Raw genomic sequence first — 107,106 nt, forward strand, 5'->3', positions numbered from 1 at the left:
GCACCGGTCGGCCGAGGTGGGTGACCTCCATTTCAGCTAGCTAACTCATCTCTCAGATTGCCCAGCTTTGTGCCGGTGACTGGGAATTGCAGCTGGCTCCCAACGTTGCGGTACTCTCGTGGTCACGGCTGATTAGTTCCGGTGTGACGCGTGTCTACGGACAAGAGGGCTTTTGCAGCCTGGCGATGGACCTGTGGCTATGGGCTCACCCCCTATTCAGCTCTCTCAGAGCAGTTCATGTGCCGGGGGCCTTGAATGCTGCAGCCGACATCTTGTCAAGAGGGGGCCCACATCCCAGGACCCCACTACGCGCTCATTGAACGATTCATATTTTGGGCGAACGTGAACTGAACAGACTGTATTACTGCCTGATGAACGTTACTGTGAACTCGTTCTTTCTAATGTCTGTGAACGGCACACTCTCTCAGTTTAACTTTGTTCAATAGGGTGCCAGATTTCTATGGACCCTTTCAATAGAGTTCCATTATCAGCATCATAGTTGGCCCCACAAGACTTCCTTTTTAACATTCCATATGTTATCTTAATGCAGAGGAAGTAGATTGGGGCCCAAATAGAACGTTCAAGCATTGTTTTTGTTTTTATTGTTGAAAGGGTCTATAGTAGTGTTAATTTTGTCACCTATTTTTAATTTAGTCTTAGTCTTAGTCTTGTGACGAAATGACCTTTTTAGTCTTTGTCATATTTAGTCATTCAAATATCATTTTTGTTAGTCAAGTTTTAGTTGACTAAAAGTCTCGTCATTTTAGTCTAGTTTTAGTCAAAAGAAAACTAAAGGTAGCTTAGTCTTAGTCTGTTTTAGTCAACACATTTTAGTCTTTTTTTTATAACAAATTATTTCTGATTACCATTTCAGTCAAATAGTGTTTCACACATCTCAATTTTCCAACAATATTGTGTGTCCACAGGGCTACTCGTCTGTTATAATTACTCATTCTGATTTTTTGTCAGTCAGTATGTTTACATGCACAGGTAAGTCGAGCTACAGTTATAGCTCGGCTGGGATTTGACCATAGACAGTAAAAGATTTGACTGGACCACTGTCATATTCGTAGACCAGTGTTTCTCAAAGTGTGGTCCGGGGATCACTGGTGGTCCGCAAGGTATCCCAAGTAGTCCGCGAGCAGACGTGGTAAAATATAATATAGATGAGTTGTTTGCAATATTGAACCAACTTGTATGTAAAAACAGTTCTGCAACTAAGATATGCCAGTTTAAATCATACAGTATGAATCCACACAATAAGCAAAGTACAAAGACAATAAGCAAGGTGGTTCAGTAGACCTATTGTGTAGACTAATTATAGGCTACTGTTGAAGTAGGTCTAATCTTTTTTTTTTTTTAGATAGGGTTAGTTAAGTGGTCCTGAAACTGAAAAGGTTTGAGAAACACTGTCATAGGCCAAAGTATTAATGTTTTACTCCGCCTCGCTAGATGGCGATATGCGCCCAAACACAACACATTCCCCAAACAGACTCTCCATCTTAGCCATAGCTAACTTGCTAGCGAACTTTCCATATTAGCTTACTTGCTAGCAAACTTTGCATCATCAGTCTAACTAGTTAAATAGTTGACATTACATGATAAACATTTTCGTATGGACATTCTGGGGGATGTTAATTTGTATGAGAGAAGCTTCATCTTCTGGGTATGTAGCATTGTGGCATACAGCTTAGGTAGTTAGCTTGCTAACTCTGGCAGAAATCTCCAGTGTTCTTGTTCCATGTAGTTTCGTGTTGCAGCCACAGGGTTGCAGCAACAGCACGTAGACTAGCCTACAGGAAAGCTGCTTATGAACTCATTCGGAATATTTTGAAAACTTAACAGCTAGATATTCTGTCTTCTCATTTTGTAGACGAAAATGAAGAGAGATTTTATCTTAGTTTTTATTTCATGCAAAACATTTTAGTCTCGTCTTTTTTCGTCAACAATAATGCATCTTAAGATAGTCTTAGTCAGTGTTTCAGGACATTACTGCCGTCTCGTCATCGTCTCGTCTTAGTCATGAAAAAAAAGGTTGTTGACGAACATATTTCCTCTCGTCTCGTCTGACGAAATTAACACTAGTCTATAGAGCCTAATTTGATGGGGGGTGGGAGGGGGGTTCAGGTAGGTGGGCCCTATGACCCAAAAGTATGCCTTGACTGGGTCTCGGGTCAAAGAAGTTTGAGAGGCTAATGTAGGCGACAACGGTGTTTTTTTAAATAACACTTGCCTCTGCATCTGCTGCTATACCACTGCATCGACGTTTCTTCCGTGATTTGGGAAAAGCCCGTAAAAGTCCTGGCAGGAAGCGATTACAGTACTACTGTAGAAGTTTCGTACCATTCAGGGCATTATTAGTGGGGTAATTTACGAGATACGTAAGAACGTCAATAGTTTCTGACAGCGCTACTCAACCAGGGTTCGACCAAGGGAAAAAAGGTTCTGGGAGGGTGTTTGGCTCAGGGTCATGGTGCAAGTCTTGCCAGTCAAGACGTGAGTTGTCTAAAACCTTTCTTTTTATATAATCACAAAATGACAAAACCTAAATATATACAGTTTATACAGAAAATATAACAGAAATATATATATCTTAATTGAATTTTAGAATTCCAAACTTTGTTTTTGTCAGTGTTTTATTCTTTGTCTGTTTTTCTTTTTGTCTTAAAACCTTAAGTAGGTTGGTTGGCTCAAAAGGACCATGAAGTTATACAGACTGATGTCATTCATTGATTCCAGCTGCATTCTTATTTAAGGCCTTTGCACACACAAATTTTCTTTTAAATTAAATTCTGACAGACAGACACAGTGACTCTACTGATGCCTGTGTTGTTAGCACAGCAACCCATGCATAAAGGCGGATGATGTCGACACAAATCTGATTTTTGTAAATACCAGTATGAACAGTCTGTCTTGAAAGATCTGAACTGATGGTAAAAGTAATGATTTCCCCAATTTGCTTTGATCATAGCCTTAGAAAAGCCTTCTCTGACAGAGTTAACATGCGATGTGTAACTCCGAGGGTCTATTTACAGTAGTTAACAACTTCAAACTTTTGATAGAGAGCAAAATTATCTTAATTGGTGGCGTTTTGAGCAAGACTGTTTATTTGCATGAGAGCCCAATTTGTATGATTTTGCATGACTAAATGGGCTTACAGTGATGCTAACAGGGCAAGGTGCCACATTGCTATTTTATACCTCTAACAATGCTCAAAATATAATTACACTTCTGTTGTACACATTGTAAACTTTGGAAGAGTACAGAGAGGTTATATCAAGAACTGTATCTGAAGGAAGAAAATTCCATGGCTTCCTGGTCTGGTATTGTCAAATCAGAGGGCGTGTTCGATCAAATCAACGCTGCACAGATCTGGCTAAATGTAAGGTATAGGTATAGGTGTAGAAGCATAATCCTGGTCTCAAATGAAAGGTAACATTCTGAGGTTTCTTGTAGACTAATTTGATTGTATGTCAGGGGTTCTGATATAGAATGACTACACAAAATATGGAATAATCACACAAAAGTCTCTTTTTTTGCATTTTCTTTGTTGCTTCAATGGGTGTGTATAAGATGGACCATAAATCTGCACAACTAATATTGGATAAAACAACATGAATATTCAATTTCTTGGGATTCCTTCGAATATGTCAAGACCCAATATGTGGCATCTACTGATTGCACTGCAGCTAGAAAGTATAGGAAGCACCAAAAGCGGAGGAGGGGGGCATTTTTTTTAATCAAATTTAAGTGAGACATAGTTTGATTAATCTGACAATGTAAAGCACCATACAAATTGTACATGAAAAAGGTTGTCATATATGTATTCCCAAAAGTCCAATCTTTCAAATGGTATATAATATTACTATGCTACATAACAATATGGTGCATAAAATTGATTTAGAATGTTGGGGGGAGGTGGGGAGTTGTGCCGTGGAAGGCACACTGTTCCATAACTGGAAGCATAGTCTCATTAGACTTAGCTTCACACCTCGTTTAGTTAGTGCAGCAGTTTTGTAGTACAAATTCTTGCTCTCAGCAGAGGGATAGCAACAGAAAGACGAATGTTGGAATTTACCTGTATTTTGAGTGAGTAACCTGGGAAATCTCCCTTATTTTCAATGCTCAATGTTGACAGCTATGGTCAGAAAACGAGAAGAGAATGAGACTGAGGATAGACAGCACAGGAGAGTCTGCTGTGGGCTTAAGTTAAAGCGTACTACATACTCGATGTTCCCGACCGGTAGCGCGACAATGTGACGTCAAAATGATGTAGATCTCTCTGGTATCGGTAGCGCACAGTAGCGCACAGTAGCACACCACTCTATTTTTTTCAGCTGAGCGCGTCAAACCGGAAACCGGAAGATCAGGGCTGCCAACTTTTCAAAAAACCTTGGAGTGAGATTTGGTGGGGCCAACCAAACTTTTGCTGCGAAAATTTTTGTTTGGCTCATTCAGCATTATACATTACAGTAAAACAAACGTACATCAGTGGTTCTCAGGTGTAGAGACCAGGCATGGACGGATTATGAACTTTCGGGCCCCTGGGCCCACATGTATTAAGGGCTCCCCACTAATTGTCACATATGTGGAAGGGGGGTTTGGGGGTCCTCCCCCAGATTTTTTTTCATTTGTTTGATGTTTGATGTAGCTTAGAAATGTAGACACACCCTAGCGGCAGCAAATTACAAATTACATTTGTTTCCAGGGCTAGTCTAGCAACTCTGCGTTGGCTTGTGAGCTCGCTCCCAGAGTTAAATGAACATTGGTATCAAAGGGATCTAGCCTACTACTAGGACCATGGGCGTCGGAGGCATTGTGAAAGTGGGTGGGACATTTCAGAGGGGGGGTATGGGGGTCCTCCCCCATAAACATTTTTTTGGACTAGATACAATTTCCTAAATTCTGGTACATTTTAACAGGTTATTTAGATCCTTCTATATAACAAAATAAAGCCAGCCTACGAAATTAATAAAAAGTAAATCATGCATAATTTAAAAATAACTCAATAGGCTACTTGGCTACGCAATAAGGTTTCCATTACAGCACCGCAGACGTTCAATGAACGCATGAAAGCGGATGGTTTGTTTGAAATCCCGACACTCTTTCAACTACATGGAACGTAATAGTGATCATCAAATACCTCCCCAGATTTCAGTGCCCATCAGTCCCAACATTTAACAATATAATCAAACAGTCCAAAAGTAAATTAAATATCAAAATAAACCGAAAATGTCATGCTTTTGAAGGCCTACCAGTATGCCGCTCCAAGAAATGCATGGCCCAAAATAAAACTCGCATAAGAAATAAAGGGCTGTCTCGAATACAATCCTGCCCCTAAAGGCCTGTACTTTGTCTTAAGACCCCGGCCATAATTTGAGGATTTACAGTCTCTAAAGACAAACTGGCTTCAGATATCAACAGAGTGAATAGAGATTGTGCAGTCTTAGCTGTGGTTAGTGACGTGATGCTGTTAAAGCGATGGTTCGGAGTAATTTCACGGGCTTTTCCCAAATCACAGAAGTAACGTCGACGCAGCGGTATAGTAGCAGAAAATAGCATCCATCAGGCAAGTGTTATTTAAATAAACTCCTGGTGTACTTACAAACTTTTCAATGCCTCGTTTTATGAGTAAAGAACATACTGTAGAAGTTTCGTACCATTCAGGGCATTATTAGTGGGGTAATTTACGAGATAAAAGTTGGTTCCATTACGCCTGCAGAAACTCATTAGTTTCTGACAGCACTACTCGACCAGGGTTCGACCAAGGAAAAACAGGTTCTGGGAGGATGTTTGGCTCGGGGTCATGGTGCAAAGGACCCTAGGGTGAAATTACTCCGAACCATCGCTTTAATGGGGAGTTTTACATAGCCTAGCGTAAACCTATAGGTTATTATTTATTTGGCGTACCTATAAGGCTTTTTACCTTATCAAAAGTGAGGGGGATGACTGATCTCTTCAACTAAATTAAATGCATCAATCAGGTGCACTTTCAAAATAAATTCAGAGGTCAGACTTGCTTATTTTTATTGAAATATTTGTGCTGTAGCTATTTTGCACTTCAGAATTATAACCATGCACACACAGGTGGAATAGTTATGGTGATATTGCAATAAGTTCACAACCACAAAAACATATGCTACATTTCACAGTTCAGAAATGTTCAAAAATGTGTGTACATTTCAGCACTCCATGAAATTATGCAGAAGTGGTCACCTGTGTTATTCAGCTAGTTTATTTAAGATAATATATTGGTCATTGTAATGGCCATAGCCTATAGCCTACATGCTATTCCTTTTTCAGGATGTACCCATATCTGCATGATGTGAATGTTTGCATATGGCTTATGTCAGGCTTCATATCAATATTTGTGTCTCGTTATTTGATTTTCTTCATATTTTTGCATTAATGTCACTAGGAAGCATGCCAATATAATTGTATTTATGTATCTGTAATGGGATTAGCTGGAACCTGACAATATAAGAACCATGATAGTGGGATAATCTATGGCTGAGCAATTTACAAAAATGTATGTAGGCCTACTGACAAATAGTTTACATTAGAATACATTATAATTTCGCCCCAATGAGGCTATGTAGAAATGTGTTGCAATTTCAAAACCGGATTACTCAGGAACCACTTATTGCACAGAGGCATGCTTTATATCCTCGTATTCGGTACGGTTTGCTGTTTATTGTGATATTGGGTTTGCCATTGGGTTTGTGTTGTGTGAAGGGTTAGTGAAATATTAAACCGAGAGTAATGGGTGTGCACTGTGTGCAAAATGCAAATATGATTAGCCTAAATTGCACGTCGGTTCAATGTTAATTTTCTCGCGAACCATTTATCACAGCAACTTGGCGCTAATATCATTGGAAAGCTTAGATTCCGACACGTTCACCTGATGTGTGATATCATATGTATAGGTTTAGTTTAGTTGAACCTCATCTGCCAGGTATTTGACCTACCAGGTTGACACTCAGCGTGAAAAATACTCAATAATACTCAAAGCATACCTGAAGCCGGTATGCGGGGGGGGGAATGCGCCTGGGACTGCTTCTGAAGCATCGCAAATGAGAGAAAATGTAGAAAATTCCACAGACAGGGGGTGCTCTTGAACCCTCTCACCGTCTCTGAAAGCATAACCGTGGCTCAACAGGTAGGCTAGATCTATAGATAGGCTAAACTCATTTTTCAGGCATCTGACCCACCGGGTTGACACTTCAGCGTGAGAAATCGGGGGTGTGGCGTGTGAAACTAATCAAATGCGTGTGTCTCACGGCCAATGCATGAGAGTTGGCACCTATGGAAGATGGACTAGTTCGAGGGCAAGCGAGAGTTGCAGTTCGGAGGACCGTTTTGTTACAGTCGTGAATTTTTAATAGTTTGCTGGATAAGTTAACAAAGTTACCAGCGAGAGTCGCAACTTTTTTAAGAGGAAAGAATAGAAAAGATGTGTTTTCAACCAAAGGATATCTACTAAGAACAAAATCTCTTTCCACTTTAGGAAATTACACAAACTCAGCTGGCTAGCCAGCTAACTAAAATGTTTAAATTATTAAAATGTCCCTCGGGATGACTAAAGTATCTATCTATATATCCATCTATCTATTCATCTATCTATCTATCTGCACACACCTTGGAAACTAGATGGTAATGATGATGGTAGTTGTGAATAGCAGCAACCAAAGTCTGAAGTACCATCACAGAGGCTACAGTAACTAGTGTTTTTTACTGCCATAGGGAGGGAAAGTAATCTCATCGCCATCTAGTGGTTGTTCCTAGAGTTTAGCGGAGTGGATGGGATTTTTTTTTTAGAAAAACTATATCTCGGTGCACATTGGGATCTTAATTTAATGCCTTCCATATGTTAGGCACTGGGGTCACCTCTATTGCTTCAAGTGGTCATACCTTATTTTTAGGATCAGTTGAATTGTTTTGAGTTTTTGTCGTAACACGGTGATAAGGAACTACAGCTGCATGTGACGTCACATGTTTGGGCGCTTAATCTCTAACTGATCAATACGCAATTTGCTTAACTGGCTTAACATATTTTTGTAATAACGGAACGTGATGTAAACCGCATGGTGATAACCTTTATGTCAGGATAACTGGTGTTGTGCTACTACTCACATGAAGTGTTAAGTGTCAATGCTAACCAGGCTAATAAACAAACCATGCTACCATGAGTAACGTCGAAGGGTAAAGTCACATGACTTCTTTTGTAGTTTGTTTATGAAACAAAAGGAACAATTTCGATTTTCTTAAATAAGGCAAAATAGGGTCTGACATTTTCACAGTTAGAATATTATTACTGCATAGACACTGAAAAATATTTTTGGTGGATAACATCGCTGATTTGGCTTCACAATATTTTTTTTAAAATAGGTCTATATGACTAAACATTGGAGCTGCTCTTCGATAGGACGCAACCACTTGGGGCGCTGGTTTTCACTTTCCCTCCCTATCAGAGCTCCGAACCGGTTCAAGGAACGAAAACGAAAACCGAAAACGAACGGAATTTTACGGAATTTTACGAGGAGCGGAAACGGAAATGAAAACAAAATGGTCTTCAACTGTTCCTGAACAGAAACGTTATTCTGAAATCCACAAAACCGGTTAATAACGTTTTTTTTTTTGTTCTCTATACATTTTATAAAATTTCACAAAAGCATATCCCAGGTCAGGGAGACTATTTCCAGTTGTGCGAAAAAACAAGCCCGCATCTACACTGTTAATGTGAGCTAACAAGCCGCTATGTAGCCAACTACTGTAGGCGAACAGCCTAATAATTTGATTTCTGCAGTTTGAAAAAAAAAAAAACGAATAAATGGACCTTTGGTCCAAATGTGTATATTTTGTCTTGCTGTTGTAATGTAACCTATCCGTCTGCCACTTCGGATCTTAGGCCAGCTCGTAGCATAGGCTACTGAAACTGATTTGGAAATTGTTTGTAGCCTATGCGTAATAGTCTATTTTGCCTGTCCACGCCTTGTCGTTTTAAAGTCGGGATTTGAAATGTTTGCGCAATTATAGCCTATTCTATGTAGAAGAGTTAAACGGGAAATTTGAGATAGGCCTTGTCAGCAACAGACAGGTCCGTTTATAAACAGGGTTGGAATTATAGCGCAAGCCTTTGAAGATCTCCATATGGATAAAACTTAGGCTACAACCAGGTAAGGAGTTTAGCACGTATCCAGAAATACTTTTGATAAGAAATTATTTATAGGCATAGGTTAGGCCTACAGTAAGTCTGTAGGCTATGGGATGGATAGCCCATCTGAATGTTTTTGGATGCCGCCTGTGATTTATTATTTTTGGGCATAGCTACGGTATAGGCTAAATCAAGGGGAAATAATGAGTATGTCTATTCTAAGGTAAAGTCCACCAAAATAGACTTGATAGGCCCGCCAAACACTGCCGGAACTTTAAGAACGAACGATATTTTGCGTTCCGAACCGGTTCAGGACCGATATGTTGGTGGCGGAACGCATGCAAGAATGAAAACGTTAAACATAGGCCTACCTGAACCGTTCGGAACGGAACGTTTGAAAAATAATTTTGTTTTCAAGCCCTGCTCCCTATTGATGCCAATGCTTCTGACAGTTTCTTCTACTGTGTATTATAGGTAGCATAAGTCTTTTCACAACAGCGACACCTCTGTTCAGGAGAATATTGCAACTAGTGTCGTGACCACCACGCGCGAGTATAAATGGTTACGGCGCTCCCGTGACGTCACATTGTCGCGCTACAGGTCGGGAATGGTGAATATGTAGAAGCCTTAAAGTGTAAGTTCAGTGTAAATTGACCCATAGTCCTGTTGTATAAGCTCACATGCAGCCCATAGGAAAAAGAATGAGACAATTTGGGACAACATAGGCCAAGTTATGGACAGGCAGCTTAAAGGAGAATTCCAGTGTGATATTGACCTAAAGTGTGTTGAAACATGATACCGAGTGTGAACGTATGTCTCAAAGCTCATCTTGGCTTGTCCCCTGCACCCAGAAATCTGGCGCTAGTTAGCCAATGCTACCAACAGTTTTTCGATGGGGGTGCCTCGGGCATCAGCCAAGCCATGCAAATAAATCACTGTTTTATGCATGGATTCCATGGATTATGCATGGATTCCAGTTGCTGCTATTGGAAGCAACCGGAATCCATGCATTTCCACAGAATTATTTTTGGAATCTGATCCCTTATCATACCTGTTCATTCGTACTCGTCACTCGACTTTTATCGTGACTAAATTCAAGATGGCGGTGAACGGTAAAGTTCATGAAGGTACTGTCTGTATAAATCGTCTTGTAAATAAACTACCAGTGCTTTTTCAAAGTTCTCAATGTCTCGTTTTAAATGTCAAGGCCCTCGGAAGTCTAGCAATGAAGTAAGGAGCTACTTTGAGCCTCGTAAATGGTGTAAAACAGTGATTTATTTGCTTGGCTAGGCTGATGCCCGAGGCACCCCCATTGAAAAACTGTTGGTAGCATCGGCTAACTAGCGCCAGATTTCTAAGTGCAGGGGCCAAGCCGAGATGAGCTATGAGACATACGCAGTAGTCTGATGTAGTCGCCTACCATAGATTACCTTTGGACATTTTGTATTTGCATAGATAGCATTGCTAGGTTAGGTTTTACAGTAGCCTAGGTTAATATATTTATTGGTGGTGTGCCCTTCTCAGCTCGTTTTAGGCTATGCACGGCAAGTGGCAAATAGTAGGAACAAACTCTGCCTCGGATCCAGACCATAGTTGCAGTTCCTCCTGTAGAAGTTATCAGACAGGAATGATCACTGGCTAACCCACTTTAAACTACTTAAGCAAAGTCCTTGGCTGCAGGTTGTGAGCAACAGGCAAACGCAAGATACAGTTGCAGTCCAATGAGATGCAGCTTTATTCTCAAAGATCATGGCAATGTTAGACGATGTCATTGGTGGAACAAATATAAGAAGTTCGCCGACCTTAACTCAAGCGACTTGAACTTCAGCTCCTGCGACGTGTGCCGATGTATGAACAAAGCAGTTAGGCTATAAATATCGGGGTAAGTTACAGCTGACAATAATGACGGATTTTTATCTTAATGCTATTAAGTCTATTAGATATGGGTCCACAACAATTAAATTAATCTTCTTTTGATATTGACAAGATGGAGCTGTTACTGTGGCTACTGTGCTCTGCTCAGCTCAAATCTACGCGCTGCAGGTGACTGTCACATAGACTGTAGCCTATAGAACTGGAATGTAAGATCAACAATATGGCCGCGGTGGTGTTTGCGGACAAGCCCAATTGAAAACATTTTGAAAAAATGAAAAGCTATAGCAACCTGGTCCATTACAAGACCTACGATATGTCACGTTGTGGATGGTTGAGCCCATTGGAATCTTCAAATTCAAATTTCTGATTGAGTTTATAATAATGGCCATTCATATTAGAGAATGTCTGTAGAGAAACACATAAAATTAGAATCAACAATGAAAACTGGACTTGACAATGGCCATGATTAACACACAGAAAAGAGGAAAAACCCATACTAATTTGTAAATGGAATAGGGGACTGCTTTTATGTACAACATTACAATGTGGCAAAGTGGTGTCTGAGTTCAAAGCACTAAATGCAGTATGGCTACTTCAGTTTGAACTGGACATACATTACATTAAACAACTTTATATCTGCTTTGACTAAGGGCAAACAGTATGGGAGATACAGAATGGAGGATGTTTGCGAGTACAAAGTCCAGACATTTTATACCTCACTAGTTGACCATTAATACTTGAAATGAGCAACATTTCAAACCATTATTTCAACATCATATTTACTCATAATAAACAAATGAGAAGTCATAAAACGTTCCTGGTGGCTCCTGGTGGTTGTGGGAAGAGCTTCTGTCATTAACATATTTGACAAACTTCAGAGTATCTGTGTCCCTGTAGACCAATGCCAGAGAGTTGTCCTCAGGAATCACTGTCAAGAGCTAAAGATACAAACACACATTAATAATGGTTATGGATATGGTTATGGTAATAGTATAGCTGCAAGGAGCGATGAGAGGCCAAGCAGCTCATCAGGACAGAGTTGATGCTATTACATCAGACACATGGCTACAAGCACCCACAGCATCTTGTACAGTACCCTACAGATTTACTGGCACCTTTGGTAAAGTTGACTAAAAATAGGTATTTAAAATAATCTTTTGGTGATTTATTGTTCTCTCACAATGAAAACAATGAGGAATGATTAGCACACAGAAGGGAAGCAAATTTATTCTGAGAAAAAGGGATATCTCATAAAGAAATAAATATGTTTAATGAAAAACACGTTGCTCACAATTATTGGCACCCCTAGAAAAATCTTATATACAAAACCAAACAGAAGCATTTTCCTATCTGTCAACTTATTTAAGTTAAACAGAGTTTCTGTGAACTTTCCGAAGTAGTTCATGACTTTCTTTTTTACTAAGGTATGAAAATAAAGGGGGACTACACTGAAAAGAACCCCATGCCTAATAAGAATTATGGTGGAGGGGCTGTGCTATTGTGAGACTGTTTTTATTCCCAAAGGCCTTGGGAACCTAATTAAGGTGCATGGTATCATGAACACAAAGAAAAACTTCAAAGGAAATCTGTCACTCTCTACCAAGACACTAAAAGTGGGTCATGATTGGATCATTTATCAGGTCAATATACCAAAACAAATGCCCAGATCAAAACAAATATGGTTTACTGAACACAAAATCGAGCTTCGGCCATTGCCATCTGGGTCCCCTGATCTAAACACCATAGAAAAACAGTGGGGTGAGTCAAAGAGGATAATGCATAAGTGTGGACCTAGGAGTCTGGACGATCTGGGGAGATTTTGTAAAGATGAATGGTCTTAAATCCCTTGTAATCTCAGACTTTATGAGGTGTCATAGGAGAATATTACAAGCTGTTTTATTGGCAAAGGGAGGCTTACGAAGGTATTACAAGTAGGGGTGCCATTAATAGTGAGCGACGTGTTTTTATTAAAAATATTTTTTTCCTTATACAATTTTCCTTTTTCTCAAATTTTTTTTTGCTTCCCTTCAAAGATGGATTTTTACTCATGTAAAGGTAAAAATCTGTTTTCTGTTTTCACTGTTTTCATTGTGAGATTACAATAAATCACCCACAAATTATTTTTATACTGGTTTTTAGTCAACTTTAATAATAAATATAGCTGCAAGCAGCAATGAGGGGGGCCAAGCAGAATAGGCCGGAGTAGCCAAGGTGACAAGATAGAACTCGGCAGACACCCGGGATCAACAGGGCTGAAACAGGGCTGAGTGTTGCCACCGCCTCCGCCAGCCAGCCGCCCCCACCTAATCACCCTAGCCCGTCCCACCCCGTCCTGCCCTGCCCTGCCCTTGCACGCACGCATTAGAATTAACTGAATGGAACATGTTGTCATCAGTTTCACATCAAAAAATAAAAGATTGATAAAACACATCAGCAACTACAGATCAAAATGCAATATTGCTAATTGCAGCACCCCCTACAGGTCAAAGGTCACCAATTTTTTTGAGCGTCCTCCTAATGGGGTCATGAATATATGTAGTAAGTTTGGTTATGATACATGCCAGGGTTGCTAAGATATGAACTCACTTCCTGTTTGGCGGCTTCGCCACCAATTTCGATTGGCTGTTACGGGCGAATGCTTTTGTCAATTGTTCCAGAGAGCAATATATTGATAGGATATGGTCTGAAGATGGTCTGTGCCAATGTTGGTGAAGATCAGATGAAATTTGCCACCTGTGAAAACTTTTTGATGTTTTTGATTAAATCTAACATGGCGGCCGAATCAATTACGATGACATCACAAGTTGGCCTGGGTCGGCCTAAGGACCTCCAACAGTATTACCAGACACCACTAGTACATTTTAATTCCAAACACAACAGCAGCTACAGGCCTAAAGGCATGTTTCATAATTACAGCGCCCCCTAGAGGTCAAAGGTCACCAGATTTATTGAGTGTCCCCCTGATTGGGTCCTGAGTCCATGCACCCAGTTTGGCTTTGATACATGCAAAGGTTGCTGAGATATGAGCTCACTTCCTGTTTGGCGGCTTCGCCGCAAATTTCGATTGGCTGTTACAGCCAAATGCTTCTGTCAATTGTTCCAGAAAGCAATGCACTGATAAGGCATGGTCTGAAGATGGTCTCTGCCGATTTTGGTGAGGATCCGCTGAAATTTGTGACCTGCGAAAACTTGTACGTGTTTTTGATTAAATCCAATATGGCGGCCAAATCAATTACGATGACATCACAAGTTGGCCTGGGTCGGCCTTAGGAACTCCAACAGTATTATCAGACACCACTAGTGAGTTTTAATTCTATGCACAAAAGCAGCTACAGGCCAAAAGGCATGTTTCTTAATTGCAGCGCCCCCTAGAGGTCAAAGGTCACCAGATTTCATGAGCGTCCCCCTAATTGGGTCCTGAGTCCATGTACTAAGACAAAATGTGTGACCTTTGAAGACTTTTTAGTGTTTTTGATGAAATCCGTCATGGCGGAAAATCCGTCATGGCGGAAAATGACGACACAGGGTGCATTGAACTCTGCTTGGTCCAAGGATTCTAACAATACCTCATTTTTGACAATAGGGTCAATGGGTCAGAAGTTACGTGCATGAACGCAAGTTCAACTTTGGCCTGTTGGTGGCGCTAGAGCGCTCGAGGTGCCAACTTGAATCTTGGTGAAATTAATCATGGGACTTTGCCTAATTAGTGTGCCAAATTTCCCAACTTTTTACCAGACGGTTCTATGGGCTGCCATAGACTTCAATGGCAGAGCAAAGATGTTGAATAAAAATATAGCTGCAAGCAGCAATGCGGGGGCCAAGCAGTGCGCTATAGCAGGAATGGCATTGCCATGCCATGAGCAAGCACTCACAGCAAGTTTGATTGCCATTGGATAAAGAATGGCTGAGAAATAAGCTTATTTACTTTGTTACAGCGCCCCTAGAGGCCAAATTACACCAATGTCCTTGTGCGTTCTCACAATCAGCTACCATGTCCCTCTACCAAGTTTGGACTTCATACATCAAAGTGTTGCTGAGATGTGAGCTAACTTTCTTTATTACAGCACCCTTAGAGGTCAAATGAGACCACTTTCCTTGCACGTCCTCACAATCAGCTAATATGTCCATGTATCAAGTTTGGACTTCATACAACGAAGCGTTGCTGAGATATGAGCCCACTTCTTGTATTACAGCGCCCCCTATAGAGGCCAAATGATGCCAATTTCCTACTGTGTCCTCACAATGAGGTACCAAGTCCCTGTACCAAGTTTGGACTTCATACATCAAAGCGTTGCTAAGATAGGAGCTCACTTCCAGTATTGCAGCGCCCCCTATAGAGGCCAAATGATTCCAATTTCCTAGTGCGTCATCATAATCAGGTAACAGGTCCTTATACCAAGTTTGGACTTTTTACTCCGAAGCGTTGCTGAGATACAAGCTCACTTCCTGTATTACAGCGCCCCCTATAGAGGCCACATGATGCCAATTTCGTAGTGCGTCCTCACAATCAGATACCAAGTCCCTGTACCAAGTTTGGACTTCATACATTAAAGCATAGCCGAGATGTTAGCCCACTTCCGGTAAGGCGGCATTGTCGCCATGTGTGATTGGCTGTCACGGGCAAATAAACTTGAAATTAAAAAATCTGACAAGTATTGTTTGTGCGGCTCGGTCTGAAGATCATCTCCGCCAAGTTTTGTGAAAATCGGATGAAATTTGTAACCGCTGAAACTTTTCGTAGTGTTTGGACCAAATCCAATATGGCGGAGGTCCAATATGGCGGAAAGTGATGGGATAGGGGTCGATGAACTCGGGATGTTCCAAGGATTAAGACGCTACCTCAATTGTGAAAATCAGACAAAAGAGTCAAGGATCACGTGCATGAACGCATGTGCAGCATTGAACTGGTGGTGGCGCTAGAGTGTTCAATGTATATGCATAAAAATTTCTGTGAGTGATTGGGACAGTGTCCTGACTAATGGTATCGAGTTTTGTTATGTTAACTCAAAGCGTCACGGAGATGTTAGTCCACTTCCTGTTTGGCGGCTTCATCACCATATTTGATTGGCTGTCACGGGCAAACAAAAAGGAAATTGAAAAATCTGACAAGTATCGTTTGTGCGGCTCGGGCTGAAGATCATCTCTGCCAAGTTCTGTGAAAATCGGATGAAATTTGTAACCGCTGAAACTTTTCGTAGAGTTTGGACTAAATCCAATATGGCGGAGGTCCAATATGGCGGAAAGTGACGTAATAGGAGTCATTGAACTTAGGTCAGTCCAGGGATTCAAACAGTGCCTGATTTGTGAAAATCGGATGCACCGTTCAATGGTCACATGCGTTAATGCAATCCAGTTTTGACCCATTGGTGGCGCTAGAGTGTTGGGCATAGTTCTGTAAATTGGTGAGAGTGATCATGGGACAGTGCTGAATCAGTGTACCAAATTTCATAACTTTAGACCGAGCGATTCAATTTTCGGCCAGATTTTGACCTGTTGGTGGCGCTAGATGGCTGGGTTTAGAGGTCTGTAAATAAGTGTGAGTGGTCAGTGGAGTGTCCCGAAACTTTCTGCCAAAAAATCTGAACTTTTTAGCCAGGCATTCTATGGGCTGCCATAGACTCCAATGTCAGGAAAAGCTAATAACTTAATGGGTGCCTTCGCAGCTTCGCTGCTTGGCCCCCAATAATAGGAAAAGGTAGAAACACAATGGGTGCCTTCGCAGCTTCGCTGCTTGGCCCCCAATTAAATTAAACCAATACTTCTGGGGGGTACTGTATTCCCTACTGATGCAGAGTAATTGAATATGAATATATAAAGCTCTTCAGTAGTCTAATGGCCAAAACTGAGACACTCAGGCTCTTTTCCTCCAGGACATGCCTGCCACAATAATGCTTTAGGCAGGGTGTGATTTGTGAAAAAGAATGATTTTAAATAAGTTAGTATATATAGTTAGTATAAAGCCTAGTAATTCATGGCTCACAATAGCCTACATTAATTTGGCCACCTTTGAACATTTACCTTTAGTTTAGTTTTAGTTTACTGTTGACTTTAAACAGCGAGTGTTTAAAGGTATGATAATCAGCTCATCTAATGCTTAGGGTACATTTTGACAAGCATAGTCTATACATTTTATCTTGTTCTTGCCTGAAATGACTCCTCTACCTTTGCTGCCTCCATCCTTTCAGTTTTTGTTGTGTAATAAAACGTTGAATGGAATTGATGTCTTGAGTTAGTGAATTGGCTATCATTTTTTGTTGGTAACCAAATAGCCTACACATTTTGTAATCGCTGCGTAAGCTACGTACTGTACTACGTGCATTCTCTCTCCTGCAGATTTGCGTTCCGTAGCCAAGTGTGTAATATTGCAAAAGTTGAAAAAATAAATGTGTTTATTGTACAGAAAATAAATAGCCTACTGTAATGCTGTCAATTAATTGCCTACAGTGCAGTGAAGAGTTTGGAGAGTGAAGTTATGATGGGGGAACTTGGAGTTTTATGAAAATAATTTACGAACCATGGGCCATGACCATGAAGCCTCTATTTCTTGCAGCTCTTAAAACACCCGCTAGAAAGTTTAAATAGCCACCAACATTCGTTTTGGCGGTACAGATTATTTTTGAAAGTTATTTGTCTACTAGGCCTATCTATCAAACGTGGTTTCTTGTTCGTCCTCCACAAACTACAGGTAGTTTGTTAGAGAGCAATTAAATAAGCGATGCCAAGCCATTTCTAATATGTAACACTTTTTGTGACATTCAGCAAATATCTCCTCACATGTAAGTTGCTTCGGACAATATGTTCTACTCTATGTAGAGTTGTCCTCCATCTCAGTTGCATCAGTTATCTGATTTTGAAGGTTCTAAAATATGACGATATGCTGCTCTGAATCCTTCTCGCTTTCTTTCATTTGTCCAGCTAACGTTTTCATTGAAATTAGCCATTTATGATTGGTTACACAGTCGACATTCTGAAATGTCCTGCACGATCAAGGCCAAATTAACCAGTCATCACACAGCTACTGTGCCAGCAGCACGAGCGCTGACAGTGACAGTGTGTTTCTGATGTCAGATTATTATGCACTAGAGCCTCTCACATTGCAGCGCTTTAAATATGAAGTAGCAGGGGCAGAGGGGGATAAATGTTGTCCCCCCCAATAATGAAAATAATTAAGGAGAGGGGAGGATATCAAGACCGCCCCCCCCCCCCCCCAAACAAATCGCACCCTGGCTTTAGGCCATAAATGATGCATTTGTTCCAATTTGTTATTCTTAGTGTGCCTATTATTAATATTATCTGTAGAATTTATACTTCTGAATATAGATATCTGGATTTCAGTACATATTGTCAGTATTATTCATGTTACTTTATCATTTTTAATATGAGCCTTTTTCTCCCTTTTCTTTCTTTCTATTTTATTATGCATTTTGTAGTTATGGAGTCGACAAAGTTTACATTTCACTGTGTAAAGGACCACTTTGGAGTTTTAATGTATGCTGTTGATTTAATGAAATAAGTATAGGTTGGGTTATTGGTAAAATATGTGTAAATGTTTGTAATTTATTTGAAATGAATTCTATATTTTGTATGTGCTTTAATGTTATTTGTATGTGATTGACCCTGTGTGAATGTTTGTCCCTTTGGTGGCACCGTAGTTTGCACATGGGAAGATAAGGTATCTGATGGCCGTGAGTGGTACACAGCTGTGTTTGGGCCTACAGGATTTTTATCTGAGGTTTTGTGTTTCATTCATGAACTTAAAGAACTTGACGCCCGTTTCATGACGGAAGAAAGGACTATCGTATATTGTTTTGCATTCCTTGGTGAGCGCAGCGAGGTATGATACGTTTTCATTCATAGTTGTTCAGAAATTGTTTGCACATAGGTATGGTCTGTTTTGCTGTGTAATTAATGTTTGTCACCCTAAATGTTTGTTCACGTATTGATGTTTGTATCCATGAAAACAAGTGTGTGAAATGTTAGTATGTATGTTTTCAATACAGTTTTCACGGTGCTCAAGGTGAAAAGTTGAACGTCATGCTGGTTTGGCGAACTAAAAAAAGGACACCTTATGCATCAGTCGAGACTCTCTCTTTTTGGATCCAAGGGCTGCTACACACTGCTAGTTGTATACAGTGTAGTGTAATAACAAGAAATGCGACAAATAACTCTCTGGAATCTTGAAAATGCATTTCTAGCTTTATATTGTCTTTAAATTATTATTTTATAAGTCAATAGATTTATGGTGGGGAAAAGGTTTAAAAGTTCAACAACATCAATACAAATATTAGGTTTGTAGCATTAAGTATTGAAATGTTGATAAACTAACAAATAATTAAATAATGAGGATATACTGCTATAGTGACATGTTTATGAACTGCATTTTAAGACAATAGTAGCATGAGGCATGTGATATCTGCACATGTGCACTCTGCAGCCAGAACTGTTAAGGGCAAGAACACTTACCTCCTCATCTTCTCCATGAGCAATGTAGGAAGTGAAACCCCCCGAATCCTGCTGCCAGCCTAAGCACATGTGCAAGTCAACACTGTCAAAGATACATATGCAGACAAAAATCCTGTAATAATATACAGAAAATATACATACGCATAAGTGCAATGTTACCAAAGCATCCAAGGGTGAGAAGCAGGTCCAGCCCAAACTCCCTGCTACTCTCAGAGTCATGAAGTAGGGTGTATGAGCCATGTCTCCATCTCCTTACTTCACCTACACAGGCTGCCGAGGTTCCATCTGTTATTCAGGTGCACACACACACACACACACACAATTTCACCATTTTAGGGGCAAGGCCAGTTGGCCTTCAGTTGGGCATATTTGGTGGGGGGCACAAAGGCCACATATCAGGGTACCAAGGCCAAAGTTAACTATACAGTAGTAGGCTATAGAAATTATCAAAGTTGTATTTGGCCTATTCACAGCAGTAGACCTGCATCACTGTATGAAACATTACAAAAACAGGAGGTGCAGTCATTAGTGTAGAGCGAGAAGAGCAGAGGGGAAAGGACACAACCCTGTGGGGCGCCTGTACTGATGGACCGGGTTTTGGATGAGATGCTCCCCAGTCTGACCTGCTGCTGCCCGTCAGTCAGAAAGCTGATGATCCACTGACAGGTAGAGGCAGGCACTGAGAACTGGGTGAGCTTCTGATATAGGAGTTCAGGCATAATGGTGTTGAACGCCAAGCTAAAGTCCACAAACAGGATTCTGGCATACATCCCTGGGGAGTCAAGGTGTTGCAGGATGAATTGCAGTCCCATATTGACGCCATCATCTGCCGACCTGTTTCCCCTGTAGGCAAACTGCAGGGGGTCCAGCAGGGGTCCTGTTATGTCCATCAGATGGCTCAACACCAGTCTTTCAAAGGATTTCAAGACCACAGACATCAGGGCAACGGGTCTGTAGTCATTTAATCCTGTGATGGAGGATTTTTTGGGGACTGGGATGATGGTGAAGCGTTTAAAGCAGGAGGGCACTTCACACAGCTCCAGGGACTGGTTAAAGATCTGCGTGAAGATTGGCGCCAGCTGTTCAGCACAGATACGCAGACAAGAGGGGACACACCATCAGGTCCTGGAGCCTTCTGGATCTTCTGCTTCTGAAAGAGCCGGCACACATCCTTCTCGCAGATTGTTAATGCAGTTGGGGGGGGGCTATTGTGCGTGAGGGGTGTGATAATGGGTACTTTTCAAACCTGCAATAAAAGTCATGCAGGTCATCAGCCAGTTTGGGATTTTCTTCAGGATGGGGGCATGGTCTGTTGTAATTTGTGACCGGTTGCAAGCCAAACTTTTGCCGGGTCATTAGCAGAGAGGCAGTTTTTTAGCTTCTCGCTGTAGCTTCTTTTGGCTACCCTAATCTCCTAGCTGACTCATATAAATCGTGCGCACATTTTACTAAATTACTAAAAACTACTCATTCAAGTAAAATGAGACCACAATCTAGTAAAATGTTCTCGATATACAAAAATATCTTGCAATGACATCCTTGGCTCCGTAATAGTGTTGAAGCGGAGCGAATGTATTACGTTACGTATCTTGGTCAGTAAATCAAGGATCTTTGCTATAATGACCGCTGCAAAAATATAATGACAGTGGCAAGGAGTTTTGATCTTTGAATCACGTCTTTCATATCATTCTGTGAGTAGGTTGTTCACTATCATTGAAAGTGAAAGTGAGCAATAGGCTACGTTTCCATGCAACATCTAAAACTTTCAAGGTCTGTTGGCGATCTATATGTTTTCTCAGCAGATGCATGAAAGGGTAACGAAATAACTGTAAGGGTTCTATCTTGGCGATCTGAAACTCATCTAAAGCTCATTGTTATCATGACACTGTAGTGAGAAATTCTAGAATGTATATATTTTAACATTTATTTTAATCACCTAAGTGAATGTAGAGATATGATGGAATCGAAAGGTAAACCCTTTAAACCTAAATTGTTTGATAAATGGGAACAAGAAGCATTGAACCGACAATTTAAAGAGAGCGAGGGAAAGAAAAAGAACTATGGACAGAGAGAGAAGCAGAGTAGAGAGGGACATTTCCGTGCAGATGAGAGAGAGCGAGTGGCTGCACCAAGGGTATCTCAGCATGATGCTGAAGTGTATGTGCAGCAACGACAAGCAGTGGAACCGACAGCTCCTCCCTTAGAAAGCAGACGAAGACCCCCTAATTATGACGATTCCTGGATACCTCTCTATTCCCCCTTGCCTGCCACCCAGCCCGTGCCTGCGCTCGCAAGCCATGCCCAGTCACTACCACCACCACCACCCCCACTCACTGTCAGCCCCTCTTCCCCATGCTCGCGTCCAGCGGCGCTTACAAGAACTTTTATCAGAGCAGAATAATGGGCGGAGAGGTGGTAGAATGGGGAACAGAAGACACAAGGGAAGAAGTAATGGCAATCAGAGTGACAGGTGCAGGTTGTGTAGCCAGCCGGGGCATTTGGCACGCGCAACTGCCCTGACACCATATGTTACGAGTGTAACCAGAAAGGGCACCGGGCACGCTACTGCAAAGCAGGACAGGCACAAAATGGTGGATCTTCATCACAGCAGCGTGGACGTGGTCCTGTGTGGACTCAGAACACAAACCGTGCATAGGATAAGGAGATTCAAGAGTCGCCGGGTCCTGAGAATGACACTTTAGACTTACTTTTTGAACTGTACCCTCAACTCACATCAAATCCGACACACCCCAAACTATCTATTTCTGTAAACAGAGAATTAGTTTCTTTTTGGTTGATACTGGAGCTGGTTGATACTGGATATTAGCACAATGGGAAAAAGGGCAGTGGCAGGAGCATCGGGTCAGTTCATATCAAAGATTTTGTCTAAGCCACTAACGTTGGGATATGAACATTGTACATTACAACATTCATTTCTCCTCTCCAGAGTTTGCCCCGAAAATTTGTTTATTATGTAAGTTAAATCTCACCATCACATTGACAGCGGGAAGGGTGGGATTAGAGGGCCCCATTATGTTATTTTGTCAGAAATTACGCCCCAAATGGATAGGTTATGAGTGTAAATCCCCCAATAGTGTGTTTGAGGGAAGCCGTGGCCTATTGGTTAGCACTTCGGACTTGTAACCGGAGGGTTGCCGGTTCGAAGCCCAACCAGTAGGCACGGATGAAATGCCCTTGAGCAAGGCACCTAACCCCTCACTGCTCCCCGAGCGCCGCTGTTGTTGCAGGTAGCTCACTGTGCTGGGATTAGTGTGTGCTTCACCTCACTGTGTGTTCACTGTGTGCTGAGTGTGTTTCACTAATTCACGGATTGGGATAAATGCAGAGACCAAATTTCCCTCACGGGATCAAAAGAGTATATATACTTAAACTTATACTTGAATCACCAATGCCGACACCAGGAGAAACAGACACCTGAGTATTTACATTGTATAATGGCAAACTTTACTGAAATTCCACCTCCGGAGTATTTAGAAAATTGGTACCAAGTAGGAGAAAAATTGACTATTGACATTGTTGGTGTACCAACAAGCATTACTCTGCTGGAGTAGTGGATTTACCACCAGAATTGAAAGATTTGTTCGCCCATGCCGACTCTTATCCGCATGTGGCGTTGGCTAAGACAAAGGGTGAATGGAGTGATATTGGGCCGTGGGTAAAAGAGTGTGTGAATGAGAATAATTGGGCACGGTGCATCACACCCCACACTTATTTCATTCAGCTACACAAAACATATACTTCTTACAAAAACATGGCTCCTTAACAGTGAAGCCAGCATAAAGACCTATTTTTGTACAACCTGAGCCAATACAACAAAGGAAGATGGTAACTCTGTCTCCTCAGGAAAGGGAAAGTATTTACTCAGTTGTTCCGGTGGGCATGGTCGGCTACTGCACAGCCTGGATCCTAAACTACGCGGAGAGAGCCAAGCCGTTACAGGCTTGCGCAAATGCATGCAAAAATCTGACTGACAAACTGACATTGACTGACGAATGCAAAAATGCTTTTGTGGATTTGAAAAACGAATTGGCATCAGCCTCTGCGATGGGACTGCCAAATTATGATTTGGCATTCCATTTATTTGTATGCGAGAAATCGGGCTACGTGTCCGTAGTGTTAACACGAAGCCATGTCGGTCAGTACAGACCTGTGGCATACGTATCAAAGCAATTGGATCCAGTGGCAAGAGGGTTTATCCCAAGTCAAGTCAAGTGAACTTTATTTCTATAGCACATTTAAAAACAACTTGAACCAAAGTTGGAACCAAAGTGAACCAAAGTGCTTACAAACAAACATAAAACAATGGTACAACAACAATAATAATATAACATGGGAGAAAAATAAGAAAATAAATAATTAAAATAATAAACAAATTAGTCAAAAATAACATAAAGAGTGTGTGTGTGTGTGGGGGGTTGACTGCTTTAAGTTAGACTTAAAGCAGTCAATGGTTGGAGAGGCTATTCCAGAGTTGGGGGGCAACAACAGAGAAGGCTCTATCACCCTTGGTTTTAAGGCGTGATTTGGGGATACAGAGAAGATTGTGAGATGAAGACCTACGTGATCTTGGAGCGCTGTACGGAATTAGTAGGTCACCTATGTAACTAGGTGCCAGACCACTGAGGGCTTTGAAGACAAAAAGTAAATTTTTTAAATTAACTCTGTGCTCCACAGGTTAACAGGAGTTTCTTAGAGCCACATAATAATCTAGCTGCTGCATTTTGAACTAGCTGAAGTCTATTGAGAGTGGAGTGGGTCAGGCCTGCATATAATGAATTACAATAATCTAGTCTAGATGTTATGAAAGCATGTATAAGAGTTTCAAGATCGGAGAAGGACAGAAAGGGCTTCAGTTTTGCAATGATAGAAACATCACTTGGAGGGCCAAAAATAATTATATCAGTTTTACTTTCGTTCAGTTGAAGAAAATGTCTTGCCATCCAGCGTTTGACATCACTGAAACCGTGGAGAAAAATATTCTCCAATGAACAAATGCCATCAGGCAGGTAAAACTGAGTGTCATCTGCATAGCAGTGATACTGAATGTTCTACTTATTAAAAATTGAGCCAAGGGGTAGCATATAAAGAGAGAATAAAAGAGGGCCCAAAATGGAACCCTGAGGAACACCACACTTTATAGGGGCAGAGGAAGAAGAGAAATTGCCTAAACTAACTGAAAATGATCTATCACTAAGATAAGAAGAGAACCATTGCAAAACAGAACCCTGTCTCCTGTCCTATCAGCATGTTCTTTTGACTTTATCTCATGTTAATCTTGTACGGTAACCTGACCCTAGCCAGATGAATTTCGTTCCGCTATAGCTCCGCCTAGCTTCACTCACATCCATCTGGGACCTCTTCCATTGAGAGTGATTTCTGCAACCGACTTTATGGTTCAGCCAATCAGGACGCAGGGCGGGAGTTTCATAGATGTGACATAGTGTAGAAGCGACTGTGACACTGTTATTAGCGTCACGGGTTGGCTTCGATGTGAGTGGTTGAAGTAGCACGTCAATAGATGACAGACAAGTGGCTTATTCAATCATATGCAAGCATTTTTTGATTAGGCCCAGCCTTCTGAAGCAACACTTCAATAGATCGGTTCCAGATGGATGAGTGGAGCTAGGCGGAGCGAAATTCATCTGGCTAGGGTCAGGTTACTTGTACGGTGCACTACGCTCAACCCGGCAACAATGTTGCCAACGGCTAAGGATGGTGACAGTCATGACTGTTGCGAGATAGGTGTCTGTGTACTAAACTAAGAACTGACATTTCTGAAACACCTCTAACTAACCCAGATCTAATATTGTATTTTTATGGTTCGTCAATGTGTGCTGGGAATGGAGAGGTGTGGAGCGGTTACGCTGTGGTGAATTCAATATGACACAATTGAATCTCACTCTCTACAACTTTCAGCCCAGGTAGCCGAACTAATCCTAGCCTGGGAAACGCTAAAGCTGACGCGGCTGCTAAGATGGCCGTGGAGAGGGGGAGATCAATACCAGCAGAGTTCCTAGAACTTTCCCATACGCTGCACAGCTTTCCAAATTTGCAGATACCCGAAGAAGTAACATCCGAAAACGCTTTAAAAGAATCCCAATTGGCAACAGATAACAAAGAAAGAAGAAGGTGGAAAGATTGCAAACCAAATGCAGATAGCTTATGGGTGCAAAACAAAAAGTACCAGATAGCGTTCTGCGCTGGAGCAGCGCTCACGGGAAACAACGAGACATGCTGGGTGTGCCAGGAGAAATCTTTCCAACTGCGTTCCCATACAAGACCGCAAAGTACTCTGTGCGTAGCATCAGGACTGTGTACAACTAGCAAATGTTTTGCGGACATTCATGCCGGAAATCTACATAAGTTTCTATATGGTTCATCTTTGCATGTTATGTTGACTGTGATGGATTCTGTTTGGTCAAACGAAACAGGTGATTTATTACTATTTTTTTCTTATCGTTATGCCTCATGTAACCTGTGTTTGATTTTTGTAAAGTTTGTGAAAGCGGTGTATGGGAGGTGATGTAGTGAGAAATTCCAGAATGTATATATTTTAACATTTATTTCAATCACCACCCAAACTTTGATTAACCTTTAGTCATCATTTATTTTATTTCACCACCCAAAGCCTTTGATTGACCTTTAGTCAATCATGTGCATGCGCGACCTTTTGTCATGCCACATGATGGCGGCGATCAATCATTGTTGACCAGTTCTTCTCTTGACACAATCATTGATGAGAGCTACTTGCTTTCACATAATGCCGGCGCCTCACGAGACAAGATACGGCCGGAGAGAGGGCTCACGTGAGGCGATGAAAGGAGGATCACTAGAAATGTATTTAAGCAAGACAATTTGTATTTTGTATTTGAGTTTGTACGGCGGTGGTGCTAGTGTATGCGCTGCATCAACTCCCGGATTCGTTACAATAAACCTCGAGTTTTTGTCTTTGCTACTGCTCGGTTTGGATTGTCTCCACTTTGTTGTGTAGTCTTTATTTTTTAAACTACAATTCCTATCGTACACTCTTATTTTTTAAACGTATTCCCACTCTGATTTTTCGCCATGCGCGTCGCTTTTATTGAAAAATGCGCTTGGATGTGGCAATTAACGACCTAAGGTGTGATCTTGGCCCATTATCTAAAAATCGCTGTCTTACACTATCTAAAAAGCATAGCATTTTACTCAACTTCACAGCTGAAGACGCACTGTCATGAGATGTAAGCAGCAACTCCTCTGCAGGATAAAAGTCCTTAGGTTTTATACTCTTTTTTTTATATTATTGCTGTGTGTTGCTTTTTTCATGCTATGTTTTCGATGGTAACACATTGTCAGTCAATAGTGAAAGTAATTAACTATGTATAACTGTTTTGTCGTTGACTATGACACCACGGAGGAGTTAGTTTCACTTTGCCAATGAGTTCAAATAATAGACGAGTGCAGATGCGTGTAGGCTATACTCTGCTAGGTTTAAGTAAAGCATGGTTTAGTGCAGGGGTTTTCAACTGGTTCTGTGCCAGGTCAAGTCAAGTCAAGTCAAGTCGGCTTTTATTGTCAAATTCTTTACATGCACTGGTCATACAAAGAATTGAAATTTCGTTTCTTACTCTCCCATGCAGACATAGACATGCTTTAAATACAGGCATAGAAATACTATGGACATAGCCATAGACAATAAACATTAAATTAAAGTGCAAGACTGAAATATAGAACATGTATGTATCAAAATAGAAATATAGGACATATATATATATAAAAAAAATAGAGGTAGTTGTGTTGTATATTTCTATAGTCTTAACAGTTACATGAAGTTTAAACTTGTGCTTGTGTGACCTGTATATTTACATTGATATGCAGTATGTAGTAATTCAAGTATATCAGGCTTGATGTGAAGCAGCAACACGTTTGGCTGCGCAGTCACAGTGCAGTTCCACATGGCGGTGTTGGGGGGGGGGGGGGGTTTGGTAGACAGGATCCTAGTTTCCTAGGTTCCTGGTTGGCTGGTGGGTGGGGGGGGCTGTCAGTGATGGGAGAGTGGGTAGAGTGTTCAGCATCCTGATTGCTTGGTGGATGAAGCTACTTGCCAGTCTGGTGGTGCGGGAGCGGAGGCTCCTGTACCGCTTTCCAGAGGGCAGGAGGCTGAACAGTTCGTGTGCAGGGTGGGTTGTATCCTTGACAATCATTAGTGCTTTGCGGGTGAGGCGGGTGGTGTAAATGTCCTGCAGGGAGGGGAGTGGTGCTCCAATGATCCTCTTAGCTGTGTTAACGGTGCGCTGGAGGGTCTTCCTGTTCTGATCTGTGCAGCTTCCGCCCCACACTGTGATGCTGCTGGAGACGATGCTCTCGATGGTCCCTCTGTAGAATGTAGTCATGACAGGAGGCGTGGCACTTGCCTTCTTCAATTTGCGCAAGAAGTAGAGGCGCTGCTGGGCTTTCTTCGCCAGTGATGCTGTGTTGGTGGTCCAGGAGAGGTCGTCGCTGATGTGCACCCCCAGAAATTTTGTGCTGCTCACTCTCTCCACAGCATCTCCGTCGATGGACAGTGGTGGCAGTTGTTTGTGGCCTCTCTGAAAGTTGACAACAATCTCCTTGGTCTTGCTGACATTTAGCAGGAGGTTGTTGTCTTTGCACCATTTGGCCAGCAGGTCTACTTCTTCTCTGTAGTGAGCCTCATCGCCCTTAGTGATGAGGCCCACCAGTGTTGTGTCGTCTGCAAACTTCACCAGATGGTTGGAGCTGTGAGTGGTTGTACAGTCATGTGTTAGCAGTGTGAAGAGCAGGGGGCTGAGCACACACCCTTGAGGGGCCCCCGTGCTCAGGGTCAGAGTGCTTGAGGTGTTGTCCCCGACACGTACTGCTTGTGGTCTCTGCAACAGGAAATCCAGCAGCCAGTTGCAGAGGGAGGTACTGAATCCTAGCTTGTCCAGTTTGCTGATGAGTTGTTGTGGTATTATGGTATTGAATGCTGAACTGAAGTCTATGAACAGCATTCTCACATATGAGTCTTTATTGTCTAAGTGGGTGAGGGCTGGATGGAGGGCAGAGCAGATTGCATCCTCCGTGGATCGTTTGGCTCGGTATGCAAACTGGAAGGGGTCCAGGGTGGGGGGTAGGGTGGCTTTGATGTGTGACATGACTAGCCGTTCGAAGCACTTCATGATTATGGGCGTGAGTGCTACAGCACGGTAGTCATTGAAGCATGATGGTGATGATTTCTTTGGCACGGGTATGATGGTGGCAGTTTTGAAAAGTGATGGGATGACTGCTTGCTCCAGAGAGGTGTTGAAAATGTCTGTAAAAACATCCTTCAGCTCTTCTGCACAGTCCTTCAACACTCGTCCTGGTATGTTGTCTGGGCCTGCTGCTTTGCGTGGGTTAATGGTGGCTAGTGTCCTCTTCACGCTGGCAGAGGACAGGTACAGGGGTTGGTCGTGGGGGGGAGGTGGGGTTTTCTGTGGGTGAGTCATTTTGTGCTTCAAAACGGGCGAAAAAACTGTTCAGGTCATTTAGCAGAGAGGTGTTGTTCTCACAGCTCCGTGGCGCAGGCTTGTAGTCAGTGATGGCCTGTATGCCCTGCCATAGGCTCTGTGCATCTCTGCTGTCTTTGAAGTGTGTTGTTATTTTGTCTGTGTAATCCTTTTTTGCCTTCCTGATGCCCTGGGACAGGTTAGCCCTCGCTGTTCTTAGGCCAGCTACATCTCCAGCTCTGAAGGCTTTGTCTCTGGCCCTCAGCAGTCTGTGGACGTCTCCTGTCAGCCATGGCTTCTGGTTGGCCCGAGTGGTGATGTGTTTTATTTCTGTAACATCATCGATGCATTTGGTGATGTAGGAGGTCACAGTGTCTGTGTATTCCTCAATGTCAATGTGGTTGTTGTGGGTGGCAGCTGTTTTGAAGATATCCCAGTCTGTTGTTTCAAAGCAGTCCTGAAGTTGTGAGACGGCCCCCTCCGGCCACATTCTCACCTCCTTCAGAACCGGTTTGGTGACTTTTGCTCTTTGTCTGTATCGGGGCATTAGTAGGATGCTAATGTGGTCTGATTGCCCGATATGGGGGAGGGGTTTGGCTTTGTAGGCTTCTTTCTGTGGGGTGTAAACAAGGTCCAGGGTGTTTTGTCCTCTTGTTGGGAAGTTTACATGTTGGTGAAATTTTGGTAGTACAGTTTTGAGATTGGCGTGATTGAAGTCTCCAGCGATGATTGTGAAGGCATCCGGGTGTTCACTTTGTTGTTCACTGACGGCCCGATACAGCTCATTCAGTGCCATGCTCCTGTCACTGTTTTTGTTGCTGGGGGGGATGTACACCGCGACCAGCAGAATCGCGGTGAATTCCCTGGGGAGGTAGAAGGGTCGGCACTTAATAATCATAAACTCCGCCAGTGGAGAGCAGTGTCTGTGTACTACCGTAGCGTCTCGGCACCAAGCATCATGTGTGTAAACACAAACTCCTCCACCACGTCTTTTGTCTGCTAGGGCTCGGTCTGCTCGATAGCACGTTAGCTGCTCCAGGTGTATAGCAGAGTCGGGGATGTTATCGTTGAGCCATGATTCAGTGATAACAGTCACGCAGCAGTTACTCACTGTCTTGTTTGCTGATCTTAGCAACCGAATGTCGTCCATCTTATTGTCCAGTGATCTTACGTTTGCCAGGAATATGGATGGTATTGCTGGGCGAGTTGGGTTGGCTGCTAGCCTTGTTCCGACTCCAGCTCGCTTGCCTCTCTTCCTTGTCCTGGCACACCGCTTGCGGTGACGCCGGCCAGGTGAAGCAGACGGGTCCGTTGTTGTGGTAGGCAGGCGAAGTATTCCCAGTTCAGCCAGCGTCTCTGTTTTTATGTCCAAAACATCGATACTGTTGTTTTCCTCCCGTATCTGCAACAGTTGCTGTCGGCTGTACATGCGTTCCGACGTAGTTTCATGCGATAAACATTCCGAAAAACACATTTTAACAACAAAAAAACACTGCACGTTCAGGAGAAGCAAGGAGTCGCTGCATCTACATGCGCCACTCAACCGGAACAGGGACCACCATCCTGACTAACAAGTAATCCACGGACCACTGTTGTGTGTGTGTGTGGGGGGGTATTTTATACAGTCTATGTTCCAGCCTTGCCCTTAAATTTAGATATGCCAGTGTGGAAAAACCGCTCTCACAGAGGTATAGTTGGAAAGGGTAAAACACACCTCACAGCACTCTTTCTTATTTTCTCATGAGCGGCTGTCTGTGACATCACGCAAAATCTGTATAGGCTACTCAAGAAACTGTAATGTGTGTCTCCATATGACGCGAGTTTCGGCGGTTTCATGGCCTCAACGTTGAACATACGAAACAGTGATACCTCCTCTCCAGTTTTGTCAATCGTTACTTTAAATCCATATTTAACATTTAATCGTCAGCTTTGTCTGAAGAGCATGCAGAAGAATCCTGTCCATCTGTCTTGACATCTGTTACTTTCCTTAGGCTACTAAAATAGCGTTCCATGCTGGTACTGACTAGCTAACTTCACCTTAGTTAGAAACGTTAGTTAACAGCTCCACTCCTCTCCAAATTTCACGAAACTATTAAGCTTCTTTTCAACGAAACATAACGTGAACTCCGTCCGAGCTGGTCTATATCGCGCAGCCTGTAGCCTACCTTATGAACGTGCGTGTGTGACGTTGGGGATGCAAAACACAGCATTAGCAAAGCACAGGATAGACTGTTACGTAGGCCTACAAAAGCTAACATATCCTGTGTCAGTTTGAATCTCATCTCCTCTATAGTATTTTAGATATTTTCAATAAGTTCAGTATTCACACCAATGCGCAACAATTCTGGAAATGCTTTGGAAAAATTAATGATGGAAAAAAGTTATTAATTGTGAAATTACGCATGCTGGAATGCATGTCACGGACCACCTGCAATGGACCACCAGTTGAAAACCCCTGGTTTAGTGGAATACCTGTTTCATTCGGTCTTGTGTTCAAGCAGATTCCTTCAAAACACCGCTGACTATCAAAATACCAATGCGCCGTTTGAAGTTGCACTGCTTGCTATTAACTCATTGAGTGCCAAAAACGTAATATTACGTTTTTCCTTCCCATGCATTGAGTGCCAAAAACGTAATATTACGTTTTTAGCTCTTTTTTTTAAATTACGAAACTAGACACTCTTACACACCTTATATGTGATTTTGGGAACTGTGATTTTGGGAACTGTGATGAATGGAAATGAAATATATGACTATCAAAAACTCATGAAAACGCACAGACATCTGGACATTTTATCTGGACATTTTATCATAACTCGGTTGCCGCTTTGGGTCGAATCAGTGACGCATGCACGTCATCTCAAAACCAGGCCATTTTCGTGGGTCTATCACTAGGTGGCAGTCTCGTCAGGTCTTGCTGATCACTTCCCGGAAAGTTTACAGGCAACACTTAATATTTCATGAAAGACGTTATATCTCCATTTCTAGACAAAAAACAGCGATTTTGATGAAAACTAGCCACTGTTTAGCTTGGGATTTTTCAGGAACAGAGGCGTGTAGAAATACACGGTTTGCACCCACCGAGAGCTTAAAGTCTCACCTTTTAAACGAGCCATTGTATGTGTTCATAGCTATAACACAGAATATGCTGTGGCTGTACAAAAATCATCAACAATGGTCTAGATTGCTGGCACTCTAGGACAAAGCTTCCGAAAACAGCTTGGCATTCAATGAGTTAAAGGGAATGACCGATGCCATTTTCATTGGTTTAAAGGATGTTACACCCAAAACACACCCATGACAGATTAAGAAACATAAGAATCGCCTTGTTGTGCCAGGCGTCCGACGTTTGATAATGTTTGATAACAAAACCACCCCCAAATGTGGACTGGACAAACCCCTAAACTATTCGCCAGTGACCATGCGTTTTAGATCGCTGAGATAGAGCCCTAAGACTCGCAAAGTTTCTTCTTGTTTTGGCAAGTAGCCTATAGCCTAATAAAATGTAGTGTTATTATAGGAAAATAAATCCTGTCCATGTCAACATTGGGCGAACAGAACACCGATGCTAAGCAGAGTTGATATGGTAAACCAGTTTAATGTGAGAGAATGAAGTAGCCTATTCTTTCAATGCCTGCCTGGCCTGGGAAAAACCGGGCTATTGCCTGCCATAATTCAACCCCAATTAAAAAATATACTCGCCATTGGCGCTTGGCGGGGGCTAATTTCGAGCCCTGCTTGTAATGAATTACTTTTTTGAGTAACAACCCCAACACTGATGATAAACACAATATAAAAGCAAATTGTATGAAAACATGTACTCATGGCCCCTTCACATGTCTAGGTGGTATGAACAATTTCGACTAATAGTCTTTCCACCTAGGAAATTGTGTGATTTGAGTTGTAAATTGAGATCTTGAATGCCAGAGCATGCTAATGTTAAAGAGTTCTGCACCAACAAAAATCAAGAAATTTGCCAAGCATACAGTTATCAAAAGTAATTGACAAAGTCATTAAAAATCCTACCATTTCTTATTATATTGTGCATCAGTATGTCATACTTTTGAATACATGTAAATATTCCCTCTGATGTGCTTAATATACATGGGTAGATTGGAATTATAAGCATATTGGAAGTAGAGTGCAAATTCAATGTGTATATCTGACTCTAACATGTGGATAACAAGACTTCTGAACCTGGCTTTATCCAATAATAGTAACGTAAGCAGAAGTTCATTATAAAACGTAGCTTTTGCATTATGTATTCTGAATTGCATAGCATCAATGATTTCAGTCAGTTTACTCAACCTAAACACACAAACCTGTACTCCTCTTTAGTCCTTTCTTGTCCTCACAATCTTGTCTTCTCGCAGTTCCTTCCTCATCATCTTCTGAATCATCACTACTGTCATTGTCTTTGGCCAGTGGATGTAGTTTTAATCCACTGAGGTTAGACAGCAGCAGGTAGAAATCCTCAGAAGAGAACAGCTTCCAACACTCTTGTACACACTGAGGCAGCGAGCACAATTCAGCATATTCATAGTGCCTGAGGAGATATATTCATTTCAACCACAAGCTCATTTAAAAATCAGGGCTCAAACTATTCTGTTTGATTATTTCAGCACATATTTATAATATTAAACTGGTGCATGCAGAGTGTATCAAAAGGATCTTTCGGAAACCGAACATATGACATAATAATTTGCCCTGTACACACATTTCCCACCAGAATTATGCATCCAAACAAATCAACCCCTTTATCGGCATGCTTTAATATATATTTTTTGCCCCCTGCATATTGAGCTGCATTTCAAAGGCAGGATCTCTTCTCAAAAGATGGCTTCAGCAATCTCCTCAGGAAAAAGGACGTCATTTAAAATTCATTCACATATGAGTATTGTTAATTCCAGTGCAGAACTGTGGGCGTGGGCACTTCCAGTTGAGCATGTAAGCAAGACAGATATTTTTTACAGGGTTCTTACTCTAAGTCAAATGTAAAATTCCATGACTTTTCCTGAAAAAAAGAAAAAGAATTTCCATGACTTACTATACTATACTTATTAACGCATAGCATTGAAGAATATTTTACTTTTTTTAGAGTGGTAGATGAATAAATGGGCATTAGGGCTGCAGCTATTGATTCTTTTTGGAATAGAGTATTCTAGCGATTATTTAATCGAGTAATCGGATAAAAAAAATATTATTAAAGTTATTAAGTGCAATTTATTAATATGCACAACAAATGTCAACTATAAACTAGCCCTAGTCACTTCAAAGTAAATTTATATATCTGTTATATTTAGATTTGTGCATCTGCAGCATTTACCAATACTACCAAATAACCTCCCTTACAAAAAATAACTGCAGTTTTTACAGTGTTATACTACAAAACAGAGCAGTACTTTATATTTTCCAAAATACTGTTTCTGCAGTAAAGTACAGTAGGCTACTATGCAGTACAATACAGTTTCCAGTGTCCAGTTTTCAGTGTTCAAAATAGTGTATTTCCTGCATAAGAACTGCAATTATTTCCTTGAACATTGCAAAACTGTTCTGATACTAAAAAAAAATGCAGTTTTGACACTTGAAGTAATGAAGTTATTTTGGGCTATAATAATTATGTCTGGTGAAGTAGCCTAACCTAACACCGGGAGAAAGACGAGATGAGTGTGTGTGATGAGTTTTTTGGTGTATTGCTCACTTGCAATTTTACATAAATTAGTTATAAGTAATTCGTAAATTACTAAATTAGTTTTAAGTAACTACTTAAAATTTCCACAACTTAACGTCATATCGACTCACAACATTAGGCTACAGCTGCTACAAATACCGTACGTTCTAACTAGCTAATACATTAAATCAACTAACATCAGTGTTTACGTTGCCTTGTGTCGGGAAAGTTGGGATACTCAAGGAAGCAGTAAAGCTAATAATATATAGCAGATATACACCAGTTCTGCATGGAAATATTTGTATTAATATATTTTGGCAAGTAAGTTTTAAACTGAATCACAAATCAATTAATGCAATTCTTTGCACGTTTTTGCATTACTATGTTTTAAGGCACATATAGAGACGTTATGGCTTACCTCTTGTTAGCTGGACCTTTTGTCAGCCACTGAATCTCAGCTAACTGCAGAGCAGCTCTTACTTCTTGAAACTTCTCCTTCTGAAAATGGATTGAAAGGTAAACCAAAAAGAATGTATTAGTCCACACACCAAGTTTGCCTTTGATACATGAAAGTGTTTCTGAGATATAACCTCTGACTCCAGTTTTTTTTCTTTCACTCACACATACATTTGTGTGGAATCATGCACGTACCCACCCAGCCCCCCCCCCCCCCCCACACACACACACACACACACACACTCAAATACATACACACACACACACACACAAATGTCAATATCACAAATGTGTTTGTCCTGGTGAAAGCTCTATTTTAGGGCGCTTTCACACCTGGCTCTTTGAATCAGAACATGGAGCGTTTTCCCCAAAGATCAGTTCAATTGGGTATATGTGAAAGCAGCAATCACACTCTGTTTCAAAAAAAAAAAAAACAATTGGACCGAGACCGCTTGGAGGAGGTGGTCTCAGCTCGTTTTGCTACAGCTGTATGTGTTCCCTGTGTTTTAGTGCAACAGATTAATGGCATATTTCAAGAGAATTGTTCAAATTGGTATATAAGTAGGACATTTGGCACAGATACTCTCTAAGGGTCACTTTTTGGGAAAAAGTGAAAAAAAGTGATAAATGCAGAGACCAAATTTCCCTCATGGTACCAAAAGAGTATATATACTTATACTTATACTAAATTATGCTCAAACAGTGTTATAACAGCATGACCGAGCGGAGACGGAAGATGTACTAACGATTGTAAGCAGAACGGGAGCTGCTTACAATGAACAGGAGAGGTGCATCCACAAGATGGCACAAGTTATGGACCAGCTGAACACCTCCGTTCAGACCCTCTTTCAAGCGATGGCCGGGATCAACACCAACACCCCCTTACCTGCTCCAGTAACTCCATCGCCGCCAGCTCCTACAGCTCCTACAGCTCCAAGCCCTTGTTCTGATGTTCACATTCCATTGCCCCAGCCATTCAGGGGAAAACCAGAGGCATGTTGTGGATTTTTAACCCAATGTGCTTTGTCTTTCCAGTTACGACCTAATCACTTTCCCACGGAGGAATCGAAGGTGGCTTACATCACCACACTGTTGTCTGGAAAAGCTATGGAGTGGGCCACGGCAGTCTGGGAGAAGGACTTAAACATCTACCATGACGCCTCAGACTTCATGACTCAGCTCCAAGCCATCAGCTCCAAGCCATTTTTGGGCATCCCACCTGCCAACGTGAGTCGACCAAGCGCCTTCTTCAACTGAGGCAAGGAGATCGGCCTGTGGCAGTGAGCAGGGCAGCAAGATCTTCTCACCCATCACAACTACAGATTTCAGTCACATTGGAGTGGGAGGGGAGTTCCAATGGTAATCAGCAACTCCTGGCATTGGCAGACTCTGGGGCAGAGGAGAACCTTATGGACATCACCCTGGCCAAGCAACTCAACGTACCCTATGAGTGGATCCCTTCTTGGTCGACCCTTAGGGTCGGGTAAGATTGAGTTTGTCACTAAGCCTCTACGAATGCATGTTGGAACAAAGCATGTTGAGTTGTGTAAATTTTTCCTTATTGAGTCTCCTAAGTACCCTTGGCTCAAAGCACATTCTCCCCAGTTCAACTGGAAGAAGGGGACTTTGGTGGCTTGGGGCCCAGACTGCGCCAAGACCTGCAGTGTCAAATTGCCTAGAGATCACCAAGTGCACAGAGCCACCATTCAGAGACCACCAAAGCCTGTCACAGAGGTTCTAGAGGTAGATCTCACACTGTTACCGCAGCAGTACCATGATCTGAAAGAAGTTTTTTCTAAATCTAAGGCTTGTACTCTTCCTCCACATAGGCCCTATGACATGGCTGATGATCTCCTTCCATGAACTATGCCTCCTTGAAGACTATACCCACTATCTGTGCCTGAGACCAGAGCTATGAGTACATCTAGTTGGCCCTTGAAAATGGTCTGATCCAGCATCCACTTCCCCAGCATCAGCAGCCTTTTTCTTCGTGTCCAAGAAAGACAGGACTCTTCAACCCTGCATTGATTACCAAGGTTTGAACAAGATAACTGTAAAGAACAAATACCCTCTTCCCTTGATGTCCACAGCCTTTGACCTGCTTAGAGCTGGAAATGAGTGGAAGACGGCCTTCAGCCCTCCCAGTGGCCACTACGAATACAAAATCATGCCATTTGGCTTTTCTAATTGCCCTTCCTTTTTTCAGGCACTGGTGAATGATGTGTTACGGGAAATGAAGTGTCTTTGTGTTTCTGGATGATATTTTGATTTTTTCTAAGGACCTTCAATTGCATGTGCAACAGGTTCGACGAGTCCTTGAGCTTTTTCTGGAAAACCAACTCTTGGTTAAGTGTTAAGTGTCAGTTTCATGTGTCCGAGGCATCCTTTCTGGGATTCCAGATCTCACTAGAGGGATTATCCATGGATCCTGGGAAGGTTCAAGCTGTTGTTGACTGGCAGGAACCGACATCTCTAAAAGCAAGTACTGCGTTTCCTTGGTTTTGCTCATAATTATCAGCGCTTCATTCGCAATTTCAGTTCCATTGCAGATTCCACTACTGTCCTCAACCGTGGTCGATCCTCCAAGATACAATGGTCCACAAAAGCCCAGGCAGCTTCTGAGTCTCTGAAGAGGCACTTCACCACTGCTCCCATCCTATGGCACCCTGATCCAGCTCTTCCCTTCATGGTGGAGGAAGACGCCTCCAACACCGGTGTTGGAGCAATCCTATCCCAAAGGTCACCTCATTATCGCAAGGTTCATCCATGCGCCTACTATTCAAAGAAACTGACGCCTACTGAACAAAGGCATGATGCAGGGGACAAAGAGTTGTTGGCGATTAAGCTTGCATTGGAGGAATGGAGACACTGGCTTGAAGGAGCCAATCACCCATTCCAAGTGCTTACTGACCATAAGAACTTGCAGTATTTGAAGGAGGCTAAGGGACTTAACCCCCACTAGGCGTGGTGGGTCTTGTTTTTCAATCGTTTTGATTTAATACTCACCTACAGGCCAGGGTCGAAGAACACCAAAGCGGATGCTCTTTCACGTCAGCACGACTCCTCTGAGCAGGATTCTCCTCCTGAGAACATAATTTCCCCATGCCGCGTGATTGGACCAGTGCGCCTTTCCCTGGAAGACTCCATCTGCCAGGCTCAGCAGTTGGAACCAGACCCAGGAGGAGGTCCATCTGGGTGCCTGTTCGTTCCCACAACAGTGCGCCCTGATGTTCTCAAATGGAGCATGATGAGCACTGGGTAGGACATCCTGGTGAGCAGCGAACCTTGGAATTCCTTCGCAGGTGGCCGCCTATGTTAAAGCCTGTACTGTGTGTGCCACCCAAAAGTTACCCTCTAAAAACAAAATAGACTAGGTGCCAACAAAACACATTTCCTATAAATAACACAAGTGTTACTTTTAATATATTTATTGAAGGCTTGCACATGAAAACACCTCAATGCATAATTAGGTCAATTAAAAGAAGGCCTGACCAAGTAGGCCTAAATGAGTCACAGAAAGTAAGCGGCAGAATAAAGTAGTCCAACAATAGGCCATGTGATCCAGTAGGAATTAGTAAAACAAAAAGACACCTTTTAAGGCACCAGCTTGTCCATATCGGGGGACAGTTTCTGGGCAGTGGCTATTTAGCCTACATAACATCATTCAGATGTCCGTGCGTCAGGCGATTTTGCACTTTTGATTTATTCATATTCATCACGGAAAAGGCCTGCTCACATAAATATGTTGTCCCAAACATACATCTACACAAGTATTTTACCTGCAAAGGCCGTGAGCATTGGGTACTGTGGTGGCAAGGATTGATCAAATGATTCGATTGCAACAGATACATAGTAGGCTAATCCTTCGACGGTGCACAACACTGCAATTTTATCAGTTCCATTTGGATCGCCTCTGGGACCTCGGAAGCGTCAATCGTGAATGGAGAGCAAAAAAGTCCTTTTCCAGTTCAGCAAAAAACGTGAATCGATTGTCAAACTCATGCCTGAGTCCGGAAAGCAAGTTTGTGTAGCCTACTTGTTTGTCCATACTCGATTAACAGGCTGAGATTTTAGACAGGGGAAGTGGGCTGCATTGTGCTTGGAGAGCTGTGTCTTCCATAATGCCGGTTTACTTTGAAAAGCACGAACACTATCATAATACTTTGTAACGAGTTTGATAACATTTCGATAGCGACTAGTCTACCGCCAGCACGCTGCTGCAGCTGAGGCGAGCAGCAGCAACAGACTAACTGACGGATTCCACTGAAAATTAAATACAAATAAAAAAAATATATTTTCTCCCCTTATCACCCGCAGGCCGGATGTGACATATAGTCGGGCCGGGTCCGTAACCCTGGCATCACTTTTTTATGGACTTAATTTCTGGACTCCCAGTGTCTGAAGGCCCAGTGTCTGATTGTTGATCGTTTTTACAGTCAGACGCCTCCTGGACTCTCGCAGAGTAGGCCGGAGAATGCAGTACCTGGTTGATTGGCAGGGCTACGGGCCAGAGGAACCTCATTGTGGACAAGACCCTCATCCGTGACATCCAGAGAGATCGTCAAGAAGTTGCGGGACCGTCTGGGGACAGTCGTAAGGAGGGGGGCACTGTCATGCCAACCTGCTATGTCTTGGCCTGCCAGGAGATGCCGCCAAAGCCGCCAAGCCCCAGGGAATCAGCCTGGGGAACTCCAGTCAACCAGAGCAGGCCAAGCCCATGCTAAACACACTGTGATACCCCGTGGCAGGTAATTAGTACAATCTCCTGTGGACAATTATTGTGTACTGCTTTTTTAAGTCCCTTGTGTCAGTGCTTCTGTGCTCGGTCATGATGGATTCTACCTGATGAACAGTGACAATACTGTTTTCTTGTTGCCTTGCCTATGCCACCCTGCTCCTGTGAACTCTTGCTCCTGTGGAAAGCTGTCTTTGTTGCCCGCAGCACATGGTCTGTAAGGACTCTCCTTTGTTCTTGGTTTTGGATGTTAATGGACTTTTGAGTTACTTACCTGAAGATATTGTTTAAGTTACTCACCAGTGGGGTATACTACGAATCTCGATTAGTGGGTTAGAGAGGTATGTTGCGCAAAAAAGCCAGGGTATGCTGTGACACGAAAGTGGATCTGTTTAAGCTTCGCTATATCACCATAGTATTTTATTGCAACTAAATCTGATCGGGAGGAGGTTATGTGCTAAATTATAGCTCAAATCGTGTAATCTACCGCCCACTGACCAATCAATTGTCTTGAAGTTCTCACGTGTAGGATTCTGTCATATATCTTAGAGGTGGAGCTCCGCCTCTACAAACATTTTGTATCTCAAATGCGATTTCGTGCCCGTGCCAAACATTCCATTTTTGGTGCTGGATGACCTCCTTACACAAAAAACCTTATTTCTTGGGTATAATACATACCATCAATGGGATATACATACCATTGTAATCAGAAGGGTCAGTTCTATCAAATGATGTAAAATACATATGGTAATGTTGATATAGTAATGAACAGTCTTTGAAAATCCTCTCCAAATGTATACCGAAATTCGTTAAAATTGAATTTCATTCGCATAAAAATTAATTTTCATCATATTTCTATACGAGATAGAGAAAAATATAGAGTGTATGACATGTTTAGCAAGTTGTGGGCTATTTAACAAAAAGACTGAATTGGAATATCATTAACCTTTCAAAAGTTATGATAAATTAAGTGATAAGTGTAAAAAAATGCAGGAAACGGGATTTAGAATGTTGACAGAATTCACATTCTCTTTCTCACCAAAAACATAAAAGTATGCATAAAAACTAATAATGAAGTCAGACACAGTGGTTTAGATTTATTTGGTCCATAAGAATAAACCATTTATTTGTATATAAGCAAATGCTACAGTCAACAATAATGATATATAAAAGAAAAACATGTACCTTACCAGTAATACAGGAAGTAAGTATACTGTATATTTATTGAAGATCAATTCTGAATAGAGACATAGAATACATTTGATTCAACAGATACAACTTCCTTATATAAACTAGATGTACCGCATAGCGGTACAAAATATGACCGCCGCTCAGTCCTGTACATCCGTTCCGCGAAAATAAATCACACTTCAATTTGTCTCCATATTTTACTCCATCCCCCACTCTTGAAACTTTTGTGTATGCTTGTTTGGCATGCCTGAGTGTGTGTGTGCGGCTGCACAGAAAGTACCCTACTGGTGCTGAAAAGGTGAATAGATTGTAGAATAGCCAAAGAAGATGTAGAATTGTTATAAAACCTTTAAAATCTCTAAACAATCACAAGTAGGGCAGTTCATCACAGTTCATCCATTGCAACTGGATTGATGAAAGGTCACTTACACCTGTAGGCTACATTGTATTTGGGAAAAGCAAAAGGTATCAGCATAATGTTATTTATTTATTTATTTATTTATTATGTATTTTTAAACAAAAACATCTCTGTCAGTTCCATGCCGTTTTCAACAGCTATCAAAAACAAAGGTCATTTTTGGATGGATGGATTTTTTGTGAATGTTTCTTCTTCTTACATAAGATTTTAGTCATCTTTAGTTCATGTAATACTTTATTGTCAATGCACAAATTAAGTAACAGTAGTCTGAAACGTTATTGTTAATGCACAAATTAAGTAACAGTAGCCTAGTCTGAAACGAAATGCTGTTTTACATCTAACCAGTGGTGCAAATAACTGACATGTCCAAATGGGCCTTGATGAAATGCGTCGCTAGACTGTTCATACACATTTTAACGGGCCAAAGTTGAAGAGCTTTTGTCCGTTATTGTTAGTGCAAATATAGGCTGATTCATGTTCCCTTGCATTGTTTAACTGAGGTCCATGGCTAGTCTGGCTTTCACCAGACCAAGCTCAATCTTTTAAGAAATCAAAAAATAAATAGCGGGCAGATCAGGCTGGGTGAACCCAGCCTAGTCCATAGGCACCCGATATTGTTTAATTTTCCGATTGAGATATACACGCTCTGGCTATTCTAAATGCAAAAATGCATCAGGGAGTTATGACAAAACGGTAACTAACAAACTAGATCCTAATAGAAAGCTGTTAGCTTCCCTAAGCTACAGGTAGGATTATAAGGTAGGCCTATTTACAACATAAATTGTCAATAGGCTATGCTGGCGACACAAATAAAATCTCCTTTGGAAACCAATGGCAGTACCTTACAGTATCAAGCGGACTTAAACTGTCATATCGTGGCGAAAAGTTGTAATAACATTCACGCAGCTCCATGAGTCAAGGAAAGCGCGAATGAAGTAGCCACTTCTAAATGGGACCCACTACACAGTAGCTTAAGGTGTTTTGCTAAAGCAGCCATAATGAAATGAAGGTGTCATTGTTTGGATACTTCACACACACGTGCTTTTTAATTTCACAGACTACAACTACCAAGCTGTAATCAAAGCACATCGATTCCCCTCTCACACCCTGCACGCACTTAAAACAAAATAAACAGGCGTCTCAGTCTCACGCATGTATAGGCAAAACTGTATCAGACCGGTGTAACGTTGGTAAATCTTCCATTGCACAGAATGATTTTGTAGCACGTGCAATAAATGACAGTCGAAAGATACAAACAGTGCTGCTATACATTTGCTTGGTATAACCGCATTTATAGTTTTCTACAAATGCAATAAATCAAATGCCTCCATCACTCAACCAACGCTAACGGTAACATTACCTAGGTCCTTATTGATATTACAAGATTAACGTACCTGCAGTAAAAACCAAGCATGTCCGATAAACATCCTCAGATTTATTTCGGCTTCAAGAAGAAATGGGAATTACACTTCATGTGAACATCGTCCTATCCTTATTAGATGTTCGCTGCGGTAAATTACAGTCCTTGTATGAAGCGTCCATTGTTTTTTCCAACCCACTTTTAACTTCCAACAAAATTACGTCTCACTGCAACGATGCGCCATCTAGTGGACAAACGACTACTTCTCGCCAATACTGAAAATGCAGCCATGATGATGATGATGATGAATATTTATTTTGGCTTTCTTTTAATCCTACTGATTTTCATTTTTTACCGGGGGGGGGGGGGGGGGGCAAATCACAAATGAGTGATTATGAGCCAGGTTGATGTGCGCCCTTGAGACCAACATACCATAAAAGATTCACAGAGAACTGTGTCTGCCCTACCCTCCTTTCGGGGGGTCCAGTCCAGCGGGGGGGCTGCAGATGAAAACGAAAAATGACGGTTCCATGCTATCCATGTGGGGGTACATGCCCACCAAGTTTTGTGTACCCCGGTCTTTCAGTGTCCCGGGAATCCTTGTTGGTGTACGTCACTAAATGTACAAATAAATTATTTTATTGTAAGGCCCCCCATGAACGGAAGTACACAAAACTTGGCATGCATTCAGAGGGTGTCATAATGATCCTACACTTTTAATTTCGTGCAGTTTTGACCTTGTCAGCCAGAGATATTGAGATGAAAACACCTAATTGTTTGCTTTTTAATTTTTAACTAGGTGGCGCTATACATGAAATAAGTGGTAATGGGATGGGTTGACATGCCCCCTTAAGACCAACATACAAAAAAAAGGTGGACCTCCTAGGCCCTACGGTTTTCGAGATATTCACAGAAAACTGTGTCTGCCCTACCCTCCTTTCGGGGGGTCCAATTCAGCGGGGGGGCTACAGATCAAAACGAAAAACGATGGTTCCATGCTATCCATGTGGGGTTACATGTCCACCAAGTTTCGTGTACCCCGGTCTTTCAGTGTCCCGGGAATCATTGACGGAAAAAAAAAAAAAAAAAAATCTGACTAAACCTATATGACCGCCGCTTCGCTGCGCGGCGGTCATAATTAGTGTAATATGAAAATTATATACATCTATAAAATGTATTATTTATGAAAAGCTAGGAATACAATCAACTTCAACATCACTCAAAAATCAATGTGTCTAAACATTTGAAAGTGGATTACATAGAACAAGCCTGTTGAGAATAAACACATATACACAAACTCACACACACACACACACACACACACACACACACACACAGAGGAAGATAGGGAAAGGTGGGGTGGGGAACCTGAAGGTTAAACACAGAAGACCTATGACTCATAACGAAACGCATCCCCTTCTGTAGAATGCCAAATCTGACAGCAATTTTGTTTACCAAAAAAGCAGTCACCTACCGCTAAACTCCAGGCCATACAAGCTACTTTAGTGTTATTATGTATTGTTTTTATAACAAAGCCAACAATTTTTCTTTGGCTCCTGCTGTACAGGAATATGTACTTGATGAAAAGACGACAGAGTAGTAGTTGGAGCAGCTGAAGGCGAGGCTTAAATTTTGACGGAAATGCCTGCCAGCTGTTGTGATAGATTTTCGCCAAAGTCTTTCTGGCTGTAGCTACCAAACCTAGGTTCAACACCAGATTCTGCATTGCCAAACTTGAAATAATAAGAAACTACTGAAACAGCAATGTCAATGGAGAAAAAGTGTACACAATATGTATTTCTCATTTGATCAACGCTCCCTGATCCCTTCAGAGACTTGGTTCCCCAGTAGCAATGGATATTAGGGAGGGAAGTGAAGTCCCATGTCAATGATCAATCCCAGAAAACTGTGAAACTCTTCTGGGGTCTCTTCGTCCCATGCCCCTGCACTGTGTTTGCATACGACGGCCTACTAAGCACAACCTCCCACCCGTTCCGGTTGGTAAAACCACATATGCCTGGGACAACAACATAAAAATCAACATAACAAGTCTATTTCAGTGTTTTAGTGGCAGTCTACACCACCCTACGCACGCCACCTAAATCTATACCTTCTTCCTCCATCCTCACATGGTCTTCAACATTGTGAGCGCAAGCTCATCAGCAGTCAGCTACCTCTTCAGGCCTGCAAGGAGGTCTGTGTAGGTCTTGTCATCCTCCATCTGAAACAACAGTAAAATCATACAAATGTAATACATTTATTAATTAAAAAAATAAAATCACAAAACTACAGATGTGTGCGTGTGTGCACATACATACACAAGAAGAGGTAGCCTAAACTATTGAAGCATTTTGAGTAACTCAAAAATATGAAAAGTCATTTTATTACACATGGGTTTAGCTACCCTAAATCTGATTGCCTGGCTGGCATTAAGATAAAACAGATTACATTTCACCTAGTAACTAACTGCTTAAATGCAATAATGACATTTCTGACATAATATGTGATTTCACATCATGTTTTCTATAAAACTACATATTGAGAATAGTAGAATATCAAGTCATGCCATCTTAGAAAATGTTGAGACAAGCACGTCTGATGTTTGTCATTTAGAAGTTAGCAAGGTAAAACAGTTCACTACAAACTGCCTAGCGAGGTAACAACCCAGAGGCAATACGTTAATTAGCACTACATTTCTGACAGAATCTGTGATTTCACATCTTGTTTTCTACAACTACATATTGAGAGGAGTAAAAATATCGCTCAACTTATTTCATGTAAGAGAACGCAACTTAGAAACGAGGCGCCCATTGATTTATTCAGCTTTGGTATGCTATACTGACTTGCCAATATAATGCTTACCTAACAAGCAAATTGGTACTAGAAAACAAACTTACTTACAGGTTATATACTAACAGGTTTTTAAATGAAATTGTCAAATGAAAATAACTGATATCAAAAGCAAACGAGAATACTGCAAGCAGTTCAGAGTAATGCAGCTAGCTAAAGTTACATGACGATGCACTTAGCCCCCGCTATGCCATAATGTTGACACTGATGAGAAAGCATATTACTGTCAAATAACATGATTTTATGACTACAAATTAAGATTAACCATAACTAGAAACGATGTAAAATATATATTACCTCAGTTTATCCAGCTGTGTGGTTTCCAGTCGAGGTAAACTCCAACGAAGTGCAGGTGGCATCTGGCGGTCCATGTTAAAATGTACGACTGAAGTGAAAAGTTTTTTTCACGACTCATCTTCAAGTATCCAAAACATTTCGCGCCATAAACCCCTTAACCAATCATATCAAATTGAAGCTTATGTTGTCAGCATTACGGGGAAGATTTCAGAAATAAAATCAGTCATTGGACAGCTGAGATATTAGATGATTGGTCATCGTTAAAATTTTAACGAAATTAGAACGGTCGGGCTAGTAAGGGTTAAAGGGACACCAGGCAACGTAGACATGTTTTTTAAAAAAAAAATAAATAAATAAATAAACGGCGACGAAATTGTGAATTTCCAGAGCATGTTACTCCACACTCAGCAATCGACTCCTACGGACTTTCCCCTGAACATGGCAGCAAAGATGGCAACATTTCCGGAAAGGTACTGGCTTAATGAAATTCATTCAGGACTCTCTATCCGACCACATAAAGACCTCGGGATACTTCGGTTTGGCTTTTGGGACCCTCTACTCACTACCACGTAAGTGTAATGTTGTTTGGAACTGTAGAAGAGGTATAAAAATAGCGTTTTGTAGCGGCGAAATGACATGCCCGCGTCACTTCCAGGCTAACGAGTTTTGACAAAAAACGGTAACATCGAACTTTCTCAAAACACATCCGAATGACATGATTTGGGTGTCAACTCAACGTATGTACACCCAATCATCCATAAATTGATCTAAAGTGCATTTTACTCCGGATAATTCCTTTAACCCTTAGAACCCCCGTACTGCTGATGCACCCTTGGGAAATGACTAACTTTAAGAGACTTACACTTGTTGTCCAGAGGTTCCGCTGGTGTCTATCGAAAGGGGAGGTTTATGGGATCACACTAAGCTAGGTGGTTTTGTAAATTTGTTTGTCATGTCTTGGTGTCAGGGTAATTTTTTTACTACTTTTTACATTCATGTAAACTGCTTGGAATGGAAGCGTTAGCAACATACCTGTAAAAAGTTTGATAAACAAATCTCTGAGTTCTCCTGAAATTCCTGCTGGACTTGAATCTGGTAACGATCTTTCATGTATTCCTGATTGATCCACTTATGCAGCATTTTCTCCTACAGACACACACACATAATTACAACAGCCTGGCAAAATTCCAAAGCACAAACACAAAACATCACAAAGCCTCAAAGTGGTACAGATTAGACAATAGATTTTTGTCACATACATCACCCGGGGTATATTTGTGACGAAGGGCAGGAGGTTCAATGTACTGAGGAAATCTTGGAAGAGAGGGTCCATGAAACCAGCCACTCAAGGACATACGGCACTTTTCGGATGACAAGACTTCTGAAACCTTAGTCACCACATGGACATATAAATTAGAAAGGAACAGAAGTGAACTGCCGAACTAGATAACTGGGGGAAGGAAAGGCACAATAACTTTAAATGATTCAGAATAGCACAAGGTTCTGAACAGCAACCCGTATGTACAATATTAAGACTCAAGGAGATCCAAGTGCTTGTTCTCAAATTTAGCACACTACTCAAAAGTTTGTAATTCATGTAACATTTCCTTGTATTTTAAGTTTTATTTAAGAAATCCATTAATATAGCGGATGTATAGCATTAACTGAGACAAGTTTGTGGCATCGATAGATACATCCAGATGCTCTCACAAATACAGAGGGCATCGCTTTCAAATGACCACTTCAGTCACGCATGCATGAAGCTTTAGTACCACTTTCAGCCACTGCACTGCAAAAAATGAATTCTAACCAAGTGTTACTGATCTTATATTAAGATTAAAAATCTATTTGGTATTGTTTTTAGTATGAAAAGACTTACCTAGCGCCCTCTCAAAAGATCATTTTGACTTAATTTAAGAAGACTTTAACTTATTTTAAGGAGTCTTATCAAGACAAATTTGCTCAACGCACTGGCAGACAAATTTGCTTGTTTTTAGGACAAATTTGCTTAACGCACTGGCAGACAAATTTGCTTGTTTTCAAGATGAGTTGTCTTAAAATAAGTCAATTTTTTTTTAAATTAAGTCAAATGATTTCACAAGAAAGCGCTAGGTAAGTCTCTTTATACTGAAAACAATACCAACTAGTTTTTTTATCTTGATATAAGATTAATAACACTTGGTTAGATAAGCAGTTTTTGCAGTGTGTGCGTCGCTCTGCCACTGTACATCGCTCTGCCTGCCGCCCCTTCTGAAAAAGCAGGAGACTTGCCGAGAGTAATCCCAGCCTAAGAATTCAATAACAAAATGAATCATGCATAACTAAACATTACCTCGATTTAGGCTACTTGGGTATGGCTTAAGGCTTGACTACACGGTGGTAACGAAAATCAAAATCGAAATTTGCTGTCTACATTATTGTCAGTGTTGGGGGGTAACGCAACTACGCAAATCAAAACAGTGGTGTGACAATTGAGCCAGTAGAGAAATAACTGTTCAGAATTAATCTGTAGCCTTGGGTAGGCTTCTGCAGAAAACAATGTTGTTGCTGATTTAATACTATCTGGCGAAGTTTTCAATAGAGGCTTAGACAACTATGACCCATGTTTTGGTTTCGTAAATTAATTTGCCCTACTTCTTGACTGCAATGTAGTCAATTGACTGCTTGACATGTCATTTTTATTTTTCTGTACAATAAACAAATACATCGGCTTTATGCCGCAGAATTACATTCATATTTGGCTGACTTCTGCAGACGCGCAAAAAAACACTGCCAGGCCATCCTTAAAAATATTTTCGTTTGCCGTAACCTGACCGACCCTGTCAATTTAGAACCGACCTAAATATTTATTTTTTTCCCCTTTTAGTCCGACCGACTTGCCGGTTGTAAACTTGCGTTAAGACCGACCGTTTTTTTTTTACTCTAAACAACCAATACAAATAAAATACTATTTATTTTAGTAGGCCTAAGTATTGTGAATATAAATTGCCTACATACAAACGTAGGCTCTTTTAAATAAAACCCTGTGGCGTCATCTCTACACCATTGGTTTACGCATGTCACACTTACACTTGCCTATACACTTCGTTTCATTCACACAAACATCTCGACTCAACACTTATTACTTGGCACGAAGCTCTGGAAGAACTGTGCCCAGATCTTTTCCCATTCTTTCTCCCCTCTAGTCTAACGGTGACCGTGTTGAAGAATTGAAATTGTTTGTGGTCTATTCAGCATTTCTCAAAATATGGGCTTAACCCAGATTCGAACTCTTGGACAGGGGACTGATAACTGCTGCGTAACGGCGGTTGTCATCAGCCGGCCTTAATGCACTGCGCCACAGAATTGACGGCGTGGGTGAATAGGGATAAATAACAATAGAGTACACAACTGTTTTACCAGCACATTTAAATGACTTGACTAAAACCGTGCATAACTGAAGGTACACCTGTTATCTGAGCAGTCTGTATGTCCTCATTTTGCGAATGCGAGGACGATATGAGTCTGTTGCATAGATGTCCGAGTCACGCATAATGTTTGAAAACCACTGGCTCATAATCACAATAATTTAACACACGACAGTTGGATACTTCATCATGTTCCCATGCCTACATTTTGGTGAGTAGCATAGAGATTGTTAAAACAATAAAGTATGGCTCTCCGTCTGGGACATCGAAAACTTATATTTTTAATAGGGTAGACTACCGTCGGAGATGCTGACTTGCAAAGGCCTCGGGATAACACGTTATATCCACTATCATCAGTCAATGCCTCCTTGATCAAAGTTCGGAATGAAAGAAAAAGTTTGAGAACCACTGGCTTAACAAGTTACCTGCAGTCCAGTTCAAACAAACCCTTTATAAAAGTGAAAAAAAAAAAATGATTCCATAAGAAGTAAAATAAAATACTGTTACTGTAACTGTATCCCAAGCTTCAGCTCCCCACGTCTGTGACAGGCAGACGTGACACCGCTAAATTCTCAGCTTGTTTATACCCCACACTGAACACGTAAGACCGCTAGGCCCATCACTGTGGGGTGCGGTAGCCTAGCCTACTCTCTGGGATTTAAGTCAAGCAATATAACCATACAAATGTTTCAAAATGAGTAATTTCAGCTTTGTCTAACTTGGCCATTGTAGGCTACGTAAAAAATAAACAAGTAGATATTCCCTATCCAATGATATCGGCAAATGTTTGTTTTCCAAAGTAAGAATTTCACTTCACCATGCACCTTCGACAATGAATAGCTCATTACACTTATGTTACTGTTGAACGTAGGCCTAACTGGTATCATTACAAACATTATTCTGTGTCCTAAAAACTGGCATTTTATGGCATTGTGTCATGTAAGGTCGTTGCAAAATCTAGAGAAATGTGTGAGGTGGTCAGCGGGGGACAATTGAGACACACATTGGATTGTGTTATTACTTGAACATTCCACACTATCCACAGCTGTGGTATCGGGGGCAGGAGGATTACTGTTAGCGCAGGCTTTATATAAAATTCTTCAACAGAAGGCCTGCCTCAAATGCAGGCTTGCCCAAAATAAAGGCCTGTGGTTTGCGCAGCCTACAGTAAGTAGGTTAAATAACAGACCCGCCACAATGTGCGGTATGATGATTTTTTACGAGCAAGATGTTTTTGTTGCCCTGCATGTTCTTAAATAACAATGATCAGCCTAATATTCGACCATTATTTTGTGTAAATGGGCTATGCATTGGGTTAGACACCAGGGGTCATATTCACAAAGCCTTTTATCTTACCACTAGGAGTAGGCAACTCCTAAATAGCAATAAAAGATTTTAGCTATAGGAGTTTCTCTTATTAAGTTATTCACAAAGCCTTTCAGACCTACTCTTAGTAAGGGCTAACAGTCTAAGAGTGAGTGAGTCTTCATTGCTATGGATGACGTTATTACTCATGCACGAGCTTGACTGAAGTGACCACCTTGATTGGCTGATGATTGTAAACACCTCCCTTACGATGAGTGGCAGGTGACAGGTCTGAGAATGTGTGCGCTACACAAGGACGGAAGATGATGAATAACTGAATAAAAAGGCCTAGCCTAAATTAATCAAGAGTAAGGCAAAACAAATAGCCTAGTAGCCTAATGAAACATCTGGATTGATGTAGTATCTTTGTAACATTATTAAATTAATCTGTTACTATGCCTATACCTACTTTTGCAAAAGAGAACATTTTAATCTGATTCACAATAATGTTACATTTAATTTACATGTTGACAATGAGTAGCCTAGTTTTGGTTGTTGTTAGTGGCGTTATTGCATGTTAGTTATGCCTACAATGCAAAATTGCTTCCTCACGATTGGAAGCTCCTGTAGCCGCATAGGATTTCAAAACAGGCGAAATGCCACAAAACCGGTTTGTGAATAGGTCTGCGAGTTAGGAGTCCTCTGGACTTCTTTTAAGCCGTCACAGCTGGTGGGAAGGTGCGATTTGTTGGGGGCAGGGCCGGATTAACTGGGCACAAATGTCTGATGGCCCCCCTGCCCCCCAGTCAACGTGAATCGGCTATATCGTGAAGATTTTTCTTGCCAACTAAGGCACGAGCGCATCTGTGAGGCCAAGCCTCACCAAGTAGCCCGTTTGTTTACAACTAACATTACATTTAACTAGATGTACCGCAGAGCGGTACAAAATATGACCGCGGCCCAGTCCAGCACATTTTTTCCACGCCATCCATGTGGGGTTACATGCCCACCAAGTTTCGTGTACCCCGGTCTTTCAGTGTCCCAGGAATCCTTATTGGTGTACGGTCACTAAATGTACACATAAATTATTTTATTGTAAGACCCCCCATGAACGAAAGTTCACAAAACTTGGCATGCATTCGGAAGGTGTCATAATGATCCTACACTTTCAATTTCGTGCAGTTTTGACCATGTCAGCCAGAGATATTGTGATGAAAACACCTAATTTTTTGCTTTTTAATTTTTAAGGCGAGACACTACAGGTGAATAGGGTAACATTTTTAACTTCCAGATATCAACATGAAACTTCACAAGTGGATTAATCACATTAATATGAGAAAAAAATGTATTGCATTTTTTTTGTAATGTTCTGTTAAAATATGCTAATTAGGTAATATCTAATTAAATATGCGCTGATTTACATATATTTTAAACCTCAAAAACTAAAAATTGGAAAAAGCCAGGTTCAAAATTCCCTTTTCATGTTGTTCATATAGTAAGTTAAAAGATATCTACAGAGGGGATTATGGATATCTCATTTTGTTTTCCAGTAAATCAGAAAATACTGTCAAAAGCCTTAAAAATTGGATTTTCGCCTTATTTTTAAGAACAAAATGTCATATAAATCAGGATTTGAATGAGATATCAACAATTCCCTCTGTAGATATCTTCAAACTATAGTTAGTAATAAGACTGGAAAGTTTGGTGTATGTACGTGCTATAGATGTGGAGTTTTCGTACATGGAGTGTGAGAAAAAACTAATTTTGAGAAATCGGCCTTTAAAGATTTTTATGGCAAAATTCTGCAAATTTCTATTGAAAATCACAATTTACAGACAAAATATGACTTTGGATTCTAGTAAGGTCAATGTATCCATGTATGATATCCAAAGTCATCAGTGGATGCTATTCATAACACATGAAAAATTTATCATTAATGACAACATCAACATTGACTATGTAATTCAATCTCAGGGAACACGACAAGAACCAACCAAAATACAACATGACAAGAAAGCCAACCAAAACACAGGTCTATACAAAAACTTATAAACAGAACAGACTGCACTGGTTGTAACAGGACACCAAGAACAAGTCCTAGGTGCTTAGCTCATTCCTGCACTATATGTGGGGCCCTCAAGCAACTCTTGTTGGTGTCTTTTAATTTTCTTTGCTGCGCTAACAGACTTACGTTTACGCTTCAAACTTGCTGTTTGAACGCCGTAGGCCTTTGACACTCTGAGCGCATCTGTTTCGGAGATTGTATTAATGGTAACCATAGTGCTCTCCAGCCACAGATTAGCCATCACAGAAAGCATGGCAGAGGCCCCCTCATTAAAAGTAGCTATAGCCATGCTTGCAGCTGCTGCCACCCTGCTCTTGCCCACAAAGACAGTTTTTGGGCAGCAGGCCCATATAACGGAATTCAGACACTCATTGGCATTTTGGGTACCACCATGCTGCATCCGTTGCAGCAGGCTATTGCTAGACATTCTGTGGTAAACTGGGATGAGCTTTTGTCCCACCTCCCGAGATAAATAGTTTCTCACATGTTTTGTGTGGCTCTCAGGAGTCTCACCACTTTCCTCAGCTTTCCTATACCAACACCAAGAAACACTGCACATGGTATGTAAGGGGTTGTCATCAGATGACATGCAATGAAGGAGACCAGCCCATATCTCCGCTTTCATCCTGTCCAATGACCCTTGATTATTTAATATTGCCCCCCTGTAATAGTTTTGTAAGTTTTTACACTTGTTGGCTGTCAGCTTTCCCACACCCTTGCCTCTCAATTTCTTCTCAGCACTTAATTTTCTGAGCACTGTACCCATGCGCTTATGGGCATGATTAATGCACTCCAATTTAACAACCTCATGCCCAGGGTACGGGTTGAGTTTAGTCACCTCCTTAAAAGCTGCACTATCTCCATCTGATAGCATTTCTGTGTATCGCAGCTGGTGGCGACTGACCGACCTGGCCCACATTCTCTTTGTTGCCTCCTGTTCCATAGCCTTCCTCGAGCCCATAAAGTTTTTAGAGCAGTCACTGTGGGTCTCCCTGCAGCTGCTGAATTCCTGCTCTGAAATCTTACCCTCATTCCTGGCATTCTCCTTTAGGGCACAGGAGTGACAATATGAAGACAAAACTTCAAAGTCAATGACAAGGCCTGTGAGAATGTCAATACAAACACCGATTCCATAATGAGAGGTGAATCCACGTTTCTGCCAGGTGCCATCAAAGGAAACCCCTACAGTATGTTGATGACAGCATCTGCATCTTCCCTCAGCAACCCTGCCAACTCGGCATCAACATCAGCATAGGCCTGCCTGATCAGCTCCCTGGTCTTGTGCAGCGACTCCAGGCCTCTCTCTATTTCCGCCACTAAAATATAATGTATCTTGTATAAATAACTGTTCATTTGGTTGGGTTTTACTTTTACTTTTACATTATGCACAGTGATTTTCACTTGAGTGGCAAAAACTCCAATTTGTTGAAAAGGACCAGAAAGGAGTGAGTCATGTAGTCTATATCAGCTACTTAGTCAAGTGGACAGTAAATAAAAGACTAAAGAGAGGTCACCGCTACAATATGACATCATGTGAATGGGAGAATAGTTATGGTTTCTTTTTAAATAGTATACTTTTTTTTCTAGTAACACAGCAGAACATGATACATCAAGACTTTATGTGTGTGTTGGTCAGTGTTGGCACATGTGTGCACGCCTCTCTCTCTCTCTCTCTCTGTGTGTGTGTGTGTGTGTGTGTGTGTGTGTGTGTGTGTGTTCCCCTCTTCATATCTTGCCATTTGAAAATATTCCTCATCAATGCCCTGGCAACATAACCATTTGCAATGGCTGCATTAGGCTATTCATTCATTCTTTCTGCCATTGGTGTGAAAATGCAAAAGTTGTACTGCAAAACTGAAACTGACCAACAAACAACACAGTGTGAGATGACACTTTATTCTATTACTATAACTTATTCCTATTCTGTTTCCATAGGTGAAGGGCAGGGATCCCAAGCACCTTACTGATCTTCCTGAGAGCTGCATAGCCCATCCCTAACTCGTGTGGCAAGAGCACCATTCTGGGTTGACATGCCCCCTTAAGACCAACATAGAAAAAAAAGGTGGACCTCCTAGGCCCTACGGTTCTCGAGATATTCACAGAAAACTGTCTCCGGCCACCTACAGGCCAGTTGGTGTATAGTAACATAAATTAATTTATTGTGTGGCCCCCCATGAATGGAATTCCACAAAACTTGGTGTGCATTCAGAGGGTGTCATAATGATCCTACACTTCCAATTTCGTGCAGTTTTGACCATGTTAGGTCACAGATACCTGCGATTACAACACCTCATTTTTACTTTTTTGTGTTTAACTAGGTGGCGCTATACATGAAATGAGTGGTTATGGAATGGGTTGACATGGCCCCTTGAGATCAACATACAAAAAAAAATGGTCCTCCTAAACCCTACGGTTCTCGAGATATTCCCAGAAAACTGTATCTGCCCTACCCTACTTTTGGGGGGTCCAGTCCAGCGGGGGGGCTACAGATCAAAACGAAAAACGATGGTTCCATGCTATCCATGTGGGGTTACATGCCCACCCACAAGTTTCGTGTATCCCGGTCTTTCAGTGTCCCGGGAATCCTTGACGGAAATTTGGACATGCGAAAAAGAAAAAAGAAAAATCTGACTAAACCTACATGACCGCCGCTTCGCTGCGCGGCGGTCATAATTAAACTGCTTATAGGCTATGCCGAAATAGTTTTCAACATTTTGAATATTAGTGTCGGGTGAATTAGGAAATGTTCTCAAAGTAGCCTTATGGCTAGCCTGGCTAGCGCCACCACTTCTCAATGAGACGTGGTCTGGGAACCAAACGTTCATTTTCTCGTATTTGAAAAAAATGCCCAGATCCGTTTATTGGGTGCCACGGATGTCTATCAAATGCGTCTGTGCATAGCTCATCATCGTCTTGCTTTCCCCCCAATTCTGTGATTGGTTCCCTATCTCAGGCGAAAATTTGCTCCATGGTCTCCAGGCTGCCTTAGCAGCGTGAATCAAATCGCGCGCAAGGCAGCATGGGAACACCCAGGCTACCTTATGGCTGAAAGCTGCTTGGGATCCCCCCGTCAAGCAATATAACCATACAAACGCGCGCACTCATTGTTTCAAAAGGAGTAATTTCGGCTTTGTCAGAACTGAGCTGTGGACGACACGGCACGGCATGCCCAATTGAAAATAAATTAACGCAACGCAGCACAACACAGACCCCGCTTCTCTTGCGTCAGTCACTGACATGAACGAAACACAGAACCCGCTTCTCTCACGGCAGTCACACAGTAGCCTAGAATAAATGCATTGGGAAAAAAACTTCCCCATGACAGACATCGTAAAACACTGAAAGTTAATATTTTGTCACTATAACATACATCTGTCTTTTGTCAAATGTGTTATGTTCCAAGAAGCCTATAGTGCGTAATTCTGCTTCATAAAGTTGAACAAATACATTTGCTTATTACACAGAAAAATATAAATAGCCAGTTAGGGTCTACAGTGCAGAGTTGGCAAGTTATGGTAGGCCAACTTGGAGTGAACATACAAACAGGGGAAATTCTTTCTCTAGTAGCTGAGTAGCCTCAGGTGCGCATGTAGACATAAGGCCGAACATGCAAGCGCCAATGAATCGTGCTCTCACGACAATCACGCCGTTAAACTTAAATAGGTTAACATCACTCTAAGTTCGCCTTCAAGCAAGGAAAACGATGATTTGAAGACATCTGTTTCGTTGGAAGGGCAAGGGGTAGCAACAGGGCAACACAGAGACAGGCCTGATGGCAGGGCTGTTATGAGAGTATTAAAATATGGGATATTCTACGGGAAAACTTTAAAACGGCAAGACAGCGGGGGGGGGGGGGGGGGGGAGTTAAAATACGTGAGAAACACGGAAAAAGTTGGCATGCATTGTTTCGGTCCCCGTGCACAGGGATTATTTGTCATATTATTAATCACATATGATTATTTGTGAAATTGTGCAAACAGGCGCAACACATTTGAAAAGGAAGGACTGGTAGCATGCAAGCTCACGGGAAAAATTGATTTAAGAACGTTATTATCACAGTGTGTGGCTGTGGCGCAAAGCAGCGCGGGCGGAAGACAGCGACAATTGGCAGGGGAGGGTCATGTCTTTTTTAACAATTCTATCGGAGGGTCATTGAACAATTTCTAGCAGGCAAGGGAGGGTCATGCAACTTTTGACTGAAGCACTCAAAATTCCTCCGGTGGCCCTTTCAATAAAAAACGAACGGTTCCTAGATTGCTGCTGGGTTATATGTCTTGGTTCATGTCTGTTAACAACTCATTGCCGTCAAACGCGTAGCCTCTCTCGCGGTTGCATCCATTACAAACAAACATGCAATGTGAACGTCTGGGATTGGGAAGAGCACTAAATGCTCTACTGAATAAGCACAAAGTCAAACCTTTAAATGAAAAACACTCTTTAATAATCAAAAAAATAAACCGCTAATGAAGTAAACAGGAAGGCATTGATGTAACAGGACGTAACAGGAAGGCATTTGGCTGAGCAACGGAGGTTAATATGCTCTATATTTTGTCCAAATGATGTCTGTCTATCATCGTTGCACTCGGAGAAAACCAGAATGTTTAATTTGTCCTGCGTTTCTTCTACGGCTGCAAACGGGATTCACTCGCAGTTAACCAAATATTTCTTTATTAGGGCAGGGCAGGCATATTTCTGGATATTAAATTATTTCTAAACCAGTCTGCTAAAGTCTGTAGTGAAGTCTGTGTAGGGTTTTCCAGGCTCCATTTCTTTTTACGAGACACCCTGCTCACTTGAGCCATCTACCGGTTGTTTGGGTTGTTGTAGCATCTCACTGGAAAAATACAAATTAAAGTTGCGTGATACCGTGTGATCCCACGCGCGGACCACGAGTGAAGCTGGCCAAGTCGAAGCACTGCCCACTGTACATTGATCAGGAATTACTTCCTACTTCGCCTATCCTTTACCAACTGATAATAAACCGTATCAGCTGAGCACCTGGAAGTGTAAAACGTGCGTCACTGTGAACGCCACCTAAGTATATTTTTCTTGCATGTCCAGATAAACAGGCTTATTTAACATTGATCTGAGGGGTATTTCACAAAATCTAGAAAAGAGATTAAGCTGGAATTGTTTGGTTATCCTGGATGAATTTAGCCTTGACTCGATTTCACAAAAGAGATGGCACATAAATTACCATGGGGATTTATTCTCGGCACCTAGTCTGTTCCCGACCTGGCTAACAGCCAAGCTTAGTTAATTCTAATGGTAATTATGTTGTGTTATTGGTTTAGCTAGCGGTCATTCAAATCAGACCTCTGTGTGAATTTTTAAGGAGCTTTATTCCATTTATACACTATTTGCTAAATGTAGTCTATTTGCTCGCAAAACAAAACAGATTGTCTGCCTAACTGTGATAGCCTTATAATTATTAACATACTCGTTGTTTGCTTCTTTTGTTGATGTTGACGTAATGAATAGCCTGCTGTACTAGTTGATTGGAAATGGAGGGGCAATTTTTCAAAGGCGTTTTCAACTAATTCAGTTATAAAGCCAATATGAAGGCATACAGAGCCGTACTATGTGCATCTTTGCAGTGGCAAATGCTTTCTTAATGACGTCACGTGCCGAGATAATAAAGCACTCACACGTGAGTGCATACGTAGATTTGCATTCAATTGGTCGACCATGCCTACTTTCGCTGTTTTACAGAAATAGCAGTGTTTCATTGTTAGTCTATCAAAAGCGGTTGTTCACTTTGTGTGAATGACGATATTTTCTGCATTTTGCTAATTCCAATTTCAATTCAATTTCAATTTTCAATTTAATATCACTTATAGAGTGCCAAAACATTACACATGTTTCATGGTGCTTTACAGCGTGTTAAACAATCAGAGATTCCAACAGTAGGCTTTTTGAAGCTGAATTACTTACACCTGGCTTGACAGTTGGTCCTACTCATCCTGGATTGGCATTGATGAAACGTAATTGGTATTAATGAAACGTGTTGAGCTAGGATGACCAGACAACACTATGTCAAGCCTCACTTTATCACTTATCTTGGATTTCTTAATTCTGCCTTTGTGAAATACCCCTCAGGGCATATTGGAAGAAATAATAATTTGATCCTAAACATAAGACAGACATACATTTTAACATTTATACTTTAACACCTGAATAGGCAATGCTGGTGTACAAAAGGTCCAGGACTTTTATCTTGCTTAGTTCAGGATTTGTCATTGACGGGATAAATGTATTGTTCCAGTTGTTATCCAGTGTCTTTTCCTTTGATTTAGAGTAGCGCCTACGTCATTGCCAATGGACAAATGTGAGAACGCACATTGTTTATTTAAGTGATAAGTTCACATATGGCTGTTCATGACTGTACTGCGGTATAAGTAACCAATGACAGAATTACAGTTTGTGAAGTTGTGCGTTGATGAACCAAAACCACACATACACATTCATGTCCAAAACCACACATACACATTCATGTCCAATTTGAATACAAGTGACATCATCCCTCAGCCTCCTGTCTCCGTCTCAACATTTCTGTGCTTCAACATACATCCTGGCCTTAAGCAGTGCTCTGGCCGGCACTCTAGATTGAGCGTGGTGAACACCCAAACAACATCATACAGTCCTTTCCAATTTATCTTTACCTCACCTACATTAATGGTCCATCGAGCCGGACATACATCGCACTCAACCTAGATCGAGATGGATGTTCAAGATTTTGAAGCCTACAGTGCGTGACCCCGGCAGGGATGCTGCCCTCCACCACAGACATCTGCTACATGATGAAGAGGCGCAGCTAGCCCACCAGCTACATCAAGATGGAGAACAGTTACGTAATTATCTTACTCCTTGTCATGCACCGCATAATGCAACTCCCCAAGCCACAGTCTTCAGAACAGAGTTAGAGGAGATTCAGCATGAGCAGCTCCTGCTGCAGCAGTCCTACCAGCGCTTGTCAGCAGACCTAGAAGACTTAAGAGCAACATGCGCCGACTTGCTACAGTCGCAGCTACTGCAGCAGGTGAACACTGTGTGTGGTCAGCCAACAGAAGAGGTGCACGCCCATCATTTAGACCCAGCCAGCGAGGAAGATGATGAGGGAAATAACTGGCTGCCACCACGTTTTGGGAGAGGTGATTCATCTTGAGCGCCTCAACAGGCTAATGAGTGAACTTAAAGTCTTGAAGGATGAGACTTTAGCAGCCAATCAGAATCAGTCGTCACCAGGCCAACCGCTACCAGCAGACCCAGCCCATGGGCCCTTTATAGCTAACTATCATAAAAGGTACCTGCGCTCCTGCTATTTCACTGCCGCAGCAGCCTGCCTGGTCAGGTTTGGCTCCGCCTCCACCAAAGTTTACCTCCACACCCTATGCAGTGCCTTCAAACCCTTATGCTTTCTGCTCTCGGCCAGCCCAGCGTCCGCCACCTCCTCAGTGCCCCCTCTACGCGTCAAGGCAGTCACCAGTGTACTCTAGGCCATCCTATCAGAGCACCAGCTTGGACGGGGCCCACCTCTCTCATCGAGACCCTGGTGAGTTTGCTCATCTCAAGATTGCCCTAGAGAACTCGTTTCCCCTTGACAGCACTGAACTGTAAGTACCAAGTCTTAATAGACCACCTAAAGTTGGAGGAGGCCAAAATGATAGCTGATGCCTACAGTATATCCACTCCCAGACACCCTTTACAGACACCATGATGGCAATGAATGAGAGATTTGGACAGCCACATCAGTTAGCCCTCAAGAGAATCACCACAGTAATGGATTCACCTGACATATGACGTGGGTATGTGGCCGCCTTTGATAAATTCTCACTTCAGATTCAGTCATTGGTGGGGATGTTGAAGACGCTGGGGCCCGATGGAGAGGTGGAGCTACAGTGCGGTTCCCACATCGCTCGCCTGCTCAGCAAGTTACCTCCAGAGCAACAAGCAGACTTCCACAGGTGCATGTTCAATCAGTCTGGGAACAGATACACCCTTAACCACCTAGCCACCTGGCTGAAGTATGAGTCTTGGTGCCAAGACTTTGACAGCCAGCTATCTTCCAGTGGGCCGAGAGACAATCAGAACAGCCTAAAGCCTGACACGCGCTCTGGAAAACGCTCCACACAGTCACAGTGCTGCATGGATCCGACAACATACCTGAGGAAGTGGAACCTCCAAGTAACCCCCCATCCAAGGTCAAGGCATCGCCTTACTGTGCCTTTTGTGATAACCGAGAGCACCACCTAAGCCAATGTGCGGCCATCAGCAAGCTCAACAAAGACCAGTTAGCTGAGTGGATAAAGGCCAATAAAAGGTGCTGGCGCTGTGCCCGCTCACACTACGCAGCACAGTGCAACTTGAAGAAGCTGTCTAACCTGTGCCAAGGTCGCCATCTACGAGAATCTAAGTTCTTCACAATGTTAACACAGGGCAACAGAGAGGACCAACACGATCAGTGGTGTGTCAGGATGCCGGTGAGAATGCGACAGGGGTGTTATACCTCGACCGATCAACAGAAGGCAGCAGGGTCCTATTAAAAGTTGTCCCTGTGTTCCTCTACCATGGTGACCGCACCCTTGATACATATGTGGTGCTAGATGACAGGTCTGAGAGAGCGATGTTGCTGCCGGCCGCCACTCAGAAATTAGGTCTCCAAGGCACTCCTGAAACCCTGCCTTTATGCACCATCAGACAGGATGTGCAAACGCTCCATGGTACCCGTGTATCCTTGGCCATCTCACCCAGGGGTAGGCCAAAGACTCGGTATCACAATCACCAATGCCTTCACATCAACTCGCATTGATCTTGCTGATCACACCTACCCAATAGAATCACTCTAGAAGAAGTATAAGCATCTGCCTGGGTTACCCCTCCAGCCTTTCAAGAAGATTCGACCACTGCTGCTTATAGGCAGCGACCACCCACACCTCATCACACCCACTGAGCCTGTACGCCTGGGGCCCACAGGTGGTCCGATTGCTATCCACACCAGGTTAGGCTGGACGCTACAAAGTCCCTCAAGTGTCATCTGCCAGTTGACCAGCCCACAGCAGTGCTTGGTAACATCTGTCCCGCCGCAGGTGAGCGAGCTGATGAAACACGTTGAGAAACTCTGGCAGGCCGACATCATACCCCTCAGTAGCAGCAAAATAGTGACACGCTCCAAGCAAGATAACACTCAGCCTGCTAGAAGACAAGATCACCTGTGTGGATGTGATATTGTGCTATGCTACCCCTTTGCTACGCCACAATGATATGCCATGTCTTCAAGCCACCCCTGATGCGGGCATGTCTTGTCTGCGGGCAGTAGAGAGAAGACTCCAGAGAGATCCAGAGAAGGCCAAAATATACCGTGCGGAGATCGAGAAGCTTATACAGGCTGGGTCGGTCACTAAGCTGGACCCATCAGAGTTGAACAGAGGAGATGAGGAGTGGTACATTCCCCACCACCTAGTTAGTCATAATGGCAAACACCGCCTGGTATTTAACTGCACGTACCAGCATGAGTATCTCCTACCTGGGCCTACCCTGGGGGCATCTCTACTGAGAGTCCTCCTGAGATTCCGCGAGAATGAGGTAGCTGTGAGTGGAGACATAAAGAGCATGTTCCACCAAGTTCTCTTGCTCCCTGAAGACCGTCCTTTCCTGCGCTTTGTGTGGCGTGATCTGTGCCAAGATGAGCCCGCCGCAGTATATGAATGGCAGGTACTCCCCTTCGGTACCATGTGTAGCCCATGCTGTGCTACATTTGCCTTGCAGCACCACACCAGGGAGAACAGCTAGCCAGAAGATGAGGTGAGAACTTCGGTTGAGAGGTGTTTTAATGTCGATAATTGCCCTCAGAGTCTCCCAACCACCACCTGGTGGACAAGCTAATAGCCCTCCTGACTTCAGCTGGATTCGTTCTCCACCAGTGGGCTAGTAATGAACCTGATGTCATTAGCCACCTCCCTGAAGATCTCAGGTCCAACAGCGCTTAACTCTGGCTTGCACAAGACAAGACAGACAGTCCTGAGTCAACAGACACGTTAGGATACAAATGTCGCCCAGTGCACTATGATGAACTTCCTATGCGTAACATCTACAAAGTGCTTGCCAGCGAATACGACGAGAAGAGCTGCAGTTCCTCCCTCAAGTCAGTGTCCCTCGACCATACTTACCTAAGAATGTAGCCGCCTCAGAGAAGAGAGGAAGAGAGCTTCACATATTTTGTGATGCCTCTGAGCAGGGCTATGGGATGGTGGCATACCTCAGAACGGTGGGAAACGATGGCAGAGTGCATTTGGCATTTGTAATGGCTCGATCTAGAGTCGCACCAAGACGTTTGAACTCTATGCCTTGGCTGGAGCTGTGTGGCGCATTTACAGGAACTCAGCTCTCTAAGCTTCTTGGTGATGAGCTTACTGTAGAGATTGAGAAGATAGTCATGTGGACTGACTACAAAAGTGCTGACCTGGCTGCGATCAGAACCTTGTCATCTCAAAGTCCTCGTCGGCACTCGTATAGCCGAGATTCAAGAACTAACCCCACACCACATATGGCGATATGTCGACTCTGCCCAGAACTCTGATGATGTAACTCGTGGCAAAACACTGCAAGAACTCACAAGACCTAACCGATGGACTCAAGGGCCCCCTTTTTTGCTCATGGATCCAGACCAGTGGCCCGCAGATCCTACCAATGCAGGGGGAGATCTTCCAGACCCTACTGAGCTTCGCCTGACAGCCTTCTGTGGGGTGACCTCGACGGCTGAAAGTCAAGAAGCCCCGGATCTGCACCATTATAACACCTAGAGGGAACTGCTGCAGGCTACTGCCCAGGAGCTGCATGGGGCAGCTGGAGAGGATTGCTGCGTAAATGCAGAGGATTATTGCCAGGCCGAGGCACTTATCCTAAAGGAGGGCCCAGCACGACAGTTTCTCTGATGAATTCCGTCTCCCTAAGACAGGGAAGCCATTCCAGCGCAGTAGCCGTCTCCTAAACCTGTCCCCAGAGCTTGACGAGACGGGAGAGCTCATCAGGGTTGGTGGTCGTCTTCGCCGATCTGAAGATCTAGCCTACACCAGCCTGCACTTGTTGGTACTAGACCCCTCACATCCAGTAACCCGTCTGCTCATACAGGACAGCCGCCTGAGACACCCAGGTCCGGAACGCGTCTTCGTCGAGATCCGGCGCACCTATTGGATTCTGCGAGGTAGAAAGGCAGTACGTCGCTTCTAAAATCCTGTGCTGAATGCCGCCGTTGGAAAGCTAAGCCTGCCGTACCCAGAATGGCAGACTTACCTGTGGCTCGTCTCCGCCTCTTCAAGCCCGTCTTTTACTCTATGGGCATCGACCTGCTTTGGGCCATTTGAAGTCAAGGTAGGAAGACGCATAGAGAAGAGGTGGGGAATAATATTTAAATGTCTCACCCAGAGCTCCGAACCGGTTCAAGGAACGAAAACGAAAACCGAAAACGAACGGAATTTTACGAGGAGCGGAAACGGAAACGAAAACAAAATGGTCTTCAACTGTTCCGGAACAGAAACGTTATTCTGAAATCCACAAAACCGGTTAATAACGTTTTTTTTTTCGTTCTCTATAAATTTGATAAAATTTCACAAAAGCATATCCTACGTCAGGGAGACTATTTCCGGTTGTGCGAAAAAACAAGCCCGCATCTACACTGTTAATGTGAGCTAACAAGCCGCTATGTAGCCAACTACTGTAGGCGAACAGCCTAATAATTTGATTTCTGCAGTTTGAAAAAAAAAAACGAATAAATGGACCTTTGGTCCAAATGTGTATATTTTGTCTTGCTGTTGTAATGTAACCTATCCGTCTGCCACTTCGGATCTTAGGCCAGCTCGTAGCATAGGCTACTGAAACTGATTTGGAAATTGTTTGTAGCCTATGCGTAATAGTCTATTTTGCCTGTCCACGCCTTGTCGTTTTAAAGTCGGGATTTGAAATGTTTGCGCAATTATAGCCTATTCTATGTAGAAGAGTTAAACGGGAAATTTGAGATAGGCCTTGTCAGCAACAGACAGGTCCGTTTATAAACAGGGTTGGAATTATAGCGCAAGCCTTTGAAGATCTCCATATGGATAAAACTTAGGCTACAACCAGGTAAGGAGTTTAGCACGTATCCAGAAATACTTTTGATAAGAAATTATTTATAGGCATAGGTTAGGCCTACAGTAAGTCTGTAGGCTATGGGATGGATAGCCCATCTGAATGTTTTTGGATGCCGCCTGTGATTTATTATTTTTGGGCATAGCTACGGTATAGGCTAAATCAAGGGGAAATAATGAGTATGTCTATTCTAAGGTAAAGTCCACCAAAATAGACTTGATAGGCCCGCCAAACACTGCCGGAACTTTAAGAACGAACGATATTTTGCGTTCCGAACCGGTTCAGGACCGATATGTTGGTGGCGGAACGCATGCAAGAACGAAAACGTTAAACATAGGCCTACCTGAACCGTTCGGAACAGAACGTTTGAAAAATAATTTCGTTTTCAAGCCCTGGTCTCACCTTCAGGGCTGTGCACCTAGACGTCTTGACTTCGATCGATGCCGACTCCTTCCTAATGGCCCTTTGTAGGTTTATCTCCAGGAGGGGAACACCTGCTGAGCTTTATTCAGATCAGGGAACCAACTTTAAAGGTGGTGAAAGGGGAGCTGCGTGAGGCGTTGCAGCGATGTCCGCCGAACTTCAGCTGCTCCTGGCCCCACATAAAATCAAGTTCCACTTCAATCCTACTGCCGCTCCTCACTTCGGAGGCGTGTGGGAGCATGAGATCATATCCGTGAAGACTGCACAGTTGGAGCTCAGCCCCTTCAGGAAGAGGTTCTTCGCACGGTGCTTCGCACGGTGCACAGTGGAAGTGATCCTTAACTCCAAACCGTTGGGCTACATTCCATCAGATGTCAGCAATCCAGACCCCGTGACTCCCAACTGCCTGTTGATGGGGCGGCGGGATGGATCCCTGCCGCAAGTCGTCTACCCTAAGGAGGAGCTCCTCAGCCGCCACCGGTGGAAGCATGCACAAGTGCTTGCCGATCACTTTTGGGCTCGCTTTATTCGACTCTACTTACCTGGATTGCAGTCCCGGCAGAAGTGGCAGTCATCTCCAGCTAATGCCACGGAAGGCTCTGTGGCAATGATCGTGGACCCCCAGCTCCCTAGGGCCCTGTGGCCTATTGGGAGCATCATCAAGGCCTTAAGCAGTGCTCTGGCCGGCACTCTAGATTGAGCGTGGTGAACACCCAAACAACATCATACAGTCCTTTCCAATTTACCTTTACCTCACCTACAGTTGGCACCTGCCCAGGTCTCATTCACTTGTATAGCTCAGGTTTTCATAATATCCGAGATTGATACTCTCTTTGTTGTAAAATGGCAGGCACATTATCATGAGCAACATTAACATAGAATACAATTTTAAGCTTGCTAGTTATTGTTAATAGTCAGGAGCTGAATTCCAACAGAGATGTCTTCACTCAGCACTTTGATTATGTATTGGTGCAAGGTATTGTGTTACAATTACGTGGTATTGTGGTTTTTCATTGATCTCTCGTTTTTCTTTATATTTATTAATCGTTTGTCCACATGAAATAAAAACAATTTTAAAAATGTGGTCACAGTCTGGAGCCTGCATCCATCTTTTTTTCTACATCCAGTCATCCATCTCCAAGTCCATCCAGCCATGTATCCATCTATTGTCCATAAGTCTACCCATATCCATCCATGTAACTATATCCAACCAATTATCTGTCTATCTATCTATCTACATCCATTAATCTGTCTGTCTATCTACACCCATCAATCTATCTATTTATCTATCTACCTACCTTTATCAACCAACTAACTATATACATCCATGTATCTACATCCAACCATTTATTTGTCCACCTATCCACATCCATCAAGCTATCCATCCAGAAACAAAAACTGCCAGCCAAAATATTTTTCTACCGGCCACAAAACTAAATATTTTTTAACACAAACACATTATTAGATATAGACCTAATCTAAATCCATATTGTTGTCCTGTCCTTGATCTTTTTGTTCTGCGTTGGTTTTGAGATGCATAGGCTACTTGAAGTAAGTCCCTCGTTTCTCTGATTGATTTCTTCCATATGCTGTGACAGCCTGCTGACTGTCAGATAACACAAATCATAATGTCCAAAGCATGTGTAACTAACAGGATAAAAGTGAAAAATTTCCCAAAATATCAGACGTAGCCTAATTGCACACACTTGAAATTAAGGCTGAAACGATTACTCGAGTAAGTCGAATAATTCGTTTACAAAAAATTATGAGGAAAATTCTCTGCCTAGAACCTACGCTTAATTCCTATCATGCGTTATGTGGCCTGCTCAGATCAGGGATTATTGTTTCACACAGACTGTTATTACTGACGTTCACACCACTTTCAGAATTAAGGTTGGCATGGTGACGAGCAAAGAAAGGCAGAGAATGTCCAAAGTTTTGGGATCATTTCAAACTTAGAAAAGAATACAAGGTGCAATGTGTCAGCAGAACTGGCATAACACAACAGCACGTCAACGATGATTCAACATCTGAGCCGAAAGCTGTTGTTAACACCAGCTCAGTGTAGCCGACACAAGGCAACGTAAACATTGATGTTAGCAGATTTAATGTATTAGCTAGTTAGAACGCATGGTATTTGTAGCAGCTGTAGCCTAATGTTGTGAGTCGATATGATGTTAAGTTGTGGAAATTTTAAGTAGTAAACTAATTCATATAAAATTAAAAGTGAGCAAATACACCGAAAAACTCATCACACACACTCTTCTCGTCTCTCTACTCACCTATCGCATACCCCAGACATAATTATTATAGCCCTTACAAAAACATAACTGCATTACTTCATGTGTCAAAACTGCAGTTTTGGAGGAAATGTTTGCAGTTCTTATGCAGGAAATACAATATATTGAACACAAAAAAACTGCATTGTACTGCATAGTAGCTTCCTGCACTTTACTGCAGAAATGCAGTATATTAGACATGAAAATACTAAAGTACTGTACTGTATTGTAGCATAACTTCACTGTAAAAAATGCAGTTATTTGTTGTAAGGGAGGTTATTTAGAAGTAATGGTAAATGCTGCAGATGCACAAATCTACATAAAACAGATATATTCATTTACTTTGAAGTGACTAGGGCTAGTTTACAGCATGACATTTGTTGTGCATAATAAATTGCAGGGCACATTTTGAGTGTTTTGTCTTACATTGCACATCATCTACTTAAATGGGCACTGCTCCCACATACTTTGGCCCATCATCAAGTGCATCTTTGGAAAGCTGAGACCCAGTACTCAACAGTCAGTGTGACTGTGATGTGCTGGCAACGAGTTACAGAGGCTTGAATGTTGTTTTATCTTTGAGCCAGTAACATACATCTCTGGAACTGCCCACATTTGGGCACTCTAGGTCACATGAAGTGGCCTTGAAAAACAATTGAGGCCTGAAACCAGGTCTTGTGAAGCTGTAAATCAAAGTAGATGACTATATAGTAAAATATGGATTTTTCTCACATTTTCCTGTTATGTTTTCGCTAACTCAATCGTCTCTATTATGTCAGGGAGTTTTGCACAAAATTAACGTTATCCAACTTTTTTAATATACTTTCAGCTCCCTTTGCAGTGACAAATCCATAATGAAATGACCTACCTGATGAAATGACACGGGAGATACTTCAAAGAATACCAGTGTATTCCGGCTGGGGACAAGAGATTTCACTACACATTGTGGCTGCCCATGTTCTGCAACATATACACATAACAGAATTATAGACAAAACCTGTTCTACATAATTGCTATGGATTCAGGAACACAGATCAAGAATTCATCTGACATCATTCTAGACAATATTGTTCTATTGATTTAAATCTGTCAGCGTTAATCGCGATGTGATTAAGGACCAACACATTTTTTTTTTAAAGCGCATTAATCTAGGGTGACCAGACGTCCCCGGTTTCCGGGGACAGTCCCCGATTTTGGTGACTTGTCCCCGGCTGGAGTTGTCCCCGGAAAAGTCCCCGGTTTTCACTGTGACTGACAGACCCGAAATTGGAATAAAATAGAGAAAGAAAACACTGGCCAAACGTACAGTTGCGCACCCTTCACGCACGGGCTCAAGCCAGTCAAAGCCAGCGCTCAGCTCCAAGATGTTATAGAATGCCCATAATAGGCTATTTTGATTGGTGGAATAGCAGCGCGGTAGAATCTTTGAAATGAAACCACTTTTGCGGGGGAATTATTAAACTATTCATCACAAACGTGCCAGCTGCTGAAATCCAAGGAAATTGCGGAGTACCCGTCACACAGATAGCATACGCAGATATCACGTGAACAGCAGGAATCTTTCCAAGAAAGCTTTCCAATGACATTAGCGCCAAATTGCTGTGATAAATGATTTGCGAGAAAATTAACAATGAACTTCAGGGTTTCCCGCAGGAAATGTGTTAGTCAAGGTGGTAGGTCGTAGGTCCCGGGGTGGTCTGGTATCGGTTGCCATCCGAGCGGGGGGGGGGGGGGGGGGGGTTATTCTTGTATCGGTTGCAGTCGGTGGGGGGGTGTGGGTGTTGCCGTCTTGTTTGTGCGATACACTACAGACTCTGTATATTTAACAATTATTTATTAAACACTACATTATAAATAAATAACCAGCTTCTCAAAATAACAGTTAACAGAAAAATCTCAAAATATTTGTGTAATTTGTGCAATTACAAAGACACTGCAATAACAAAGACTATTACAAACTATAGAACAAGTGCAAAAGAAAGTGCAAAACAACAAAATGTGCAAATGTGATCAGTCACTACTTAAGGCAGAGCTGACAACTAGCATTGTTACAAGCCATCCTCCGTGGCTTTAAAAAGATCATTTCAAGGGTCCTTTGGTAATTGCACTGTTTTACTATTGGACCATTAATGCTTATCTTCATGCAGGCTGTCAGACTGTTGACCTGCAGCCTGTTCCGCAAGTCTGTCCTGATCTATACACCGAGAGTGAATGAAGTTTAGATCATTTTATAGTTTTGTGTAATATGGATGGAATTTGAGCGCGGAGCGCTTTTTAATTTAGAGGCCGGAGTGGCCGCTCTGTTCCGCTCCCATACCGCTCACACCACGAGTCTGAGGCATGCCCACTAATAAAACCAAGACCGTTAAATTTCAAAGATATTGGCCATATAGCCTAAGTTCGTTGATGGGGATGGAGTTAGCTAAATAATTTAGAAAGCATACGCGTAGGCACGGATGGGCCTGGACGGGCCTCTATTGTCAGTCTTGCGCGTCCGATTAGACGCGCAAGTCAACACTGTGCTGAGAGCAGGTGGCTGTTTACACGGCCGCTTCTCCGGTCAAATTTGCATCAGGTCAATTTAGCTCCCCGGTCCCAAAGAACTAAGCGCAACGGCAATATATTTCACTCAGAACATTTATTTTAAAAGACTGCAACACTGATAGTTCAACAACAAACAAGCTTAGCAACGTTAACTAAAGGGATCAGTCGGGATTAATTGCCAAAAGAACGAAAATGACAAATCACGCAGTCGGCTAAATATTTTAAACTTCACAAACGGATGAACCCAGCATCGGTGCGTCGCATAAATTAAAACACAAATTGAAGCAACAACTTGATCATTGGACAACCCTACCACTAAACCTTTCCATAGGCCTGCAACGTTTATGACATAAAAAGTGGAATATGAACGCATTTCATCACACCTGACAATTAAACAGAGCTGTGGCTGTTGACGATTTGACTGATTCTTGAGAACGAGGAGCGAGACATTTGCACCGCTCAGCTACGCTCACTAGCTCTGAAATTTCGGAGGCATATCACATATGTAAAGATTATAAAATCTGATTATTTTTCTTCTTATTTTTTAATGCGTTCTGCGGAGAAGGGAGATTGGCGTTGGTTACGGTTTGGAATGAAAGAGAGAAAACAGGACAAAGTAACACGTTTTTTTTTTTTTTTTTTGATGACGTAGTTAAGGTGGCATGCTTGTTTTGCCAAGGCGGCCGCCTTGACTGCAAAGTGCTGCGGGAAACCCTGAACTTATGTGACAACTAGCATCGGTAGGCCTACAACAAGCAGTTCCTGAGAAGTCTGGTTTTGAAATTGCAACAAGTTTCTACATGGTCTCCAACTTTGGGCCAAAATTATAATGTAGGCCTATTCTCATGTAAACGATTTATGTCAGTACAAACATTTTTGTAAATTGTTTAGCCAGACGCCTATCCCACCATAATGGTTCTCATATTGCCAGATTCCAGACAATCACCAACAAATATGAATATAGCCTACAGTATATACTGGCATGCTTCCTAGTGGCATCAAGACAAAAATATAAAGAAAAAAAATCATGAGACGCAAGTTATTTTTTCTTGATACAAGACTGACAACATGTAGGCCCTATTGGCTACATAAGACAAATATTATCACATCATACATTCTCAGATATGGGTAAAGCACAGACTGTCTTGAAAAAAAGAAGATAGGCATTACAATGACTATTGTAGCTAGATTAACTATCTGAACAACATGGCCACTATGATATAATTTCATGGAGTGCTGCAATGTAGCCAATACTATTTTGGAGCATTTCTGAACAGTGAAACTGTGAAGAAAATATGCTTTGTGAATGGGCCATATTATAATCTATTGCAATATTATAACTATTCCACCTGTGTGTGTGGTTAAAATTCTGAAGTGGAAGTTCACAAGCACAAATAATATTATGGATATGGATATTTCCATCCATAGATAAGAATAATTTAGTCTATTTATTTTCAAGGTGCACCAGATTGATGCATTTAAACGTTAAAATATACCAGATTTTCTCATGGGGGAGCTAGTGGAGATCTAGTCTAGTGATGCCCCTGGGACAGTGTCCCTGTTTTAAGTTTACAGCGATTAAAACATTACGCGTTTTACACTTCTCAACTGAAAATGTCCCCGGATTTTGTCTCAGAAATCTGGTCACCTTACATTAATCCCGTGCCGCCAAATTTTTATTTTTTTATTTTACACCATCACTTGTTCGGTCATCAACAATCCCCTTTGGCTGCTGCTATTTTGACCATTTAATGCAGGGGTCCCCAACCTTTTATGTACCATGGACCGGTTTGATTCCTATTTTTTTTTTCACGGACCGGCGGGGGGGTGGGGGGTGGGGTTGGGGGTTCCATGTTCCATATGTGTTCATATACCATATTCCATATGTGTTCAAGTGCATGCATTACTTGAAAAGAACTAGCTCCAGTTATGTATGAACAGTGAAGGTAACGATCTCTTGTGAAAAACGTGAACTTGAAGAAGTGAAAATTGAACAATATGAACTATGAATATTGAACAACTTCTATAAGTGTGAACATGCTTAACAAAATATGGGAACAAAACATGGGAACTAAACGTGCCGTGAATCTTTGAAGGATGGGAAGTAACGCTCAAACTCATTTGAGAGCGCAACAAGGTGATCTCGCACCAGCTGCGAGAGAAAGGGCCCTGCTTCAGTCTCTCCCAAAACCCCCACTACTTTTTGGAACATATCAAATACACCCCGGTCCACTCGTCGTCCCTACAAATCAAGCTTGGCTTTAAATGCAGTGACTTTATCTGCCAGTTTAAAGACAGTCGTCATTCTCCCCTGGAGTGACAGGTTGAGGTCATTAAGCAACCCGAATATGTCACACAGGTAAGCGAGTTTTGACACCCAGTCCTCATCACTAAAATGTGCAGCGAACGGTGACTTTTTTTCTGCTCTCGCAACTCAAACACTCTGGCCAGTGACCTGCTAAAGATGCTTGTTTTTTGTTGCTCATTCTAGCAGTTCAGCTAACTTCGTGTGACACTACCGTTCGCCAAGAACTGATCAAGTGAAGTGAGCTGACCTGAGGCTGCGCAGCGCTGAAGGCAATATGTAAAAGTGTTGAAGGCGGGACAGAGAGACGTAAGAAAATAGACCTTGCAAAATGCAAACATGCGTGCAATCAAACAACTGCATATAGGCCTATGCCATGTAAAAACGTGACATTATTGCGAATTAAATTTAGTTTAGTTTGCATGCATTTTTTTTTAAACTCATGTCGCAGGCTACGGCCCGGTTAGGAATGTCCTGCGGCCCGGTACCGAGCCGCGGCCCGGTGGTTGGGGACCGCTGATTTAATGCACCGTTTCTTGTCCTCAAACTGCCACAGACACTTCCTGGTAACCTAGGCTTCTGCCTAGCCCTCCTTCTCCTGTAGACATGGAGATGATAAACAGCAACGCAGTTCTGAACTCCTGGTTGGCTTGAGGGCCTGTGTCCACCAATCACGTTTTTTGCGGTGACAGCGCCCTCAACCTCATTTTTAGAGCACTTCGGTCAAGCGTTTTTTGTTGCTATGTTACCAAAACCGTCTGCCAGCACGTCTTCTTGGAATGTTGTCTAATGCTAACTAGCTAACTGAAATGGCACCAAACGTTCAGGACTCAGCTGGCTAAATAGGACTTTGACCGACAAAAGGAGTTAATTTGGCATTACAATAGAATAAGTCATATGCAGTCATTGCAGATATGGTTAAATAGTAATTAGAGTGCATGAAAATGCACTCTCTGTTATCCGATTTTTTCTTATTAGAGTGCATGAAAATGCACTCTACTGTTATCCGATTTTTTCTTCTTATTATTATTCTGCTGACGCTTTTTGTGCGTTTAATACAGCTTCAACCGTTTAACCTAGAAACTTCATTCAAACTGCGTTGCGTAGGTCTTACTTATGTGACTTCAGCTATGTATTTTTCAACTTTGTAACTTTTATACTTTTTAAAGTATTAATTAAAAACGACAAGAATTTCCCCACTTGACTTAACATTAGATTATGACATCACAATAGAACAACTAGAAATGCAATTCCAAGGAATTACCAGTGCATGAAAATGCTAAAGTTGTGATGTAAAATATCATGTATAGTTAAAACAGATAATACAGAGATGGTTACTACGGTGATGCTAGGATAGACATGGTGGTTGCATAGCTTAATAAAAGTTGATTGTTTAAAAGTAGACTGTTTAAAAGCTGAATGTAGATAGTTTAAAAGTTGTTGATAGACAGTAGATAGTTTAAAAGTTGTTGATAGACAGCTAGTTTAATAGATAGTTTAATGATGGTTTAAAAGTAGACCGTTTAAAAGTTGAAGGTAAATAGTTTAAAAGTTGTTGACAGACTGGAAGTTTAATGAATGTTGATATTCAAATAGTTTAATGGCTGTGTATAGGTAGATATTTGACGATAACTGAAAGTTGGAATGGCTCTGATGTTTGCTAGCAGTTATGCTAAGATTTTTAACTATGCTAACCATGCTACTTAGCTAATGTTTTATAGCAGTGTTAGCAATGCTAACTATGCTAACCATGCTACTTAGCCAACTTAACTAACGTTTTCTAGCAGTTTTGCTAAACATGCTAACTATGTTAGCAATGCTAACATGCTAACTATGTTAACCATGTGACTTAGCTAACCTAACTTTTTTAGCATTTTTAATAGTTATGCTAACTATGCTAACTAACATGCTAACATACTAACTATGCTAATTATGTGACTTAGCTAACCTAGCTAATCATTTTTAGTAGTTATGCTAACTACTAAATGGTCTCTGCTGCTCGCTCTGACAGGACTGAGGAATCTGGAAAATCGAAAGGTGGCGGTGTTTGCATCATGACGAACAGCAAGTGGTGTGATCCTAAAAATGTCACTGTTCTCTCAAAGTCCTGCTCGCCTCATCTAGAACATCTAGCGATCGTCTGTCAACCCTTCTACCTGCCCCGTGAGTTTACTTCGGTAATATTCAACGCTGTCTACATTCCTCCACAAGCCAACACAGATGCTGCGGTTTCAGAATTGCAAGAAGTGTTAAATAGACAACAACACACGCACCCTGAAGCTGCGCTTATTGTGGCCGGTGATTTCAATCAAGTACATCTGAACCGGTCCATGCCTGAATTTATTCAACACATTCACTTCCCTACATGTGGTGACAACACACTGGATCACTGCTACACACAGTTCAAGAACAGTTACAAAGCAAAGTCTCTACCAGCTTTCGGAAAATCAGATCATGCCGCTGTTTTCCTACTGCCTATGTACAATCAGAGAAGTCGGACGGACCCCCCAGTGACGAAGGAGGTCAAGCGCTGGACTGACCAATCGGAAGCCAGGCTACAGGACGCCCTTAGCAACGTTGACTGGGAGATGTTCAAGACGAACTCTGCTGACATCAATGAGTTTACGGAAGTATCATTGAGTTACATCAATATGCTAACTGATTCCATTATCCCAACTGTAAAGATCCGAAGCTTCCCTAACCAGAAGCCATGGGTGGATAGAGAAGTGAGAACGGCATTAAAGACACGCACCATGACTTATAATGCTGGGCTTATTTCAGGGGATATGACTGATTACAAAGCAGCATCTTATAGTTTACATAGAGCTATTAAAGATGCTAAGCGGCGCTATAGAGACAGAGTTGAAGCTGATTTCTTGGAGGGTGATCCAGCACGAGTGTGGAAAGGACTCCGAACCATCACTGGCTTTGAAAGAAAGTCCCCTCCTATGATGAATGTGAGTAAAGCCCTCCCTGATGAACTTAATGCTTTTCATGCTAGCTTTGACATGAAAAACACAGATCTTGCACTAGCTGCAGCATGTGAAGCAAATGAGGATGCACCTTTCTGTGTCTCTGAGGTCGATGTGAGCAATGCCTTTAGGAGGGTTAATTGTAGAAAAGCTGCTGGACCGGATGGAATTTCTAACAGGGTTTTGAAATCCTGCGCTGCTCAGTTAGCTCCTGTGTTCACTTATATCTTTAACACATCATTGGCTCAAGAGACAGTTCCTACTTGCCTCAAGCAGTCTGTTATTGTTCCAGTACCGAAAAACAAAAGTCCATCATGTCTGAATGACTACCGCCCAGTAGCCCTGACGTCTACAGTGATGAAGTGTTTTGAGAAGCTTGTGAAAAACATTATCTGCTCATCCCTCCCTGCCTCCTTCGACCCCCTCCAATTTGCTTACAGAGCCAACAGGTCTACAGAGGATGCCATCTCAAACCTCATGCACACCACCTTAACTCACCTGGACGAGGGGAATGGGAATTATGTGAGGATGCTGTTCATTGACTTTAGTTCAGCATTCAACACGATAGTACCTCTCACCTTGGTCACAAAGATGAAGGCCTTAGGACTAAACACCACCCTGTGTCACTGGATATTTAACTTCCTCACCAACCGTTCACAAGTGGTTAGAGTGGGGGGTCTGACATCTGACTCATTAACCATCAGCACTGGTGCTCCCCAAGGCTGTGTTTTGAGTCCACTGCTGTACAACATCTACACACATGACTGCAAAGCCAACAGTAGTCATACCTCCATCATCAAGTTTGCAGATGACACAGTGATCTTGGGCCTGATTAGTAACAACAATGAACAGCTCTACTTGGATCAGGTTGATGAGGTAGCACAGTGGTGTCAATCTAACAGCTTGACACTGAATATCGATAAAACCAAGGAAATGGTAGTGGATTACAGAAGGCAGCAGCAGAACTACAGTTACATCCCACTAATGATCAGCGGGCAGTAGAGAGAGTAGAGAGAGTCACAAGTTTTAAATACCTTGGTGTCCACATTACTGAAGACCTAACATGGACTGTTAACACTCAATATGTTCTGAAGAAGTCCAGACAACGACTCTACTTCCTTCGTCAGCTAAGGAAATTCAAAGTTTCTACATCCATCATGAAGGCCTTCTACACTTCAGTGGTTGAGAGTGTTCTAACTGGTAGCATCATCACCTGGTATGGGAACTCCACAGTTAGAGATTGTAGTACTCTGCAGAGAGTAGTGCACTCAGCTGAACGTACTATAAGAACTCAACTTCCTGCTCTACAAGATATCTATTCCAGAAGAGTACTCCTAAGAGCCCAAAAGATTCTGAAGGACTCTTCTCATCCTAACAATGGATTATTACTACCGCTGAAATCAAGAAGACGCCTATGTAGTCACAAAGCCAGAACTGAGAGACTCAGGAGAAGTTTTTATCCCCAGGCCATCCGAACTCTGAACTCACACTATACTGACTTTGCACTCATTCAATCCTCAGCACTCATGACCCCCCCCCCCCCCCCACACACCTACAAGACTTTTAGCACTTTTACATCCCTCACCCTATGCTATAGACCTTTTATTTATTTTCTTATTTCATCACACGTCAAAACACACACACACATACTTATCTTACTTTCTCCAACTTTTGCACATCTCCATAGAACTTTTTATTTATTATTTTTGATTTCTCCTCCATCTACCCATGTCCTTGATTGCCTAGCCTTTCTGCCCCCCCCCACCCCCCACCCCACCCCCATCCCCAACACACACACAAAAAACACACACACTTACATCATCACTGTCATCACCTCACATACATACAGCACACTGCTTGCTACAGTAAGCCTCCTCTACTTGCTGCACACTGCCCCCCCCCCTCCTTACATACACAGCACATTGTCTTCAGGATCTTCTCCAACACACATCCTCTACATACTTACAGCACACTGCCCCCACCTACCCACACGCACACTACACACACACAGTCACTGCTACACTCCCCTCCCGCCCACACACACATCTTCATCACTCACATACATCATACATACAGTACTCTGCTTGCAATAGTAAGTCCCTTCACCATACTTGCAGTACACTGCCCCCCCCCTCTCCCCTACATACACAGCACATTATTTCATCAGGAAGCTTATCCAACACACATCCCCAACATACTTACAGCACACTGTCTCCCCCCCCCCAATACACAGCACATTGTCTCATGAGGAAGCTTCTCCAACACACATATTGCACACTGCCCTCTCCCCACATACACAGCACACTATCCCATCTCCCCTGTCATCCCCCCAACACACACACATTAAGACCCCTGGCAGTTGGGTTAGCCCCTTGAGCTGTGGATCTGCCCAAGGTTTCTTCCTTGGTAAGGGAGTTTTTCCTTGCCCCTGTTGCTCTTGGGTGCTCCTTGTTGGTCCCCCCCCCCCCAATTCCAATCCTCCCCCACCTTTCTTATGCAGCCCTTGCCACTTAATATATTAAACCCCTCTTCTACTGCACTTTTTACCCCCCCCCCCCCCCCCACTTTGCACAAATAGGCTGACACCAGACATAATTTCACTGCATTTCTTACTTCCAGTAACTATATGCATGTGACAATAAACTTCCTTGTATCCTTGTAACTATGCTAACTAGCATGCTAACAATGCTAACATGCTAACTATTCTAACCATGTGACTTAGCTAACCTAAAGGGCAATGTTAAGTCAATGGCGAAATTTTTATAGTTTTTAATTAATAGTTTAAAAAGTATAAAAGTTACAAAGATGAAAAATACATAGCACTCTTGTCCTAAGTAAGACCTACGTAACAAAGTTTGAATGAAGTTTCTACGTTAAACGGTTGAAGCTGCATTAAACGTGTTAGAAGAAGAAGAAGAACTAGAAAAGCATTTACTGAAGGAAATACAGTGCATGAAAATGCAAAAATATGATGAGTTTATATGGTTAAATTATTTGCTTGGTAGATAAGGTTTAATATAGTTGGAATGACTGAACAGTTAAATAGGTTGATAATTTAATAGGTAGATAGTTGACGATAACTAACAGTTGGAATGGCCCCAATGTTTGCTAGCAGTTATGCTAACTATGTTAACAAAGATAACTAGAAAAACATTTCCTGAAGGAAATACAGTGCATGCAAAGTTGTTGCTGGGTTGGTTGCTAGGGTAATTATAGTGGTTGCTTTGCTGTAAAAGTGGTTGCTAGGTTGTTGCTAGGGTACTTAAGGTGGTTGCTATGCTGTTGCTAGGGTAATTATAGTGGTTGCTATGCTATAAAAGTGGTTGCTAGGTTGTTGCTAGGGTATTTAAGGTGGTTGCTAGGCTGTTGCTAGGATAATGATAGTGGTTGCTATGCTAAAAAAGTGGTTGCTAGGTTGTTGCTAGGGTACTTAAGGTGGTTGCTAGGTTGTTGCTAGGGTACTTAAGTGGTTGCTAGTTTGTTGCAAGGGTATTTAAGGTGGTTGCTAGGCTGTTGCTAGGATAATGATAGTGGTTGCTATGCTATAAAAGTGGTTGCTACGCTGTTGCTAGGGTAATTATAGTGGTTGCTATGCTATAAAAGTGGTTGCTAGGTTGTTGCTAGGGTAATTGTAGTGGTTGCTATGCTATAAAAGTGGTTGCTAGGTTGCTAGGGTATTTAAGGTGGTTGCTAGGCTGTTGCTAGGATAATGATAGTGGTTGCTTTGCTATAAAAGTGGTTGCTAGGTTGTTGCTAGGGTAATTATAGTGGTTGCTATGCTATAAAAGTGGTTGCTAGGTTGTTGCTAGGATATTTAAGGTGGTTGCTAGGCTGTTGCTAGGATAATGATAGTGGTTGCTATGCTATTAAAGTGGTTGCTAGGTTGTTGCTAGGGTAATTGTAGTGGTTGCTATGCTATAAAAGTGGTTGCTAGGTTGCTAGGGTATTTAAGGTGGTTGCTAGGCTGTTGCTAGGATAATGATAGTGGTTGCTTTGCTATAAAAGTGGTTGCTAGGTTGTTGCTAGGGTAATTATAGTGGTTGCTATGCTATAAAAGTGGTTGCTAGGTTGTTGCTAGGATATTTAAGGTGGTTGCTAGGCTGTTGCTAGGATAATGATAGTGGTTGCTATGCTATAAAAGTGGTTGCTAGGCTGTTGCTAGGGTCATTATAGTGGTTACCATGCTATAAAATGTGTAAATAGTAAAAAAAGTAAGAATAGTTAAAAGTTATTGAAATTGGGAGAAATAGATAGATAGATAGAGAAAGTGAGAGAAAGTGAAGAAAAAGAAGTGAAAGAAAGTTGGGATGAGAAGTGAGCTATTCAGTTGAATGGAGAGGGACACACAGGAAGAGGTTCCATTCAAGTTGCTGCAGACAGTCAGTGAGAGAGCACAGGTGCAGTTGATTGCATTCTAATTCCTTAATAGCCTATTATGATGTCATAAAGCTAATGTTAAGTTGTTGATAGACAGCTAGTTTAATAGATAATTTAAAAGTAGACCGTTTAAAAGTTGAAGGTAAATAGTTTAAAAGTTGTTGACAGACTGGAAGTTTAATGAATGTGTATAGGTAGATATTTGACGATAATTTGACTGTTCAACTGTTACTGTAACTGTTTGTCAACTATGACTCCCATCAACTGCATCCTCTGCCTTCAACTGTTTCAAAATAAAAGTCCTCACTAGCTAGTTAGCATCATTAGTAGTGTTGTCATGATACCAAAATTATGACTTCGATACGATACCAGCCATAAATATCACGATGCTCGATACTGAAACGATACTACGGCGAAATCCTAAGATATCTGAAAAAGAAAGGACTCATACCTCCTCCAAGTGTATTGAGTCATTTGTGTTGAATTCGGTGCACTTTTGTAGTGTGCAGGTCAATTCCGGGTTCTAAACTTCCTACATAATTATTATTTTTTATAGTCAGTAAAATAGCAGGCCTACTTTGTGTGATTAAGTCCTTTATTGATTGTTATAGTTCATTTACATTGTGTTGTGTTTTGGCAATAAAGTAGCTTTAAATAGCCAAACTAAGCTAGATCAAGGTCAGTTTTGAAATTACTGCATGCTGTAACTACTGCACGGAATGCTATGCAGAGGGGCCTAATCTTTAGGCCATCTGATGTACAGTATAGCCTAGGCTACCCTAGGCCTTCCCGTGTTCATGGGATTTCTTCTTTGCGCCCAGTGTACAAGTACGACGTTACCACCACTCAGGTCTTCGTCAATTAGGCCTACACCATTATCTGTTGCAATATATCTGTGCGCATTCCTACATGATGTCTATTTCTTTGATAACAGGATTTGCTACCACGTAACAATAAGCCGCTATTATTATTAGGACTCAACACGCTTTGGTGGTATTATATGCTGTGGGCTTTAATTAGCGCATTTCGGGTAGCCTATCCTACATCTGGGCAATAATTATTAAACAAATTGCAGTCAACATGCAGAACATGAAATAGATTGTTTACAAGTTATGGTAATGTTATTCTGGCGTGAACATTGCGCTTTCATCACGTTAGCAACCTATGATTACAGCTCGTTATGTCTCGTCAAAATTAATTGATGAAGGAAGGTTCGTTTTATCCCAGAGAACCATACTCGTTTCACTTAGGCTAGACTAAAACAGAAGAGAAGAACTTGGCACTAACCATGTAGTTGTGTTTTCTATAGCATATTCGTTAACCTGTCGTTCTTTGAACTCTTTAAAAATGTTGGGATATGTCTGCGAGGTGTTTAGCCAAGTTCCATGCGTAGCCTACTGCTTTTAAATGACTTTAAAACATATTTTACGAACGGGCCTCTGTGTACCTGATGTCTTGCCTTCAATATTCGCGATGTATCTGAAATAGTTACAGATTTCACCTTTTGTTTTATCCACAAGGCCGAGGACTGTCGGCAAAGAGCTGCCTGCTGGACACGCCCACTTGCCTAGATGCGTGCAAGGAGCAGTGAGAGCAGCAGTTCACACAGACACAGAACGTTATTATTTTAATAAAGTATCGATTCTAAAAACATCGGAAATCGCATCGTTTTTTGCGTGAAGGCATCGTGATACCTTTTTAGTATCGATACACCGTGCAACACTAATCATTAGCATTGTTAGCATTGTTAACATAGTTAACATTTTAGTAAAACTGCTAAAAATGATTAGCTAAGTTAGCTGAGTCACATGGTTAGCATAGTTAACATGTAAGCATAGTTAGCATGTTAGCATTTTTAGTAAAACTGCTACAAATGATTAGCTAAGTTAGCTAAGTAATGTGATTAGCATAGTTAGCATGTTAGCATAGTTAACATAACTGCTAAAAATGATTAGCTAAGTTAGCTAAGTCACATGGTTAGCATAGTTAGCATTTTTCCAAAACTGCTAGAAAACATGAGCTAAGTTAACTAAGTAACTTGGTCAAAAAAATTAGCTTTGTTAGCATAACTGCTAGCAAACATTAGAGCCATTCCAACTGTCAGTTATCGTCAAATATCTACCTATATAGAGCCTTTAAACCATTTGTCTATCAACACACATTAAACTATCAGTCTGTCAACAACTTTTAAACTATCTACATTTAACTTTTAAACTTTCAACTATCTGTCTATTAAACTATCTGTCTATTAACAACTGTTAATCTATCTATATTCAACTTTTAAACTCTACTTCTAAACTATCAACTTTTATTAAGCTATGTTATGTCTGTCCTAGCTTGATTTTCATGCACTCGTAATTCCCTGGAATTACATTCTCTAGTTAATTATTAATATTAGTCACGATAGGACTTGGCTGATTGAGTTTTCTTCTGCCACTACCAACATTGTTGACAGTACAGGTCCCGCCGCTTCCTTGATTTCAATTGGCTAGCAAGAGAGAAGTGACATTGACGAGCCCAGCGCTGTTCTAAAAGTTGAACAGATTTCAACTTTCAGCGCATCACGGAAAAAAAGGTCAGCGCCGAGGACTTTTTTCCGCCGAGGGCGCTGAGCTCTGTGAACACTGAACTTCATATGATTTGTATAGAAAATAGCCGCCGCCGGCGCAAACGACATTCAATTAGCCTACATTACATTCTGTTGTTCTCAATACAACTCCACACATCAGCCTCACACCGCCGCCACGTAAATTACAATTCAGTTCTATTTGGCTCCATAAAATCCATTGTTCATGCAGTGTTTGCCAGTTAAAAACTTTGGCGCTGATATGCGTGGCAAGTGACAGTGCACTCATCTCGTCACGGCTCAGTTGACATGGAATTAAAAAACATTGTTTATACTCTTACACTTTCACACGTGAACTGAACATAGTTAATGGACTAGGCTATTTTTGGTAGCACTTCATTGAAATGTGCTGTAGGCCTAGCCTACGCTACATTTGGCGTATGCACTTTTGCATATTTCTCAATATGAAAATGTCCTTATTTCAACTGAACTCTAAAGATAATGAACATAGGCTATATGGAGTATTTTTTTTGTTTGTTATGCTCTTTATGTGTGCACATTTTGTGCATGCATTTCTGCTGTAGCATTTACTTCAGTTTATATCAGCTATATTTCTGAAGAATAGCCTACAATGTGTTGCCTCAGGCCCGCTGCACATCTTTTGAAATTTTATTTGAAATAATCAAATATGTCTTAAAGTTAAGTTCATTAAGTAACTTTCTTTGCTTTCATTTGATTCCCAATCAATATACACCGGTAAAAATGGCTTTACATTGTTAATATGGACTTCTAGAAAGTTTAGAAATGTAAAATAATATAATTTTAATAATGTGATAAAATATGTGAATAGAAATGCAGTGATTCATTGCGATTAAAATTTTTTATCATTTGACAGCCCTAAAATAAATAAAACATAATAATAATAATAATAATAATAATAATAATAATAATAATAATATATACACACATAAAGTGGGGAAAATAAGTATTGAATACAGTATTGAGTATGAAGTGCTGAGGCTATTCACATGAAATTAGAGTGTAGTTAGTGTCTGCTTGGGGTGGAATGTAGGCAGCGGTCCCAAGCAGGCCTAAATAGCTTATTTTTACGCACACAAACAGCAAGGGTTATGTTAATATTACCTTTGAACTCCAAAAGGCTAATCAAACATAATGTACATACATTACATAAACAAGTCTCTTTTCACTGGTATTTATAACCTTTGCGGATACCCTGCAGGAGGACACTTTTCTAAAATGTAGAAGACAGACCAATCACATGGACAGACCATAAGATATACACATCACACACAAATACAAACCATCAGTGCAGAACAGATCTAATGTTCCACCATCACAAAGTTCCCATGGTGGTACCAAGTATAGAATAAAGGCCACTCTTCTGCCTTCTAACTCGTCATCATGACACAATAATACATCTACAAAGAGAGAGAATGTCAGATATGACTGAGTGAGGGGTGGAATGGACAGTAAGTAGAATACAGTGAGAAATGCAAAAGAGTTTGGTGCAACAACGCAAATTAAAAGCAACTCTTCAGAATGCTGCACAAAGTTCCATCAAATTGAATGGTTCATCCGAACATCGGGTCAAAAGTGAATGACTGCTGCCCCTGACAAGGGTTTTGAGCTTCTGAGTTACATGTTTCATATCATTCAAGTAATCCATTTACTTTTTGCTATAGAATATTATATATTCACTGTAACTGAGAGGCATAAAATAAATACATTGCTAAGCAACACCTTAAACTTTAAGGTTTCATTTGAATGAAGAACTTTTTCTTAAAGGAAGCCACGAAATAGCAATAGACTGTCAGTACTAACTGGCAGACAATATACATTATTCCTTTGAAAATGAAGGAATGGAAGGTACAGTTGGTAAAAAAGTAGAATGAAAGAAATGTAAGAATACAGACAGAAAAGGTAATTGTGGATTTATTGACCTGTGTGTTGATATTTGGCACAGAAAATGTCCACAGTTGGCTCTAGCTCCACATCCAACAACTCACTTAACCAGGTGCGGAATTGGCCTAACAACACCAACCTAATAATGCATACAAAAGGTTGAAAACAGGAAACATAACAATAAGAACATAATACCGGTAGAGGCAAAAATATTTAAATGTGTTAACACACCTCAACTCTGTGATACATGGCTCCATCCTGTCGTTTAAATCAGCAGACTAAAGAGAACAGAAAAAAACACTTTTAAAAATAATGTAGTATATTTCCTGTGTCAACAAATGCATTTTTATTGAATATTGATGGCTACCGTAATCGCACAGTAATACTTAATTTCATGGAATACATGTTAGCCATTAACACATAACTAATAGGGGAGTGCAATACTACGAAGAAGTGTCACGATCAGGAAATGTCAGGAATTTAGGAAACATTACATAGCAGCGGTGTAGTGGTCATAAGATGCAAGGGAACATGGATGTTTCCTCCTCGTTTGGCTGGTGCAGGTTCGGTTGCAGACACATGGACAACATGTTTCTGGAGGTCACTGAGAAGTACTGTCCAGGAAGCTACAGTGCATCTTTAAAATCATGAAAAGGGGGCTCATTAACATGCCATGAGTGTACCACTGTACCCACCTGGCAGCTCTAGCTGTTGGCTAAAGAAACTCAAGCTAGGTAGAACGGATTGTTTTCATTTTTTTTCGTACCGGCAGTCCTTGGTGACCTTGAGAAACCAAGGAATTTTCTTTTAAGTGATGTTCTCTCATTGATGTTCCAAAATAGCCTCCATGGTCACCAAATTTGTCTGATGTCTCTTATGTTGTACTGTAAGCACCATCTCCCTTAAAAAATGTGTACCTTTGAGAAACTAAGATTATTTTTTAATCAACAGCTTGAGTATCTTTGTGTGATTTTTGACCTCCAGAGTGTGTGTGCCTGTGCAACTTACAGTGTAGTAATATGATTATACCTGTGTGAATTTGTAGAGATCATTACTCTTGCTGTGGAAGTTTAGCTGAGATAGCTCCTTCTCCAGGTTGAACACAAAATCTTCAGTGGAGAGGAACTGATTAATCACACAGTGAGGGAATGGATTGCAGTCCAACTCAACATACCCTGAATGCACACAAAACAATACAACAGTCAGGAGTACAAGTACAGTGTTGGAAGTATCAAATTAATTTTGCATTAAGCCAAGGAGGATCTGAACAAGAAATATGCGATCTTGTGGTCTCTTGGAATTGTATTGTTTTATTTGATTTGACATTTCTTCAGGTTTTTTTTTATATCATGGCTGTTTCTTTCCTTATGTCAGTGTTGTCTTTTGTGTGCTGCCTTCTTGGCTAGGGTTGGGCACCGAAATCCGGTTCCAATATGGCACCGGAGCCTACATCAACAGTAGTAATGAAATCGAATCACAAAGCAAATTTCAGATATTTCGGTGCCATTTAAATCCATAACCATGTTTAATCCATATTTATTTCTGCCCTCTGGTGTCCCAGCGTTGCAATCGCATTACATGCTGCTGTAACACTCTCACTATTTGATACCTCCACTCATCAAGATGCCTAAAACTGAGCGTTTGGCTTCATTTTTCTACAAAGGATGCAATGTCTGTGACGTGCAACAAATGCAGGAAAGCTATTTCATGCAAAGGTGGAAACACATCAAATTTGATGAAACACCTGGTGACACATGGCATCAATTTAAAAGCCAAAGGGAAACTTGAAAGACAACCATTTATCCCACCCCTCATTATTGAGCACTGCTGATGGTGAGTTCCCAGACCCTACATCTTGACGTGGGTCTGGCTCGTCAGGCTACATTTGGACTGGAAAAAAACAGTGACTGATCAGTGATTTTTTGAGCTAAGTGCTAGTATATTTATCATCCGTATACAACCATATATAATATTACAGTCAAACTATTCATCAAAGGTGACTAGCTTATAACTGTTTCAGATACCAACGACCATATCAGTAAGTAAGGGTGTAGATGGCAGTTGTATCATATTAAATGTTCAAAATAATTTAACAGTATTTATATATTTTTTTTTATCTCTGGCCTTCCAGCAGTAACCTGACTCTCAGCAGATGAATTTCGTTCCGCCTAGCTCCACTCATCCATCTGGGATCGATCCATTGGAGTGGTGTTTCAGAAGGCTGGGCCTTATTAAAAATCCTTGCATAAGATTGGATAAGCCACTTGTCAGTCATCTATTGACGTGCTACTTCAACCACTCACATCGAAGCCAACCCGTGACGCTGAGAACAGTCTCACAGTCGCTTCTACGCTATGTCACATCTATGAAACTCCCGCTCTGCGTCCTGATTGGCTCTACCATACAATCTTGTGCTGAAATCACTCTCAATGGAACCGATCCCATATGGAGGTGAGTGGAGCTAGGCGGAGCTAAGCGGAACGAAATTCATCTGGCGAGAGTCAGGTTATTCCAGCAGTGCCAGTGAATCCTTTCACCCTGGCAAAGAATTAACCTGACTCTCGCCAGATGAATTTCGTTCCGCTTAGCTCCGCTGAAGCGGTCCACCACTGGCAAACTTAATCAATGTAGAGTGTAATTAAAAATGTGAATTTGTGGTTTAGATTAGCCAAAACATAATGTCATTCTAGACGTCTGGACACGTTGGAACTCCCTCTTCCAGGCAGCATGTCTTGATTAACAGCTGAGGAAGCCAATGGAGAAGGAAAAGTGATGGACAAGAGGATTATTTGTTAAACATGAACTCATTGAGTGCCAAAAATATAACGTAATATTACGTTTTTCCTTCCCATGCGTTGAGTGCCAAAAACTTAATATTACGTTTTTAGCTTTTTTTTTAAAATTACGAAACTAGACACTCTAACACACCTTATATGTGATTTTGGGAACTCTGTGATGAATGGAAATAAAATATACAGTGGGCATCGCTTTCAAATGACCACTTCATTCGCGCATTACGCGGCGTGAAGCTGCGTGAAGCTTTAGTACCACTTTCAGCCACTGTGCGTCGCTCTACCACTGTACATCGCTCTGCCTGCGGTCCCTTCTGAAAAAGCAGGATCTACCATTAAACATAATTGTTGCCGAGAGTAATCCCAGCCTACGAATTCAATAACAAAATAAATCATGCATAATTAAACATTACCTCGATTTAGGCTACTTGGGTATGGCTTAAGGCTTGACTACACGGTGGTAACGAAAATCGAAATCGAAATTTGCTGTCTACATTATTGTCAGTGTTGGGGTTAACGCAACTACGCAAATCAAAACAGTGGTGTGATAATTGAGCCAGTAGAGAAATAACTGTTCAGAATTAATCTGTAGCCTTGGGTAGGCTTCTGCAGAAAACAATGTTGTTGCAGATTTAATACTATCTGGCGACGTTTTTAACAGGCTAAGCAATAGAGGCTTAGACAACTATGACCCATGTTTTAGTTCCGTAAATGAATTTGCCCTACTTCTTGACTGCAATGTAGTCAATTGACTGCTTGACATGTCATTTTTATTTTTCTGTACAATAAACAAATACATCTGCTTTATGCCACAGAAATACATTCATATTTGGAACTTACATAGTCCATCGTTCCACTAAGTTAGTGTTTCCCAAAACCATAGTAGCAACGAACGTTCGCAACCACTATCGTAAAGTTGTGTAGTTACAACTACACCTCTCGACCTGTGGTAGAATGCTAAGCATAGTTCCAGGGATCTTCATGTCAAAGACGTCACTGACGCCAGTTATTTGTTTGCAAATTAATAATTATAAATATATTTAGATTTCTAATTGATATTTACACTTCTAACCACCATACATCCATATTTTAAAATGCCCAAGGCAGAAAATACATAAATTAAAAGTCAATTTGCAGCCATGTGCACGTAAGTAAAAGTCACACACTTGCAGATAATAATAAGGTGGTGCGCACTTTTTGACGAGTCAGCTGAGAATATGTAGCCTTTGATTTTCATGGAGGGGGGGGTCCTTGTTAGTTTACGCAAACCAAACCAAGAAGGCTGATTCTGATTTTGATAATACGATCTGCACAAAAGATAAACTTAGGTAAACAACGATGTCAATATTGTTGTCGACGTCTTAACCCAGATTTGAACTCTAGGACAGGGGACTGGTAACTGCTGTGCAACGGCGGCGGTCATCTGCCGGCCTTAACGCAATGCGCCACAGAAGTATGTGCAGGTGCCCGTTCACGTGCTACTAAACGTCATTATAGTTCAGACTACTGAAGTTTGGAAACTATCATGGTCCAAACTTACAGTACTATGTAAGTACGACAGTTTTGGGAAACAGTCGTAACTTACATGTTGGTTAGTTGAACGATGCATCCTGTTAGTAAAAAGCTAACCTCCGTAGTTGTACGGGAAACGCCCCCCCAGATCAGCTTGTAGGCCATTAGCAATCTGTTTATTTTATATTATGAAGCCTACACAGTAGATCACATGCCACATTCTCACTTTCAATAGACAGATGCAATAGCCATTGGTCAAGTATTGAGTATAAAGCAATTAAGATAGTACCCCATACAAAAAGTACTTCATACTATCATAAAAATTCGTTAAAACGAATAGCATTTTGCAACTTGACAAAACACTGGACAAAATTCGCCAAAAAAAAAAAACTATTGCAGATATCAATGCGTCTTTGTTCATGGGTTTGGCCTCACAGCAGAGGCTTAGACAACTATGACCCACGTTTTGGTTTCATAATTTGCACTACTTAATGACTGCAATGTAGTCAATTGACTGCTTGACAGGTTATTTTTATTTTTCTGTACAATACACAAATACATCTGCTTTATGCCGCAGAATTATGCACTTGGATAGCCTATAGAACGGGCACATTTTGGAGAGAACGCACGCAAGAATCTGTAGGCTATTTGTGGCTGGTTACCAGCAAACAATGTTTAATGCATTAACTCAAGACGTCAAACATTTTCTAAACAATACAAACAGAAAGGATGTAGCAAGCAGCAAATGTAGAAGAGTCATTTCCAGTGGAAGAACAAAATGCTGAATGAAGCCCAAATTTATGAAGGCATATCTGGCAAGTTGTTATTTTTTGAAGACGTAAATGGTTGGGCTATAGGCCTAGTAGGAGGAGACATAAAGCGTGAGCATGCCACACTATCCACAGCTGTGGTAGTGGGGGTAGGAGGATTACTGTTAGCGCAGGATTTATATAAAATTCTTCAACAGAAGGCCTGCCTCGAATGCAGGCTTGTGGTTTGCGCAGCCTACAGAAAGTAGGTCTAGTGAGTTAGGAGTCCTCTAGACTTCTTTTCAGCTATCTCAGAGGTGGAAAGTTGCGTTCGTTGGGGGCAGGGCCGGGTTAACAATTCATAGACCCTTGGGAACAAATGTCTGATGGCCCCCCCCTGCCCCCCAGCCAACGTGAATCGGGCGGTCAGTTAATAGGCCTATCGTGAAGATTTGTATTGCCATTTAAGGCACGAGCGCATCTGTGAGGCCAAGCCTCACCAAGTAGCCCGTTTGTTTACAACTAACATTACATTTAATTAAACTGCTTATAGGCTATGCCGAAATAGTTTCAACATTTTGAATATCAGTGTCAGGTGAATTAGGAAATGCCTTATGGCTGAAAGCTGCTTGGGATCCCCCCTGTCAAGCAATAACCATACAAAAAGTTAAAAACAGATGACATGATGCGCATCACTGACATAATGCGCAAATAATATAGCCTAGATATTCCAATATATTCGAATACATGTGTTTATTTTAGAGGGGATATTCAAACGTCATTTTTGAGCAATTTTGACAGCCCTAGTCCACTGTAGGCTACGCCAATCGTCTATTAACACCTTCCACTAACCCCGGTGAGTGGGGGTCGCTATAATGCGTGTGAAATAGCACCATTCAGTAGCCTATGCGAAATAGCCTTAAAATCGTTCCGGTGTTGTGTGCCTTCTGGTTTCTCCACCTACTGGTTTCCTTGCGCATGCATGCGCTGCAGCAGTTGTCAGACATTCACAAACAAGTTGTTTTAGGCGGTTTGAAGTCGCTTTTCATACGCCATGAGCGCTCGGCTACATTACAGCCACTCGGACAAAAGACATGTAAAAAATATATGTTTTGAAAACTAGCATTAAACTGGATTCGATCCCGCAAAAGCAACACGCACGTGACTCTCTCCATCCTGATTCCCTACTCTTTGAGCCAACTAATATGTTACGCGAATCAATTAACTATTGTAGGCTACCATTAATTAATAATGTAGGCAACACCCAGGTAACATGTTGTCCAGGCTATCTGAAACAAGGGGTTGCCTCTCATCTACAACAACTGGTTACGTTGGGCTGCTACAGTTGTCAGTGCACTGTGCACAGTAGGCCTATGCTACTCTTTGTGGTTGATCAACTAAAAATAAAAGATGTATTTGCTGATGACGTTATTGTAGGCCTAGTAGACCTAAATTCTGAGAAATTAAATGGTACGAGAAACGATCTACATAGCGCACCAGACCGCAATGTCTTCAATGGTTGAATGAAGGGAGTTTGCAAAAATTTGTGTATTTTTCAAGTCAATAAACATTCTTAATTTTCGAATGTCTTTGTCAGGGAACATCTGACTTTTTAAAAACCATAGGCCTGGTAGTCGCTCAGACAAGGAGTTATAAGATAAAGGCAATACCATTTGTGTCACCTAATGCAGTTCAGTGAATTAGCAAGATACCATCAGAAGGCAACAATCATAAAGCACAGTGTGCGAGTGCGCGCTCTCTCCCCTGCGCATAAAGCTGCGTGTTGTAGGCTAGATTTGCGTGAGTTCTTTCTATCTGCTTACTTTTGTGAGTTGCGACCACCTAGGCTGTGTTATAGACGTTCTATGAGGTACCAGTGTTTAGCTGTGTCACAAAACAATAAGCTTTGTCAGACTACTTTTAAAATGATATTCAGGGCTATATACATTTTAAACATTCGGGGCTGAAGACCCGACAAAGCCTTGCGTTAATTCTTCAGGTGGGAAGTGTCAGGAATTTTCATACGAGAGACGCTCTCATTGGTGGTTAGTATATGAAGTAGGGAATTGACAGCAACATATCCAATCACATTATGAGAGATGCCGAATTTAACATAAACTGCGATGTTTGATTTTAAATGAATGTAAATTTAGCCGGGACTGTAAGCTGTCACACGTGGGTGCTCGATGTTTTCAGTGGGTGCCCGAGAGACGGAGCATCCACGGTATCGGCGCCTATGACAAGCGTATCTCGCGGTTGCATCCAAACAAACATGCAATGTGAACGTCTGGGATTGGGAAGAGCACTAAATGCTCTACTGAATAAGCACGAAGTCAAACCTTTAAATGAAAAACACTCTTTAATAATCAAAAAAATAAACCGCTAATGAAGTAAACTTGTGACCATCAAAAATCGTTTATCGCCTGTAACTCCGTGATAACAGGACGTAACAGGAAGGCATTTGGCTGAGCAACGGAGGTTAATATGCTCTATATTTTGTCCAAATGATGTCTGTCTATCATCGTTGCACTCGGAAAAAAACAGAATGTTTAATTTGTCCTGCGTTTCTTCTACGGCTGCAAACAGGATTCACTCGCAGTTAACCAAATATTTCTTTATTAGGGCAGGGCAGGCATATTTCTGACTATTAAATTATTTCTAAACCAATCTGCTAAAGTTTGTAGTGAAGTCTGTGTAGGGTTTTCCAGGCTCCATTTCTTTTTACGAGACACCCTGCTCACTTGAGCCATCTACCGGTTGTTTGGGTTGTTGCAGCGTCACACTGGGAAAATACAAATTAAAGTCGCGTGATACCGCGTGATCCCACGCGCGGACCGCGAGTGAAGCTGGCCAAGTCAAAGCACTGCCCACTGTATGACGATCAAAAACTAATGAAAACGCACAATCTGGACATTTTATCTGGACATTTTATCATAACTCGGTTGCCGCTTTGGTTCGAATCAGTGACGCATGCACATCAGGTCAAAACCAGGCCATTTTCGTGGGTCTATCACTAGGGGCAGTCTCCCCAGGTCTCGCTGATCACTTCCCGGAAAGTTTACACAAGTAAGTAACAGGCAACACTTCATATTTCATGAAAGACGTTATAGCTCCATTTCTAGAAAAAAACAGCGATTTTGATGAAAACTAGCAACTGTTTAGCTTGGGATTTCTCAGGAACAGAGGCGTGTAGAAATACACGGTTTGCAGCCACCGAGAGCTTAAAGTCTCACCTTTTAAACGAGCCATTGTATGTGTTCATAGCTATAACACAGAATATGCTGTGGCTGTACAAATATCATCAACAATGGTCTAGATTGCTGGCACTCTAGGACAAAGCTCCCGAAAACAGCTTGGCATTCAATGAGTTAAGTAACAATTTCATATCATAATTTATATTTTATCAATCTTAATTGTCACCCAGACTTAAAATGTTTCGGGTCATTCAAACATCATACACTCTCACCTAGCCGACCTAGCTGGGGTTGATCAGGCTTGTGTCCAGGTAGCGCTACCACACCCATGGTTCTCCTTATCCACAGCCACCTGAAGGCAACTTCTGCTGCCTCCGTGACCTCCTTGATGGCCCTTCGCTTACAGGCCCCTGTGATGCCAAAGATGTTGTAGGCTCTGTTGTTGTGGCCAGCGTACCCCCTGCATCCCACCTCAATGGGCTCACACTGCACTCGTCACCCATTGTTCCAGCACTCCTCCACTAGTTCAGAGTATTTTGCCCTTTTCCTTTTATTGGCCTCCTTGCTACGGTCCCAGGGTACGGTGAGTTCCAGGAGAACGATCTGCTTGGAGGTCTCCGAGATAAGTAGCATGTCAGGCCGCACTGTTGTGGTGGTGACAGTTTCTGGAAATTTCAGTTGCTTCCCCAGGTCAACTTTCAACTCCCAGTCTTGTGCTGTTGCTAGCAGGCCAGATGAGGCAGCCCTAGCAGCTGATGGTGGCTTCTCTCCAGCACAGACGGAAGCAAGGGTGTTCTTCAACGGGCGGAGGTGCTTGCATTGGCTAATTCCACAGCTGATGGTGTTCGCTATGGCCTTCAGGACTTGGGCATGGCGCCAGCGATAGCCCCCCCCCCCCCTCGTCCAGGGCCTTCGAACAGCAGCTGAGGATGTGGTCCCCCTTGTGGTCTTTAGGCAGAGGTTTGCAGGCTGTTAACTCCACCAATCCCCAGCTGAACAGGTTGGACGGGCTTGGTAGTACATCGTAGACAGCCTGGATCAGGAACCATATGCGATGGGGCTCTGCCTTCCACAGCTCTGCCCATGAGACTCTGCGGTCAACTGCATGCTCCCATCTTGTCAAGTCTCCCTGCTGTTGCATGCCAACAATCCTGCTGGCCCGCTCCTCCTCTACTGATGCCTGCACCTCTTGCTGCACCAGTGATCTCCTGTCCTTCCCCTGTGCCTTGTTGTAGCGAGATGTTGTGCCGCTACCCAAGCCAGCTCTTCCATGAGTCACTGATCCCACCAGTGCCCTGTGCCGTAGCTGCGACTCAGCCACATCCACAGCTGCCCTCCACCTCCGCCCTGTCCTCACCTCGATCCCAGCCTGGGAGACCTTCGAGTCCTGTAACTCTCTGTATTGCAGCGCCTACCTGGCACCTCCTCCTCCTCATTCAGGCTATTGATGGGGAGCTTCAGCTTGTTGTTCTGGCCATACAGGGCAATGCTGCTCAGGCTTCGAGGCAGACCCAGCCACTTCCGTAGAAATCTGCGGACTCTCATCTCAAAGCCCTCGATGGTGGAGATTGGAACCTCATAGGCCAGGAGGGGCCAGAGGATCCGTGGGAGGATGCTGTGTTGGTAAATCCAGGCTTTGAACTTGCCAGGTAGGCCTGACTTGTCCACTGTGGCTAGCCAGGCTTCTAGTTCAAGGTTGGTTTCCCGGATGGCTGCAGTGTCTTTCAGGCTGCAGTCGAACACCTTTCCCAGGCTCTTCACTGGTTTATCAGTGATTGATGGTAGTGCCAAGTGTGAAGCAGAACTTGTTGGTAACCTTCCCTTTCCTATTATTATTCTTAACATTGCATACATTTATACAATATATACTAATGCACTTTTTAACTTTTAACCCCTTCATGGATGGGTTGGTTGTAAACCGAATTGCCCCTCGGGGACTAATAAAGATATCTGAACTGAACGGAATGTTCCTTTCTTCAACATCAGGGATCTGGACTTTGCTGGCTCGAAGCACATGTTGAGTCCACGTGGTCAGCTCTTCCAGGCCCTTCAGGATCCACCTGCTCCCTGACGTGTGGTGTTGTCACCGTCAGGTCATCTATGAAAGCCCTAATGGACACCAGACTTGGTAAGGGGACCTCTGCACTGGACCTTCACCAGCATGTTCATGGCAAGTGCGAATAATATCACTGAAATTGTGCATCCAGTGATGATACCCTTCTCAAGCTTATGCCAGTCTGATGTTGTAGACCTAGCAGAGACTCTCAGACTGAAACTGTCATAGTAGTCCAGAATGAGATGTCTAAACTTGTCTGGGATGTGGTGCCGGCGCAGGGCCTCCTCTACCAGTTTGTGGGGTATGGACCCATAGGCGTTTGTGAGGTCCAACCACAGCACCACCAGGTCCCCATTGTTCTCCCGGGCTTCCCTAATCAGCTGTGTGACCACGCCTGCTGTCAACTTAGGGAGGACAGTCTTTAAGCATGCTTGATTAAAGGATAAGTTCGGTATTTTACACTTAAAGCCCTGTTTTCAGATTGTTTCTGATGAAATAGAACGGTTAAGATTGAAATTTGGACATATGCTGCTGATCTGAGAGTTTTCGGTTTCTGTCGTAGCGCCCCCCCACCTCCACAATGGCTGCATAGGTGCACTGGAACAATCCTTCCTAAAACGCATTAAACTTTCATTTACAAAGACGTGAAACTCACTGAGCAGTCAGGGGTGTTCACTAATATGCTCACAGAAAAATCGCTGCAAAATATGCTTTCCAACAGGTTTTATCGTAGTTTTTGTGCAACTCCATTGACTTGTATTGGATGTGCAGTGAGGTACGGTATTACTCCATCGCCAAAAAAGGAAATGGGGTTGTTTGTATTCTTTCTGTAGTCTTATGCAGTCGCGGTATCGTAGGCTACGCTATCAAAACTAGGAAGCAGGGGTTTGTGTGGATTCTTCTTTAGCCTCGTTAGCAGGCTGGCTCGACAACTCGCTTGTTTCCTGTCCCTCCTCCGTCTCCGTCGCTGTCTGTGGGAGCCGATAACAGTCCATGGAGACCCCGGTGTCCTCGATATCTCGGGTGGTATGTTGTTAGCTTGTTGAAAATAGTCTGTGACTGGAACACTGCTTTGGAAACCGATGCTAATCAGGTTTGCATGACTATATACACATTGTGCTTGGCAGAGTTCGCGTAAAACTAGCTAAACATGCTAAAAAGCACCTAACAAGAGCGCACCAAGCCGCTGCACTCACGCGCGCCGCCATCTTGCCTCTCTTTTTACAAAATATCCAATAAAAATCGACGTTGATCCATTTCCAGCGTTGGAACTTGGCACATGGTCAGAACCATAGATATTAGAATGCTAGATACTGCATTGTCCGTCGAGTTCTATTAGGTGGCATCGTAAACGCAGCCGCCATATTGCTGGGGGCAAACACCTTTACTGTCTATGGGCAACTAGGGATCGACCGATATGTTTTTTTCAGGGCCGATACCGATATCAATTATTACCAAAACAGGAGGCCGATAACCGATATGTAAAACCGATATGTCGGTTGTCAAAAAGGAGGGTAGATAGTAAAGGCGATATGCTGCAAAAAAATAATTCAAAAGCATTTAATTATGCAAACTTTTCTTTCTTCTTTTGATACACAATTGTCTATCAACTTGCATCACAAGTGTAAATCCTGTGTATGATGTTAATCCAAGAGCTGAGTGATAGCAATTATTTTCATAGACTAGGCCTACACAATGGGCTATGTGCTTGTTTAGGGACCTGTCACAAAGAGGATGCTTTGCCATCGTGTGTGTGAGTGCACGGAGAGAGGTAGAGGTGCATGCGTGATGGCAAGTGTTTCGGTTGAATAGTTTAACAAAACAGTTTTAAAATAGTTCTTAGGCTATTTAAGCATGCAATTTGTGTCCATATGTAGGCTATAAACTACACTTTTGTGAGCCTAAAAGGCACGTTAATAGCCAGCTCAGGACACGATTTACTTCAGGTCGGATTAAATTACGGCTGGCCCTGGGTGCCTGTAGCCTGGTCTTTTCTGACAGTCCGTTTCAAAAAAGAGCAACTAGACTTTTTGACGTTCGCTATCGCAAAATTTAGGACTTGTCTACTATGTAGGCCAATATGTAGGGATATGTAGGGATAACGTCCACCGAGGTATCCCGTTATTCACAATTAATGGACGAGGCGGAGGCAACTCCCGACACGCAGCACCCGAGTTTGTAGGCTAACTAGGCAAAACAGCATATCACTAATGTTCATCAATCGGGAATTCGCTAAATAAAGGAAGTGGGTGCTTTACTTATTGATCCGGATCAAAGAGACAATAGCTTACAAAGCTAAGTTGCAATGATGTGATTCATTACAACTTCAGCAATGTAAGGTACCTTTACCTTTGAAAAATAGCTCCGTACAACTGAAGCCCAGTCTACAGTCTGCCTCAGTGAGAATCCTAAACTTTCTCTGTGTTCAGTCTTCGATCCTGATTGGCTGCATTCGTGCTAACTAACAAATCAGACGGTGTAGTGGGCGGGACAATGCTCTCGACCACAGAGTAGCAAATGCAGGGAATGAGAGACGCTTTACAGACAAAGTAGCGTGTTTCATTCTTTATCCATTTCAATATCGGCTTATTGGTGGAAAAAATGACCGATACCGATTATTATAAAAATGCTAAATATCGGCCTGGCCGATAATTGGTCGATCCCTATGGGCAACACTTACCGGCAATCAGACACCTGTCTGATTTCCAGTCAGAGTCACATGCTCTTCCATTGGCCTCCAGTTATTGTTGCCCCCACCAAGATCAGAGCCGACTGGAACTGGATCCGAGCCCCAGTGTTCAATATGGCGTTGACTATGAATTGGCCGGAATTACTAGCCTAGCCTCCGCCATTCATTTGAATGGGGGGCGGGACTTAATCACTCTCTCCAGTTACATATAATACCTCCATGGCCGTATCCGACTCATATCAGAGCCCCACTCAATGGGGGCAATCGCCATGAGTGCAAAATGAATGGGAGTCAATGGAGCTAGACGGCTAAATTTGTGTCTCAGATTTGATTGTAGTTTGTATAACTTCCAACATGGGTTATAGGTCAAAAGTTGAATGAACGAGTACTTAAGTCCTTTTGATTTCTTACAGGTTGGGCCATTGTTGCCCATAACACGCTAGCATTGTGCTAATGAATGACGTCATTGACACGTTTGAAAGGCTTTTTAGAACAATTAAGTGACTTAAAAAAATATAATACTCAACCAGGTGTATTTTCTTTGCCTCCCCTTTCGAATACAATATTCAAATTACTTGAAAAAAAATGTATCCCGAGAAAAGTGGATTTTGAGAGGTAACAGCTCCATCAGGGGCGGACCTGCCATTAGGCATGGTCAGGCAATTGCCTGGGGCCTCGTCATCCCCCTATCGTATTTATTTTTTTTAATTTTTTTTTTAATAAATGATCACCGCATCCAAACAATATATTCTAATCCATAATAAAGATTGAACAAATATTTTGCCTCATGATTGCTCATAAACTCATCATAAAATCAAATGACTGCAGGTCCGCTTCCTGTCACCATAGCAGCAACTAGCTATCTGAACGAGGTCTTGGTGAGGTGTGGAGTTGAGCGATTGACAGCAGCCATGAAACGTTTCCAGAGTGGAAGTGATAAAAGAAAAAGAAAAAGGGAGGAGGAAGAATTTAGAAAAAAATTGCCTAAATTAACCAACTTCTTCCAGTCGAAGAATTATTCCACGGAAGAAAGTAATTTGGATAGCTCTTGCACTACATAGCCTATTCTTCTACTGATGATGATGATTATGATGTTGATCTAAGTGAAACAGTCGTGAGGGACAAGATCACGGTCACTGCCGAAGTCCGCACTGGTGCTGTTGGTGCTGCTACGGACACCATTTCAGTAGCAGAAGCTTTGGTTGCAAACGAAACCAGTACGTGAGTAGCCCTAACACGATACACTACAGTTATCAGTGACGACCCTGCGTTATGGACAGACACCGTAAGAGATGCAGAGCGAGTTGAAATCGTTAAAAAAAGGCCCTGTGCAAATTAAGAACTTTGAATTCCCCAAAAATGCAGATAAACCACCCAGAAGATTCACGGTTGAACATTATTACATGACCATGAAAAATGAAGAAAAAATAAACAGAAAATGGCTAGTTTATTCGGTCAGTGCAGACGCTGTTTACGGTTTTGGATGTCGGCTTTTTGGAAGATCGAACACCTCACTTAGTTCGCACCCACACACACTCACTCTCCCTCTCTTCTTCACATAGCTTTCATAGACTCTCATAACTACATAGTATATTCACACACAGAGACCCCAAACCCCTAGCCTTCTCTCTCTCTCACTCACTCACACAGACAACATTCATAATTGTAATACTTTCAAAGGTTTTTACTAATGTTTTTTGATTGTCATCTATGGCAATAAATAAAAAAAAGTGTGTTTTAGTTTTAGTGTGTGTGTGTGTGTGGGGGGGGGGGGGGGGGGGACTCGGGATCTTTTGCCTTGGGCCTCAAAGTGTCCAGGTCCGCCCCTGAGCTCCATAGACCTCCATTAATTCTGCACTCGTGGACGAGCGCCCTCATGTGGAACCAGTTCAGAAACCGGAAGTTTTCAGAGAGTGGAAGTTCTCGCCTTATTAGACATTCTCTGCTCATATTCTGACTAGAATTTGAGCAAAGATTGTTAAGGCGGAGCAAGATACTTCGTTGTAGTTCATGTCTATGGGGGCGAAATGGGGATCGAATCCTGTCTGCATAAAGAGGCGTGTCGATGACGTTGATTGATGAGCCAAAAAAAAGTAAAAAACAAAACACAAAAAAAAATCTTATAATAATCCCAATTTTACTCCTTTGAAACAGAAATACAGTCACTAACATGAACTGTTTTCCTTCTTCTGTGAGTGACAACAGCGCCATCGTCACCCGCGGTGGAACGGAGAATTACAGTGAATCATTTTTTCATTTTGCTTCACTACCATATCTTTCCCCATTGACTTCAATGTAAATCGAGTGAAACCCCAGGCGGCTCGTGGATTTTTTCCGTTTCAATTGATCCTTATGGCAGATAAGTCCCACCCGTGAAGCAGTGACCGATTGGGCAGAATTTCACACGTCCTGCCGTTGAATATGATTGACGCAACACTCTGGCCAATCACTGTCTCCATTAGCTTGCAATCACTTTTCAGTTGCCTTCTGTGACCTCACTAGAGTTTCATTATGAATTGTGTAACTCATTCACATAGTTTGTTTACATTCATTTTGTAAGGTACATCGGATTTTTTTTTTGTGTAGGGGAGAACGTTTTATTTAGAAGTATTGTGTGTAGCTCTGTGTTTTCTAACATCAGCTAGGGGGGAAAGCTTGCTAGCAGTCTCCCCACAGCTAACGTCAGTGACTCGCTAAGTCCTAGCAAGATGGATTCGACGGAAGTTTCAGGTGATGAACATCGTTGACCACAATTTAGAGGATTCTTTACAGTTTTTTTTAAATGAGGACATATGAGTGAATGTAGAGGGGAGACCAAGATACTTCCTGTGAAATTAACACAGTTCGTGGGTGCTACGGTAAGATTAAACTTGTTCCAAGTAGGCTATGCATTAGAAAGTGCAGCTTCTCAACGTAGCCATCCTGTAAGTTCACTGATGTGTTATAACATTAGCCTATGTTATGGTAGTTGGTGTTATGATAGTTGGTATTGTTTTCAGTATATAGAGACTTACCTAGTCACTAATTAGTGCTAAAGTGGAGATGCTCTTTTTTGGGGGCATGACCATATATAGCCTAGTCTTTGCAAGCAATATGTCTAACAAAAATATGCAAACTTATAATAATAATAATAATAATATCAGTGTTTCCCATACATTGACTAATCTGTGGCAGGGCGCCACGAAATAAAAATCAGCCGCCACAGATAAATATTCTATGTTACGCAGCCTTTCCTTGCCCCGCCCAGCTCTCTCGTAGCCCGCTGCCACTCCTCTGCATGTGCATTTAACAAAATATTCACGATTGTGAATTGCATTGCATAGAAGACATCTGGCTAAATTGCTATTACATCCGCTTAGCATCGTGGCCATGCTGCGCAAATTTGTTCAAAACTACTGCATTGAAGTGAACTCTGCTCTTATCACAACATAGTAGGCTACATTGAAGAGAAACTAAGTTAAGTTATGAAATCAAGCAGTATCTCAAAGCTACCAATAGAATACTGTTTGGATGTCGAATTTAGCCTGCTTAGCCTACTTACAGCTGCTTGTCAATTTCGTTGAAGGGCTCATTTTATTGACTCTGACACTGAATGTTTGCAAAATCCCAATGTAAATGGAAAAGTGTTTTCCAAAATGCAAAAGTGCTTGTCCCAAGGAGAAGTACGAACCTTTATTTTAACTATGTAGAAAACGTTATGAATTGCATCCACACATCAGCAGCCTTAAACTGTGTTACAATTGCAAGGGTTCCCTCAAACGTCTTAAAAAGTGACAGGCACTCAATTAGACCTATACACTACTACAAAGTCAGCTACCGCCACAAATTGAATCCAATTCTGTGGGAAACACTGAATAATAATACATAAACCTTGTTACTGTCTTGTCCAGTCTTAGGCCTACTACACCCCATTTGTGGCCTGTACTTTGAGATGGTGGTAAACAGGTCTTGATTTCTCAACAAATTACTCTGAGCTCTCTGACTGATCAAACAACATAGCTTTTGTTTATGCCATTGCAGACAGTTCAATGTCATCATGTGTCTTATACAGTCAACCTCACCAACTTTGGCAGTTGTGCACAATGTTCGTTTCCGGGGGGTCAACTGCTTCACTAGAAAAAAATACCAACAGCCGCCACTGATTTGAGTATACCTCAGGCTATTTTAAGATGTATAATTTTCATAAATTCTTCGGAACTAGTGAAAAGGTAAATCAATGCTTGGTGACACTGTCGGAAAAAAGTTTTGACTTGAGTTGTAGGCTACGAGAACATGAAAACTGATGTTTTTTTGCAACACAGCTTGCTTGAAAGTTAACCTGATATGGACCATTAGTTCTGTGGCATAAATTCCGATAGTTAACAAGCTTCACGTTAACCACACTAATGGAACGGAATTTAACTCTCACTAAAATTAGCGAGGTTAATGGAATACCGCTCTGGGGTTAGCAGCTACTGACCGTGTCTGCAACTCGTGCGTTCCTTCCACGCTTTCTGCAATGCAGTCTTGGTTGATGCGTCCAGAAGAGAGTTGTTGATATTAACATGCCAGTGTTTCTCCTTTTTAACATCGCTAGGTGATGTTCTGTCATTTTGTTTGCGTTTGCAACTCATCCCAAAGATTGACACTTCTGAAAGGTAACCTTAGAAGCTAGTTCTCAAATATGAGTTGGGAGAGCGGCGTGTAGGACTGTATAGCGAGTTGCAACACCTTCAATATGGCTGTCTTTACACAAACTGTCAAAATAAAAGTCCTCAAGTCAATAGGCCCATTCGACTTGATGCAGATCTGCGCAGATCTGACAGAGGTTAATCCTTTCGTGCCTGTGCCAAACATTCCATTTTTGGTGCTGGATGATCTCGCACAAAAAAACTTATTTCTTGAGTATAACACATACCATCAATGAGACATACATATCATTGTAATCAGAAGGATCAGTTCTATGAAGTGATGTAAAACACATAAGGTAATGTACAGCTAATGAACAGTCTTTGAAAATCCTTTCTAATGTATATCCAAAATTTTCCTCAAGAAAAATATAGAGTGTATGACATGTTCAGCAAGTTGTGGGCTATTTAACAAAAAAGACTGAATTGGAATATCCTTAACCTTTCAAAAGTTATGATAAATTTAGTGAGTGATCAGTGTAAAAAAATGCAGGAAACAGGATTTAGAATGTTGACAGAATTCACATTCTCACCAACATAAAAGTATGCATAAAAACTAATAATGAAGTCAGACACAATGGTTTAGATTTCTTTTGTCTATAAGAATAAACCATTTATTTGTATGTGACCCTGCAAGGCGAAACCAGTCGCCTTTGAGAAAATCCACAATAAACAAACGTACAGGTTAAAATGTCGAATTTCAGGTTTTCACATAATTCGACAGTAGTCTACACTTTCATATTGTGAACAAATTTCACGGATAAACATATGTTTTGACTGTTAAACCCTTACTTTATTTAGGTGAAGATTCAACACATTAGCAGTCATTCCCTTTGTCCACGCCTCGATAAGGTTTTACAGTAGCTAGGCTATAGCTAAAATTTACTCATTAGGCTACTCATTACTCGTTACTCAATCTGTCAGCTCTATATCGTTTTTGGCAGATGTAACCGAATATGAATGTGAAAGACTTGCCTTTCAGGGCACAAACGGTCAAAAGCACAAACTTTTAGAAATATCCTGGTGTCATTTTAGGGACCAGAAGAAGTTTTCCATTGACATAGCACATTTTAAAAGTATACACACAATCTGTGTACACAGAACTTCCTCTCCCCTTACTTCCCCAGAAATACATTAATTATATTCTATAGTGACACCTTATGACCGTCCCAGTTATTAACTAGGGAGCAGAAAAAGACACTGCAGGGTTGATGAAACTCCACACAGTCAGTCATTCGCTTCAAAGTCACGCTACCACAAGGCTAATAATAGCTGTGCCCTCACACTATCGCACGTGACAATTTACTTAAAAAGGTGATTTTCTCCTCTTCTGGCGTATCGTGACAGGAGAACCATGCCAACTTTGGATGCGGTTATCTTAGCGATACTTTTTGCAATACCCTCGATATACATATCGTTGGAAAGCTTAGTGTATGGCCGTTCATGTGAGCACAATGTAAATTTTACTAAAGCAACTGGTTTCGCCTTGCAGGGTCACATATAAGCAAATGCTACAGTCAATAAGAAGGACATAAAAAAAACATACTTTACCAGTAATACAGGAAGTAAATACACTGTATATTTATTGAAGACCATTTCGGAATAGAGACATAAAATACATATGATTCAACAGATACAACTTCCTTATATAAATAAGTATAATATGAAAACTATATATAAAATGTATTATTATTTATGAAAAGATAGGAATACAATCAACTTCAACATCACTCAAAAAGCAATGTGTTCTAAACATTTGAAAGTGGATTACATAGAACAAGCCTGTGGAGAATAAACACATATACACAAATTCACACACACACACACACACACACACACACACACACACACACACAGAGGAGGATAGGGAAAGGTGGGGTGGGGAACCTGAAGGTTGAACACATCCCCTTCTGCAGAATGCCAAACCTGACAGCAATTTTGTTTACCAATCAAACAAAGTCGCCTATACACTCCGGGGCCGTATGCTACTTTAGTTTTATTATGTTTTATTTTTTTTATTATTTTATTTTATTTTTTTATTTAATTTAATTTTTTATTACGTTTTTTTTATAACTAAGTCAACAATTGTTCTGTGGCTCCTGCTGTACAGTAATATGTACTTGATGGAAAGACAACAGAGTAGTAGCTGAAGGCGAGGCTGAAATCTTTACGGAAATGCCTGCCAGCTGTAGTGATAGATTTTCTTCAAAGTTTTTCTGGCTGTAGCTACCAAACCTAGGTTCAACACCAGATTCTGCATTCACCAAACTTGAAATAATAATTAACTACTGACAACAACAATGTCAATGGAGAAACAGTGTTTTCCACCATCCTGCGTTTTTTGGAGTATACAATATGTACTTTTTTATGTATTACAATTATGTACTCATTTGGTCAACAGCCCCCCAATACAGTGCAAGTGTCCTTCCACTGACATTACCCTCAATTCTACGCCACCTCATGTCCCCTCATGACATATTTTTGAGGTGGTCCATTAAATAATGCATTTTCCTAAGACAATCTTGATTGTATTCTGTAGCTGGATCTACTACATGCAGAGCAGCCAAAGCCTTAAAACAATTACGCGACATAAACAATTTAGCCCATGATCCTTGCAGAGACTTGGTTCCCCAGTAGCAATGGATGTTAGGGAGGGAAGTGAACCCCATGTAAATGATGAATCCCAGAAACCTGTGAAACTCTTCTGGGGTCTCTTCGTCCCATGCCCCTGCACTGTTTGCATACGCCTGCACAAGCTTCCACCCCTTCCGGTTGGTAAAACCACATATGCCTGAGACAATAACGTGAGTAAAAAACAACATAAGTCTATTTCACACAGTGTTTTAGTGGCAGTCTGCACCACCCTACGCACGCCACCTAAATCTATACCTTCTTCCTTCATCCGCTCATGGTCTTCAGCATTGTGCAGCAGTCAGCTACCTCTTCCTCTTCAGGCTTGCAAGAAGGTCTGTGTAGGTCTTGTCATCCTCCATCTGAAACAACAGCAAAACCATACAAATGTAATACCTTTATTCATTTAAAAAATAAAATCACAAAACTACAGATGTGTGCAAGTATACACATACACAAAAGGTAGCCTAAACTATTGAAGCATTCTGAGTAACTCAAAATATTTAGAAGTATGAAAAGTAATTTTATTACACATGGGTTTAGCTACCCTAAATCTGATTGCCTGGCTGGCATCAAGATAAAGACAGATTACATTTAACCTAGTAACTAACTGCTGAAATGCAATAATGGAAATAATGATATTCCCAGGTGGCCTGAATGCACCATTTCCACAGACTGCACAAGCTGAAACCCGCCCTCATGACGTCATTGCAAAGACGTGATAGGGCCAATTGGAAGGAATCTCCCCATGACGATTATGACAGGATTCTCATTCTGCTTCCTTATGTTGGAATGTGCAAAAATTCTTTCACACAAACATATGGGCATTTGTGGGTGTTTTGGGGTGGTAACCAGGTACGCCATGCTGTTGGAGGTGCAAACAAACACTGCATCGCCATTGAGATCACATAGTAAGGAGCTGGCTTGAGGGTTATAAAGGTATTTTTACACATTTATTTGTATAATGAAAATCTGTTTCATTCCATAAAACATTTTATAGCCATTAAAGCAATGGTTTGGAGTAATTTCACCCAAGGGTCCTTTGCACCATGAACTCAAGCCAAACACCCCCAGAAGCTTTTTCCCCTTGGTCGAACGTTGGTCGAGTTAGCGTTATCTCGTAAATTACCCCACTAATAATGCCCGGAATGGTTCTACTGTAGTACAAATGTTCTGTATTCATAAAATGAGGCATTGAAAAGTTTGTAAGGATACCAGGAGTTTATATATAAATAACACTTGCCTGATGGCTTCTACTTGCTGCTACTGCTACCGCTGCGTTGACGTTACTTCTGTGTTTTGGGAAAAGCCCTTTCAATTTTGCCTGCCTGCAAGATGCACATGTATTGTTGTTGTTTTAAGAGACAGTGAAAAGCAGGGTAAGATCTAGCCTCACGTAGCCATACTCAATTCTAGTCAGAATATGAGTCTGATACTGCTCCATTGGGACGTAATTTTGGGGCGTGTTTCAACCGATACAGGATAGACTTGGATAAACCTAACCAATCAGAGCAACGAAACAACTTACCGTGGGATGTAGGAACAACACACAAACCATCCTTCTTCTCCACAAATGCCTTAACTTAATTGTTTTCTGGTCTTTTGTAAAAGTTATTGTGCCGTCAATATCTCCTACAACACTCATTAGAAATCTAAGAGTTACATAGTAGGGTAGGCTATTAGGAAAAAAACTGATAGCCTACATCCCCTCCGTTTTTAAAAATAATTCTGTTGAACACTGATATGGTACAAACATGTTATAAACAGCTGGGAAAGGCTGTTGCAAATCACTCAAACAGGTGGTCAATCAGAGATTTCAAACAAACGAGGGAACAACATGTCACAATGCAACACGCTGTTTTCCCTTGATGAAAGTGAAACCATGAGCTTTCCCACATCTCAACTTTGGCCAAAGTTTTCAGAAATAATCATTTTCAGTGATAAAACCTCATTGAAATAATATGCATTTTCCATATGGGATCTTAGAAGCATCTGTCTCCTTCTAGCCACAGCGTTTTTGTTGCAAACATAATCAACCTAAGTGTGCTCAGATGACGTGATAGACGACACGCTGTTGCTCACCTGTCCATCATCGTAAAGCCCGATTTGATTGGTCCGTCAGATTTGGGGCGAGCATAGTTGCTCCACAACGGAGCAATGCCAGACCGAACTTCCCGACCTCAAATGTTGTGGGCGGGACTAAGTTTGGCTGGCACCCAGGCTAGGTAAGATTATTACAGACAGTGTGTTTCCAAAACCATTTAGCTGATGTTGAAAAATAAACTAACATTTATCTCGTTTTGTAGTATAATTTTGAAGTAAATGTTTGCCAGCAATTTTAAACTGAATTGACCGGTGAAAGTGGCTACCGCTTGGTTTGTTTTCTATACCAGCTAACTAGCAGCTATGCAGCTGAAATTGCAAAGGGAAAGCATGCATCGTTATATTGAATCATGTACAGTATACTGTTATTTAGTAACCTACTACACAGCAAATTTGAAATCGGGATTTCAACACTGACAGATTTAAATTTAACACTATATGGGTGTATATATGGGGACCACCACAAAAG

At 41.8% G+C, this 107,106-nt stretch overlaps 1 protein-coding gene across 2 annotated transcripts; it reads right to left on the reverse strand.

The window, feature by feature from the left end:
• Positions 1-11,533: 11,533 nt before the first annotated feature.
• Positions 11,534-101,966, reverse strand: ogfod1 (2-oxoglutarate and iron-dependent oxygenase domain containing 1). Of its 2 annotated transcripts, none has more exons than XM_042061057.1 (13): positions 101,696-101,966; positions 85,274-85,419; positions 84,476-84,522; positions 84,283-84,383; positions 83,644-83,760; positions 68,426-68,517; positions 47,218-47,346; positions 46,991-47,104; positions 35,070-35,149; positions 33,303-33,526; positions 19,634-19,777; positions 19,493-19,551; positions 11,534-11,967 (listed from the first exon to the last, which is right to left on the reverse strand). In XM_042061057.1, the coding sequence occupies exons 1-13, from the start codon at positions 101,847-101,849 to the stop codon at positions 11,809-11,811; spliced, it is 1,566 nt and encodes a 521-aa protein (XP_041916991.1). In that variant the 5' UTR covers positions 101,850-101,966; the 3' UTR covers positions 11,534-11,808. The 2 variants fall into 2 exon arrangements, with proteins under 2 accessions (XP_041916991.1, XP_041916992.1); XM_042061058.1 differs by having other exon boundaries at positions 19,652-19,777; positions 101,696-101,965.
• Between the last annotated feature and the right edge of the window lie 5,140 nt (positions 101,967-107,106).

The sequence above is a fragment of the Alosa sapidissima genome, chromosome 14 (genome assembly GCF_018492685.1).
Source record: "Alosa sapidissima isolate fAloSap1 chromosome 14, fAloSap1.pri, whole genome shotgun sequence".
NCBI classification, from domain to species: domain Eukaryota; kingdom Metazoa; phylum Chordata; class Actinopteri; order Clupeiformes; family Clupeidae; genus Alosa; species Alosa sapidissima.

Coding starts and splice junctions, on each gene's coding strand:
- ogfod1 (XM_042061057.1), bottom strand. CDS start 101,849: ATGAGTTGCAAACGCAAACAAAATGACAGAACATCACCTAGCGATGTT. Junction 84,384..84,475: donor CCATGTATCACAGAGTTGAG/GTGTGTTAACAC, acceptor ATGCATTATTAG/GTTGGTGTTGTTAGGCCAAT. Junction 47,347..68,425: donor CTCCCGTGTCATTTCATCAG/GTAGGTCATTTC, acceptor GTGGTGACTAAG/GTTTCAGAAGTCTTGTCATC.